Below are 144,179 nucleotides of genomic sequence, written 5' to 3' on the forward strand. Positions count from 1 at the left end.
ACCAAATATTGTAACACTACTGCTTTCAGATCAGGAATTAACACTTAAATACATGTAAGGGAATTTCCAATGCTAGCCTATGAGAGGAACAAAATAGGATGTTTGTCGCTACAAGGATATGTCACACATATAGGCACATTTCCTACCTTTTACTTACACAGCACCCTTCCCACAGGGCCTTCCTTGGGGTGAACTATGTGTAATAAAAGTGGTGTTTAAGGCTAGGTAAGCAGTTTAAAATGGCAAGTCAATGAGGCAGTAAACTGCGCATGCAGGGCCTGAATGCAGGCCTGGGACAAGTTTGAAAAGCTATGTTCGTGGGTGGCACAAGCAGTGCTTCAGGCCCACGAGTAGCATTTAATTAATAGCCCATGGATACATGAGATACCACTTTACATAGGAATTACTTTTCAGTATTCACAAACGTTACTAGTAGTAACTTAGCTTTGTGAATACTGAAAAGTAGTAAAGTTAAACTTTTGGTCTAAGTTTATATTGGTGAATACTGAAAAGTAGCAAAGTTAACCAAAAGTTTAGGTTTATCTTTGTGAATCGGGCCCTGTGACTCTGTGGACGTCTCGGACCATGGTACCCACTGCTGCCTTAAATGAATCCTGTCACGTCAATGACCCCGCCCTTCTTATGTCTGTCTTCCACTGTCATTGTCTTGAATCATCAAAAATAAAACCCTGTTCAATATTTCATAGAGACTTTATTTTGATTGAATGACTGCATGTTCACAATGTAGAACTTATGATCGTTGCACTTTAAAGCTAACACATCATGCCTCTCCCACTGGCCTAATCTACAACACTCAACCCAAAGGTGGATGCGCAAAATCACAGTTATAGAGATAGAAGACTCCATCATCGGCCCAAGGTTCTCCTGCCACGTGTGATAGGATGATCTCAGCAGGGCGTTGACGGGTGATCCAAGACAGGCTTCATCAGTCTAAAGCAGTAAAGAAAATAATAGTGAATATAAATGTATACACAGAAGCAATCCTAAATACACCAGAAATCCTTGCAATGCGATGTAAATACACAGTTGGAGTATCTTCATCCTAACCAAGCAGGGTTCTGCCCGGCCCACTCTACCGAGGCAGTAATACTCACTGTATTGGAAACGCTTAGAAAGGAAGCCGATAAGGGCTCCCCCCAGGCCTTGGTGCTGCTGGATTTGTCAGCAGCATTTGACACGGTTGATCATGGTATCCTGATCGACCGTGTCAGGATGGCCGGAATTTAAGGGACGGTGTCCAATTGGGCGGAGTCCTTTCTTAAGGAACGTACTCAATAAGTTCGCCTTTCACAATTCTCTGCACCTAAAATGGCAACAACATGTGGAGTGCCACAGGGTTCCTCATTGTCCCCTCACCTATTTAATCTTTACCTTCTTCCCTTACTTCACTCTTTGAAAAACAGGAAGGTATGCACATATAATTATGCAGATGATCTGCAACTGGCGTTCTGAATCGATAATTCATCTGATTCGATCTCTGAATTCCAGGCAACAATGCTACATATACGTGACTGGATGAATAACAACAAGTTAAAACTGAACCCAGATAAAACAGAAGTGATTCTGATAGGTGGTCCCTTGAACCCCTGGAACACTCATTTCTGGCCAAGTGATCTTGGCTCCCCACCTAACCCTTCTTCCTCAGCTACAAATGTCTGGGAGTGATCATCAATAGTGATCTCATTATGAAATCTCAGATAAGAGCCGTGACCTCCACCTGTTTCTTCCAGCTGAGGAAGATAAGGAAGATTAGGAGATTACTCACTCGGGAAGCCTTAATCCAGGTGGTCCTAGCCATGGTGATATCTCACCTGGATTATGCCAATTCTCTTTACTTTGGCATCCCGCTCTATCTTACAAAAAAACTGCAGATGGTTCAGAACCAGGTAGCAGGGCTGATCTCTCAACAACCTAGATGGGAACACACCTCTCCCACTATGAAGAGCTACACTAGATCCCCATCTTGCAAAGATGTGTGTTTAAAGTTGGTTGCTTTATATTTAAAGCTTTGCATGGTGCTATCCCAAAATTTATATCCAGACTTGTCTAAAAATATTTACCTGTACGGAGCCTACGCTCTGCTCACAAGAATCTTCTAACCATTCCTTCCTATAAACGGAAACGAATAGGTGGTTGCAGGTTTGCAGTATTGGCCCCCCGCTTCTGGAACACTCTCCCATCAGACATTAGAACCTATACGGAACATATGAAATTCCGTAGACTTCTTAAGACCTGGCTATTTATCCAAGCCTATAATTAGACTTGATGACAACTAATTAAATGAGGTCACAGCAAATTGTTTTTTTCTAGGTTCAGTGCCAAGAAATAAATCAGTGAACAAGCGCTTTATAAGAAATTTTAAAATAACATAACAATAAGGGGTATAATAATGAAAGAGAGTTGCCCTTGAGCCTGGCATGGGGGTGCAAGAGCAATGCAACTCTAAAGTTTGATTTATGAAGCCAGGCAAGGCCACCTTGTGTGTCCCTGAATGGCTTGATACATCTAGAGTAACGCAAAGCTTTGCGTTACCATGCATCCACCCATGGACTCTGACACATTCAAAGATTTACCATTAGTGGTAGGCCTGGGAGTGCATCACACTGCTATGCCTCCCCAGGTGAGGCGTTGAAATATCTTTATTTCTCCATGGTACCTCCACGTTCTGCAGCACACATACAATGAGGAAAATGCCTTGTTATTGTTTTTGTATAGAAAGGGGTCCCTACGTGCACAAGAACAATCCTCCAAAACACAGGCAAGTGTGCCTGCTTTGGCGCTAGGCAGTATATAGCTCACCAGCGCTAGGAAATAACAGGAATGTGCCATATATTTTTAAGTATGGTGCATTCCTGCCTTTTCCCAATCCAGCAGAGCAGCAAGGTGACTGAAGTGGAGTGGGGTGGCTCACTGGTTAGAGGCGGCAGACCCGAAGCAGAGAACGGCCCAGGACCAGGGTTCAATTCCCGACGCGGCAGGGTCGTGGACCAGGGTCAGCGGACTCGATAATTCTCGCCTTGTGCCGACTCTAACCAGGGATCACACTCGGCAACTCTGGGCATTAGCTTGCCTCATCTCTACAACGGTCCCCCACATTCCCCGGGGATGCCTGGTTTCACCTTGGAGATACCAGTAGGGACCATCTCACAGGGATAGCCAGGACGGGTTCCCCAGCGGTCTACAGCGCCACGACGCCTCAGGGCAGCAGTGCGCTTTACAAGACACATACATTTACATTTACATTTACTGAAGTCAATCTATACAGAGTCACATTTAACCAGACTTTAGACCAAGGAAGAGATCAAGCCAAGCCGCACTATTTCATACTGTGATCAGGGCAGACCACACTTTATTTTCATATCTGCAAGTAGTTGAGCTTCATAAAGCATGGTAAGTGAGCAGTTGTATTTTGCAGCTGCATGTGCCAGGTGCAGAAATACTTTTCACTGACCATCATTCAACATACATAATGAACATCACTTAAGATCATTTTTCCAGGCCAAGATAGCATTAAGACAATCAAAAAAGGTTATAAAGGTATAAAAGTTTTGTAAAAACGTTTTCCATGGCTTAAGGCTATCAATATTGATTAGCAAATGTTTTCCCTGCTATGAAATAATCTTAAGTCAGGATGTTACATGAATATAAAATCCTTTGTATAGCAGACCATTGAATCTCTAGCAAATGCCCAATGCCTAGTACAACCAAACTCCTATTCTGAAATATAAAAACAATTCAGCCCACATCATAAACATGTAACTTAATTAACTTATGAGCTCAAAATTCTACATTATCGGATTTTATGTTTCAGATCTGCATTAATTTATTGCAATCTATAATTCAAACATTTTTTTTTACCTTTACTTAAATTTAAAGGTCGCAGTGTCATACATTTATAGCTTGCCACAGTGCTTTTAGTTTAACATTAATTTAGGAAAATTAAATGACAATATATGGCAAATATGCAGTAGTTTAGTACAAGACAATACATTTTGAATATTTGTCTGATACAGTAGCCCAGTTGGGTCCAAAAGTGTTAGATCTGTAAGTTTAGTGTTTTGTTGTGGTGCCGATGTTAGCTTGAGGGGATGTGTGTAGTTGTGAATCTACGTAGCATTATCTGTAGTCTGGCTGGTGCTCGCGTTTCACATTCTCTCAGCTAGTCCCTCAGGGGTTGCCATATATCCTTAGGCCTAGATGTGAGGGGTTGCAGTTCTGCAAATAACTCACGAGTAGTATAACAGTAGGCCATTGTACACCCCTTATCTCCCGTGGCTTTCTTAATTACTGCTATTGCTGCTGTCAGCGGGATGCCTGGATTTGAGTGTGTGCACAAATGCACACCATGGTGTGAATGTGATTGACAGCATAGGGCCTGAATGGTCCCTGCTCTGTTAAACACAGCGTGGTGGTGAACACCAGACATTATGCAGATGAGCCATGCTGAATTGTTTAGAGGTGGCTCAGCTTGGGCTAGAGACGCTTTGGCTGTCAGACAGCCTCCTTCGTGCGCGTGAGACAAAGCAACAATCAACCTACGTTTGATGAGTACCGGTACTCTCCTTGGCAGCAGAGAAGTGCCGGTACTCAGAGCAGTAAAAATGAGAAATGCCAGTACTCAGAGCGGTAAAAATGAGAAGTGCCGGTACTCAGAGCGGTAAAAATGAGAAATGCCAGTACTCAGAGCGGTAAAAATGAGAAGTGCTGGTACTCAGTTCCAGTGAGTACTGGCCCATTTAAAGCACTGGACTCCAGCGCTTTAAAACCTACCATCAGTGCCTACATGTCTGTGTGAGGATCTCCAGCCATAGCTGCCATTGTGGTCTCTTCTGCCATGTTCCGAGTTTGCGCCAGCGACTGGTTCTTAACTGTGTCAAATGGCAGTCTGCGCTATTTGGGTTCTTCATGGGCCCTTCCACCATAGGATGCGCAGATTCCCACTCCTGTTGCATCCCCTGCGGTCAGTCTTTGAAAGGGGGGACCCTCCCTTGCTAGTCTACCAATCAGCCCCCAAGATTGGCACTGTATCTCTTTCCACAGCGAGTGGCTCTTTAGCAGCCTTCTCGCCTCACGGGGGATGGGCCCAGGGCGAACACTAGGTCTGGCTCATGGCTTCCCTCCAATATGTCAAGTGGCAGGTGCTCAGTTATTTGCTGCCTTTATCCGTACCCTTCCGACCTACCGCCTCTCATGTTAACAAGCATTTGCAATGCAATCAGACTCGCCTTTAGGACCTTATATGTGCACTGCGAACTCCTTCTGCGCAGACGTCTTCAGTGCTGCGATCCGTTGACAACATGCTCTCCACGGTGCAACCTCAAGAGAGAGGGCGGGTAGGAAAATCTGGGTACTCACCACGTGGGCATCCTCCTTAATTGGCTTTGATCTAGGGCACAGAATACCATGCAAACATGTAATATATACAGCCTCTCACGAGAGAGCACAGATGCATGTTCTTCCCTGCCATGTTCGAATGTATCTGCACAGGTAGGAAAGAGCTGCACACACGTGGTAATTGTGTAAGGTCATATTAAATGCCATATATCAAGATATCATGCGCAACAGCGTCCACATAACACAAGTGCCCACTCAACACGTCGCCGCTCATCTGTGCGGCACCCTCGAACATCTCTTGCCCGGAGATTGATACTATAAGACAGCTCCTGACCCCCCACAGTTTCATTTCACAAAGACTCCAGCTTTTAGGTGCAGCCTGTAACAGGTGTAGGTCTCCAAGCTCAAGGAGAACTCGAGGGACCTTGAGGGAGTGGAGGCTAGCGTCATCGGGATGCACGCACCACTCCTTCTAGTGGGTGTCTGGCACCCAGCAGCCTTCATGAGTGCCGGTAGACCCGGTAGACTCATGCTTTCTTTTTTAGGTTGAGCCTAGCACAGCGCTTCCTAAAAGCTCGTGCATGTGGCGCTCACACGCTATTGGCCCATGCGTCTGGCTTTATTATGCAATTGGCCAAAGGTGTGTGGATGTCCCAGCTTCTTTTAAAAGGTTTACTCCCAGAGCGTTTTGCTCTCGGGAGCCAGCAGGGGCCATGTGGTTTAATCAGCATGTGCACACTTGTTTTCCCCGTACAACCAATGAAACGCCAGCAGTGGTGCAGGGGCCATTTGTTTAGGTCAGGGTGCGCTCGCGCACTACTCCCAGGCTTGTTTTTGTTGCAATAAATACACAAGAACAGCCTTCCGTTCCATTCATATTTAATGAATAGAGTAGGTATCCGAATCTTTGAATGGGCTCCGCATTTGCTTGCCCGTGAGGCGCGTTCGCTGTGGGAGGACGCCTGGCTGGTACTCACGGCTGCAGCCGGTGGTCCCGGGCCGGGTCCTTCCTCCCTCTCACAATGTCCAATAATTGGCATGCGCGCGGAGGCCTTCGCTGACAGGCCGGGATTGAATGGGCTCTCAGTGCATGGCTGGTGGTGCATGTGGAGTGCAGCGGAGGCAGGCTGGCGAAGGAGCGGGTCCAGCTGGTAATCTGCGCTGCCTGCTGTGTGTACAGACGCAACTCAGCCTGCCCGCACTTCCTTTCGCAAACTGATATTAGAATAACGCAAGCTGCCTGCTCACAGAGAAGGGCTGAGTGAACTCTGTATGACGGTGACCTGACCTGACCTGGTCAGACCCGGTCGCTCCTCCCGCCGCCGCTGCCAAGCCGAGTTTCTGCCCCTGTGTGGAGTGGCCCCCTGTCCCTGCCCGCTCTCTCGTGCCTGCTAAGGTTTGCCTGTTGCCATTCGTGTTTTGCCCGAGTTTTGTTGATTTTACCGTCGCTCCCCTGCCGCCTGTGCTCCCCAGAGTGTTCCCCTGCCCCTCCGCCTGTTGTTGCCCTTCTGCTGTACCCATTGTAATTTTGTACTTGTGCTCCGTGTCTTCACTGTAATTGTGTACTTTTGCTCCGTGTCTCCATTGTAATTGTGTACTTTTGCTCCGTGTCTCCATTGTATTTTTGTATTTTCGCTCCGTGTCTCGTCTCAGCTGTTCCCCTGCCCCACCCCGCTCCCTGACGCTGCTTCCCGCAGCCCCACCCATGCCCCCTCGGCATCACCTCACCGCTCCCCCCCCACTCGCCACCCCGCTCTCGCCTCCCAGCTGCCCCTCCCTCCCACTAAGTAGTATTTAAGCCTGGCACACGGGGCGAGGAGCTGTGACCTGACCTGACCTGGTCATACCCGGTCGCTTCTCCCGCCGCCGCTGCCAAGCCGAGTCTCTGCCCCTGTGTGGAGTGGCCCCCTGTCCCTGCCCGCTCTTTCGTGCCTGCTAAGGTTTGCCTGTTGCCATTCGTGTTTTGCCCGTGTTTTGTTGATTTTACCGTCGCTCCCCTGCCCCCGCCTGTTGTTGCCCTTTTGCTGTGCCCATTGTAATTTTTTACTTGTGCTCCGTGTCTCCATTGTAATTGTGTACTTTTGCTCCGTGCCTCCATTGTAATTGTGTACTTTTGCTCTGTGTCTCCATTGTATTTCTGTATTTTCTCTCCGTGTCTCGTCTCAGCTGTTCCCCTGCCCCACCCCGCTCCCTGACGCTGCTCCCCTGCGGCCCCACCCACGCCCCCTCCGCATCACCTCACCACTCCCCCCCACTCGCCACCCCGCTCCCGCCTCCCAGCTGCCCCTCCCTCCCACTAAGTAGTATTTAAGCCTGGCACACAGGGCGAGGAGCTGTGACCTGACCTGAAATGGTCAGACCCGGTCGCTCCTCCCGCCTCCGCTGCCAAGCCGAGTCTCTGTCCCTGTGTGGAGTGGCCCCCTGTCCCTGCCTGCTCTCTCGTGCCTGCTAAGGTTTGCCTGTTGCCATTCGTGTTTTGCCTGTGTTTTGTTGATTTTACCGTCGCTCCCCTGCCGCCTGTGCTCCCCAGAGTGTTCCCCTGCCCCTCTGCCTGCTGTTGCCCTTCTGCTGTGCCCATTGTAATTTTGTACTTGTGCTCCGTGTCTCCATTGTAATTGTGTACTTTTGCTCCGTGTCTCCATTGTAATTGTGTACTTTTGCTCCGTGTCTCCATTGTATTTTTGTATTTTCGCTCCGTGTCTCGTCTCAGCTGTTCCCCTGCCCCACCCTGCTCCCTGCCGCTGCTCCCCCCCTGCCCCACCCACGCCCCCTCCGCATCACCTCACCGCTCCCCCCCCACTCGCCACCCCGCTCCCGCCTCCCAGCTGCCCCTCCCTCCCACTAAGTAGTATTTAAGCCTGGCACACGGGGCGAGGAGCTGTGACCTGACCTGACCTGGTCAGACCGGGTCGCTCCTCCCGCCGCCGCTGCCAAGCCGAGTCTCTGTCCCTGTGTGGAGTGGTCCCCTGTCCCTGCCCACTCTATCGTGCCTGCTAAGGTTTGCCTGTTGCCATTCGTGTTTTGCCCGTGTTTTGTTGATTTTACCGTCACTCCCCTGCCGCCTGTGCTCCCCAGAGTGTTCCCCCGCCCCTCCGCCTGTTGTTGCCCTTCTGCTGTGCCGATTGTAATTTTGTACTTGTGCTCCGTGACTCCATTGTAATTGTGTACTCTCCGTGTCTTTTCTCAGCTGTTCCCCTGCCCCACCCCGCTCCCTGACGCTGCTCCCCTGCGGCCCCACCCACGCCCCCTCCGCATCACCTCACCACTCCCCCCCACTCGCCACCCCGCTCCCGCCTCCCAGCTGCCCCTCCCTCCCACTAAGTAGTATTTAAGCCTGGCACACAGGGCGAGGAGCTGTGACCTGACCTGACATGGTCAGACCCGGTCGCTCCTCCCGCCTCCGCTGCCAAGCCGAGTCTCTGCCCCTGTGTGGAGTGGCCCCCTGTCCCTGCCCGCTCTCTCGTGCCTGCTAAGGTTTGCCTGTTGCCATTCGTGTTTTGCCTGTGTTTTGTTGATTTTACCGTCGCTCCCCTGCCGCCTGTGCTCCCCAGAGTGTTCCCCTGCCCCTCTGCCTGCTGTTGCCCTTCTGCTGTGCCCATTGTAATTTTGTACTTGTGCTCCGTGTCTCCATTGTAATTGTGTACTTTTGCTCCGTGTCTCCATTGTAATTGTGTACTTTTGCTCCGTGTCTCCATTGTATTTTTGTATTTTCGCTCCGTGTCTCGTCTCAGCTGTTCCCCTGCCCCACCCCGCTCCCTGCCGCTGCTCCCCCCCCGGCCCCACCCACGCCCCCTCCGCATCACCTCACCGCTCCCCCCCCACTCGCCACCCCGCTCCCGCCTCCCAGCTGCCCCTCCCTCCCACTAAGTAGTATTTAAGCCTGGCACACGGGGCGAGGAGCTGTGACCTGACCTGACCTGGTCAGACCGGGTCGCTCCTCCCGCCGCCGCTGCCAAGCCGAGTCTCTGTCTCTGTGTGGAGTGGTCCCCTGTCCCTGCCCACTCTATCGTGCCTGCTAAGGTTTGCCTGTTGCCATTCGTGTTTTGCCCGTGTTTTGTTGATTTTACCGTCACTCCCCTGCCGCCTGTGCTCCCCAGAGTGTTCCCCTGCCCCTCCGCCTGTTGTTGCCCTTCTGCTGTGCCCATTGTAATTTTGTACTTGTGCTCCGTGACTCCATTGTAATTGTGTACTTTTTATTTTTTTTGAAAACCTTTATTATATCGTTTAACAAAAAGTACAGAAGTTGCCCTACAACCACAGGGGCCGGTCACCACATATAAGCGATACGTATCAGGTGTTCCAATAACACAGCTCTTCAGCCGGCAACCCTGGGGTCCGGCAGCAGCAAAGGATATACGGTGCATTGAAAAAATTTCGGAGCAAGGATATACATAAGGTTTAATTTTACATTTAACTCCCCTCCCCCCCCCCCCGGAGACAAGCTAAAGAAGAAGATACAGGATATCCGGAGCTACACACTCGAAGGTATAATAAATGCGGGTAGGTGTGAGAAAGTAGTCGTGGATCAAGTTAGAGAAACAGTGAAGACGCAAGCGCTAATAGGTTCACTAAGGGTGAAGAACAAAACTACCGATCTCTCATCATAGCCGCCCACCCCAGACCCCGCCCACTCGTATACTTCAGGATGAAACCGAAAGTACTGCTACCGGACCCTGCAAGAAGAAAGAAAAGGGGGCCATAGAACACAACAAAGGCAAAATAACAAACCCCCCACGCACCCCACACCCTGCACCCCTGCAATGGCTACGGCCTACCCCACTAGCAGCATGCCTGTCGCCCAGAGGAATACCCTAAAAAGAGAGAGAAAGAAAGAAAAAGGGGCCATAGAACAAACCAAAGGCAAAATAACAAACCCCCCCACCACCGGCACCCATGCAATGGCTATGGCCTAACCCACTAGCAGCGGGCCGGTCGCCCAGAAACGTCCCAAAAAGAGAAGAGAAGCGGAGGAGGAGAGACAAAAACACACTCCCGGACTCCCTTACCCCCCACCAGATGTGACCACCCCGAAACAAGATCAAAATAGAATGCAGCGAAATACACAATCAATCCGGGGAAGCATGATACATACCACCTGACTCCCGCACTTTACAGGTCACAATCCCAGCAGCAGATGAAATTAGTTTTCCGAACCCTAAAAACCCCACAAGTTAACCCTGGCCAGTGCGATTCTTCACTAGAGCACTTATAACCCAGACCACAGCAACGATGAGAGAGGCAAGGCTTTCATAAAAGTTCCAGTCAGTATGAGCAAACCAAATAAAGGAGAAAAGTTCACGATATCCACAGAGCAAGCGAGGAAAAGCTTAAAAGATAAAACTCTCCAATAGTCACAGGTGATCTTGTTGAGGCACTCGAGGTTACCCATAGTGATAGTCAGCGGGATATAGCTCAAGCAGGGGACGCTGACAATGTTCACGGGCGCGTGATCTGTCTTGTAGGAATCAGCAGCGCACACAGAATCCGGCTTCCGCACAGGGTCCTCAAAGTTGAGCATACAATGTTCCGTGGGTAGTATAGCTGGCTGAGATGATGGCGAAAAGCCACCGTCCGGTCTCCGGCAAAGATCATCCATTGTTACGACAGTGCCTGGTAGTTGACGATGATCTGTGAGTGGAGCGCTCTAATGGCCGCCATTACGGCGTGCAGTGGTGGTGTGTCTTCTGCCCCCTCCATCTCCTCTCGCGAAGCGACAGATCAGGATGTGAACCCCAGAGGTCGACTACTCCGGGGTAGCAGGCACAACCGGAGCGGACAACAACAATGGGCGCTCTCACCTCACGATTTCTGCACCTTCGCCACTGGTCAGGGCTCCCGTTCGCACCCCCCGAAAGGCTTACGATGTCGCTGGGCGTCGGATACAGGGCTGCAGCAAACGAGGTGTCATGCTGCAGCGTGTGCGGTGCATGCAGGATACAAAATCGCCGTTAAAAACAGGTAAAGTGTGTCTCCGTTCGGGAGACCGGACGAAGCCCAAAGTTCACAGCCGATGTTGTTCAACTCCAGCCCGGATGGGTTGGAAATCGAGGCCCGGCTTCTACTCTGAGGTAGGCCGAGAATGAAACACGGCGTATCTTCGTCACCCGATGTGGTAAAAAGTTCGGGATTGCGCCTTCAGAGTCAGTCGCTCCTCGTGTACACGGGAGTCCGGTGTGGAAACAGGATAACTTGCAGGATATACGAGCAGCTGGCGGAGGTCGGCAGAGCCGGGAGCTTATGCGGCCATCTTGCTTGCTAGCGTAGCTCCTCCCCCGTAATTGTGTACTTTTGCTCCGTGTCTCCATTGTAATTGTGTACTTTTGCTCCGTGTCTCCATTGTATTTTTGTATTTTCGCTCCGTGTCTCCATTGTAATTGTGTACTTTTGCTCCGTGTCTCCATTGTATTTTTGTATTTTCGCTCCGTGTCTCGTCTCAGCTGTTCCCCTGCCCCACCCCGCTCATGCCGCTGCTCCCCCGCGGCCCCACCCACGCCTCCTCCGCATCACCTCACCGCTCCCCCCCCACTTGCCACCCCGCTCCTGCCTCCCAGCTGCCCCTCCCTCGCCTGCCCCCCCACTCTCTATTTATGGCAGAGTGCATGCGTACGCGCAGCGTTGGCGCGCAGCGGGCGCGCGCACCAAAGGCAAGCCCGTCTGCGCCCGTCCGTGCCTGGACCGCGCCCAGCGCCAGACCCCCTGGCCCCCAAGGATGCCAGCCCACCCGCCGGACCTACAACTACGCCACCCTCAACGCACTCAACACCGGCCGGATCCCCGGCTGCCACCCAGCTACCCCAGGACGCACCCACGGACCCTCCACCTGCCAATCCTGCAAGTTCTCCTGCATCCGGACCTGCACCGCACCCGCCGAGACGAGCACCAGCAGCAACCACCTGAAGTGCATCCTGCTCAACACCCGCTCCATCCACAGACACGCCGTGGAACTCTGGAACCTCCTCGACACCACATCTCCAGATGTCGCCCTCCTCACGGAAACCTGGATGAACGCCTCCTCAGCACCCAACATCGCCATCGCTATCCCGGACGGTTACAAGATCACCCGAAAGGACCGCGTCAACCAGACTGGTGAAGGCATCGCCATCGTCCACAAGAACACCATCCGCATCATGACTAACTCCGACGACACCCTCACAGCCGCCGAACACCTGCACTTCCAGATACACACCGACCCCAAGACCACCCTCAGAGGCACCTTCATCTACAGACCCCCGGGACCACGCACACAATTCAGCGAAGACATTGCCAACTTCATCAGCCTGCACGCCCTCCCCTCCGCTGACTACATCCTCCTCGGGGACCTCAACTTCCACCTGGAGAACAACAACGACCGCAACACCACCACCCTGCTGGACAACCTCGCCAACCTCGGACTCAAGCAACTGGTGACCACCCCACCCACTACGCCGGCCACACGCTAGACCCCGTCTTCTCCTCCAGCAAGGACATCTCCTTCAGCCACGCCTCCGGACTCCACTGGACAGACCACAGCTGCGTCCACTTCAGCTTCAGCAAGACCACGCACCACCACCACCAGCAACAGGTCCCCCGCAGAAGCTGGAACAAGATCACAGCCGACCAGCTCGCCACATCCCTGAGCCAGAACCCTCCCGCCAGCTCAGCGAACCCCAACCAAGCCGCCAACAACCTCACAAAGTAGATCAGCAACTGCACAGACGACCTCGCTCCACTGAAGACCCCCCCCACCAGACCCGGCACCAAGAAAGCATCCTGGTTCACCGACGAACTCAAGAGCTCCAAGAAGAACTGCCGGGACCTCGAGAAAGCCAGGCGCAGAGACCCAACAACAGACAACATGACCGCCCTCAAGCTCGCCACCCGAAAACATCACCAGCTGATCCACACCACCAAGAAAACCGCATTCAAGGAACGACTAGACAACAACGCCCACAACAGCAAGGAACTCTTCAACATCGTCAAAGAGCTCTACAACCCCAGCGCCGGAAACAACGACATCACTCCCTCGCAAGACCTCTGCAACTCGCTCGCTGCGTTCTTCCACAGCAATATCGCAGACATACACACCAGCTTCAGCACACAGCCGACGCACCCTACGACCGTACCAACGGCCCCCACCACCACCCTCCGCGCCTGGACCCCGGTCAACACCGAAGACACCATCCGCACAATGAACTCCATCCACTCCGGATCTCCAACGGACCCCTGCCCCCACCACGTCTTCAACAAGGCCGACTCCGTCAACGCACCCCATCTACGGGACATCATCAACGCCTCCTTCAACACCGCCACCTTCCCAGAGAGCCGGAAGCACGCCGAACTCAGCGCCCTACTGAAGAAACCATCAGCAGACCCCATGACCTCAAAAACTACCGCCCCGGAGAAGGAGCTACGACAGCAAGCAAGATGGCCTGACCTTCTACACTCCCACCCGCCAGCTACGATCGACCAGCCATGCCCTCGCCGCTGTCTCCCGCATCCGACGAGCCACAACGGGAGGAAGATCCTTCTCCTACCTGGCTGCCAAGATGTGGAACTCCCTCCCCATCCACCTCTGCCTGACCCGAGACCACCTCTCTTTCAGGAAGCAACTCAAGACCTGCCTGTTCGAGCAGTAGCGGACCCCCCTCCCCCAAGCGCCTTGAGACCCTCTGGGTGAGTAGCGCGCTATATAAATGTTTTGATTGATTGATTGACTCAAATGCAAATCCCCATTATGTTTATTTGTGTCCAATAATGACTTCCTACTTGAATGGCAGGCTCAAGATTTGCAGATATATGCGCTGTTCATTGCCTGCGCTGTTCATTGCTGGGTGGCGTTCGTGATTTGCCAATGATTTGCCCACGAGAGAGATGTAAACCGCGCAGGATACTTAGATTTACAGAACTGAAACGCCATACTTGTAAGTGGTTCCACCTTTCCGGAAGCCTAGTGATTCGGCCAGTGCAATGGAGGAAGAATGCATTGCAAGGGGCATCTGTGCTCGGGGAAGCGCCAAAGACCTGCCTTAATGACATTGATATAGTGTTAACAGTCTGTTACTATCTGCGTGTATTCTTTAAGTGTAATAAATACCTCACTCATTCTTGCGGCGGTGTTAATATTGGGTCTATTAAGCCGGCCTCATGCTCCATTAGCCTTTTTTTGGGCCTGACCTAATGAGGCGAGGGGGTCCTGAGCATAGTGTTAGAATGCAGAGGGCTCCATTCTCACCCGGGTAGCTCATTAACACTGCATAGAAAGATGATCAATGCTCGTCCATTACCATCCCTGGCACAGAGGGCTGCTCCAAAGGCACGCGGCCTGGTGTCAGAGGGGCCTTTGTCCCTCCCAGCCCGTTGCTGCACAACAACGGCGCAACCCAACCACAGGAAGTGATCGTTTGTCATTCAGCACTTCACTGTTTGTGGCATAAAAGCATTAAATCTTTTTCTAGGCACTTAGCTCCAGAAGAGAAGCAAAACTTGGTGGCAGCTCATGCGAAAAGGAGTTACTGCTATACTGGAGTTTAGGGAGTCTGTCATTCGTGGCGTGCTTGTGGCACTTTCCAGAGTATTTTGGCTATTGTAGGAGGAGTTTCCGTGAGCCATTTTGTTTTCAACTTGCCTACCCAGCTCTCCCCTGAGTCAAGGCCCACGTGCCCCTCTTTGTGAATTCTGCAATGCTGAGTCACCCCCCCATCCCTCTGGGATTATTGGATTCTGTAGGAGTGGTACCTGGCTCACCAGCCTCCTTCAGGCACCATCGTCGGGACTGAAGGAGACCTTCACTCTTGTTTACACACGAGACAACGCCTCCTATTTATTTTCTTTAAAACATTCAATATAGAGGGCGGAGTCTGCCGAGCAAAGATGGTGGTCGCACCTTGAGTGCGCTCCCGGACCCCTCTACCATCCGATCGCCATCCAGACAAGAAGAGAGCCACTTACCTGCATATCATCGCCCCCGGTAATGCCGTGCACCCGGCTGCTTCCATAGCGGCTGAATTTTGGCAACAAGGTCCCCTCCTGGGTGTGAATCACTGGCTCGGAGGGCGCTGGCCCGAGATGGCGGCGCAGCCGTATTGACAGCTGCATTCTGAAGCGCTGAGACCCTCGGAGCCCAGTTGCAGGGAGCGGTGAGCAGGGGCGTCCGGAGAGATATTGAGGGCACCTACGGTGTGCCGTGGGTGCTGGAGCGCTGCATGCTCGTCCCGGGGCATTTTTCCACGAGTACAGGGCTGGGGGCCGGGCGGGCTGCGCGTGGCGGGGTGTTGCCGGGCAGGCTATCCTCGCTGGGAGCCACCATTGCCATCATCTGGGGGTCTAAGCCCTTCGGCCGCTGTGTCGGGCGGCGGGCTGGCTGGCTGGCGGAGAATCCTGCTACCGGCCTGGGTGCGGGCAACCGCTGTGGAGCTCGGCAGTCACTGTTGTCTTCTGTAACCCCGCTGTAGTCTGACCCCTTCGACCGCTGTGTCGGGTGCCGAGCGGGCTGCGGAGTGACGGCCTGGGTGAGGGTGAGTCCTGCTGCCTCCTAGGGCTGACGTCTGCCCTGGCCTGTGTGCAGGTGCACCGCTGTGGGGATCGGCCGTCGGGCTGGGAGTGCATGCCCAGAGGGGCCGGCTCATCCGCATCACTGGCAGTAAATCCCGGCTGTGGGAGGGGGTCCTGTGGTGGACGGTAGATGGCCCCTCTGCGAGCGCGGACGGCCTAGCCTGGAAATCGCTTTGTGCCCCTCAACACCGGGGCGGGGTGGTCTCGGCCACTTTTTCAGGCGGCCGTGCTGCGTTCCTTCCGTCTTTGGGCCTGGGGCCTTGACTGCGATGGGCCCGCGCTCCTCCTGACCTGCCAGTGATGCTGCATCCTAATTGATTGTTAGCCTCGTGGGTGGTGCTTGGTGATAGGCGACTGGCCGCATATATTGGGCGGTGAGGGGGTCCTCTCCCGGGCCTTCCTCCATCCTGGGCCAACCCGTGGGGCTCTGGGGGACAGCTTCTGTTCTTCCCGCCCTCCTTGGTGGCCTGACTGAACACTAGGCCCCTTTCCGGGAGGCCTAAGCCTTTGCTGCACTCCTTTGGATCTCCTGAGCTTGGGACTCCTCGGGCTGGCCTGGCCGCTGGGCGGTGCTCCTTTCTTCTTGGGCTGGTGCAGTGGAGTTTGGGGTGTTCGAATGGGCTTCCTGAGCAGCGTGGGGGTCTTCCAGTGAGTCCTCCCCCCTGGCCTGCTGTCGGAGCCTGGAGATCTGCACCTAGGACCCACGTCTTCTAACCGGATGTCCTTGCCCTAGCTGGTTCACCCGCGGGTGGCCTCTGTGGGCCCATCACCTTCCCCTCGGTTGGCTCCTTAGACCTGGACTCTCTGGGGGATACGGTGGCGCCTGCACCTCGAGTCACTCTGAGACTTTCCCATCTGCCCCCGGGAGCGCCGCCATGGTCCGGAACGGTCTGGCCAGGACCCGGCCACTCAGACCAAGATGGACCGTTTCACAACCACCGACGGTGGGGCCACGAGGGGTGCCGCCGACAAGGAGGCATCGCCTCCGTCCAATCTGTCCACCATCCTGCAGGCCATGCACACCTCGCAGTCATCAATTGAGGGCAAGATAGAGGAAGTCCGGGTGGACATGACCCTCATTCTGCAGGACCTCCAAAACGCCACAGCCCGGATCACTGAAACTAAATCCCGCATATCATCAGTGGAAGATGACGTTCAGCAACTTAAGAGACAGGTGGCGCGCCTCCAGGCTAATACTCAGGAGCTGCATCGGAGGACCGAGGATCCCAAAAAACTATTGTGCTGCAACAATCTTTGCCTGGTGGTATTTCCGGAGGGGGCGGAGCAGGGACCACCATTCAGTGCCTCGCATAGGCACTGATCCCCCCAAAGAGTCCCCACTCACTGGGACTCCTCTATCTGCTCTTCGACGGGGCTGCGGATGGAGCTCTCTCTTACTCGGGAGAGCCTCACTGCTGTGGCGGCATTATTCCTTCTCCTCTCGGCGGTGGCGGGGCTCACATTCTCACAAGAGCCTCGCTGGGGGAGCCGTCACCATCTCCTTCACGGCGCGGGGCTCCCTCCTTGCATGGGAGCCCTGCAGCACTCACCCTGCCTCCTCTTCCGTCCACACTTCCTGGTTGGTGGCCCCGGGGCTCTCCACAGCTCACAGGAGCCCCGGGCCGCGGGAGGACTTCACTTCCTCTCTCTCTGGGCTCGAGGAGGCGGGATAGGCTCCCGACCTCCTCTCTGGTGACACCACTTCCGGCCGCATTCGGGACTTCCGTCCTATGGCCCCGCCCACAGTCAGGTGGGCTGCGGGCCACGGCGGGGGCTATTTTCGTGGGCAGAATTAGAGAGGTAGGCTCACTCGCAATAAAAAGTAAATAGCGGGTATGCACCCGAAAAATAAATAAAATAAGTCCAAAGAGCGCAAATGAGGGGTAGGCTCCATCCAAATGGGACGGTAAGAGCAGGGTGGACTCCTGCTACGAAGGGGCCATGAGGAAAAGGCGCACATCGCTCCCGGGCGCTAGGGGGGCATATAAAGCATCAACGGCCCCAGGAAATGACCCCTATAACAAGGAGGGCCCCAGGAACACAGCCCCCATAGGTGAAGGGGGCAGGAGGGTCCCACAAAGATCTGGACACCAAAAGATGGAGCAAGCAGCTCCCAAGAAAAAGGAAAGTCCTCCAACATCCATCAGCAATCCAGGGGCTGGGCAGGGCCCAGGGAGGCAAGCCTTCCCCTGGGCCCCAGCAGCAGCACATGAGGTCACAGCCTCTTTTTATACACCAAATCCCTTTGTCTCTAGGGTGCAGGGTGGGGGAAAACCAGACGCAGCTGGTTCTGGAGCACTTTATTTATTTATTTGAAAGTTTTATAGAGCGCGAACAAGACCCTTGCAGGTATCAGAGCGCTTCACAGTAAAGAAGTGCATAGACATACAAACAATAAAATAAGCTGTAACGTAAGGATGGCATCAAAAGCAATTGACAAATCAAACATTTAAGGATAATGAGGACCAAAAGGGTGGCAGCAGAGAACAGTCAATGGTTAGAAGAGAAAGTCAAGTAAGGTGCGACACCGTACCGATGGGGTTTGATGGATGATGAAAATTCTTTGAAGGTAAAAACGACAAAAATAAGTGGCGCACAGATGTAAAAGAAAGATTCAAGCATTGAATGGGTGGCAAGGAAGAATGGATGGAAGATGATAGTAAATTGATGGCAAAAAAAAACAGTACGTGGAGCAAGGCTGTACATGTAAGATCCACAGTCATGTGAGGCAATGTTTATGTGAATTTAGCCATAAGGATGCTTTTTACTTCCAGTTTGAAGGAAGAGGATGAGGGGTTCAGTCTTATTTCTGGTGGTACGGCATTCCAGATCCTAGGTGCCATTCCAGAGATGGAGCGACTATACGTTTTTTTCTTTTTGAATTTTGTGGTTTCAGAAGGAGGTTGTCAGCACTTCTTGTTGATCTTGAACCTCCAGATATTGTGAGTTTTTGTGTGAGATAGCTGGGCGCATTGTGATGTAGAACCCTGTGCGTCATGCAAGCTATTTTCAGTTAGATTCTGGCTTCAAATGACAGCCAATTTAAAGATTTTAGATCAGGGGAGATGTGGGCCCTTTTTTTAGCCATTTATTAGTCTTGCTGCCGCGTTGGTAGATGCTCTTAGAGGAGCTGTAGTGGTCTTTTTTTTTCCATTTCTTTTGTAAAATATTTTTAATAACATTTTCAAAGTACTCACAGTACATCAGAAGACAATTAGTAGTGTCACAGTGGGATGAATACACTATAAAAGAAGGAAAGACAAAGTAGACTGTTTACACATGCCTGGGACGATGAGGATGTTAATACAGTTGACATTGTCCAGACGTGAGTCCAAAGAAAAAACAGGGGGGATAAACCGTGGCCGTGGTACTGGGAGAGGAAGGGATGGGTAGAAGAAGGGGGGGGGGGACAAGGTCCAGGATGCACGATCATGTATAATGTCTAGATAGCAGCCGCTACGGGCCGGGGGGGGGGGGGGGAGCAGGGGCGTTTAAAGCTTACAGCGGTTGTCTGTTAGAGTGTACCTCCAGTTGGGGTGCAGCGGGCGGTGCTTGTTAGGGTTTTCCTGGCGATTGCTGGTGGGCATGCTCGGAGGGGGGGAACAACAGGGGGTGCGTTGACGCGAATGGTTATCCCCGCCAATGGACCCTATTGCGGTGTGGGTGTTGTCTGGGTCGCGGGAGGGGGCTGGGGGGAATCGGGGGATGGGACGCGCGTGCGCCTGTTTAAACTGGTGAGATAACATGGCCCACTCCAGTGATATGGGGTGCTTGCGGTGGCCCTTGGCTTCCTCCTCTCGCAGGAGTTCCTCTTCCGCTAGTGCCCATTTCTGTACCGCCCCCACCCATGCTCCAAAGGGGGTCCCGAAGTTGCCCACCAGCGCATGGCGATGTTTCATTAGCTAAGAGCAGGACAATGCCGCGAAACGGACCTGTACTTTGTGTGTTTTTGGTCTTCGGAAAATCCCCAGGGCAACCGCTTCTAGTCTAAGACTGCGAGTCCGGTGAGTGTGCGTATAGAGGCGAGTTTGGTGGACCAATAGGATTGTAGAACTGGGCAGCTCCAAAACATGTGTAGGAAGTATGCGTCAGGTGAATGACACCTGAGACAGAGGAATTGCGTATCTGGGTAGAAGCGCTGGAGTCGCGCTGGCGTCTGATATGCCCTGTGTAAAATGTAAAATTAAACGTTCTTGAATCTCGCGTTTCTGGACACCTTCTTGGGGAATTCATGCGCCCTGACCCACTCTCCGTCATGTAGCTGGCGTCCGAGTTCGTCCTCCCAGGTGGCTCTCAAAGTGAGTAAGGGCTTGTGCGCAAACTCGCAAATTGACTTATACAGCCAGGTAACAAGGTGTCAACCTATGCCCATGTACAGGATGGTGTGGACGACTGGGTGTGTCACGGGTTAGCCGAGGTGAAGATCACAATGCGGGCGAAAGGCGGTGATGAATTGTCGGTGGCTCAGAAACTGTCCAGGGGGGAGGTCATAGTCCTCCATGAGTTGTTCGTATGAGCGAAGCTGTCCCTCCGCGAACTACTCCTCCACCTCTGTGATCTCGGACACAGTCCACAAACGGAGCATTGTGGGAGTGAAGTCGGTCTCTCAGTTCGGCCAGCCGACCAGCGGTAGCCGCGGGGAGTAGCACGGGGTCCCTGCCGCGATGCGATGGATCCGCTGCATACATCGGCGAGCCACCGATACCTGCAAGGGATAGGTCCGGCGGGGACCGGTTCCTGGGAGCAACAGTCGGCGGAGCTCTGGGACGGGAATCAGGCCGCATAGTGTGGGTCTCCCCGGTATTCCTACCTGCCGTCCAGTATGACAGCCACTGAAGCTGTGCGGCCAGGAAATACGACTCAAAGGCGGGGGCGCCTAGTCTCCCCTGGGTGGTGGGCAGCTGTAGTCTGGTGAGCGCGATACGGTGTCGGCCTGTCCCCCATATGAGCGCGCGGAGGAGTGCATCTAGTTCGCAGATGAAGCTACCGGGTGGGATGACTGGCAGATTTGTAAAGTAATATAATAGTCGAGGAACGATGATCATTTTGGCTAAGGCCACCCTACTGATTGGTCCCATCGGGAGACGTCTACAAAAGTCCATGGACGACCGAATGCCTGCCAACACCCGACGGTGATTGCCCTCGTAGATGTCGGGGGGAGAGTGGTATAGGCTGACCCTAAGGTAACGAGGTGCGCCCGTGCTCCATCGTAAAGTTTGTGGACCGATGCGTATCTCTCGCCAGGCTAGGGAGTGATGGAGGGGATAGATTGTGGATTTGTCCCAGATTACCTGGAGGCCGGACGCTTCCACGAACTCCGCCAGGGCCGTCCATATGGGTGTCAAGTCCGCAGCGACATCCCTATTATATAGAATGAGGTCGTCTGCGTACATGGAAACGCAGTGTATCGAGTTCACCATGGGTATACCCCAGGCAGTTCCCTCTTGGCGTAGGCGGATCGCCAGGGCAAAGATCAGAGGGAACAGGGGGCAACCCTGCCTGGTACCCCTCCTGACTGGCAGCGGGGATGAAATGTATCGACCCAGCCGTACCCGAGACGTAAGGTTCGTGTATAACAGGTTGGTGTATCACAGAAGGGTGGGGCCTATCCCCGCACGACGCAGGACGGCGAATAAATACGGCCAGGTTAAGGTGTCAAAGGCCTTTTCGAGGTCGAGGATAATGCAGGCCGCACGAGGGAAGGACGAATCCGCATTGGTTCGGATGGACCAAGGGACCTAGTATTTGTTCGTACCGGGTTGCTAGAATTCCACCCAGGACCTTGCAATCGGCAGAGAGGAGTGTGATGGGGCGGTAGGAGGACAACTGTTGGGGATCTTGGTGTGGTTTAAGGAACGTTACTATGACGGACTCGCGAAGAGATCCCGGAAGTTCTCCTTTCTCAAATGCGTCCAGAAACATAGCGGTCAGACGGGGGACCAAAAGGGCAGAAAAAGTGCTGTAGTACTCGAGGGGCAGGCCATCAAGACCAGGCGCCTTGTTTCGTGCTAGTGTGCGGATCGCGCCAGAGACATCAGCCTCTGAAATTTTGGCATCTAGGGTGTCCCTATCAGCATCCAAGATGCGCGGGAACGGAAGGGGGTCCAAAAAGTGGCTGGTTGCTCCCTGCCGAAGGTCCGTCGGGGTGTCATAAACCACAGCATAATGTTGCTGAAATGCGTTTAAAATGTCTAGTTGGGAGCGCACTAGGACACCCGCGGGTGTCAGGATCTCCGTAATGGGTTTGGTGTCAGTATCCTGCTTGGCTAACCAGGCTAAGAGTGTACCCGTTTTGTCCCGTTCTTTGTGGACCCGGGTGGCATATGCGCAAAAGTTAAATTTGCGCAGATCTGTCAGGGCCGTGGTGTACTGCGTTCTGGCTTCCGCCACCTGGGCCACTGTCGCAGCATCCGCATCCTCCTTTTTCGTGAGTGTTGCCAGCTTGTGTTCGGTTTTTACAAGAGTGCGTTCCAATGTGCGGCGGACCCCTACCACTTGTTTGATGCATGTCCTTTGGGCCACTACTTTGTACGCGTCCCATTCCACTAGTCTGGATGAGGCGGACCCAGCGTTATGAGCAAAGTATTCTCGTATACTTAGTGCATGGTCGTGCCGGAAAGTCTAGTCGGTGAGGCAGTCCCGTGGGAGGCGCCATGTGGGCACCGGTGGGTGGGGGGGTCTCCATCGGATGCATAAGATGTGTGCGTCGTGGTCAGAGACTATCCGGCCCAAGTAGTCAGCGTGTTGAACCTGAGGTATCAGGGATGAGGTGCATAAAAATCTATCTAAGCGGACCCGTAAATTATGGGGGATGGATTGGAACGAGTAAAGCCTTGTGTGAGGGTGATGGGCTCTCCACGCATCTATTAACGCCCAGTGACCAACCCAGCGGTGGAAGCGCTCTGACCGTGTGTGGGCCGGGGAGTGTAGTGGAGGTGGATGTGAACTGTCAAGTGTAACGTCGAGTTCACAGTTGTAGTCGCCCCCTAAAACCCAGGGAAGGGATGCGAATGGAGCTAGCGCGCCAGAGAGGGAGTCCCAAAACTTTTCTTGTTCAGTATTTGGGGCATATATGCTGCCTAACAAAATGGGTTGCCCATCTAGCAGTCCCTCCAACAAGGCATACCGTCCCTCCCTGTCCACCACCCTGCGGGTTTCCTGAAAGGGGGTGCCCGGGTGAACCCAGATTAGCGCGCCGCACGCAAACGCAGAGTAGGATGTGGCACAGATAGTGCCGCGCCAGCGAGACCGAAGTTTGGCAACTTCTGGCGCCGCGAGGTGCGTCTCTTGGAGGAATGCGATTTGCGCATGTTGGCGTTTGATATAAGCATATGTGGCATATCGCTTGCGCGGTCAATGAAGGACCCGGGCATTTAGGGTGAGAAGGCTGACATCAGCGCACTGCATTGGGAGGTTTAGTGGGCTGGCCCCGCGCTGGGGAGCGCAATCGTGCTGGTGAAGGGCATGGTCTTGAAGTGTGACTGAGCTGCATCGGTCCCACTGGAGGTCCCTGCCCATTTTCGCCCGGGTGTGTTGGCTGTCCCGCTGTACATGTCTCCTGTGGGGTGCGGAGGGTATGAAAACAGGGTAAGGGCTACTTGTAACTGGGTGGGAAAACTAGCCCAATACGTGGGGCGTATCTGAGAACTTGATACGTCCAAACTGGCGTTCATAGTACAAGTGAGCGAACAAACAATGCATGGGGTGGCAGTGCATGTCTGCGAGGCAAGATCCCGCTGGGGCGTTAGCAGGAGTAATGTTCGTCATTGGAGAGTGTCATAAGGTAAGTGGGCAGCGACATCTGGCACCAGTATCTTTCTGTCAGAAGCACCTTGGTCCGTGCGCCTATCAGTGTCGGCGGCCTCCAAGGTACAGTGTTCAGTGTTCGGTTCCCTCAGCGGAGGGTACCAGTGAGGAGTGAAGTGGCCGGAGGAATGGTAATAGAGTCAGCTGTGGGACGGGCACCGTTGCTGTCGTCCTCGCTTCCCGACGAGAAAAAGTGGGGAGCCCCCTCAGCGTCTTCCTCAGACTGGGGAGCCTCTAGATCAGTAACAGCCTGGAGAGCCTGTGGCGTTCTCGCACAATCTGTTAGATGTCCGGGGAGTCCACCACGTGGCGTCCCGCAGGTTCCCTCCTGGTACCTTGTTTTTGGGACTGCGGCTGCTGTTTGACGCGTTTCCTGTTGCGTGGTGCCCTTTGTGTGCACCTACGCGGCTCTTCATCCGCTGGGCTCCGCGTACAGTGTTGGCCCGCCCAGTTGCAAGCGTCTGTCGCTGTGGAGAAGAAGTGCGTGGTTCCAGCGTGGACAACTTTCAGGCGGGCCGGGAATAGCAATGCGTATTGGATGTCATTTGCCCGCAGTCGGCGTTTCACCTCCAGGAAGGAGGCTCTAAGTTTTTGCACTGCTTTGGCATAGTCTGGGAATATCATGATGTGCAGGTTTTTGACCTGCAGCGGACCCGCACGACTGGTGGCACGCAGCACCGCATCACGGTCTTGAAAATGCAAGAACTTCGCCAGCAGGGGACGGGGGGCATTGCCGGGTGGTGGCTTGCCTGATGGGACCCTGTGAGCACGCTCTATGGAGAAGAAAGATGTGCAGTCCTTAGACGGGGTGAAGGACTTGACCCATGCATCCATGTATTCGATGGGATGCGTCCCCTAGACGCCCTCCGGAAGACCCAGCACCCGTATGTTGCAGCGCCGGGAACGCCCTTCCAAATCATCCAGGCGATCCTCCACAGCAGCCAGGCGTCCCAAGGTTGTTCGAAGGGTTTGCTGTTGAGCGCGTAGGGTGGGTTGTACGTCTGCGAGTGTGCGCTCCCCTTCCTTCACCCTATCAGCCAACTTACGGTGGTCATCACGGATTAGGTTGATGTCCGTGATGAGGGTGCCGAGGCGTTCCTCCATGGAGGCCCTGGAGAGTTCAATGGCTGCCAGGACTTGGTCCAGTTTGTCCGAGATGGTTGGGTCCGGCGGGGCCGTGAGTACTTTAGGGAGCGTGTTGGTTCTGGGCTGGTTCTCGGGGGCTGTCTCCGGGACCGATGTCTGTTGGGCAGCCCTGGGTTTCCCGATGGTATCGACTGTAGGTTTCGCGCGTACCTCCTGAAGGACGAGACCCAGTGGTCGGGCTGAGTCAGTTTGTCCCCAGGAGACCGTCGCCCTGTTGGTGGACTTCTTGATATAGGGGGCCTAATGCGCCCGTAGATAACCCCCCCTCCAATGGGGACCGCCCTGCAGCTCCGCCAGTCGTGTTCTGTGGGGGGGTGCCGCGCAGAGCATCAGATCCGAGATACCACTGTGGCCTGGTGACTTATGCCCCTGGTGGGAACTGTCCAGTAGCCCAGCCGCCGAGTTTGTGAGGCGGGGGCCGGTGTCTTCCTGTTCAATGCGTCCTGAGCATTTGGCCAAGGACTGGAAGGGAGGTGGTTGCCAGCTGGACAGGGGCAGCTGTGAGCTAGCGGCACATTTCTCACCCCCTGTGCCTCCACACGCCGGGTCTTCCGGGTAGCCCGGCCACTGGATGCTGGGAGCGTCACTGGGTGGGCGCCAGCGGGGGCTCCGGCGGTCTTTTAGGTGCGGAACCGCGCAGCCAGCGGTCGGGGGAGGGGGGGTTTTCCCCAGGTCACCCCACAGCGGGATACTGATGGGGCCTCGTGACACACTTCCAGGAGGGAGGGGGCCGTCGAGAAGGGCGGACTGTTCCGGTCTGTTTAGGATGTCGGAGCGGCCATCTTAAGGTCAGACTAGAGTCAGCTGTGTTCTGGCCCCTCGGATGGCGTTGTTGGGTTTGAGGGGAGATGCAGGGGCAGCGGAGAGTCTCTGGTGTGTCGCTTATCCTCTGTGCCTCCGCGCGTTGGTGTCCCTGGAGCCTGTAGCTGCGGTCGTAGGAAGCGGGTCCCCATGGGCGCCATCTTGGAGTCAGGCCACCATTGGCGCGAAGCAGCGCGGCCAGCAAAGGGGGGGCACATCTATGCCCTCGGGTCCAGGTCCGTCTGTCGCGGAGAGCAGAGGTATGGTCCCCGGAGCTGGTGCGTGAAGATGGTCTTGCGGTGGCGCTGTTGTCAGCAAAAGGCGCCGCCATCAATCACCTGCCCTCTTTGGTGTGCCCCCGGCATACAGCAGAGTCTTGGAGGGTGGCAGCGGGGGACGCGGCAGGAGCCCCACGTACCGCTCGGGAGTCCAGGGCCTGGCAGAATCGTCCCCGGCAGACACCTTGGGCTCCGCTTCGCTTCGCTTCACTGGTGAGCCCGGGCTAGTAACGGGCGGCCAATATGTTGGGTCCGGGGCTGGGGTCAGATGCAATCGGCTACAGCTCCGCCGATGTGGTAGGATGGCGCCTTCCGTCAGCATCTACGGGAGTAGCGGCGAGTCCGCCGTCAGGTGATGTTTTTTCTCCCCTGGACGACGAGGTGGTACAAGCTGTTAGGCCGCCCTGGTCGTGGAGCCTTAGCAGACCGCGGCTGCCATCATGGCTCGCTAAGCCACGCCCCTGTCATTGGGAGGTAGGAAGGGCTTCAGCTTCCTTAGGGTATTGATCTGAAAGTTTGCTCCCCTCGTAGCATGGCTAATATGCTTCTGCATGTTGAGGTTAGTATCCAAAGTTATAACGAGTGATTTCACTGAGTCCACAGTTTTTTGGTTGAACATCAAGTGCTGTGAGGTGTTTTATCAAATTGTGCATAGTGGGGACTTTGGCGGGTTGGGCAATAAGGAGGTATTCAGTTTTTAAGGCATTCAGTTTGAGGTGATTCAGTGCTAGCCATGATTTGGTGGTCTTAAGAGTATTGTTGAGTAAATTAATGTCATCCAAGGTGTTGATTTTGAGGTAGAGTTGAGTGTCGTCTACATACATGTGGAATTGCACGTTGGATGTTTGTAGCAGATCGGTGAGTGGTTCCATGAAGAGGTTGAAGAGTGTGGGGATAACGAGGAGCCTTGTGGGACACCTAGCGTAACAGGAACTGGTTTGGACAGTGTGTTGTTGACCTTGAATTTTTTAGTCCGGTTATGCAGAAATGAGGTAAACCAGTCAAGACCCATTCTGTGTTTCAGCAGATCTATCAGGTGTTCGTGTTTGACCGTGTCGATTGCTGAGGAAAGGTCTAATAGGATGAGGAGACATGCTTCGTTCTGATCGAGAAGTTGTAATGCATCATCTATGATGTGTGTCATGGCTGATTCCGTGCTATGATTTGCCCGGAATCCGGATTGGTGTTTGTTTAGGAGGTTGAAGTGGTCGATATGTTTTGACAGTTGGTGATGAGCACATTTTTCCAGAAGTTTGGCCAGGGTGGGAATATTGGAGATTGGGCGGTAGTTGTTGAGGTCCCTAGGGTCAGCTGTGGGTTTCTTAAGGATGGGAGACACTTGTCCTACCTTTAAAGCGTCTGGGATGCATCCTTGTTGAAGTGAGCTGTTGATGATTTTGGTCCATATGGGTAGTAGCCAAGGTGTGAGGTCTTTGACCGCATTTGCGGGGAGAGGGTCCGTGAGGTGATTGGAAGGCTTCAGGGCACTGAGAAATTTTCCTATAACTTCCTCAGTGTAGGGGTGAAAGTAAGACCATGTAACGTTGTTTTTCAAGGTAAGCTTTGATGGGATTTGTTGAGATGCATTAGGGGGTAGGGGGGATCTGTTGAGGGGGCCAGAGTGAGAGATTAAGTCCTTGAGGAGATCTTTCTTGATGTTCTCCATCTTTATGTTAAAGTGGTTAGAAAAATCATCACAAGATGGTAGTGGGTGAGTTGATTCAAGTGGCCTTTGCGGTTGGTCTTTAGATTGCATTTTGATCAATTCAAAAAGTTTTTTGGGACGATTTTTTGCCTGGTCAAGATGTTGCCTAAAGAAGACTGCTTTGGTGCGTTTGACCTTACGAAAGTAAGCATTTCTCTTTCTTTTTAGCGTCAGAAGGCGATTGGCAGATGGAACTGATCTCCAGTTGTGTTAGTTCTGAGAGAGCGTCTGTCATCGTTCAGGTGCCCGTTGAACCAGGGTTTAGAGTCTTTCGTGGAGACTCTCTTTAGTTGCAGAGGGGCAAATTCATTAATTATCGAGGTCATGGAGTTTAGGTAGTGGTTGGTGAGGTCTGTTACTAGTGGGGGGTAAAGAGTTTGTGTTGAGCTTTTTCCAGTTCCTTTTCCATACCTTAGGTTTTGTGACTTATGCAGATGTCAGCTTGATTGTTTCATTGATGAAGAAGGTGATGATGTGATGGTCAGACCAATCACAAGGGAGAATAGATTCGAATTGGGTGGCCTCAGTCTTGGCAATTATTAAATCCAAGATTGCGCCCTTATTGTGAGTTGAACTGTTGCACAGTTGGATGAGGTCTAAGGCGTTGAGGACGTTTTTAAGGCTGTTGACTACCGTGTCGTTAAGGTCGTTCCAATGGAGGTTAAAGTCACCTAGGAACATTTGTGTGTTACGACGACCGGTGTGTGATGTGATCAGGTCCATGAGGTGTTCTGTGAAAATGAGGTTTTCGCCAGGTGGGTGATAGATGATGTGGAGCGAGCAGACAGGTTTACCATTGTTGTTGATGTTGAGACTGATGTATTCACAAGAAGGGAGTTGCGCTGGTATGGCTCTGTTAATGGTAATGTTGCTGCGGTGTATGCACGCAATGCCACCTCCAATCTTGCCTCCCAGCCTGTCTAGTCTGATGATGTCATAGTTAGGGGGAACCAGAATGTCGATAAGGGGCGAGGAAGAGTCTGTAAGCCATGTTTCAGTTAGTATGATGAGGTCAAGGTTAGTCGAGATAATGAGGTCGGCTATGTCTGTGGCGTGTTTCGATGCTGATCTACAATTCAAGAGTGAGCATTTAAGGCGTGGGGAGACGGTGGAGGAGGTGGGTTCCTGGATGAGTGGGACTTTACAGAGATTATTGATGATGATTCCTCTGTTGTTGTGAGACGTGGGCCTGTGAGGGTTAGCGAGGATAGAGGGTATGGGCATGTATGACGGAGGAACAGAGGTGGTAGAGGGCGGTTCGTAGGAGAGCAGGAGAGAAAGAGATCGTTCTCGGAGAGATTATTGATGGTACGCAAAGGGTGGGAGGGTAAGGTAAGCGAGGGAACTGATATCCACCTGGGATCAAAATGTTTTGTGAAGAGGGAGTGTGTGGGGGATTTGTTTGGAGCATTGGTTCTTGGGAGCCAAGGATGATACAATAGCATGGTATTAAGAGCCCGAAGGTCTTCTTTGATTAGATAAAGTGTGGACATGATCTCATCCAGTCTAGTGTCTGCTGGGTTTGAGGATGGGTAGAGAGGAGCGCTAAATGTGTGTGCAAAGGGTGTCAGTTTGTTAGATGAATTTGGCATTATCAGGGTGTGTGCATTCGATTGTGTGGTTGTGTGTGTGTGCGGTAGAGGAAGTGATGTAGATGGTTGGGTAGAGAGTATACCATTTCGGTGAGCATGAGTGGGAGGAGAAAAGGGAGGCAGGAGTTGTAAAGAGGTTGAGCTGGTGTTAAGGAAGTCGAGGGATGGACCGGGTTGTGCAGGGGACTGGGTTGAGGAAGGCTGGGTGGCGTGCGTCTTGTCCTTCAAAGGTGAGATATTGTGAGTGGAGGAAGGAGGGGGAGGAGTGAGGGTTCCAGTAGTGGGTTCCGTTGTTAAATTGGGTACTTGAGTAGATTGGGAAGAGTAAGAGGGGGGATAGGTTGCATTGTATGAAAACAGTGTTTGTAATGCTGTTAGCTGAATAGGTGGGGGAATCTGGGGTGGAGGAATAATCAGAGGAGTCAGACGGAAGGGGGAGAGGGGGGGAGAGGGGGTGGTGAGCTATTGTACGACATATAGTGGTATCAGTGGGAGTGTGAGGAGCAAGAGTGCTCTCGGTCATGATGGGTAGGGGGAGCGTGAGCAGTATCGGTGTGGTGCTGCTAGATGTATAGGTAGGGGTGCACATCCGGGGCCAGTTGTAACGGAAGGAGATGAATCAGGAGAATCAGGAGCCAGAAATAACCGGGAGGGAGGGGGAGGAGGGTGGGAACTAGCTATATCATGCCTAGTACTGTTGGTGCGTATGTAGGTGGATGATGGAAACATATGCGGTTTGTCTAATTGTTCTTTAATGAAAGGGAAGATGTTGTCTAGGAGGTTTAAGCTACGGTCATTGGCTTGTAAAAGGATGATGCAGTTGTTATAGATAGTGATTGTTGTTGTACCTTGGAAGAGTTGGGAAGGGGCAATATAAATAGCTAGACCATGTGCTGATTTTCTGGTGGAAGAAATAGGAAAGTGGCTAGGAGTACTTTCCTCCATTGTGCTCGCCGTTTTGTGTGGAAGATGATGTCACTGGTTGAGTGTCCGTTGCTTGTAGAGAAGTAGGGGTCGGACGAAGAGGGTTTCAGGGTGAGATTTGATAAGGTTATGTTTGAACCATTTGGCCGATTTTTTGAGAGGCCAGTAGGGTAGATGATGTTGTGTGAGTGAGTGCCAGTGAGTTCCATGTTATATGTGGGCGGGTGGGTGGAGGTGAGGAAGCGTCAAAAAGGCTCGAGATTTGGGACCGTGCGGGGTAGGTTGTGAGGTCGGCAAGGTTGAGGATAAAGAGGTACAGAGATCTCTTAGAATGGAAAACTGACCTGAAGTAGGGAGGTAGAGGGGTGGGTGGGCTCCGCACCTGACTGTATTTCGAGGGTGGATGGAGTTCCTCATTAAAACATTAACATCTATGTGAACGCAAATCTCTTGAATACGCAAAAGTTGCCCAGGGCAAAAAACTGGCCTGAGTAGGGAGGTGGCCGGGTAGATGGAGAATGTTTATGTGATGTGCACTAGTGTAGTGATCATTTCAGTATGGGCGCATCCTGTGTAGAGAATCTTATAAGCGTCTATGAAGTTCTATGTCTATTTTCATGAAGGTCCAAACATCCCACGGACGGGAGTGGTGTCAGGGGTCAGGGTAGTTAAATTAGTCAAATTACACTGTTTAGTAGCAGAGGACTGTAGACCATTTTCCTGAGCAGAGGTACTAACCCCCCAAGTTTAGGACAAAAGAGGCAAATGGATCTATTAGATAGGCAGTCTGACCTGAGGAAGAGAGAAAGGTGGTAGATGTGTGTGTGTGAAATGTCATTGTATAGTGTTCATTACAATATGGTCGCTACCTGTGTAGAATGACCTTATGGGCATCTATGAAGTCCTGTGATTCTTTCCATTAGGGTCAAAACATCTATTGTATTGATCGTTCCAATATGGCTGCTTCCTTTGTAGAAAAACATCATCGGTATCTATGAAGTCCTATGTCTATTACCATGAGGGTCCAAACATTAACTTGAGGGGAGAGGTGGAAATGGTCAGGGTAGACCTATTGCACTAAGGTTGGGGAATATAGTCCTTTTTCCCTTACATTAGTTCAGATCCCCGATGTCCAGGTTTTTAAAATAATCAGCCATTTTACTGTAGGTAGTTCAGTAAAGGCAACACACCACATAAAATAAAGTTAAAGTTAAAGGGATTGAGCCAGGCTATTAAACAGGCAAGCAAGAAAAGACAACTTGCCTTTGTTCATGCGGATGAGATCTGCGAGGCTGAGTCACCAATTCACACCCAAGAGCTGCATTTGATTATAACCAGGAGCCAGAAAGTGTAAAAGTTGTCGAGGAAATTGCACAGCTCATGCGACGCTCACATGAAACGAGTTATGTTGCCATTGTTTATAATGTGAGGTCCGTATTATAAACAGCCATGAATAAAAATGCTGTGATAGGGCTAGACCGATAGTATTGGAAGAGCTGTTTGTTGATCCTGAAGGGGGCTGAGCTAGGATACGACTTATGCGCCGAGAGGCTCCGGGAGCTATTTACCGGTGAATCTGCTTGTTTCTTTACTCCTTACGGACGTCCTAGTGAGCCCCCATGCGTCAATCCAGAGCCCTCTGAAGCCCCTCCTCATCAATTCGAGAGGGCAGCGATGCTCGGTCCGCGGACGAGTCCAGTCCCCGCACCGATTTCGGCGTTCGTATATTGCCTCGGAAACGGGCAGAGCAGGGCAGCAATGCGGTGCGAGGGGGAGGGAGGGGGCGGTCCGGTCGACCCTCAGTCTTGTAGGCGACGTCTCAGCTCCGTTCTCAGTTCCGATGATGGCGAGACTCGATTGCCAGAGTCGGAGCGGGCAGGAGTGGGCGGCGATGAGCTCCAACGCGACCGGTTAGCTCTCTGCTTCCCAGGTGATGGTCCGTTGAGAGTCCGCTCCACTGGAGTCAGGGAAGATCAAGGTAGGCGACCGGATTGGCCTTATACAAGTAGTAAAAGTTAATCGCTCAATCCAGTTTCTCTTACTTAATCAGTTTCGATGGTCTATTCCCGTTGTTGACTGCCGCTAATATGGATAATCGCGGAAAGCAGATCCCAAGCGCTTAGAGCTCTTCTAGAGAGCTCCTACCAGTCCTCAGCCCCTCTCCCTATTCCCAGGACAGGCTAGGGTGATCAGGCGCACCACAGGGGGCAGAGCTAGCATTTTGGTGGGAAAGCCCAGCCCTATTCAGGTCCCAGGTGCAGCCCCTCCCTGCCATCAACATGCAGATCTCCCCATTCACCACCGGGGCAGACCCATCCTGACTTCTGCAGCCAGGCACACCAGCCAGCTCCAGCCAATCACAAGCCAGACAGTCAATTCACATTTACTGCACAGGCAGGCCAACTTCTAGAAGTGGCACTTCCACACTAGACACATGAATGGCGCACACATTATCGCGCAGCATTCAATCTCACGAGTTCGCTCATACCAAACTCGAGCCTGCACTCCCCACACATCAGGAACTACCATGGACACACATATCCCCCATGCATTCCTGTGGGAGGGCAGGCCAATCTCACACACGCATTCAGAGAGAGCACACACTTTACACTGCGCCACAGTGCTAAAGTGAGCAAAGACCAAAAATCACTACACTTATGTAATATTACAAGGCAAAAAGTTCAGGGGTGAACCTGTCAGAAGGGCCAAGTCCAACAAGACACATCTATTGGGTAATCGCTCCCCCCTTTTAACATGCTATGGGTACAACAGGGTTTGGCACTCGGGCTTTACACGCGGATCCCGGGGGGCTGCGATCCTGGTACAACGCTCCCTTCCTTTTGTGGCAACAACTGTCATTCATGACGACCAGGGCACCTTTCTGCCCTATCCGGGACTCTGAATGGTATACCCCTTAACCTGGTGTCATTATACTCCCCTCCAGCACAACTGGCCATGAGCCTTGGCACAGTCGTCGGATTGCTGGCCTCCTTGCACCTGGACTCCAACTTCCTGGAGGGTGACTTCAATGCGGTCCCTTCCCCGGACCTGAACACGACTGGGACTCAGTCCCACAGCAGACTGACGTGGGTGAAACACTTATCGAGCTGGGCCGAACCCCTCGGCCTTTTCTACGCATGGCGTACATGGCCCCCGCGATCTAGGCAATTCACTCACACTTCAGCCGCTCACCACACACACACGCGCATAGACATCATTTACATTCCCTCGACCGACTGCTTTTGGCTCCAGGATGTCGCAATCCTCCCTCTGGGTATATCCAACCACTCCCCGGCACTACTTCCCGGGGGCCCCCCTTCTGCCACAATGTGTCAGACCTGGAGGTTGAATGCGTGGTACCTCCAGGACAGGGACTTCCGGAAAGTGGTGGGACAGGAACTCCAACATTACTTCCAAACAAATGAGGGGTCGGTGTCGTCGCTGGGAACTCTGTGGGAGGCTGCCAAGGCCACGATCCTCGGAGTGGCCAAGGGCAGCTAAAAGCCAAGCGGCGTGCGAAGTTGGACAAGCTCACTTCATGCGAGGCACAGGCCTTACGTCTTGAACGGTCCACCGCCCAAAACCCTGATGCCTCCGACGCGAGACTCCTCACCCACACACGCGAAGAGATTTGACAATTGTCGATGGACGCGGCTAAACTCCTCTGGCGCTCTACTATTGCTGGGATGTACAGTTGAGTAGATAAGAACGGCTGCCTTCTCCACAGATTGGCCACATACTCCAGAGCAAACCGTATAATCCCTGAACTCATAGATCAAGACAGCTCAGTATGTACCTCCTACCTCCTACCTCGGCATGGCCAGGCTTTCGCTCAATATTATCGCCAGCTCTATACGACCCGGACTCCTTCCCTGTCTCTCTCAGACATGCTGCGAGCTGGAGACGGTTGGCTCCCTCACCTGGATTTAGCAGTGCAGGCCTGGACCACCCCATCACCCGTGATGAGATTGGGGGGGCGATTGCTCTTGTCTCATTTAGCCTAATGCCGGGTCCGTACGGCCTCCCCCAAGAGTACTACGCCCTGTTCCATGAGACGTTGATTCACACCTTGCCCAGCTATTCCATGAAGCAGTGGAGAAGGGCTGCTTCCCGCCGGAGACTGACATGGCCACCATTGTGGTCCTGCCTAAATCCCAGCCACCCTCCCCTTGGTGCGCGGAATATCGGCCCATCTCCCTTATTAACACAGAGCTAAAATGTACGCCACGATCCTCGACCAGCACCTCGAACCCCACTTACACACGCTGGTCCATCCAGACCAATGCTGGTTTATGCCTTCCCGTGGTACCCCTCACTGTAAGCAGAGGCTCCTCTCAGCCCTGGCCCATCGCAATTTTCTCACCACTTACCTCACACTTTTTCTGGTAGGTTTTGAGAAAGCCTTTGGCTCGGTGGATTGGGGTTTTTGGACGGCGTCCTGGTGGAGATGGGCTTCGGACCACTCTTTTGCGGTCTCGTCCACGTACTATACGCATCTGCAGGGGAACGAGGCAGGGTTGCCCCATTTCTCCCCTACTCTTTGCGCTGGTGATGGAGTCCCTGGCTGTCCTGATACGCTCCAGCAGACAGGTGCGGGGATGGGAATGGCCCAATACTGAGGCGGACAAAATCGCCCTCTACGTGGACGACGTCTTGATTTATCTGGAGGACCCCGTGAGTTCTGACCCCCACTGTCTCTGGATCCTTCGATCTTTTGAGCAAGCCTCCGGCCTCCGGCTCAATCCTGGTAAGTCGGTCTTAGTTCCCCTCCACATCTCCAGGGAGTGTTTTAAGTGTCAGTCCACCATACCGCTCCGCACCTTTCGTTTAAGTATTTAGGGATATGGGTGTCTATACTCCTTGAACTCACCTGGGCTCTTAATGTCACTCCCCTGGTGAAGCGGGTCAGGTCTGATTCGTTGAACTGGCAGCCACTGCCTCTGAATCCCCTGAGAAGAGTTACACTTTTTTAAATGATGATTTTTCCGAGGTTCCTTTATATGCTCCAAAACACTCACCTTAATTTCTCGAGAGCATGGTTCCGGAGCTTTAAGGCATGGCTTCCAAATTCCTTTGGGGGAGAGGCAGGTCTTGATTGGCCCTGGGCGTCTGTCAGATTCCTTCCTTTCAAGGGGGTCTAGGGATGACCCATTTATACCTGTATTACCTGGCAACGAGCTTGCTTGTGCTGCACGACTGGTTTACCGGTCGTTGGTCTGATCCGGCTTATAGGTTAGAACTTAGTGAGTTGGGCTTGTCGAACCTCCAATCGATTACATATGGGGGACCTGTCCTGTCTCGTCTGCCTGCCACCAAATGGACCCGCACTCTGACCCAATCCACACACTTGTGGCAGGGGAACTGGCTCAGGAAAGTCAACGGGCTACAGGGCTTCCGGGCGTGGGACCTGATAGGTATCTCACAGCTGGGCGACGTTTGGGTGGGTGATCATATGCGCTCCTTTCAGGACCTCCAGGGAAGATACTCCTTACATCACTCACAGTTCTACTGATATTTACAGCTGTGCCACGCCCTTCAAGTGCATCTCACTACAGGCACTCATCTCCCGGACCACAACCCGCCCGAGGCACAAATCATCCTGGGGGACCTAGGAAGGTGGGGCATCTCCCACATCTATCAGACACTCATTAACAATACCCCCACCTCACTTGAGCAGTTGTGGACCCAATGGGAGGAATGGGTGGGTTCCATGGAAGAGGAAGACTGGCGCAACACCCTTATGGTGTCCAGGACAGTCACGGCCTCAGCCAGACTGCGCATGATACAGCTATACTTCTTGCATGCTGCCTATTTGACATCGGCACATCTGCAAGCGCAGGTTTACAGCCGTCCCCGCTTGCATGTGGTGTGGCCACAAGCTGGCCGACTTTTTCCATGTGGTGTGGCCGTTCCTGTGCTTGGCGCGCTTCTGGGGAGACATTGAGGAGGAGCTCACTCAGGTGGGAGATCCCTCACGGTCCGAAGCATGCAGGCATCACAGATGGGTTGGACGGGTCCAGACATAAAAAAATGTTTTATACTACAGCAATGGCGGCGGCAAAGTAGGGTATACCCTCTGTTTGGAAAAGCCCTGACCCTCCCACTGTGGGGAAGTAGCGGGCGGGGGTCGAGTGGTGCGCCGCACAAGAGAAAATACTGTATGTAGCGTGTGGTTGCCCCAAGAAGTATTGTAGGGTTTGGGGGAAGTGGTTGGGGGGCTTTGTTTAGTTTTGTAGCAATTCTCCAAATGCTGTCCTTTTGACTTGTATGCACCTGACCTTTGGATTGTCCAGACCATTGTATGCATTCCTTTGTTATTATGGAACCTTATGATTGGCTGGTATTTTTTGTTAAACTCAAAAACTTGTTTATCAAAAAAAAACATTCAATATAGTGCTTTTAGATTGTCCAGATGGGAGCCCTGCTGGTGTGGACACCTTCTTCCGACGTAAATTTGTCCTGCTTTAGAAGGCATGTCAGTACCAATTTGTATGAACTTATACCTCTCAACGTGCGGCAGTGGATCTGCTCTCAGGGACATGGGGAAAGAATCGGATTACTTTAAAAGCAGGCCTATGTGCAGAGCGTTAGCCTACAAAGCCTGCAGCAATCCCTTGTCGACTTTACTCAAAAGGCTTACAAGAAGGCATTGCAAGGGAAGAGAAAAGAGTTTGTAATCAGATGACCACCTGTACGGAAATCACTAAGTGTTTCTGCCACAATTTATTTTAAAAGCTCCAATAAGTCTGCTGAAATGCAGTGAGTTCTTACTAAACAGTGTTATTTAAGGAAAGTTAACCAGTAGTTCACAGAAAGTGTTGCTCTTTTAATTATGCCTTCACTCCTGTGTGCAATTTGCAGTGGTAAGGACCAGTCAAGGGACATATTTGCAGACTTCAAGTTTGTTTGTACGTCAATTGGCAAAGTCAATAGCTCTGGCTAAACACTTATAAGGTCCCAAAGGCGAGACCTATTGGCTATGCCAATGCTTTTTTGTTTCGTTTCCCGAGCTTCTGAGAATCAGACGAGTCAGTGGTAAGACTGGGTTCTGAGTGGTCATGTGTGTGATGCAAACTCACGCATTGCATCATCAGGGGATCATGTTATAGCGTTTGACATGGAAGGTTCAGGGTGACTTTCACTCCCTGAAACTCTCCTCGTTTAAAGGACTTGACCTTAAAGTGAAAGCTTTTTTATTTGACCAGCATTTTTTAGCACTTCCAAGTTCAAGCCTTCTAATGGGTGCTCCGCATTTTTAACTTCCTGCCTCACCGGTTTTGCTCCTTCTTTTATCCTCGGCTACAAACTGTGAAGGTACATGAAGAGCTTCTGAGAATCAGCTGAGTCAGTGGTAAGATTGGAATCGGTGTTGTCATGTGTGTGACGCAAACTCACGCCTTGCATCCTCAGGGGATCATGTGACAGCTCCTGACATGGGAGGTGCAGGGCGACTTTCACTCCCTGACATGCTCCTTGTGACCTCTGTGCCATGAATCACACACGCATCTCATGCAATATCTGCTGAGGTTGCACCAACTGACAAGTCTGACAGGCAAGGCAACAGCAGTGACTCACTCCGCCCCTGCAGACATCTGCCTGCTTCTTATGCAAGACCACTGCTATGAACAGTCACTCCTCCAGTACAGACATATACCTGCACTCAATGCAACATACACTCCAAATATTACCACTTAGTGCCTCATAAGTACATGCCTCATAATTACACTGTACTGAATGCAACATACACTCCCAATAATACCACTCAGTGCCACATACTTATATGCTACATTAGTACACTGCACTCAATGCAACATACACTGAGAATACCACTCAGTGCCACATCATTACATGCCACATACTACACTCTACTGAATGCAATATACACTCCCCATAATACCACTCAGTGCCACATAATTATATGCTACAGAATTACACTGCACTCAATGCAACATACACTCCAAATACCACTCAGTGCCACATAATTACATGCCACATATTACACTCTACTAAATGCAACATAAATACACTCCACTTAATACCACACAGTGCCACATAATTATATGCTACATAATTACACTGCACTCAATGCAACATACACTGAAAATACCACTCAGTGCCACATAATTACACACAACATAATTACACTCTACTGAATGCAACATACACTCCACACAATACCACTCAGTGCCACATAATTATATGCTACACAATTACACTGCACTCAATGCAACATAGAATCCAAATAATTCCCCTCAGTGCCACATAATTAAACACCACATATTTTCACTCAACTGAATACAACATGCACCCTCATAATTACAGTTGCGCAATCACGCAAGGTGCTCCAGTTGTTTCCTTCTGATGCCGTTAGGTCCCAACTCCCTCAGAGACTAGTCAGCGTAGCAAGGATGTAAAACTCTTACTAAGCCTTCTAGTTCACAAGGGAAAGGGGAAGTGGAAGAGAAACGAACAAACAAACACTGGTTCCAGCTGTTGCTTCTCTAGAAGTGTTCTTGGCCGAAGTCTCGTTCTCATGTGTCCTGTGTTATTGTACACAAATATCAATACTCACTTTTCAGGGATTGAAACAGTTCTTGCCTTAAAACATATACAATTTACATATACTACTGACCGTTTGAGAAAGCGGCCCTTGTTCACACTTCACTGGGTACAGGCTTTTGCGCAGTCTGATTTGTGCTCAGACTACTGTCTTAAGAGATAAAATAGGATTTATTCAATACTGAAGTCTTTCTTTATATAAGGTTAGTGGTTAGTGGTTGTTAAGATTCACACTAAAAACCATGCACATACCTGTATGCCAGCTGGCTAATGCTCCAAAGGGGTTCTGTAAATAAAACAAAAGAAAAAACAAAACAAAGATACCAGCAACCTATAACATCTGTGACCAGCAGTGTGTCCAGGGGTTGTTGTACTTGAGAATTATACTTTTATCTCAGCTTGGTAGTACAGTCAATGTAATAACAATTGCTGAAAATCCTATGCCAAAACATTAAACAATAATGTTCCAAAGTTTTTAGAATAACGGGTAAGTAATCGTAATTCCAATGATTTGTAGTAGCCAAGGCATGTTTGTTTCATTTTTGAAAGCCTTCAGAGGTCCGTTTACAATCAATGCTTTAAGTTCCTTGAAAAAACAAAGTCTCGAAAGCTTACTGTCGTTCTTCTCTCTCTTAGGCTCTCCTGCCGGTTTTCAGGAAGAAGGCGGATGATTCATGGGACTCCTCTTCTGACGTTCTCCGGTGACTGCCAAGTCCAGAGAAGACAAGAAACAAGAATAAGGGAAAAAGGAGGAACAAATTCTGCGCTATTCAAAAATAGGGGACAATTAATTCACCTATTTTTATGCCACATGTTTACTGTGAAGTCCAGAGAAGACTGCGCGAGGAATCAGGTAAGGGAAGCCGAAAACGGGGGTTGGATGGAAGGGGGAGTGGAAGGGAAGATCGGAACGTGTAGGCAAGGAGAGGGAATCGGAGAGAAGGGCTGGGTTTGGCAAGCTCCAGGCTGGACACACGAGTGAAGACTGGAGCGCTCGTCGTGACGAATGGCAGAGAGGAAGCAACGTCACCTTACGAGCACTCCTTTAAATAGCTTTCAGAGCGGCGGTTTAGTATGTGCATAACTCGCACGCAGAATTCTATGGCAGGACGGAGGCTCCGATTATGCTTTCTCTATTTCTTTACTGAACAACAGCAGCCAATAAAAACACAGTAAAAACTACAATACCCATGAGTACTCTGATATTATAAATAGGGTCACGGAGGTCATAACTTCCACTTTCTTTGCTGCTTCGCAGCCAGTTAAGTGCATTTACTATTATTACTCACTGTTTGTATCCTTGTATGCCTTACTATTGTTGTTTGCTGTATACAATTGCTACTTCGTTGTAATATTGCCCGCGCTTTGTGTGCTTCTGTGGTTTCCTTCGCGCATTTTGTCCGCTTGGCGGCGCGTTGGTCAATTACTCTTCCAGGTCTTCCGCGGCTGTTTCTTTCGGCTTCGGCCTTTGTTTTGAGAGCGCGTGTGTTCGCCTCTCTGCAAGACGCGCTGTGTCGCGTCTTTGTTCTGTGTGGAGCGGGAGGTTTACGGGGGCTGGAGAGACACGCGTGTGTCGCGCGTCCCTCCTATCGGCTGGCTGCTGCGCGCGCAAGCGCGTCAGCGTTTGTTTTGGTTTTGCCGACGCGCGTTGTTGCGCTGGACATTTCCTGAGGAATTTGTGGAATTTCTGGTTTCTGGTTTGCAGTGCCCTGTTCCGCCAGCCGCTTGAGCCCTATTACGCCACTCTTGCCTTCTGAATTGCAGGGGTTGTAAAATACTCGCATAGGCTCTGCCTAGAGTGGTAAATTGTTTTGTGGTGCAAGCCTTCCCTCCACTTTCAATTGACTTATACCCTGCTGGTCAGGGTTTGTGTTCTTGCTTGCATTAGGGGTTCCACTCCCCCAAATTTGGCTTTGGCCTTTACAAACTTGGAACTTCGTTCCTTCCTATTGTGGGCACTTTTGCTTCCATATCCAGTTATGGCTGATTATTATGATGAGGAAGAATATGGCTACTATAATGAAGAGGAGCCCTCTGCTTCAATGGATGATTTAATGGGACAAGCTCGGTTTCAGGCGATTGCGCGATTGAAGAAACATTTGTCTGATTATGCTGCCCAGCAAGGCTGGCTGCCTCCTTCCTCTGGGCGCAGTGGTAAGTCGCCTAAGAATCTACATCGTTCGGACTTTGTAAAATTGGCGAAGTCTTTGTCATCGGCGCCAAGAGCTAAAAAACGCTCTGCTCCTTCCCGTGATTCTCCTTCTTCAAATTCAGATGATGGTTCATCTTCTTCCACTTCCTCTTCTGAACCGGCGAGGCCACCACCTTCCAAGAAATCCAGGAAGGAACCCTACGTGGATGCCCCCGCAACTCCTCAGCTATTGACTTTCGATCCGGCGGATATAGTGCATCCGAACACTTCTTGGTTGCCCTCTCCTGAGGTCGCTGCTTATATACAGGATCATATTCGCACTCCTTTTGAAAAGGAGGTGCTGGCGCGTTTGCGCTCTGAGTGCCCTCGTCCTGATCTTTCTAACAAGCTGGCCTGTACTCCTGAAGTGGATCCCACTATGATAACGTACATGAAGAAATATTCTAAGGATCCTACCAAGGGTTTGGATCGTTCTTGGCGTTCATGTCAAGACAAACTTTTGGATCTGCTGGGACCCCTCACCAAAATCCTGGATATGGCCTATTGCGCCAAAGAGTCCGGTGCTTTACTTGACCCGGACCAGTTGGTTGGGTGGTCCCAACGCGCCATTTGCATTCTTGGGAATGCGAACTGCGCCCTTTCATTGGAACAACGCTGTTCGATTCTAATGAAACTTGACCCCAGATTGACAGACCTGGCTTCTTCTGAATCTGGTCCTCAAGCTCAGGGCTTACTGTTCGGAGCACCTTTCCTAAAGGAATTGATGAAGTTCGTCTCCACCTTCAGTGGGCTGGACAAGGCCCAAGCCAATCTACGACGTGCTTTTCGCCCACTTTTTGGCAGGGCCGGACGAAGGGGACGTACGTCCGGCTGTGGAGCTGAGCAGGCCTCGCAGCGAGGCAACACGTCCCAGTGTGGCAACCAGTCCTATTCAGGCACCAAGTCTTCTATCCTTCCAAAAAGGGTAGAGGCAACTTCGGAAAAGGTGGTTACAACGGTAACCAAGGAGGTCGTCCAGATTCCGCCTCAGGTGAGCTTGATTCTTGCATCAGATGTGATTTTAGGGGCAGACTTCAATATTTACTCCACAATTGGCAATTGATCTCCAAAGATGCCTGGGTGCTGGAAACGGTGCAGGGGTTCAAGATCGAGTTTTACTCTCGCCCTCTCCAGCTTCTTCGGCCGCGCCCTCTTGTTTTTTCCCTACAAGATCAAGAGGTTATCTCCGCAGAGATCGCCTCTCTTCTGTCAAAGGGAGCCATTGCACCGACGACTCCTCATCCCAAGGGTTTCGTCAGCAATGTTTTTCTGGTTCAGAAAAAAGGGGGAGGGTCTCGTTTGGTCCTCAACTTGAAGGAATTCAACGGCAGAGTAGTCTACCGCCATTTCAAAATGGAGAGCATTCATCTTCTGCGAGACTTACTGCAAGAGGGAGACTGGATGGTTCGTCTAGATCTCAAAGATGCTTATCTCTCGGTGCCAATATTTGCCCCTCATCATCGCTATGTTCAGTTTCAGTGGCTGGGAACTTGGTACGAGTACAAAGTTCTCCCCTTCGGCCTTTCCTCGGCTCCGTGATGCTTCACGAAGCTTCTCCGTCCTGTGATGGAGTCTCTGAGGTCTCGCGGAGTCCATCTGATTGTTTATTTGGACGATGTCCTTCTTTTGGCACAATGTCCCATTCTTCTTCGTTCACATTTGCAATGGACCATCGATCTGTTACAATCTTTGGGTTTCCTAGTGAATCCACAAAAATCCGACTTTATTCTATCTCAGTCGATGGATTTCCTGGGCTTTCAGATAGACTCTGTTTCTTGTCAACTCCTTCTTCCCGGGCAGAAAAACTGGGCTATCAAGAGGGACTTACGTCTCCTTCTTGCCAAACAGACTGTTTCCCTGCGTTCCGTGGCCCGCATTGTGGGTCTTCTGTCCTCCTCCATTCAGGCGATCTTTCCGGGTCCTCTGCACTATCGGGCGCTTCAGCGCCTCAAGATTCGGCATCTTCAGAAGGGTCTGCGTTACTCGGATCATGTTCCTCTCTCGGAGGATGCTCGCACGGAGATGTTGTGGTGGCTGGACCACATGGAATCCTGGAACGGCAGGGAGTTGTTTGGGAAGACCCCCGATGTTGTGATCGAGTCCGATGCCAGCCTCTGGGGTTGGGGAGCCCGATGCAGTTCGGTGTCCACGGGGGGTCGTTGGTCGCAGGAGGAGCTGTCTCTCCACATCAATTGCCTGGAACTTCTTGCGGGTTCCTTTGCAATTCGGTGCTTCTCCCCTCAGCAAGCGAATTGCTGCATTCTACTGAGGATGGACAACATCTCTGCAGTTCGGTATGTGAACAGACTGGGGGGGACCAAGTCCAAACTGCTTTCAGAGATTGCGAAGGATTTTTGGCACCTATGTCTGCAATGCAAGATCACGGTTATTGCAGAATACCTGCCGGGTTCTTGCAATCAGATTGCGGACTGGAATTCTCGTCACCTCCGAGACTTCAGCGACTGGAGGCTTCATCCTCGGGTCTTTCGGAAATTGACTCTCCTCTGGGGGTCCTGTCAACTGGACCTATTTGCATCTCGTCTGAACGCCCAGCTTCCCCGGTTCTTCAGCTGGCGCCCAGATCCGGAGGCTCTGGCGACGGATGCTTTTCTCCAGCCTTGTCCTCCGTCCCTATGCTATGCCTTCCCTCCTTTCATGTTGACTCCCCGGGTTCTTGCCCGGGTACGTCTGTTCTCTTCGGAGCTCATTCTGATCACCCCTCTTTGGAGGGCCCAAGCGTGGTTTCCAGTTCTTCTGGAGATGAGTTGCTCGACACGTTCATCCTTCCATTACTGTGGAACCTCCTGTTGGATCCTCTGCAAAATCCTCACCCTCTGATTTTATCGGATCAACTTCTGTTGGTGGCTTGGAGGATTTCGGGGGACACTGGCAAGTCCCGGGACTATCGGGAGAATCTACCCAATTTATCAATGAAGCTTGGGCCCCCAACACACACAAGTGTTATGCGTCCAGTTGGAAACGCTGGTGTGCTTGGTGCGCACAACGGTCAGTGGATCCCGTATCAGCGGATCTCGCTCTGATTAGTAATTTTTTGGCTTCTCTGGCTTCTTTGGGGTTGGCTTATAGAACTGTCAACAATTTCCGTTCGGACATCTCGGCAGGTCATGTTCCAATTGATGGCAAACCTGCGGGTGAACATCCCTTGATTTCTAAATTACTTAAAGGCATTAGGATAGTAAAACCTCCTTGTCCTAAGTATGTTGCCTTATGGGATGTGTCTGTGGTTCTGAGATTCCTGTCGTCTTGGCCCTCCAATTTGTTCCTGACCCGTAAACAACTTTCTGCAAAGCTGACTATGCTTCTATGTTTGATCTCTTGTAAACGGGTTTCTGATGTGCGAGCTTTAGATCTTGCCGGTCGGACTTTTTCGCCGGAAGGTGTCACTTTTGTTCTGTCCAGACGGACGAAGTGTAATACCGCTTCTGTTTCTTATCCTTCTTTTCCCCACAGTCCTCAATTGTGTGTTGTCCAATGTCTCAAGGATTATGAGGTAAGCACCGCATCTTTACGACATGATTTACAGGGACAACTTCTTATTGGTTTGCAGAAGCCGTTCAAACCTGTTACTCCTGCAACTTTGGCACGTTAGTGTTCGTTGGCTCCTGCAGGAGGCAGGCATTGATGTTAGTTTGTTTGGTGCTCATTCCGCTAGAGGAGCGATGGCTTCAAAAGCTTTTTCAATGGGTGCTAGCCTTCATGACATCATGAGGGCTGCGGATTGGTCATCTGAGTCTGTGTTCAAAACTTTTTATTTTAAACCAATTGTTGATGTTGCTTCTTTTGTGGTGGAACAGCTTTAAACAAGCATAATCGGAGCCTCCGTCCTGCCATAGAATTAAAAATTTGCTAACATTCGTGCCAAGAATTTTCAATTCTATTAAGGACAGGAGGCGAGGATTATCCCAAGCTTGCTATTCTAACTGCTAATGCATTCTTATGCTGTTCTATGCTGACTTACTTATATCTCTGTTATGAAATGTACTGCAATGTGTCCCGCCCTCTCTTGAAATTTTGACCTTCTTCAGCTTGGGTGTTGGTATTACGGCTTTGTTTACTATTTCAGGTTCCGATCTCAAATGAGCTCTGGATCCGGCGTCTGCAACTCCTGCTGTGGCTCGTTCCCCTGGTTCTTGGATTTACCTGCTTACTCGCCTTCTGGATGTCCTGCGGCCGGATGTTCTTTATGGACCCTTGGTTTTTCCTTCTTCATTTTTGAATTTATGACTTAACTGTTTCGGCCAAGAAAGAGGAAGTTATGACCTCTGTGACCCTATTTATAATATCAGAGTACTCATGGGTATTGTAGTTTTTCGTCTTTACTGTGTTTTGATTGGCTGCTGTTGTTCAGTAAAGAAATAGAGAAAGCATAATCCTTGCCTCCTGTTCTTAATAGAAATTGAAAATTCTTGGCACGAATGTTAGAACATTTTTAATTGTTCAGTTAGTATTACACATGCTTTATTTGGCGTTGCCCAACAAACATTGTAGGTGCAAACAGTAAATGCTGGCTTTTGCAAAAAAAAACATTGGTAAATACGAGCAAGCTGTAATAATAACATCAAGATACAGACTTACATACTGTCTCACTTGGGGAATGTATTCAAAAGACAAAGAACAATGAATACAGATGAGAATCTGTGACCCTATGTAAATCAGGTTGGGAAACCAGTAGTTGTATGTATCCCCTTAACAATTACACACCACATAATTACACTCAGAGTGAATGCAACATACACTCCACACAATACCACTCAGTGCCACATAATTATATGCTACATAATTACACTGCAGTCAGTGCAACATACACTCCAAATAATTCCACTCAGTGCCACATATTTACACGACACATAATTACTCTACTGAATACATCATACACTCTCCATAATACCACTCAGTGCTACATAATTACTTGCCACATAATTCCACTCTACTCAATGCAACATAAATACACTCCACATAATACCACTGTGGGACATAATTAGACGCCACATAAGTACACTCTACTTAATGCAACATAAATACACTCCACAAAATAGCACTCAGTGCAACATAGTTACACGCCACATAATTACACTACTCAATGCAACATAAATACACTCCACAAATAGCACTCAGTGCAACACAGTTACAAGCCACATAATTACACTACTCAATGCAACATAAATACATTCCACATACCACTCAGTACCACATAATTACACACCACATAATTACTCTCTACTCAATGCAATGAATATGGTATCCTATGCTGACGACACGCAGCTGGCGGTGGCCCTTAGTGGGGATGCCGTCTCCGGGGCCTCTAGCTTCAGGGATGCCCTGACAGGAGTGGCTGGCTGGATGACGGTGAACTGCTTGCAGCTCAATGCGAAGAAAACAGAGGTTCTAATAGTGGGCAAACACAGCAACCTCCGGGGCCATCAGTGGTGGCCCTCAGAGCTAGGTCCAACTCCCATCACGGTGTCTGAGGTGAAAAATGTGGGTGTCTGGTTAGAACCTGCCCTTAGTTTTTGCGAACACACCAAAAAAGTAGCTGCTACCTGTTTCGGTATATTGCGTGAGCTTAGGCCAGTCCTGAAATGTTTTGATGCCCCGACCAGACAGCTGATAATCCAGGCCACTATACTCTTGCGATTAGATTATGCGAGTTCACTCCTGCTGGGGGCCAATCAGGCGGAAGTCATCCGGATGCAACGTGTTCAGAATGCTGCGGCCAGAGCCCTGGTGGGCTTACCTAGGTTCTGCTCGGCGAAAGCAAGCATTCATAAGCTCCATTGGCTCCCCATATCTCAAAGGATAGAGTTTAAGACTCTTTGTCTTTCTTTTAAAAATCTTAAGCTGTCTCCCCCCCAGATCTTGGCGCATCTTCTCACCACATATGTTCCCTCCCGCTCTTTGGGGTCATTGGGTCAAAATCTGGCTATAGTTCCACGGTTCAAACATTCTCGGGGCGGAGGGCGGTCTTTCCGTTACCTCGCGGCCAAGCTCTGGAACTTTCTACCAGCTCATATCCGTGCCCTAGAGGACTTGTCTGCTTTCAGGAGGGCCATCAAAACATTCCTCTTCCCTCCTGGCCCATAAGAGCGCCCTCGGGCTATTCCTTTTTGCTTTCTGTTCAGTTACGTATTGGTATTTTCCTTCTGCCAGTCAAAAGCGCTGGGACGCCCCTTTGCTGGGGCAGCTGTGCGCTATAAAAATCACAATAACATAACATAACTCCACATAATACCACTCAGTGCCACACAATTACACACCACATAATTGCACTGTACTCAATGCAACATAAATACACTCCACATAAGAGCACTCTATACCACATACCACCAATCAACATAAATGCACTCCATACCATGACACAATTTCACTAAGCATAATTTCACTCAACACCATAGTTCCAGGCCACACAATTCAACTGCATACATTTCCAATACACACAGCATATTTACACACCAAACAACATATTTCAACTCCACTATTCCACAATCCACAACATACCTCTAATCCACACCATATAGTGTCACCACATGAGCACCAAACATTATTCACTACCACCATTTTGCATCTCTGCACCACCTAAGCATCTCATCAGTCTGCCCTTGGAATCTGGCATCTGTTGATTCTCCCCTAGTGTCCGTCCCCTGCTCGTGTTCTAATTAAATTACTGTTTTCCAACCTCAACTCCCACGTTATTTATGTCCCGCTTCCCCATAACAAAAAAAATTATAACAAACAAGCATGAGAATAGGTTGCCAGCATCGTAAGTATAAAACAACTAGAAGACGTTTCGTATGTTAAAATCTTTATTTAATCAGGTTTTTCAGTTGTATATAATGTCATCTTCGTTTGTATAAAGGTAACAAAAATGCTTAACACTTTTTATTATAACTTTTCAACATAATGCTCAGCAGCCACAATGCTCTACAACATAGCCAAAATTTCGGGCCAAACATGTAAGGTCCCAAAGGCGAGACCCATTGGCAATGCCAATGCTTGTTTACTTCTATGGCCTTCCCAGTGAATAGAGACTAGTTGTGAAACTTGTGAAGGTGGCCCGATCATTGCAACAGCAAACAACTCCTGTGCCGGCTGACCCGTGTGTATCGAGATTTTATGTGACCCCACTGCGCACTGAGATTTCACAGATCACACATCCACATTGTGTCTTATTTCGTATGACCTCCTCTGTGCTTTCACTGGTACTGTGATGTAGCACTTGAGACTGAACGACAGACCTCAGACGTGAGTCTTATTGCCACAAAGCATTTAAATGCAATTGCATTGATGAGGGTGTGTAAGAGAAAAAAGAAGGGATAAGACTGAAAGAGAAATTAAATGTATAGAAAAAGGGATGTAGCAACAATTACAAATCAGAGAAAAATGCCTTCTTTGTGCTCCAGAGTTAATTCCCCACACCACGCCGCCCATCTCATAAGGGTCGAAGTCAGCTAGCGATGGTAGTCTCCATTTACTGTTTAATCCTACCCTGCATGTCTCTGCCAACTTCAGGATGGTTATTAATTTGTCTTTTCAACACGGGGGAGCGAGGGGGAGGCGCGAATTCCACTCCACAGGAGTGGGAGGTCCAGCTACAGCGTGTGCCCCAACGTGTCAAAACAAAAAGGAGCTGTGCCGTTCCTCAGAAGGAGAAAGGGGTGAGTCACACTATATGGTGCCACTGGTCTTGATAAGATCACAGTTCGGCATCCATTTTGTTGGATGTAATGCCCTCACACACCCTTGCAGGTTTCATGCTTCATCATCTGGGCTGCTCCTCGTTGGATCGGCAATACAATACCCAATGGCCTCACCTCAAAGAGGGGCTCTTTACCGGAGATCTTTTATCCAACAACCGTTTTGTGAAGTGCGGGTGTGTGGCCAGGGGTGTGTAGACTTGGAAGTGAGATAAAATAAGGCTGGGAGTACCTGTAAGAAAATGTATTTATTCTGGGGGCCTCCTGTCTTAATTAAAATGTGTGATAACAAGCACTTGATGTAAATTTATGTTCCTGTTTCAGTGCTGGTTAGTATTTATAGTGGTCAACACGTTTCTTGCATCTGTTTTAATTCACTAGCAATTCTTCAGGACCTTAAAAACGATTAATTTGAAAATGTCTACACTTTAGGACCTCAATAAGTGTCCGGTAGGCTAGTTTAGGTGCCACAAGAAAAAAGTGCTGGTTGTGTTCATGAGTCTGTGATGGGCTGGATCTCTCTATTGTGGTGAGAAAAAAGCATATAAACAGGTATAGGTTTCCAGGCCATGATAATTGTGACTTGATACATTTCTCCAGAACAAGCTTAATTAAGTGCAGCTAGCGTGTTCAGTGATAAAAGGTGGTTACAGACATTATGGATAGATATCCTCAGTGAGCAAGTTGTGTTCTGCATGCCCCTGTGGATATTGAAGCATAGCAACCGGTGGTATAAAGAAGGCATAGGACTCACCTATTCTGCAAAAAACCCAGGCATAAACAGTACCTTGCGGTCTGCACAATAGTTTAAGGCAGGGGTCTCCAAACCGGTCCTGGAGGGCCGGCTCCATGCCAGATTTTTTGGATATCCCCATTGAGATACATGTAGTAATTTTAAAAACCTGGCATGGATCCGGCCCTCCAGGCTCGGTTTGGAGACCCCTGGTTTAAGGCCTCCATCAAGTTATGGCTGTATGTAAAAGGATTTACTTGTCAAGCAAAAGGTGTAGTGTCATCTTATTCCTCTTATTAATGTTGAATTGGTATGGATTCTCTTAGAACATAGTGGCTGAACAAGATACTAATTGTTACTCCAGTGACTACATGTACGTCATACTGCTCGTGTGTCTTGAGGGTTCTGTGGATGTTTAAAGCGACTGCTATTGTTTAACATCTCCTTGCGAGATGTTAATTGAGCCTCTGTTCATTTTATTCTTGGCCATGCTGTTAGTATTGGCATTGTGTCTTCTAGCCGGCATTGGGTGTGTCCGTGTAAAGTGGGTATTCACATTTGTATTGTACGCTCTATCCCCTGCCGTGTGATGGTTTTAACTGGGGCTAAAAGGATCAGTGCTGAGTCCTCAATGTAACCCCAAGTGCTCGTTCTGGATCCCGATACCTTGCGGGTGTCTCTCATTCCCGTCTAATATTATTTAAACCGCTGCTCTCAAGAGCTAGTTTCACAGCGTGGTTAAAGTAACTTTAGAGCGGGCTAGTGGCTCTCTCAGTGTTTGCACCCATGGACGGTAGTTAATCTTGTGTACCTTTGTACGCACTCATTACTGCCCCTGGTGATGATCAGAGCGGTTAAGTAAGATTATGCTATGTTCCTCTGTTCAGTGCAAGATCAATCTGGGGCTTAAGTCTATGGCGGTTTTTTGGTTTTCTCTCTAAGACTCCCTCAATCTGGGGCTTAAATCTATGGAGGTTTCTTGTGTTTCTCGCTAAAAATCCCGCTCCCTCTCTTAGCTGCACTTCCTTAAAAAGTAGTTAAACATATGGAGGCCAAATTCTGTTGGTCTCACTAACCACATTTATAACAGTCACATCTCTACCAGTCAGGCTTGTGTCTATTACTTACAGTTTTCGCCTCGTGTGCTTGCCGATTCGACCTACCCCATGCCGCCAGGTCCAGGAGATGATTTCCCAGTGGGGCCATCTTGTTTATCTGTGTACTCTCTGGTCATGTGATTAGGGTCGTTTCACTTTGAAGGTCATGTGATATGTGCTAATCAGCGGACGGACATGACAGTGTGGTGTCTTGTGCTGCAGAAGTGCCTTCTCATGGCGTTATAAACGGATGGTATAGGGTGATAGGGGTTGATATTCCCTTTGACCTCATGATTATAGATAAATGATATGTTTATGGCATTTTTACTACTACTTTTCGCCATGTGAGTGATCAAGGGTATATCGTCTATGTTGTTGGGCTGTAGTCATGGTGATCATGTCTATATGGTATAGCATATACTGATAGTGTGTGGCCTAGCTTTCTTCAGTTCTTAAAGTCTGTTAGGGCACTGTATTTGTTAAGTTGTTCATTGACAAGTGCTTAGTATTATGTACGCTGTGCCCATAAGGTTCTTTGTAGAAAGTTGACTATTTTGTCATGTGACCCATGTGGATTACCAGACGGCCATGTTTAGTTTTTTTACTTCCTCCCCTAGTGTTGCAACAGTAGCGATAGGGTTTGTAGTAGCAATATTCCCAACTGGTCTGGTCTACCCTGCTCACCAGAATCGTTTTTTTTTAAACGTCAGTCCCAGAGGATTCCTAGTGGGTTGCTGTCATATTCGTTCAATCCTTTATGGACAGGGCTCAGTATGTACCCAGCCTAATTGTCTCTGTCCTAGATTGTACTCCATGGAATTTCCTCATTAAGGCCTGTGTTGTCTGATGATAAACGGTGTATACATCTTTGCTCTTTTATAAAGAGGTTCTGTTTGGTCGTGCTGGGGCTGGCTTCTAATATTAGCCACTGCAATGAGTCTGCCGAATGTTTCTGTTCCTGATAGTGTGTACACATCTTAGTGTTGGTCTTTTTGCAGCGGAAGTTGCTGCGATGCTCCGAGATGCGTATTTTTATGGGGCGTGTGGTCATGCCCACATAGTAGAGTCCGCATGGGCATGTCAACATGTAGATGCAGTTGGTGGTATTGCAAGTAGTGATTGATTGGATATTCGAGCTGCTCAGTGGGATTTTAGCCACTCGCCTGACTCGTGCTGTGCTCTGTGCCTCCCCCGCATTTTATTAACATTTTAATGTTTGTGTCTGTTAATAAATTTTTTGTTGTGCAGGTACTACCTCTACTGCGCGCTGGACAGTATTAATCGCCGCATCTGCTGTCCGCTGTCCTCTCGCCACTACTCGTCCCTCGCAGGAGATTAATTCCTGCCGGGACTCGCAGTTGGCCGCCATCTTGGGTGAGGAAGGTGAGTAGGTGAGCGGTCCAGCGCTCGGCCCCTCACGACCTCAGCCCTATAAAATGGCGCCCCTTTACAGGGAGCGCAGCGGACGGGCGCAGCGGGCACGCCGTCAGCGCGCCGAAGTCGCGCCAAAGTTCAGCCCGTCTGCGCCCGTCCGCGGCCAGACGGGCCCAGGGCCCTGGGATGCCGCCCCTCCCATTACTTACTCCTCTGCTTTGCTCAGAAGCCTCCAGCGTCCCCCTTGTGCTCTTCTATCCACAACTTGGGATCGTCTGGTGTCTCTTGGCATCTCGGCCGATCTGCCTTCTCCCAGACTCATCTGGGCATCCGCGTCTGTCCCCACCCCGTCCGAGACCTGCATTCGTATATTTTACCTCAATACACGGTCTCTCCCCCAACATCATGCCGATATCTTTCTTTTGTTGACAGCTGAGAATCCTGATATTCTGCTGCTCACTGAGACCTGGCTGTCTGATCTCTCCCTCCCTGACATCCTGGATGCTCTACCCCCTAACTATTACATGCTGAACGCCAATCGGCCTACTGGCCGTCGTGGCGGTGGGGTGGTGGCAGTCATACGCAAAGATTCGCCTTTCATCGCGTCCTCCTCACTATATCTTCCTGATGCCGAGAATCTCGTCATCAGCCTGGCTACCGAAGCTGGCGCTCTGACCCTCATTGTCCTATACCGTCCTCCTACCCCCATGCCCCTGTTTCCTGCCGCTCTCTGTGAGCAGCTGTCTGCCTGGATGACTTCCTCAGCCCGCATTGCTATGTTCGGAGACTTCAACTATTGGTTCAATCATGCTGACGCTGGCCCTCATGCCACCAAACTGTTCGAGGTGCTCCTCAGCCTCAATCTGACTCAGCACGTCACCTCCCCTACTCACATCGGGGGTCATATCCTGGACCACATCTGGACACAGGGGTGTCGCTTTCCTGTCTGATTATCTCCCCTTGTGTCTGGTCCGATCATTCATTGATCGAGTCTTCCATCCTTGTAAAGGGTCTGGTTAGGCCTCCCCCTCTGGAGGGAGGGACTGCTCGGAAATGGAAGGCCCTCGATTCATCTGCCTTCCTTTCCTTTCTTGCTGAGACCCAGCCTCTAATTACTAACATCCCAGACGTTAACATCCTGGACGCTAATATCACCCATTGGCTTATGACGGCTAGCGACCAATTTGCTCCCCTGTCCTGCTTCCCTCGAACACGCCATAGTAACTCCCATAAATGGTACAACTCAGCCCTGAAACAACAACATCTCGAGTTGCGCCAACTGGAGCGTAGATGGAGGCGTAATTATCTTAGCTCCGACAGGGAGGCGTACGTATCCGCACGTAAAGTTTATAAAAAAGCCATCATCACAACCAAGTCTGCCTTCGTCTCCGAGAGAATTTTAACAGCTCCCAATAAATCCAAAGAGATTTTCAAGGTCCTTGGCGAATTAACATCGGACGCCAGGACACTCCCGAATCTGCCTCCCTCTGCAGAGTCATGCAATGCTTTAAATTCTTTTTTTATTGACAAGATCACTACAATTAAAAATTCCATTCACCACTCCCCCTCTTTAGCCACAGCAGTAACCCCCCCCGTCAATACCTCTACCTTGTCCCGGTTTCCTACACTCGATCCGGATTCCCTTGCCAAGTTGTCCACCCGGGTGAAATCTGGTTCCCCCAAGGACTGCTGCCCCCCCCCCTCTGTGCTCCGCGACATTTGTCACACCCTTCCACATTGCATCCTACCTTTACTTAATTCTTCCCTCAACTCTGGCATAGTCCCCAGGTCATTTAAGGAGGCCGTACTGGTGCCCCTGTTAAAGAAACCCGGCGCGGACACAGCGGTCCTCGCTACCTATCGACCCATCTCCCTCTTGCCTTTCCTGTCTAAAATCTTGGAGGCACATGTTACTACTTGCCTCTCGCAAATCATTGAGGAGTCCAACTTCCTGGAAATCAACCAGGCCGGTTTCAGACCAGCCCATTCTACTGAGGCTGTGATTCTTGCCGTGTTGGATAACCTCAGAAGCAACGCCGACAGAGGACTACCCCAGGCATTAGTCCTACTTGACTTATCGGCGGCATTCGACAAGGTGAACCATAACATCTTACTCCACCGTGTCGAGTCCGCCGGAGTCTGTGGGCCTGCTTTGTCCTGGGATAAATCTTTTCTAGAGGGGAGATCTCAGGCAGTCAGTTTGGGTCCTTTCAGCGCCACCAGCGTTTCGTCATCTTGCGGGGTCCCTCAGGGATCTTCCTTGTCCCCCCTTCTTTTTAATTTGTACCTTCAACCCCTCCTTCACTCTTTAGGTAGGTGGGACGTCACCGTGTTTAATTACGCGGATGATTTGCAAATAATTTTCCCCCTCACCTCCCCTGACGCTGTCACCAACTTCCAGGCGGCCATGACACACATCCAGCACTGGATGAACCAAAATCAATTAAAGCTCAACCCTGGCAAAACTGAGCTTCTCCTCCCTGGGAGAAGTGCCCCTTATTGGGGCCCCCAGTACTGGCCTATTGAGCTTGGTACACCCCCCTCTCCTGCTGGCTGTGTAAAGAGTCTTGGGGTCATTATTGACTCTGGGCTCACTCTCAAGGCCCAGGTGAGTGCGGTAACATCCTCCTGTATGTTCCAGCTATACAGGATATGGAAAGTTGCCCACCTCCTGACTCCCGAAGCCTTGTTACAAGTCTTAATATCTCTGGTGATGTCCCGTCTGGACTTCTCCAATTCTATATATCATGGCCTTCCCAAATCCCAGTTGTACAGGCTACAGATCGTTCAGAACCAGGCTGCCAGACTTGCATTCAAAATCCCCAGATGGCAGTCGGCCCAACCTTTATTACATCAACTCCACTGGCTACCAGTCAGTGAAAGAATAGTCTTTAAGGTCCACTGCCTGGTCTTCAAGGCTCTCACTGGTCCCTCCCCTGCTTTCCTGAAGTCCCTGATCACTCCTTACTGTCCCCCTCGCACCCTGAGGTCCACCCACCTCCAGCTTCTAGTCGTCCCCCGTTTCAAACTCACTAAATCTGGTGATCGCAGTTTCTCTCACCTGGCCCCCAAGCTGTGGAACTCTCTCCCACTTTCACTCAAGACTTCTTGTTCCCTTCTTTCTTTTAGGAAATCCTTAAAAACTCTGCTCTTTTCCCATCCTCACTAAACTCCTATTGTCCAATCTCAGTATCCCATCAGCGCCAGGAAACTCATGGTGACAGTGCGCTAAATAAATGTCTCTTAACATTAACATAACATTAACAGTGTGACTCCTCATTTTCCAGGTCAAAGAGTCATTCAGTCTAATGATTTTGTGGGTGGTTGTGAATGCACACGTGCTACACATCCCACATGGGTAGTGGCCCTTTACTGTGGGTAATTGCCAAAGAGTTGCTTGCTAATTTTGTGTCTTCTTTTTGGGCCTGGTGTGGATGAGGATATCTTTGATATTTCTAGAGCGTTTGGACGCAAATCGCGGTCGCTCCAGACTCAGGCATCCGGTATTTAGGATATGCCAGTGTCGCATCAGTATTTTCTTCAGTTTGTCTAAGGCTGGAGAGAAAGTAGTCACACAGGTCATGGGCTAGTTTTCCTTTGGCTCACCAGGTGTGTGTTTGAGAAGGCTTTCCCTGTGATTGTTACGTGACTGTTTCCTAGCTAGAGAAGCGTTCCTATGGGGGTAGCCTCTGGCTGTCAGGTTGTTGGTGAGGATCTGGATTCCGATTTTTAGCTCTCGGTGTTACTACAATTCCTCCTCACCCTAAAAAATTGTCCAAAGGGCAAGTTCTCTTTCAATGCTTATGGGTGATGGCTGGCGAAATGCAGGAGGCTGTTGCGATCGGTACTTTTTTTGTACATTGAGGTGGCCATGTTGCCTCCTTCAATCATGATAGTTAAATCCAAAAAGGCTATTTGTGAAGGAGAAGGCGTGATTGTTAAATAAGGATTCAGTTTGTTGATCCATAGAAAGAATTTGTTGTATGATTTGCTATCGTCTGTCCAGAAGATTAGGATATTGTCTATGAAACGTCTCCATAATCTGATGTTAGCCTGGTAGGGATTGGTGGCATGAAAGATATGCTTACCCTTGAATTCTGCCATATAGAGGCAGGCAGCGCTTGGGGCGAAGGTGCTCCCCATTGAGGTGCCTTGTGTCTGGTGATAGAACCGCCCCTTAAACTCGATTACATTTTCCGTTAAGGCTAGAGTGGCACATTCCATGATAAATGCAGGTGGTTATTAATTTGCCCCTTGCATGGGAAAGCAGCTATTCAACTTTATTTAGCTTTAGTGTGCGGTGTTCCAACGGAGCTTCAGCTGCACACATCCATTGCAGTGGGGGGTCAGGCCACACCCCCTTCAAAATAACTACATACATTGTAATCATCCAGTCATTCCTGCAGTAATGATCCAGTCATTCCTGCAAGACTATATTACACTTAGCAACACTAAGGATATATTTTTAAAGCATGTACCCTCTTTGGCCCTTGAAGTATGGGGCGCTTACTAATTTGGTTTTGAAATGCTATCCCTGCCGCTTTTCATTCCATTCATTTTACTTCACTTGATTGTTCCTGTCCAGAAAAGCTCAGTACCTGAAACCTATCTTTGGCATTAAAATCTATGCATCTACAATTTATGTAGGCCAAATGTGGACAGTAGAGGTAAATTAATCTACTACTTATGCCTTCTGTCCCTACGTTTATGTTTAAACCTTAATTTCTCCTACGTCTTCTTTCTCTGTTTTCTCTAAACTACATAGTCCTACACCCTGTTCCAAATTGTCTTAGCACTCCTAAACCCTATTCTGACCTTCTTTCTTTTTCTTTTTTTTTTTACCTGCACTTTTCCTTTCTTTTTTGTATGATTTTTGCTGATAGTTTGACCATTTCTTGATGCTCACATCTTCAACACTGACTGAAATACTTCCCACAAATGTTTCTGAAGTGTCCATAAATATGCAGAATGAACAGAGCATGAAGAAACATCATACAATAATGTTCATCTTTTTAAAACATGTGTTTACATTATTACATAAAAATTAACATTATTAACTAACAGTGACCTCCATATAGCTGACCACACACCCTTAAACTGTACAACCATGTGTGTGACTATGACATCACATGATGTCCCCAACTGTGAGTGTCCTAAAAAGTGATGAGGTAATGGTTGTACTCAGTGAAATCCAATAGGTGGTGCACCAAATTCCTTGGATTGGATTATTTCCTCCGATTACAAGCGGTGCCCTTCAGAATAGAGTATTTCATCAGGTGCTATGCTTGGTCAGTAAGGCTGAGTGGTCTGAGCTTCGCATGTTCTGGCATGTCTAGTTAATCATTATATATGGAGCAGTGCATGAATGTGGCTTAAGGGCCAGTGGAAATGGAGTGGAGACTGTGAGGGGGACTTAAAACATAGTATTTTGTGAAATAACCATGTTTTCAGACTTACTTTCAAAACAGAGAAAAGAATGTGTGTGCAAGTGTTTTTGTCTGAGTGAGTGTTTAAAAATACCAGGGGAATTCAAACAGACATCTCACTATACCCAAATGAAAGCTCCTGTACCCAATCATTTATTAAATAATACATTTAGTGGGTGGGTGTAACACCCAAACTCCCCCCTCTGAAGCTACGCCCCTGTATTCTAATCTACCATCAAACCTGCATGTTTTGCTATTTATTGAACTTTTTGCCCCTAGCGCAGAAAACTTTCTTCTGATGTCTGTAAGGAAGGGTGGTCCAACAAGTGCAGATTCTTGGGGACATTAACTCGTAGATACCCACTAAAAGACCTCCAGAGACGGAACAGACTGGCACTTGGATGATGCCCAGCCTATTGTATGTTTCTGGATCGTGCTCGTGCCTGTGTGCTCCGCCCACTCGCCATGCTCACCGCTAACACTTTGCTGAGCACGCTTTATGCACTGTAAAGCAAACATAGAAGCTGAATTTGCCACATTGTGAGATCAACAGCTGCAGGACGTCACTGTTGCTTAATGTGTCATGGCCACAAGGATTTTACCAGCTCTGTACCGGCTTTCTACCAGCTCTATACCAGCTTTCTACCAGCTTTCTACTAGCTCTGTATCGGCTTTCTACCAGCTCTGTACCAGCTTTCTACCAGCTCTGTACCAGCTTTCTACTAGCTCTGTATCTGCTTTCTACCAGGTTGACTTTCCTCTCTCTCAATGTCCCCACGCAGGCGCCTTGGCCTAAATCTCCTTTAGAGGGGAAAAGAGGCCCCCTGCGTTCTCCATCAGTCGCTTCCAACCGCTATAGCAGAGGCCGCCCCCGAAGGGGGCCTCGAGGGCCGGCGCCATAATGGCCGCCCGAGCCTGCAAAGAATGGATCCGGTTTGCACTGGTTAGCGCAGCCGGGAATCACCGCCTGGCGAAAAGCGCCCGAGGCCCTCTCCTCCCCCTCCCCAAGAACAAAGGGAATAAGGAAAGGAGGAGGGGGATATAAGGCAGCTCACCTTTTTACGTCAGGGAGCTGGGGAAGCGGCACCAGCGAATTTTGAGTTACTCAGAATGCGTTTTGAGGTGGGTGTGGAGTGGAAGGTGGGGGCTGTGAGGGAGGCTTCAATATGTGTTACCTGAGAAAGCAGCTTCTGTTGTAACAATGAGGAAAACAGGATATAAGGAGTTCCATGAGATTTATAAATGGTAAGGAGGGTTGAACGCTTTTGCGTATATATGGCGGTGAATAATAATAGGATACTTTGTTAAGTGCCTCCGGTGTGATCTGAGTCAGTGTCTGCATCTGGCAGAGGGTGTCCTGTGATCTCTTATTAGAGCTGTGATACAAAAGCGTTATAAGAACAAGTTAGTGAATTCTATTGAGAAGCCAGAAGCAACAAGGAGCACCAAGAAATAATCAAGCCTTCAGGGAAAGGGCATGGGCAAGGTGCACCGCAAAGAGAAAATTAAACCCTTTGAAAAAAGATCAAAGTTAAACCTGAAGGAGACGATCAGGTTCGATTGGAAGCGGGATCTGGGAGGCCCTTTCAGTGAGAGGGAGTGGCAATATTCTTGTGCTCAGACTAAAACGTTTTCCATGATCGGGCGTCATCGACTCATACATTTCAAGTTTCTTCATAGGGATTATTACAAACCTGAGAGACAATATCGGCATGGGCTACGGGTGGATTCAAAGAGCCGGAGATGTGGCGAGGAAGACGCCGGGGTTATGCACACTGCCTGGCAGCGCCCCGGGGTTTAGGAGTACTGGCGTAAGATATTTAGCGACCTGGGATTCATAACAGGCACAGAATTATAACCGGACCCAAAGATGGCACTGCTAGGAAATGACTTGAGAATAGAGAAACCTACCAGGCCATTGATGATGCATCGGCCTCTTGTTGGCCAAGCGATGAGTGGCTAAGAGGTGGGCGCGAGGCACACAGATATGCTTTACTGTAATACACAAACGCATGATTATAATGAGCTATTCCCTCCACAAAACAACCCAAAAGCTGCTGGGGACCATATCAACCATACTTAATAAGCAAGGAGACAGGGGTGGAAACGGTGATGCGGATTAGAATGAATGAAAAGTGGATTTTATAGTACCAAGAGGACTCAGTAGATGGAGGCCATTGTTGTACACGCTCGAAGGGACCTGCTGTTAGTGCCCAGCATGGGTATAGAAAGGATCATTAGGGGCGAGAGCATTATTGTAATGTAAATGCTACTGACCCTGTTGTGTGACGTGTTGAGCTCAATGGCCAAGGTGCACCAGATGGGGATCTACTACTGCAAGTCAACTGTAACGTATTGTTTCACATATAGAGCGCTATAACTGTAACATCTGGTCATGTTGTATGCTGTTGCTATCGGCTTAATAAAAACAATAATACAAATTATGTACGTCTGGCGCTAATACCATACATCTCATTAAGTACTAAACTTACATAATATCAGTATCAAAGACTCAACCTGACAACGCCATCAACAGAGCTAACAAAGGTGCCCCCTGCCCCCTTGCCCCCTGGTGCAGTTACCTTTCACCGGAGTCAAGCACTTCTTTGCACATCTGGTGAAGCAACACTTCTGCTTCTTGGGGCAGTTGGAGTCCACGTGGCACTCATCCGGACGCTGTTTGGGGCAATCTGCAGTCGCTCTCGGGCACATGCCTTTTTTCGGTTTAACTGAAAAGTCACAAGTTTAAGAAGAGAAAAAAAAGATGATGTTGCGCAATAAACTCAAATCAAAAGACAGTTTTTAGCAGCGCGGTCTCAATTCAAAAGCCTTTTGCGCCTGGAGGTAGAAGTGATCTATATGCTGCTGGTTAGCCTCTGACGGAAAGTGGCAACGGCTGTCCTGGATGGCAGATCTCAACTTTCTCTGTGGCACGTATGTATAGCATTAGTAGAAATGGCTAGTCCCACTGAAGCCAGGGAGCAGCACCAGAGGGTGTGCCTCTGGCACCACAATCTGTCTCCTGTTACTGCGGATTCAACATTTTGTAACTGTTGTTTGATATAAAACTACAATGGATGTTTTTTACATCTCTAGCTCAACTTGAAGGGCATTCATACATCGATTTTTTTCAGATCTTCATTTGTTCTCAGCGTTGCAACTGCAAACACATCGATTATATGAGATTTTCTCAGATCAATTAACTTTACGCCACACATTATATGCTCGATTTTTATCAAATTTCTCAGGCTTTTGTTTTATCAATTGTGAAGTAACAATTAGTCTTTTCTTTTTTTAGGGTAGAACAATCACTTTATCACCTCACAAAAATAAAGGAAGTTGTTATACTTTTAAATGCAAGGATTACCGCCCACAACAAACAAGCAAAGGTAGTAACCCAACTAACTAGAAACTGTTTCAATATGACAGATGGTACACCAGGTACCGAACTCCCAAAAAATTGCCAGGAGCTCTGAATTCCATTTTTCTTGAGGGTGAACGTGTCCTTGAGTCATCAGAGGTTCTCCTCAACGAAGGTTACAGGTTGTAAAGTATAACTTAGCATAAACATATGAGCACAACCAGTATAGAAGACTCAGACATCAACCATGAACAGTAGCTCTAATCAATCAAATCAATGCAGGGCAAATGGCCAATAAAATATAAATAAGAGAAATCCCCAAAACTAAGCTTTTTATGGTATGGGACAAGATAAAGGCCTGGACAGCTCAAGGCTGTGGGCAGGATCTCAACAGCAGCCTTAGCTTAATGACTTTAAATACAAAAGACCCTGGACAGAAGCATGACTCAACTGAGACCAGAAATTATTTAGGAGTCTGTCTCCACATATGTTATACAAGTGTCTATCTCTCAGTTTATAAACTTTATTTCGATTTTAAAAGAATCTAGCTCATGTGGTACTTAGTCGCCTGTCAGTCCCTACCCGACCCTCGTGAGCTCGGTTGTGAGCTGAACAGTGCTTGTGCACCACACCACCTGCACACTGATGCCACTAATACACAGCAGCCCACCTCCAATGGAGAGAACTCAGGAGCAGGCAAAGTGGCTCAAAGCTTCCTTGTGGGGGCTTAGCAGCACAACATTTACAGAAATGTATTTCTGGGTGGGTGCACTTCTTTCGTTTGCTGCTACTGACTGCCTGGCTTCACACAGCATCCTGCTATTTTGCAAGGTTCATGGTCAGAGAAATACAGCTGAGCATTGATGTGACAAACTATTCCTCTGTTCCATCATGAAATGTAGGTTATCCTGGAATTCATACCAGTGTGCACCACTGTCAAATGCTTACATATCTGGGAATGTCACTGGAAGCCTCCCCTTTTCTGGCATCAGCGGTGTTGCTTTTCTGCTGATTTACAGTCAGAGCTCCATGAGGGGGCTCACATTCGCCATCCCTGGGGGACATAGCTGGTACCCTGGAACCCAGCTATGGTCGATTCACAACCCCCCGTCTGATGAACCTCTGGCTCAAAGGCCTGGCTCAAGACAAACACGAGATGGCGGGACCCATCATTTATGAATTTAAGGGCACCATGTACACAGAAGAATTCAATTACTAGCTCCTGTCAAAAGGCAAAAGGAGGGAGAGGAACTGGGTAGTATGTGGAGATAAATTAATTTTTAATATTATAAAATCCAATCACATACGCATCTGTCATTCTAAATTAGTGGTATATACCACTGCCTCTGCGCCACACCCATACTTAAAGGCCATGAACCTGAGTTATAGCCTCAAGTCTCAAGCGAGGACCTACTGGAAAGGAGATGCACTCAAACATCTGGGGGCATATTTATAAAAGTGGTGGCGCCGGCCAGCTCAGCAACGTGCCTTGAGGCGTGGCCCTGCACCACAGAGAAAAAGGGCAGGAATGTACTGTATTTCAAATTCCGAGCCTTCCTGTCCTCTCCTCCTACGCTGGCATCGTTTTGAAAGCCTAGCAGAAACACAGGCTCTCTTGTATCATGGTGCAAGGGTGCCGGTGTTGTCAGCAGGATTGTTTTGTGCAGGAAGGAGCACCTTCCTGTACAAAAACAATCTAGAGAAGCATTTACCTCTTAAATGAGAAGTAGACATATTTCTCCTCACTATGCCTCACCTTGATAGCTGTAAGATTTTGTCACATTCCCAGGGTTACAATTTCTTGTTGAACTGAGAATGCCTAATAAATCATGGGAGTTGCATAAGAACACCCACTGCAACTCCCCTGGAATGCCTCTCTTGCCCAGAGTAAGGCTGTGCACGGATTTGCACAGCGTTACGTTACATCAGATACGTAAAGCCATTTGAAGCCATGCAAGGTGGCTTTACGTGGCTTCACAAATATGACATTGGACTTTGCGTCATGCATGTACCACGTTGCATGGTGCAAGCATGATATAAGGCGCTAATAAATATGCCTCCTATTATAGCCCGAGGCAGAATGACTATAAGGATAACATTGCACCCACTGAGGCTGGAAAGTTCTAAATTAAAAAGACAGTGTTGAACTTAGCCCTCTCTGCATGGTCACCCCTAAACTTTTTGGTTCACCCCTCCTGTTTTCTAAACCCACTTTTGTTGGCTTTTAGGACTCTGTGCACCTTACTACTGCTATAAAGTGTGAAAGTGTGTGTGCTCACTCTCTAAAACATGGCAACATTTGCTTACATCCGATTGGCATATTTAATTACTCATAAGACTCTACTAAAGTGATATACTGAATACTGGGCCAGAAAATCGAATGCTTCTAGTGGGCGACCCACTTAAGTCGCCCTTTAAAACATATCTCAGGCCTTCCATTGCACCTCGTGGTCAGTTCTAAAATGCAATTTTGACCATTTGTAAGGACTAGAACTTCCTTTTTATTATTTATAAATCACCCCAAAGGCAGGCCCTAAAAGCTCATGGGGCAGGGTGAGTTGTATTTAAAAAGTAGGATATGTGGTTATAACTCCTCACTGTACCATGCACTGTGTTCTCACAAATTATGTGATTTGAGATGCCATAAATGTTGTCATGAATGTTATGATTTCGAGTCCTCCTATAAGGGATGTAATAGGAAAGGGAACAAGCAGTGCATGAAGACGGCACAAGGTATAGTTAATATGTGACTACTGAGTTCACTACACTGTGCGTGGAGATGTGTGGGTTATGATAATTTAAATGTGATACATAGATTCAAAATGTAATGTATATCTATAACCTTAGACAAAAAAAAATTGTTTTAAATCGTAGTGTACATTTTTGTTGAGAGGAATGCCATTGGGTGAAGTGTCATACTGTACAGTGGAAGAGAGTATCCTACAGTGTAGTATAAGGGAGTGTAGTGTCATAGAGTGGAGTAGAGCAGAGTTGAGTAAGATGTCAGAGAGGAGAGGTATGTGGTAGATTAGAGTGGCATGGAGTGCAATAGAATGGAGACTTGTTACTTGCACAGATCATTATAACAATTAAAAAACATATACTAACAAAATACAAATCTCATAAGGTACAATAAAACAGCAAGAAAGGAGAGGTGTGGGGAGGGGGACTTTTAGGGACAGTCGTTCTGGATAGGAAAGGTGAAGGGGCTGCTCTTGCCCCTTAGGGCCTGTGTGAATAAGCCACCCTAATGTATTCAAGGGCAGGCTTTATGCATTGAACCCTCTATTGGGAAAATAAAAAACACACACATCGAACAAACACACAAACATAAAACAATTAATATTGAAAATAATTATATTCAAATGTTTGGACAGTTGAACCCAGGATGTTTTTCTTTTTCTTTCATATGCATAAACATAGTTTAAGAAATGCTTGCGGCCAGGGTAATACCACAAGGTGCAATACAACCCTAAAGAAAAGGTGAACCAGGGATTCCCATAAAAGTGATCCTACGAGTGAACGGTGAATGGCAGCGAATTATGGGGCATACCTCTTTTGATCATACATAAACTGAATATCCAGTTTTAGTCCCAAGAGATTTCATATGGCAAGTGTAGCATTAGTTTATTCTCATTGTATTTATTTATTTATTTAGGTGCTTATATAGCGCAGGACTCGAACCCCGTAGGGATATCTCCGTGCTTTGTTCGCCACTGGATTCAAGCAAGCCGGGCTGAAGACGGCTGGAATGCCAGAAACCAGTTCTCGGAAGCTTGTTTCCGGTCCAGGGAAGACATGGCTTGGCAGTCCGGGCTGTCCTGTTCCCATGAGGCACAGGGTCATTTGCATATGGCCATGTCTGAACTGGGGTGGCAGAGTGGGCTAAAGAACGGTGATGGATTAAACCCAGATCAGATGACGGGGTGTGAGTGTTTGATTGATTCAGATGCTCGGTCCATCACCACCCCCTTTTGTACTGGTTCGCCAAGTGTGCATGAAACAGAGCTTTAGGAAGGCGTATGAGGTTATGCTGTCATAAACAGATGTGTCTTAAGTGTTTTCCTAAAAATAAGATAATTGGTAGTTTGTCTCAGACCAGGGGGAAGTTTATTCCAAAGGGTAGGGCCCATGTACGAGAGCGCTCGACCACCCTGCCTTACCTTTCTAACTGAAGGGATCTGTAGCAATAGTTGGCTACTGGAACGCAGAAAACGTCCGGGATTGTAAATGTTGAATTTTTCAGCCAAATATTGATGACCTGAGCCAAACAGGCTTTTATGTATAACGCAGCAGATTTTGAACTTAACCCATTGACGAATGGGCAGCCAATGGAGTTTTTCCAGGAGGGGGCGAGAGGGTGTTCTAGGCGGGACATTTAAGACCAGTCTTGCCGCGGTATTTTGGGCCACTTGCAGTCTGCTGAGCACCTCTTCATTAACAGATAGGAAGAGGCAATTCCAATAATCTAGCCGGCTGACTACAAGGGCCTGGACAAGGGTCTTTCTGAAAATGTCCGACAAGAACGGGAATACGCGCCTCAGAAGTCCAATCACCCGAAAACAGGACCCTGTCACCTGATTCGCATGTTCTTTTAACAGTAGTCCCTGGTCGAATCGTATGCCTAAGTTCTTCACTGTCTGTTTAGGGCAGGGGACAGGTCCCAAGTCCAGTGGCCACCAGTCCGGAGACCAGAGGAGCGGAACCTTCCCAAAGAGCATGACCTCGGTCTTGCCCACATTACATTGTAGGCAGTTGGAGGCCATCCAGTCAGCCTACCTACATGAACCACCACCTGCATTTCAACCAATCTTCCAGGAATCTCTGCTCTGCACAACTCACCCTCACACAGATACCAAGTATCCACTGTTGCCACTCTGGAGGACGCTCCTTCTCCCACCTCGTCACCAAGGCCAAGAATGCACTCCCCCTCCACCTCAGCACCGCATCCTCGCTGACCCAATTCAGAAAGGGACTCAATGCTCGGCTTTTTGACTGATACCTGAAACACACCGCCTGGATACTCTCTTGGATGTTAGGCCGCACTATACAAGTACGTCTATATTGATTGTCGTAGGTTTGAGTGGCATGTCTTAGAGTGGAGAGGTGTATCATAGACTAGAGTGTCATCCAGTGGCTTATAGATGGGTAAAGTAGCACTAAATAGAGTGGAGTGCAACAGTGTAGTATAGAGTAGAGTAAAGCTTCTTAGAGTGAAGTGACATGTAGTAGAGTAGAGTGGCATGGAGTGTAGCGCAGTAGAGTGATGTAGGGGAGAGTCTAGTAAAATGTCATACATTGGAATTCTGTGTTGTAGAGTAGCATAGACTGGAGTAGCATAGAGTTGAGTACTATATTGTACATCAGAGTGGACCACATTGTGCATTATTAGTAACACTCTGAATGTGGGTGGGCGACTTATCATAATGTGAATGTGCTGTGTAAATTGTAAATTAAAGTTATAACTATAACTTTGAATTTCTAATGTTAGTGTAGATCAAGTATGGTTTGTAGACAAAGAATAAATAATGTTTTTCTAACTATAACTATAACTTATCTCTAACCTTTGGTTTTTCCATGGGATTTCAATGTTTTTTATGTTTTTAAAGAATATGTGTTTGAAATTGTAGCATTGAGATAAATGTAATAAATAATTGTTCACTGGAGAATCGTACAGTGGGAAATAGTGCAGTACAGTGTTGTAGAGGTGAACAGAGTACAGTAGTGTGCTGTGAAGTGGAGCTGCATAGAGAGGATGATTGGACAGTGGTGTAGAGCAAGGTAAAGTCTCCTATAGTGGAGTAGGGTCAAGTAGAGTTCAGTGTCGTTGCATAACGTAGTATGGAGTAAAGTGTAATACAGTTTATTAGCATGCCGTAGAATTGAATGGCTTGGAGTGGATTATAGTGTAGTTGTGCACCGTATAGTCGAGTAAACTCTTATAATAAATTGAAGAGGTGTCCCATACAGTAGGGTGGAGGGCCTGTTCCGTGCAATATTTAAAAGAGTTGTTGAGTGGAATAGAGTATTGTAGAATGGAGCGTAGGAGGCATAGATTGGACTGTAGAGTCAGACATTGGAATCTTCATGCCATAAAGTGCAATGTAGGTTTATAGAGTGCAGTTCTAGAGAGGGTAGCAGAGTATCCTATGGTGGAGCAGCGTAGAGTGCAGTGGTATACACTGTAGTTTGTAAAGTAGAGTACTGTACAGTAGAGTACCATATATTAGAATAGAGTACAGAGGAATACTGTACAGTCTAATAGTGTAGGGTGGATTGTAGAAGTGCAGAGTACTATACACTGGAATAGCATATACAGGTAGATTCATCATTGAATAATCGGCTCGCAAAGGCGCAAGATTCTGAGAATCTGGCCCTTTGCGAGCGCAATTTTTGCATTTGGGATTCATCATCCCAAATGCAAAAATCGGTAATTGCGAATTCACTAAATTGCGAGGAATTACATTTAAGGAATCTCTATTTGAGATTCCTTAAATGCAATTCATTAACCATTTTTAAATTGCGAAATGGCAATTTCAGGCAGCTATTTACCGCGAGGTCAAACCTCGTGGTAAATAGCGAAAACTTGCAGTCCTTTGGACATGTGTGTGCGCAACACCAATGTAGATTACATTTCAGGGGTGCTACAGGGTGTCCTTTGGACACTCCTAGCACCCTTGAAATCGCATCCTTATTTGCGATTAGCAAATTGCTAATCGCAAATAAGGAATAACTCCTTATTCATTCCTATGGGCCTTTAGGCCCATAGGAATGAATGGGGAGTTATTCCTTATTTGCGATTAGCAATTTGCTAATCGCAAATAAGGAATGTGTAGGAATCGCAATTTATTTAGCGATTCCTACATGAATCCCGTTTTGCAAGTCCTTAATAGCGATTACTTAATAATCGCTGTTAAGGACTCGCAAAACGGGACTTTGATGAATCTAGGGGATAGTGTGTGGAGTGCAGTACAGTGGCGTACAGTGGATTAGCACGCAGTGGAGTACCATGCAGTGGAGTGGAGCAGAGTGGTGTGGAATAGAGTGGAGTGGCATACAGTACAGTGTGGTAAACTGGAACACCATATAGTGGAGTGGTGTAAAAAGGAGTGGCATCCAATGGAATAGCATAGAATGAAGTGTTGTGTAGAGTGATTTGGCATGTATTAGCGTGACATACAGTGGAACAGCCTAGAGTGCTGTGTACAGTGGAATAGTGTATAGTCAAGTACGGTGCATTGGAGCTGTGTACAATGCAGTGGAGTAGAACAGATTGCATCCAGTACAGTGGATTTGAATACAGTGTAGTCATAAATACTGCAGTGGCGTACAGTGAAGTCGGATAGAGTAGAATAGCATATTGTGGAGTGCTGCAGAGTGAAATGTCGCCCAAGGGAATAGCATTGAATGGAATGGCATGCAGTGGATTGGAGTGGCATATAGTGGAGCAGTGTCATTGATATTTGATATTCGATATTTCTTAAGCACAGAATACCCGAAGGTGTCTTGGCACTAAGGACCTTCATCACTGACCAAAGACATGTAAGGCTTGTAGTGGGAGAGAAAACAGCCAAGACTTCAGCTAACTGCACTGGCTTTTAAAATGTAATGGCGAGGTGTTCCATAGCTGACAGGTGGAAAAGACAAATACAAAGCTGCAGCCACCCTAGGAAGGTTTCTTTATCCCATGAAGAGAAACCAGATATAAGGAGGCAGATCTTAGTCTTCTCTGAAGGTGCTATCATTTAAATGTTTTCCTAAGGTAGTCAGGCCCTACTCCATTCAGAACTTTATGTGCCAGACAAAGTGCTTTAAAGGCAATCATTTTCCTTACAGAACCCAATGAAGGTCCACCAAGGTGTCTGTTACTGACTTATGTTTGGGAACTTTTTTTAAGAAGGTGGGCAGCTGCATTCTGCAGTGTCTTGATCTTTTTTCAATGTACCCTGCACAGCGCCTGCATTGAGGGTGTTATATTACTTGATCCTTGACAAAACCAAGGCAATGACCACTGTTTTTTGCAGCTTAAAAAGAATGAAAGGCAGGACGGTTTGTTCATCTGTTACCTTAAAGATATATCTGATTTAACAATTACTTTGAGTGTCCAAACATTAGTGAAGGGCTCAGAGGAAACCAAGAGTCCTGGGCCACCATCAATCGTCCCAAAAACTAGCCTCCTTTCCAAATGTAGGAACCATTGTTTAAATTTAACAGAAAATTAGCAGCTATCCAGTGAAAATTGACCTCATACACTTGTTAAGTCTGTCAGCAACTTCTTCCCGGTTGCCTGCCACAACATGGGTATCATTAGCATACACAGCTGTGGTGAACCGAGAGGAGTATATCAATTCGGCCAAAGAAACTACATATATGTCAAAAGATGTGGGCAGAGTGAGGACCTCTGAGGAACGCCACAGGGAAGGGAAAAACACCTAGAATTAAAATGATCCAGTGACTCCATCTACTCCCTGTTCCTCAAGATTGTGTGCCAGACCAGAAATACCAATTTTGGATAAACTATCTAGTAACACGACATGGCTGACTATAACAAAAGCAGCTGAAAGATCGGAAAGGACCACCACAGCTCTCCTTCTCCTTCTGCATCTTTAATAGATACATCTCTTCTCAGACAACTATCAGCACTGCATGCAAAAAGAACAGATGATGGACTGAATACTGAATCAATTGAACATTCATCCCCAGTCACATATCTGGGTTAAATCCATTGTTTTTATGACTGCCACACCATTCCAGTTTAGACCCAGTCATATGCAAATCAGTCTTGACTCTGTTCCCCATGGGAACAGTCCCGCCTGAACTACCTGGGAAGGTCTTCCCTGAACCAGAAACAAGCATCCTAGGACCGGTTTTGGAATGTAACCCCTCATCAGCCAGGACAGCTTGAATATGGTAGCGTAGCGAGCATGGGGCCCATGTCTGGGCATACCCTTCCCACTTAGGGCAACAAATGCAACAAAAACAGATGATGGATGGAATGCTGAATCAATCGAACATACACCCCCAGTCATAGATCTCGGTTATATACACCAGTCCCAGGATGCTTGTTTCTGGTGCAGCGAAGACCTGGCTTGGCAGTTCAGGCTGGACTATTCCAATGAGATACAGGGTCAAGATTGATTTGCATACAAAGAGACTAAACAGAGATTGCTCCCAGGTGGCAAGTGCAAACATCCCAGGCGACCCAAGGAGTACGACACCCCCTCAATTAAAAAACTACACTCTGAAGTACTGTCCCTGCCACACCCCCCTCGTAAAGAGAACCCCCAAAAGGTGCAAGCATAGAGGTGCCCATAGGCCGAGGGAGTGTCCAGATATCCCTCAATCACACATTGAAATGAATTGCCAGGAAAGGGGGGCTAAGGTCGAGTAGTAAGCTTTAGTTGCTGGTGGGAGTAGATCAAAGGAAATAAGCAAAGTGAACACCCGCCTCACACAAGGAATATATTAGGGACTGGACTGAAAGGACTGCCCTGTCAAGTCCACTGCAGGCGGCCTGTTTGGCCACGGTCGAGAAGGGAGGCTCACTTAGCCAATTAGTTGGGAAGACGGAGAAGGGGAAAGCACAACCAACTCCCAGAACCCTATAAAGGAAGAGCGCAAAAAGCTATTGCGGGGCACTACTCCAGATGAAGCCCAAAGCTCAAGCAGGGAACCAAAGAAACAAAATGGACAAATATGCGGTCCTGAAGCAAATAATGAGTACCCCGAAGCAAGGGAATTACGAACCCGCTGATCCCTCCCTAAGTGCAATCATGGCAGCAATCGCAGACCTGAAAGGGTCGATCGAGCAAAAGCTTGACGCAGTGACCCTAGATGTAAACCTTCGGAGGGCAGATCTACACAAAATCCCTGATAAAGTTAACGAAGCAGAGACTGAGGTAACAAATCTGCAGACCAGCACGAAAAGCCTTGAGGAGCAGGTAGTGCCCCTTACGAAATAACAAGAAATTATGGCTGCGAGGATGGAGGACTAGGAAGGGAGGGCGTGAATGTGAGAAAGTGCCCTCTTTCTGCATGGTTGCTTTCACTTTTTGCTGAATTGCTAATGTGCTTTAACTGAGTGTGCCCTGGGCGCCTGCTAATTTGGTACCAAGGGCCTATGTTCTTTCCCTAAAGTGCATTGAAGCCTAAACCCAATTGGCATCTCTGGCCACAGGTCAGCCCCTGGTCAATGGTACCACAGACACCCAGGGCACTGTGACCAGAGAAGTCCTCTAAGGGCTGCAGCACTTATTGTGCCACCCTTAGAGGTCCTGTACTATTACACTCACACACTGCCTTTGCAGGCTGCGTGTTGTAGTGCAGAACAAAGTGAACAGTCTACACAGCACACATCTCTGTGTGCCATGCCTACAACCCACAGCCCTGGCATAGGTCAGTCACCCCTCTAGCTGGGTGCACTATACCAGTGGTGAGGGCACATGTACATGAGCCTTGTACCCCTACGGTGTCTAAGTCCATTCTTAGACACTGTAAGTGCAGTGCTGCCATTAAGAGTATATGGTCCTGGGAGCTTGTCATTACGAACTCCACAGCACCATAATGACTACACTGAAAAATGAGAAGTTTGGTTTCAAACGTTTCAGCACATTAAACCCACACTGATGCCAGGATTTACTGAAAAATGCATACAGAGGGCATCTTAGAGATGCCCCCTGAAAACTAACCTGCCACTAGTGTCCAGGCTGAGTGGCTGCTTTCAGCCCCACTGCCTAAGACAAAACCAGGGGTACCACCCAGAATAATAGCTCGGATCCTCAATTTTCAAGACAGGGACGCTATATTGCAAGCGACAGGTGTGCACGGCGACCTCCACTATGAGAATGCAACCATTCTTTTCTTCCCTGACTTCATGTTACAGGTCCAAAGACAGATTTTTGAGGCAGTCAAGAGGGAAAGAGATCAAATTTATAATGCAGCTCCCAGCAAAGCTAAGGGTCATTGCAGAGGGAAAGACTTGGCGGAGGAAGCATGGGAGGCTAGAGGGCTGGCGAATGGCGGGACGTGGTTGCCAGCATGGCCAGCAAGGGGTAGACAGAAAAAATAGACGCCTACCCTAGTGGAAGAAAAAACCCTCACAGATGACTGAACTAGACCTTGTAGGGCAGACTGGAACATGGGGAGCGAAGTATGACCAAAACCGATGACGAGGGACAGTTGAAGAGTTGGAACAGTGCTGCCAGTCATATCCTTTATGAATAAGGGGCAAGTTAAACAACTAGGGGATATATTGTAAAATGGGGATGGGAGGCACTTACCAGAATACTTTTCTATCGGCAGGAACAATAATAGGTTTGAGGGGGTGGGGCAAGCGAGGATGTTCATCCATACTATCAGGCATCGGCTTACCCTGTTTTAGATAATTAGGTTACAGGGGCGACAGGCGCTCTGGAAGTTCGGGAGGTGGGTGGTTAGTTAAGCCCGCCTAGCAGGGTAGCAGGGATTTAGGTACTAGCGGCCATGCACACAGACACAAACACAGGGTATCCTACTCATTGACCTCCCGCATGGAGTCTTAATATTAGGCGGGGATATGAATGCAACCATGGAGCCAGAGAGAGACAGGGAATAGAACCAGAGGAAGTGAGGAGGAACCGCTACCGGCATTTGCGGATGCCATTAGACTAACAGACCTGTGGTGTCTGCACAATCGCAGACAAAGGCAATATACATTTTACTCAGCGGTATACAACAGCTATTCCCGCCTGGACTATACTCTGACACACACAAAGAGTACTGGGTTCTACTGAAATGCAAATATCAAAGCGGGAGGGATCTCTGACCACTCTCCAGAGGAGGTAGTCCTCCAAGGTCCACAAAGAATAACGGTAATGCCACCCAGAGTAGACCCCAGGGTTTTTAAGAACAAAGAACTGGTTGGCCAAATTAAAGAGAGAACACAACTTTACTTTCAAGAAAATGAAGTGTCTGTAGATTCCGCATGCACTCTATGGGAAGCATTCAAGCCAGAGATATCTGGGCATGTACAGTCACTGTTTGGGGGGTCGAAAAAAGGAAGAATAAATCAATGGGGCACCTTGGAGAGAGAAGTAGTTAAGCTGGAAGTTAGAGTGCTTGCAGGGGAAGCAACTGACCCTCCAATCCCACATCAAATCCGGCTCAAACAGCAGGAAATAAAAGCTTTGCTAGAGATGAGGCTAGATCCTCGGCATTAGCAATGCAGAGGAGGCTATATGACCTACTAGATAAGGCCAATAAAATGACTGCATGGCTGGAAAGGAGGGACAGAGAAAGGAGCTTTGTAGCAGAAATGCGGGACAACGAGGGGCGGAATAGCGGAAGCCTTTGCCGATTTCTATGGGGACATATATACCTTCAATCCATTTAGAACAAATGAATACTGCCAAGAACTAATGGCGGACGTCCAATTCCCCAGGTAAACAGATGGAGATAGGGAAGAAATAGAAAAAGACATTACAGTGCAGATTAATTGGGACAAGTCTTTCCTGTTTCAACTTACGGAAGGGCCAACGCTTTCGCTGACCGGGGAGGTTAAACTCGAATCTAAGGATAAATTCAAGTACTTAGATATTACGATAGGGAAATCAGAATCGGAGTTCGAGGATAACCTAACACCTCAGCTGGAATGGCTGAAAAGGGATGTGAAGCATTGGAGGGCCTGCCAATCTCATTGATGGGAAGAGCAGTATCCTTCAATATGATGACATTGGCGTGCATGTTGCATATCCTGCAACACACCCCATATACAGTTTCAGACAAGTTCTTTATTCAGATAGATATTAAACAGAGGAAGCTATGGGACGGTGGAGGTGCTAGAATCGCCTTATCCCATCTCCAGATAGGTATCTATGGTGAAGGCCTCGCCAGACCAGATATCAAAAATACTATTGGGCGGCTCAGAACTAACAAATGGATTCGGCAGACAGGGATGACCCAGCGTATAGAGTGGATCATTTAGGGAAGGGGCAGAGGAGCTTTCCGGGAGCATTATATCATGAAACAGTGAAAAAGCACATTTCCCTACACACGCAAGTAGTGGTTGATGCTTTGGTGAAAGCCACTAAATACTGGAATGGGACAACTGAATAAGACAAAGAACCCCACTGTGAGGGGGCATGGCCAGGCTGCAGACTGAGATGGCCGCTCAGTGCTGAGACTCCGTCGATGATCCAGACTCCTTCACCCATTCTGCTGTTATCCTGGCAGTGACCGATGCAGGACGATGTGCCTGATTGCCCTGAGGTACCCACGTTCCTCGATGCCTGCCAGATCGCTGATAAGTAGCCTTCACAACGGAGGAGGCCACAAGAAGCTGGTGACGGGGCTGGTGAGATGAGCAGAGTGCAGCCGGAGGTTAGGCCCCGCTGACTACTGTGATGCAGCACGGCTCTAGATACCAGTCCCGCCAGAGGATCGATCACACAGGCCTTGCTTGGCATCAGGTGAGCTTGATCTGCTTGCAGCCCTCCCCTCCCTGATCGATAGGGGTACCAACACCCACTACAACTGTGGTCGGCTCTCTACAGCCCCGAAGGGCCCACATTGAGAGGGTCCGCGAGTGAGCCTGGAGGCCAGCCACTTGGCTGTTTTGGCCTGCCTGGGGAGGCCGCAGGGGTTGGACTTGCGGAGCGAGGTCCATTTTGGATCTGTTCTGCTTCACCCATCAGGGAAATCCGGATGTGTGCTCCATTTGCTTCTTGTCGCGTGGGTGTCTGCTCCAACCAAGCAAAGCTCCAGAGGGCATGGCTGACCTCCATTCCAAATGCTGAAGCTGGATTGCTGCAGACCTGCCTCTGGAGTTCTCTGCAAGGGCTCATTTATAATGGCTAGGCTCTCCAACACCCTTGCTGGCTGCTACTACTCGGCCACATTGACCGACCTGCTGTGAAGTCGTGCCATTGCTGGGTGGAGAGCATTTCATTTCTGCTGGCTGACTTCTCTGGTGGTATCCAGGGTCACACTGGCGGCTATCGTGCCTGGTGGGGTCGAAAAGGGGCGTAGAGACCCCAAACAATGATTACCCCAATTTGGGAAGCCTATCGAGCAATCTGCTGACTCTGGCGGCCTGGCCGAGGGTGGCACAGAGGACACTGCTCTACATGAGGCACCTGCAATGTCGAGCACGCTGCTTCTCAAAATACGGGCAGGTTTTGTAAAATCCTTGAGGGCCGCTTTGATACTCTTGACAAGCGCCTTGACGGAATGGGGGCCCAAGCTGGATATCCATAAGAAGTGTTTGGACACAGTGGAGGGTAGGGTGTCGGATTTGGAAGATGGCGTGGCACAATCCACTAAGAACCTAGACTGCATGGAAAAAATACTGAATGAGGTTTCCATAAAAAATGAGTATTTGAAAGTGCGCAGCAGGCGCAATAATGTTCGCATTCTGGGGGTCCCCGAGTCCACCAACCCAGGGTGCATGGCACAATTTGTGGAGACCCTGCTCACAGACATTTTCAGTAAAGAGGTCTTCACTTATACCTTTCTTGTAGAAAGAGCCACCGCTCGCTTGGCCCCTGCCCTAACCTGGGTTGTCCACCTTGGCCCATCATTGCCAGTCTTTTAAATTTCCGACACCGAGATACTGTGCTGAGGTTGTTGAGAGAGACTCCCAAACTTTCCCCACAGAAATGTGAGGAAAATGTGGGGTTTTTGGACTTGGCCTACTCACACAAGTGAGGTACCACTTTTCTCTGAAGACTATGGGGAATAGGGGGTGTGTGGAGTTTTGTGGGTCCACGCAGACTCCAGACCTTTCCATCAAAGAAATGTGAGTAAAATGTGTTTTTTTGGACAAAGTTTGAGGTTTGCAAGGAATTTTGGGTAACGGAAACTGGTGAGAGCCAGACAAGTCACCTAATCCTGGATTCCCCTAGGTATCTAGTTTTGAAAAATGTATAGGTTTGCTTGGTTTCTCTCAGTGCCGGCAGAGCTAGGGTTCAAAATCTACAGCTAGGCACTTAGCAAAAAAGGGTTAGTTTTCATTGTGAAAATGTGGTGAGTCCAATTGAGTTTTGGGCCATATCCTGTTGCAGACACTAGGCCTACCCATACAAGTGAGGTACCATTTATCTTGGAAGACTTTAGGAAATGCGGGGTAGGTGGAATTTTGTGCATCCACACAGATTCAAGAACTTTCCACCACAGAAATGTGAGGAAAATGTTTGAGGTTTGCAAGGGATTTTGGGTAACAGAACCTGGTGCGAGGCAGACAAGTTATCCTATCCTGTATTCCTTTGGGTGTATTGTTTTAAAACATGTATAGGTTTGCTAGGTTTCCCTAGATGCCAGCAGAGCTAGGGTTCAAAATCTACAGCTAGGCACTTTGCAAAAAAAGGGTCAGTTTTCACTGTGAAAATGTGGTGTGTCAACGTTGCGTTTTGGGCTATTTCCAATCGCGGGCACTAGACCTACCCAAAAAAGTGAGGTAAAATGTTTCCCGGAATACTTCGCGGAATGGGGGGTGGGTAGAATTTTGTGGATCCATGTAGATACCAGAACTTTCCACCACAGAAATGCGAGGAAAATTAGTTTTTTTCAAAGTTTGAGGTTTGCAAGAGATTTTGGGTAACAGAACCTGGTGAGAGCCAGACATGTCAGCCCATCTTGGATTTCTCTGGTTTCTAAAAATAAATAGATTTGCTAGGTTTCCCTAGGTGCTGGCAGAGCTAGGGTTTAAAATCTACAGCTAGGCATTGTTCCTTGTAAAAATAAAGTATGTCCATGTTACATGTTGAGCTGTTTCCTGTCCCGGGCACTAGGCCTACCCACACAAGTGAGGTACCATTTCTATAGGGAAACTTAGGGTAACACAGAATTGTACAGCAACTGTTATTACCTATTGACGTTCGAAGCATTTCTGCCTTTCAAATGAAAGACAATGTGTAAAAAAGAAGTCACTCTGAAAATGTCCTATTATTCTCATGCTAGTATGGGTACTCACAATTTCAGAAATGTACAAATAGCTACTGTTTCTAAACTCTATATTTTGTTCCGATTTCAGAAATACATAGGTGTCTTTCATCTTGATTTTTCACTATATATATTTTTTCCCAAATTAATTACTATATAGCCAGTACATAATAAAAAAACATTGCAAGGCGCTGCTAAGTAATTGGCTCATGGTTCGTCGGGTTCTTGGTGAATCTACAAGTCCCATTTATCCCACAACCAAAAAGGTCCTGCAAATGTACCAGTATAATGCTTTTAAACATCTGTCATAATTAGAAGAAGATACAGGTGAAACGTTGGCACCAATGGCTAATTTTTTTTAACTCATTTAAAATTTTCCCTTTTTCTTAACTGTTAGTCTCCATAAAGAAGGATCTACACAAATGACCCCTTGCTGAATTCAGAATGTTGTCTACTTTTTAAAATGTTTTGCTTTCCTGGATCCATTGTTGATTTCATACCCATTTCTACCATTAATTGAAAGAAGGTTGAAAGCACAAAAATTAGCAAAAATAGGCTATGTCGAAGTAAAATGCCAAAATTGTGTTCGGCCCTGAGAGCTGGCACAATGATGATTTCAGCCCCGCAAACCCTTTGTTCATACCATTTGCAGGGAAAAAACAGCTGCTTTCATTTGCACCACTTTTTTCCCATGTTTCTCTAAAAACACATTTAGCGGTATTTTGGCTAATTTCTGGGTCCCCTCCAGGGGAATCCACAACCCCTAGGTAACTTTAGAATTCCCATGATGTTGGAAGAAAAGGACACAAATTTGGCGTGGATACCTTATGTGGTCAACAAGTTACCGGGGCCTACTCGCAAACTATCCCAAAATGTCAAAATAAGGCTTAGCACAGGAAGGAAAAGCCCTAGCAGTGAAGGGGTTAAAGGAAGAGCAATAACCCAGACCATACCTACTCATCACTTTCAGTTTGCACACTGTTTTATGTCCTACAGCAAATGATCGAGCAAACCTTCCATTACACTGTAGGTGTTAGCAACCATAGCAACTTAATAATTAAAAAAAAACAGAAATAGTTAACAATGCACTGCATGCTAGAAGTGCATGAAAGCATAGGATAAGGTCTAAGTGTGATGGAGGAAAGGCAATAACAGGGCAGCAGCAGCCAGTTTTGTCGAGCATCCCAGAGAGCAGAAGAGGTGTGACCATAATCGGCAGGCAGACAATATAGTGTGCTCCAAAGGCCCCACCACGCTTTAATTAGCAGCCTTCCTTCACATGATACAGCAGGATTAACTGGTAGATATATGGAGACAAAGATCACCCAACATAGCAGGTTACGCACATTACTCCTCGGTAAATGACAAACACACCTGCATAGATTACTGGCTGATTTCTAATGAGTTGAAAGCTTGGGTTACAGATTTTGCCCACGTCCCCAGAACTAATTCCAACCATTCCTCAGTACGTCTGACATTAGAGTATTAAAGTATCAAACACGCAGAATTCCAGTTTTCACTTGCCATTTCCCGCCGTACTCCCTGCAGGACTCTGTCTTCAGGGCACAGCTGACGCAGGCCATAGAGGTATACTATGAGTGTAATACAGGTTCTGTCACCACATCCAAGATGGTATAGGAGGCCTTCAAGGCCTATGTTCGGGGGAATACGATTTCCATTAATGCAGGAGTTCTTCGCTCCATAAGTGGGAAGTTGGATACCCTTGAGAGAGGAATAGTCACCATGGAGGAAACATTCCAGAAAGAGGGGGGGGGCACATTACTGCAGATATTAAACATAAGCTAGTTCCCAGGAGACAGCTAATGACGAGATCATGCAAATGGCGAAATATGCAACCACACAATCCTATGGCGAGTGGGATAGGCCAGGTGCGACACTTGTGGTATACTAAGGCCCCTGAGAACATCAGACACGATAACGGAAATTTTAGAAGACGAAGGGTAGACCTCATGTGCCCCAGAAAATATCGTAAAGCAGTTTTGCAATTATACAGCTCACAAATCCCACTGACAATGAAGTACTGGCAGACTCCCTGACCCAAATTAAAATGCCTTGGTGGACTCCTGAGCATAGCGAATACTTAATGGCACCCCAGCAACTGGCCGAAATCAGAGCAACTGGCCGTTTCAGTCAAAGTGTACTCGCTTGGACGAAGGAATGCTGCACAAATAATTACTCGGATAAAATATTCAAACATTTCCCGGAGAAAAGGGGGTTAAAACGTCAGCTAGATTTATATATGGGACATGAGCCTGATAATTCAATCCAACTGAAATTTCAGAAATCCGCAAACACATTGAAAAAAATGATTTGAGACAACACTATTGATACTGTTGGAACAGAAGAAGTAATTGAAAACACAGGATGATTTGGGGAGACCGGGACAGAATTAAAAGCGGTTGAAAGGAAGGGACATATGGCCCTTACAGGCCGAACGTAAAATAATGACATTATGATTTCATAACAAATTATGGACTTTTTAACTGCCCAATTTTTTCTCTCTATTCAATATAGTTTCAGATAATACTAATGCACCCATGCAACTGGTATACTATTTATTTTAAGGGGGTGACAGACAATCAGATATTGGGGTTTACAAAAGTTTGGTGTTTGATATATAGGTAGGCTAATAGGAACGCAATTTGTTTTATTGGGGAGCATGTTTCAAAGACAAATGTAGGATATAAGAAAATGAAGGTAACCAATGTGTGAAGTGAATATAAATGCATTTCATGATTTTTTAGATTATGGTGTCAATCTAATATGGCCGGGATGCCTGTCACCCCCTCCCAACACAATCCCCAAGGATGGGAAGACGGACGCAGTTCTGAACTTTTGGAAGGCGGGAGGGAGTTACCCTCCCGGCCGTATTTATTAAAATATGAAACAAAATTAAAACATTAAATAAAAGTTTCATATCATGTACAATATTCATTTATTACATTTCGATGAAGACATGTTCATTGGCTAGAGGTGATCAGAGGAGGGACGAGGAATACGTGTCCATTTATTTCCCCAAGTAGTATCAAAGTTAATCAAGTGAAAAAGTGGACACTTGTGACAATTCTAGACCATTGGTTGGAAAAACTATGTAACCTCAAAAGACCCAATGTGAATAGGTTTAGCGGTATATATCGTTCCTCCGCCCCTACATTGTGGTTCGTTGGCAGTTATCATTGGATACCATAGAGAGTGTGGGTGCCTGCCTCATCCAGAGGCTCCTCTGGTCTAGGTTGCAGTGTCCAGAGATGAAAAAACTAGTGCAAAGAAAAATCAAAAAGGCTGTTAAAAATAAGATCAACACCTAAAGAGATTTTAATGAAATGGTGGAGATCTTATAATAAAACAAGTGGGTACTTGTCCTAGATCGAATTATGGGATCTAGAAGTGCGAATTTACAAGGATGTTGACATGTTTCAGCCCCCTTCGGCTCAAAGGAGTCTATGGGGCTTTCGTCAGGACAAAAGGACAGACAAACATAGATATTCTACTCACACTTATTATGTGGAGTTCAATGGAAGTAGTGAGGGTCAACTTTTGAGCCACTCAAGTCTTAATAGCCCCCCTAATGCGGAGTTAGAAGTTTCCATCGGGGAGGCTCAGAGCCGGGTGTCTGGAATCCTGCGCCGCTTGTGCTGACTCTGCCCCCGGATGTTCATTGGCTAACCTTAACAAATCTCGAATACAAAGGTATCCTAGCCGAGTCTAACATCCTGCAAATGCATACATTCTAAATTAAAATTGTACATCCTAGCATTAAGGGCCAACGGCAAGGTCACAACCGGTGTCAGATCCCTACTACCAAAACTCTCGCCCTCACGGTGTGAGTGGCGGCCGCGCAGAGGACTGTACCCTCCGTGCCAACTCCAATTTCCCTTGTCTTGTTGGGGGCCCCAATTTCAGCTCGACGCCATCTTAAAGGTCGTCCGAGCACCCGTGTGAGGTATCTGTAGGAAGGACAGTGTGGACTCCCCCCCCACCCCACACTCTCTCTCACATCCGCCGTCGCGGATATCTGGGCCCCGGGAAATTTGTAGGAGGGGCATATAGCCGCCTCCTCCCCTGGAAGGGGCCTATGGCCGTCTCCCCTTAGGCGACCCATCCTTAGTGGGTGCCGCCTCCCAGTGGGAGGGGCCAATGGCCGCCTCCCCCCGGGCGCTCCCATCCATAGTGGGTGGCGTCCCCCTCTAGGGACCTTGAAATTACTGCTCACCGATCATGACCTTACCGCCCGACCAAAAAATAAATACGACATTTGTTTACCTACTAAGGGAGAAAATATCATCCTGTCTACTTGTATCAATTGTTTACTCCTAAGGAAAGCAGTACCTACAAACAGAAGTTACATCCTTAAACTAGACATTCATTTTCCTCTATACGGAGGGAAAGAAGATGTTATCAGAGCCAAAACTTTATTGCAAAACTAACATTGCCATAAGGGGCTGGTGGGTGGGTCAAAATTGCTCCTTGTTCCGTCGAGGGCTCACGTGCAACGAGTGGGTGCAGCTTCCAAGCACAGGAACAAGAGGACGCTTCTTCGGATTCCGGCTCTCTTTATTCTTCTTCGGGAGGGCGTGTACCCTCCGCCGGTACGCCTACTGGGCGTGGCCATCGGTGTAGGTGTCTAGGACAACCCCTCTTGGGCGGGAAAAGGCGTGCCCCGGCTACGCCCCTTCGGGCATACCAGCCGAGACACGCCCCCGCCCAAAATGGTTTCCCGGGAGGATCGGGGCACCCAACCATACGTTCGGGGGGACCGAGTGGTCGCCCCTTTCCATATGGCCGGGATGCCTGTCACCCCCTGCCAACACAATCCCCAAGGATGGGAAGAGGGATGCAGTTCTGAACTTTTGGAAGGCGGGTGGGAGTCACCCTCCCGGCCGTATTTATTAAAATATGAAACAAAATTAAAACATTAAATAAAAGTTTCATATCATGTACAATTTTCATTTATTACATTTCGATGGCTAACCTTAACAAATCTCTAATACAAAGGTTTCCTAGCCGAGTCTAACATCCTGCAAATGCATACATTCTAAATTAAAATTGTACATCCTAGCATTAAGGGCCAACGGCAAGGTCACAACCGGTGTCAGATCCCTACTACCAAAACTCTCGCCCTCATGGTGTGAGTGGCGGCCGCGCAGAGGACTGTACCCTCCGTGCCAACTCCAATTTCCCTAGTCTTGTTGGGGGCCCCCATTTCAGCTCGACGCCATCTTAAAGGTCGTCCGAGCACCCGTGTGAGGTATCTGTAGGAAGGACAGCGTGGACTCCCCCCACCCCACACTCTCTCTCACATCCGCCGTCGCGGATATCCGGGCCCCGGGAAATTCGTAGGAGGGGCATATAGCCGCCTCCTCCCCTGGAAGGGGCCTATGGCCGTCTCCCCTTAGGCGACCCATCCTTAGTGGGTGCCGCTTCCCAGTGGGAGGGGCCAATGGCCACCTCCCCCCGGGCGCTCCCATCCATAGTGGGTGGCGCCCCCCTCTAGGGACCTTGAAATTACTGCTCACCGACCATGACCTTACCGCCACAGGCCAGATAGTTGACCGGCTATCCGGCCCCCCCACAAACTCCTCCTAAAGGTCATGCTTCCTCAAACCCCTTAGCCATGCTATGAAGTCTCCTATGAGTAAGACATTCCCCTCCCGGGACAGGTGAACCCCATCATTCAGATACATGTGATCACCCCGAATACACCCATGCGGAATGCTATGCAACTGCACAGAGCGAAACAATCTACCAATTTTTGTTGTTAACCTGCTTCACCGAATGGTTCAGTGCTGATACTGAAAACCCCCCCGCCAAACCCTTCTGGGAATCATGTGGGACCAGGCAATCGTGCACCCCGGAATTCTCTTTGCCAACCAGCTAACGGCAGACAAAACTTGCTCGAGTAATACTCGCCTACCCAGTGTCACCAAGTCATTGCCCCCCAAGTGGACTATGATTACAGATGGCGGTGACCTATGCCGCCCTAAGAGACCCTCAACAAATGATTCGAACTGGTCAATACAGAGTCCGCCCCTTCCGTGGAAGGCCACTCTGTACCCGTATTCCCCAGCTGCGTGAGTCGCGTCACCTGCTTTGAAAACGTCCCCGGCCCGCCTCACGTATGAGTGGCCCACGACCCAGACCACTCTCTCCTCAGCAGGTGATCCGTGACCGCTGGTCCCCTGGTACTGGGTCGACTGCAAATTCCGCCCCGCATGACATGCTCGCGAAACTGTAAATCAAACAGAAGACAAGAAGCGTGAGTGCATGTAACTTGACTTCACAACATGTGCAATCGCACATACCTTTTAAAACAATTCGAGGACCATCGTCCTAACTGTTTCACCTCTTCCGCACTCTGACCCCTGGCTGTAGCCTCAGTAGCAGCCCCTATCCTAAATGAGTGGGTCCCAAAATCACACGGGTCCATGCCCGCCGCCGCGATTGTCAGTGCTAGCACCCTCTGGAACTGAAACCTCGTCAGTGGGGTGGCATCGATGTGCCTCAGCAAACTCCCCCCCCCCCACGTATCCGCCCTCAGTGCCAAGTATTCCTCTATGCACCTTATCGGGCACGTGGGAGACCCTCGCATGCGCTGGACAACAACGCTGCTTCCCATCGCTCCCTGGTCAGTTTTGGACCTAGCTATTGTGACCACCATCGAATCACCCCTAATTAGGATGTGATCCCTGCACAATCCTCCCTCCACATCTTTCTTATTTCTTGCAACCAGTTCGCTCACCCGCATAGCCCCATGGAACGCTAATGCGAAAGCTGCCCGGAACAGAAGTGCTTCGAATTGGGAGGAGCATGTCGTCACTAATTTTGCCATGAGTAGGGACAACCTTTCCAAGCCAATCGGGCATCTCACGTCGTGCCTGCGACCCTCGAGGCGCTGCCAGCCGCGAAGGGCTTTTCTAACCAAAAAGGAACCTGTTGGGTCTTTGATGCCATGCACCTGCGCCATGAATGAGATGGCCGCCCTGTGTCTATTGGCCGTTGCCGCTGATCGGCCTTCTCTGTGCAGTGCTACCAGGAACCCCAGGAAGGACTCCTCCTGCCCCCAGCTCTGACTCCCTGTTGGACCCAAAAATGTACAATAGGAACGAAACGCTCCTTCGTATGCCTTCCTCGTCCTGGGGGCTAAGCTTGCTGCCACGAGGTCTTGTAATCCGGGGCACCGATTAGCCGGAGTGCTTCGGGGAACGGTGCCGCCACTAAGTCCGCTGTAGGTAGATAACCCCTGAACGCCTGCATATGTGAATGAGAGAGTGCATCAGCCGCATGATTCAGTACACCCGGCACATGTTTCGCCCTGAACTGTACATTTAGTCTCATGCAAAGTAGCACAATTTCCTTCAGCAATCTCAAAATCCATTTGCAGCGTGCTGCCTGATTGTTAATGCATTCTACAACAGTCATATTATCAGACCAAAATACAACTGAGCGGTCTCTGAACTCGTCTGGCCATGCCCTCAGAGCGACAAAAATTGGGAATAGCTCGAGGAACCCTATGTTACCTGTGAGACCGCTGGCGTGCCACCACGTCGGCCATGTTTGCGCCGACCATCGATTACCGAAGATGGCGCCAAATCCCACGCTCCCCGCCGAGTTGGTCCACAAACCCAGCTCGTCCGAAGACGCTGGCGGCTTGTTCCACACTATTCGACTGTTGAAATCCGCCAAGAATGCCAACCAAATGCGCATGTCCTGGCGGACCTCTGCAGACAGTCTCGTGCGGTGATGCCCTTCTTTGAGACCAACCATAGCTTGTGCAATAGAGCGTGGAAAGGGGCGAGCCATTGGCATCACTCTCAAGGCAAAGTTAAGCTGACCCACAACTTGCTGCAACTGGTGCAGGGTCACTTTCATCATACCAAGGCAAAGCTCCAAGGAAGCCCTAAATTTCGATACCTTACCCACTGGCAGGCGGAAACACCACTCCACAGAATCGAGCTCAATTCCCAGAAACTCCAGTGAAGTAGATGGTCCCACCGTCTTACCTGGTGCCAATGGTACCCCAAACTCCTCCATGAGGCTGCAAAAATCCTGTAGCGCCTGCGCACATTTCGTGTCGCCGGCAGCTCCCAAGAACAGAAAGTCATCTAGGTAATGCATAACATGCCTATGCCCTGTGGCCTCGGTGAATGCCCACTCTAAAAAACAGCTGAATTTTTCGAAATAAGCACAAGAGATGGAGCAACCCATCGGCATGCATTTATCCATGTAGTAACGTCCTTGGAACGCAAAACCTAGCAGACGCTGATCCTGTGGGTGTACCGGGAGCAACCGGAACGCCGACTCGATATCTGATTTCGCCATCAGCGCTCCGGGGCCCAGGCGATTCAACATGGTGACGGCATCATCGAAGGATGCGTACCGCACCGAACAGACTCCTGGGTCAATCGCATCGTTCACTGAGAAACCCCTTGGAGCCGACAGATTATGGATCAGCCTAAATTCCGCTGGGTCTTTTTTGGGGACCACCCCTAATGGGGAACAGATGAAATTCGCTACTGGCGGGTGCTGAAAAGGGCCAGCGACTCGGCCTAGGGTCACCTCCTTAGCGATTTTTCTCTCCACCACACCTGGATTATGCTGTGCCGAAAGCTGGTTTCTACAAAAAGGTTCCCCACGAAAATCCCCCGCCGGGATGTGGAAGCCATATAAGAATCCCTTCCTCAACACCCCAGCGGAGACATAATCAGGGTATTTGTTTAGCCGGGGAGTCATAGCCATGATATCAACGGGAGTAGGCAATTGTACACAACGATCCCCCTCAGTCTTGTTTGGACCCTCCTCTACCTTCCGACCCGCTATTTTTTGACCTGCATGAACTCTCCGGGTGAGAGGAATTCCCACAACCCGCACACGCATGTTTGATCTTACATGCCCCTTGCGGTCTGGTACAGTTGCCTCTATTGAAGCCCCAACAGACCCCCCGCTTTCCACCATTCCCGCCGGCTCTCGGCTGGTGATCGCCACCGGCGCCTGCTCGAAAGGGCACCGTGGGCTGCTGGCGGGAAAACCCTGACCCATTCCCACCTGGCGAGGACGTCCTCGCTGCGCCAGGCAGGAGCTGCTTCTGCCAAGAAATCGAGTCGAGGCAATCCCATGTCAGAGAGGAATCATACTCTTTCGCTTTACGGAATTTCATGTCGTAACCCATCCATTCATTCCCCTCATATGTTTCATAAAAATCCATTATACGTGCCTGATAACAAGACAATTCGGGCAATACCTCGGGCTTACGTTCGCCAATAATCGCAGTAAACATTGCAAAGGCCTTGGCCCAATTTGTTATCGTCTCATCCACCCTGAATCCCGCCATTTTGGCTCGCCAGACACTCGGGTGCCACAAATCTTTCTGTGTCTTAGCATACTCCATCTCGCGATGGTCAGTCAACAACGAAAACATATTAACATACTTGTCTGCCCATATCAATTCTTTCGTGGCCAACGGGATATGTTGAATCACTCTCTCCCGTCTTGAGGGCAATGAGCCCTCCCCCGCCACTGGCAAAGCGAGCTTACCCGGTTCGGTCGCTGTTCCCGATGTTTTCTCGATGCCAGCTGACGGTCCTTCCGGGGTCACCTGTGGGGAGACAAGATGGAGATTCGCCTTCGCGGCATCTCGCGACTGCCGCAACTGCTGGATTAGTAATTTGGCCTCTTCGGCCGTGTCTCCGGGCGCCGTAGCACCCCCTGCCTTTTTGTTGAGCCATGCGGCCAACTGGGTGGCCAATTCGGGAGGCATGTACTCGTCGTTGGCGGGCGTTATCACAACCGGAATTGGTTGACCCGCGTCTGGGGTTGGTACCGGGCCATCGGCTGGTATGGCAGGGAGAACTGGAGGTACCTCAGGGACCGGGACCTCCCCTGCCCCCGCCCTCCTTTTGACCCACTTTCCTCTACCCTCGGGGACGACTCCCGGCAATGCCGGGCCTATTACCTTTTTCGGGTTACCCGGCTTGTTCATTGCGGCCAGTTGTTTCTTGATGCCCGCCATTTCCCGACCAAGCGCCGGGACTTGTCCGATGCTTCGCTCCATTCTCGCCATTCTGTTCACCAACATGCGAAGCACTTTGTCTGTCTCGGAACCCTTTCCTGCCTTCTTGCCAGACATCGTTTCGATTATCCGCTCCGAGTCGATCAACACGGTCCTGGATCCTTCGTCTCGAAGTCACTGAAAGAGAAACACAAGAATTACAAGTTCTCAAAATTGCTCCTTGTTCCGTCGAGGGCTCACGTGCAACGAGTGAGTGCAGCTTCCAAGCACAGGAACAAGAGGACGCTTCTTCGGATTCCCGCTCTCTTTATTCTTCTTCGGGAGGGCGTGTACCCTCCGCCGGTACGCCTACTGGGCGTGGCCATCGGTGTAGGTGTCTAGGACAACCCCTCTTGGGCGGGAAAAAGCGCGCCCCGGCTACGCCTCTTCGGGCATACCAGCCGAGACACGCCCCCCGCCGAAAATGGTTTCCTGGGAGGATCGGGGTACCCAACCATACGTTCGGGGGGATCGAGTGGTCGCCCCTTTCCAATATTTAACTTTCCGGATCTTTGAAAAACGCTCTAATTAATGTGCATGGGTTGCCACTAAGAAGTTACTTGAATTAGAAGAAAGGTTAATAGAGACACATAAGTCATTTATACCTTAATACTTTTAAAGCATCATATCCTTGTAGCAAATACATATGCTTGTATCTTTCAGCCCTGATGAAGTCGAGGTCACTTACCGTCGGCGTCAAAACAATTGTTGGCTAAAAACAGCACTATACAAGAACTACAAGAATAAATCTAACAATAAAAGAAAAACAAGAATTGTTTATATCTGTAATTTATGTAATGTATATTGACACTAGCGAGTGCTGGGGGAGATATTTTTCATCCTACCGGCCACTGCCTTTACAGAATGTAGATTCAAAAATGTATGCACAAATACTGGCCAACTGACTGGCACCCAGAGCAGGAACGGTTTGGCCCAGGCCAAAGACTGACTTAGAACATAAGAACGCATCTAGGAGGTCAAAGCGGCTGCCGTGTTTCTAGATGCCGAGAAGGCATTTGACAGAGTCGAGTGGAAATTCATGTTCGTAGCGCTCCGCAGAATAGCTGCAGGTGAACTTTTCATTCGACTAGTTTAAATACTATACACTGCACCGTCAGCCCGTGTGCAGGTGGGGAATGTAGTTTCTGACATCTTCAGCAAGAGGAACCTGACAGGGGTGTCCACTGTCATCATGTTATGCAACTGTGGCTGAAAGTCTGGCCTGTGTGCTCAGTGAATGGCATAATCATCGGCGTCTACGATTCCCTGATTGTAATCTTATCATATCAGCGTATGTAGATGACACTCTACTGTATGTCCATAACCCTGATGTCAATCTCTCTCCTGTGCTCAGAGAGGTTTTACACATTTTGGGGGCCACTTGGGATAAGTCAATTATGATTCTCCTCACTCCTGACATGGCACCTCCTGTGCTGGAGTTTCCTTTACAGTGGACCACTTCCTCAGGACGGTTTCTAGGCCTCCAGGTTCACACAGACCCCCTCAGTGGTGTTCCTCAAAAATTACGGAGTGGCCATATAAAAACGTACGTAAGACGTGGAAAGATGGATTAGACTCCCATAGTCTCTGGTGGGGTGAATAGCATTGATGAAAATGGTTGTCCTGCTCATATTTGTCTTCCTGTTCTAGAATATACCACTACTATTTATGCACACACTGTTTCAACGATTGTGCACGCTATTAATCAGATTGGCTCTGGGCAGGGAAGCAGCCTGGAATACAGTGAGATTCGCTTACCCTACCTTACGACTTGACTTGGGAGGTCTAAAAGCAAATTCCCTAGACTTGGAGATGTATTTTAAAGCTGCTTACAGTAAATTTGCACACTACTGGATTCACGGCCCACAAACCACACCTCTTCTATATCTAGAGAAGGATGCGGCTGATCCAATTACTTTGCCGCACACCCTTTTCCGCATCCCATCTAGATGGCACAGGATCTCACAAAGCAGGCATGGCACGCGTTGTTGAATAGACGAAATAGGGTGCTACTGTATTCCCCAGATATCCCACTGCACTGGTGTTTATGGTTCCTGATGGGCCAGAAGGTAGGGACAAAGGCAGGCACTCTGAACCCTGGGGATATGTACTATGGGTGACTTTTTTACTGATGGGGCAATGCACAGTTGGGAATTATTCAAGAAAGGCCCTTGCACATGCTGGCAATGGCTAGTTACCATTATCACAGTGCAGACACACGCTACAAGAGTTGCCAGGGAAGGACATGTTGTGTTGCGTGCTTATCTAGGTTCCTGATCGATACTGTGACCTTATGCCCCTATTCGGCTATAAATCCATTTATTCCCTATATTGGCATAACCGTTCAAGTGCGATTTTCTGAAAAGTCATCTCTGGCCTCACACGAACAGAGCCACATTCCAGCATGACTCTCTGCTACTTCCTTTGCAACCAATTAGTGCAATGACAGAGCAGCAGTCACTATCTGATATTCCTAGATAACACTCCGAGTTCTTCAACAAGATAAAAACTTAGCAAACCTGGAAATCCCCGCTTGCTATGTTTTGATTAGTAATGGAACTCTAATGAGCAACTGATAACTGTCACTTCCTAGTGACATCTTTAATTGACGTCTTATGTCCAGCAAACTTGCGTCAAACCCGGCACCTGTCAGGTATAAATATTACCAACGTTGCCTTAAGCAAAGAGAGAGATACGAGCAGTGAGTTCGTTGCCTGTTGCTGATGCTGGCTGCCTGCATGACCCTGTGTTGGTAAAAACTAGCACTCTGTCGCTGCAGCCTGCTATCCTGTGGTGGTGAAGCTGCTGATTACCATTATCGCCGCTACAGCGCGACCTATGGTGCAGTGCGCTTGAGGAGCCGAGCAGCCGTCCTCTGCGAAGACATCCAGCAGATTCCAGCTGCCCGCGGACGCTGTCCCCCGCCTCCTTCCTCGACGCGCTGAAGAGAAGCCGCTGCCTTTCTCGTGCAGAGAAATCCAATCCCGGCGCTTCCGGTTTACCCTCGCGGGTGACTGGGATATCGAGAGAGACCCCTGAAGGAGATACCAATCCTCCATCATTCTATTCAGAGGTATGGTGTTGACTAAACCCTTAGACGAGAATTCTTGAAACAAACCTTGGCAAAACCAACTTAACTTAAAGCTACTTACTTACTCCCCTTTCACGTGTTAGGCTTAGGTCAGGCACACTGGGGTAGGCTTAGTTAGAAGCACCAGTTGAGTATGTTAGCCTAATGTATATATGACTGTATATATGTTTTATTACTTTTAAACCATTGTATGGCTAAGAAACCATATCAATGCTTTTACAGTTCTATTTCGCAATCCTTATCTTACTGTACGTACTTTTTATAATAACAGTTATCGCAATTGTGGCAATACATTTCTCTTGTACGAGAAGAAAGACTGTTCAATAAATGTTAACCCTTTATTGACAAACGCCCGTCTCTCTATTCTCTACATCTCGTGAAAGTAAACTGCACTAGACTGACTGAGTGAAATCTATGTCTATTGTTTCACACGACCCTAGAGATCGACTCTTGATCTGAGGAGCAAAGTTGTCATGTTGCACGGTTGTTGGAAAACTGAATCCCTTCTTGTCTGTGCCAAGGAAGCTGATCACTTCCTATGCAGAGAAGAAAGTTTCCAGTGACCTCTGAGCTAGTTGGTAACACAACCCAATTAAGTTTAGCATAGTCAGTGGAGGCCTGGAATATAAGCAGTTCCACGTCGATACTACTGTTTATGTTATTCCAATGCGCAGGGCCTAGTGGGAAACTAGGAACTACACTACAGTTGGAACCACAGGCTATGGGTATACTCTCGATCCTAATATAGTCAGAAATACCATTTAAACTGATAACAACATTTTACACTAGTGCATAGGAGGCAGGCAGGCCAGCGATGGTGAAGGTCAGGTTAGATTGGCAGTGGGATTTGAGAGGCCCTCTCAGTGAGAAGGAGTGGCAACATTGTTGTGCTAAAACTAAAATATTTTCCATGATCGGGCGTCATTGACTCATACATTTCAAGTCATTGCATAGGACTTATTACAAACCCGAGAGGCAATATCGGCATGGGCTACGGGAGCATTCAAAGAGCCGGAGATGTGGCGAGGAAGATGCTGGGGTTATGCACACTGCCTGGCAGCTTTAAGAGTACTGGCGTAAGATATTTAGGGACCTGGGATTCATAACAGGCACAGAATTAGAACCGGACCCAAAGATGGTACTGCTAGAAAATGACTTGAGAATTGAGCCTCTTGTTGGCCAAGCGATGAGTGGCTATGAGGTGGGTGCATACTGTAATACACAAACTCATGCATATAATGAGCTACTCCCTCCAAAAAAACAACCCAAAAGCTGCTTGGGACCATTATCAACCATACTTAATAAGCAAGGAGACAGGGGTGGAAACGGCGACGCGGATTAGAATTAATGAAAAGTGGATTATATAGTACCAAGAGGACTCAGTAGACGGAAGCCATTGTTGCACACGCTCGAAGAGACCTGCTATTAGTGCCCCAGCATGGGTATAGAAAGGATCATTAGGGGCGAGAGCATTATTGTAATGTAAATGCTACTGACCCTGTTGTATGACGTGTTGAGCTCAATTGCCAAGGTGCACCAGATGGGGATCTACTACTGCTAGTCAACTGTAACGTACTGTTTCATATATAGAGCGATATAACTGTAACATCTGGTCATGATGTACGCTGTTGCTATTGGTTTAATAAAAACAATATTATAAAAAAATGGTAAGTCTGGTGTTAATACCATACATCTCATTAAGTAGCCAACTTACATAATGTCAGTACCAAAGACTCCACCTGACAACGCCATCAACAGAGCTGACAGCGGTGCCCCCTGCCCCCTGCCCCCGGCCCCCGGCCCCCTGCCCCCTGCCCCCTGGTGCAGTTACCTTTCAAAGGATTCACACACTTCTTTGCACATATGATGTGGCAGCACTTCTGCTTCTTGGGGCAGTTGGAGTCCACGTGGCACTCATCTGGGGGATGAGTGGGACAATATCCAGGGGCATGCGGGCACAGGCCTTTTTTTGGTTTATCTGAAAAGTCACAAGTTTAACAAGAGAAAAAAAGATGATGTTACGCAATAAACTCAAATCAAAAGACAGTGTTTAGCAGTGCGGTCTCAATTCAAAAGCCTTTTGCTCTGGAGTAGGGAGTGATGACGATGCTGCTGGGTAGCCTCTGAAGGAAAGTGGGAAGGGATGTCTCTGTGGCTCATATGTATAGCATTAGTAGGCTTGGCCAGCCCCAAATGGAGACTGCAAGCTGCGCCAGAGGGGGAGCTTTTGGCACCACAATCTGTCCCCTGTTACAGCAGATTCAACATTTTGTAACTATTGTTTGATATAAAACTACAATGGATGTTTTTTACATCTCTCCCTCAACTAGAAGGGCATTTATACATCCATTTTGTAAGATTATTTTTTCTCAGAGTTGCACCTGCAGAAACACTTGGATTCTATGCCATTTTCTAAGATCAATTAATTTTACGCCACAGAGTATATACTCAATGTTTATCATATTTCTCATGCTCTTGTTTCATCAATTCTAAAGTAAACATTAGTATTTCCCTTTTTTATGTATAGAACAATCCCTATATCACCTCCCATTGAAATGCAAGAACTGCCGCCCACACCACACAAAGGCAGTAAACCAACTAAATATAAACTGTTTCAATATGACAGGTGGCACGCAAGAAGTTACCGAACCAAAAACAAATTGTTACAAATTGTCACCCCCCCCCCCCATCTGATGAACCTCTAGCTTAAAGGCCAGGCTCAAGACAAACACGAGATGGCGGGATCCATCATTTATGAATTTACTGGCACCATGTACACAGAAGAATTCAATTACTAGCTCCTGTCAAAAGGCAACAGGAGGGAGAAGAAATGGGTAGTATGTGGAGATAAATTCATTGTTAATATTATAAAATCCAATCATATACGCATCTGTTGTTCTTGATTAGCTGTATATATCACTACCTCTGTGCTACACACATAGTTAAAGCCCATAATCCTGCATTATAGCCTCAAGTCTCAAGCGAGGACCTACTGCAAAGAAGACGCACTTAAACATCTGGCTGCATATCTATCAAAATAGAGGTGCCGGCCAGCTCAGCAACGTGCCTTGAGGTGTGGCCCTGCACCACAGAGAAAGGGCAGGAATGTACTGTAATTCAAATACGGAGCATTCCTGTCATCTCCCCCTATGCTGGCATCGTTCTTGCAGATTAGCACAAACACAGGCTCTCTTGTATCATGGTACAGGGTGTCTGTGTTGTCGGCAAGATTATTTTGTGCAGGAAGGAGCACCTTCCTGTACAAAAACAATCTAGAGAGGCATTTACCTCTTTAAAATGAGGAGAGGTGCACATATTTCTCCTCATTATGACTTACCTCGGGAGCCATAAGATTTTGACACATTCCAATTCCTTGTCGAACTGGGAATACCTAATAAATCATGGGAGTTGCATGAGAACACCCACTGCAACTCCCACGGGATGCCTCTCTTGCCCAGAGTAAGGCATTGCAGTGATTTGTGCAGCGTTGCATTACTCCATATTTGTAAAGCCATTTGAAGCCACGCAAGGTGGCTTTCCACAGCTTCACAAGTATGACATTGGGCTTTGTGTCACTCATGTTCCACTTTGTGTGGTGCAAGCCTGATGCAAGGAGCTAATCAATATGCCTCCTGGTATAGCCTGAGGCAGAATGACTATAAGGATAACATTGCACCCACTGAAACTGGAAAGTTCTAAATTAAAAAGACACGGTTGAACTTAGCCCTCTCTGCATGGTCGACCCAAAACTTTGTGGTTCACCCCTCCTGATTCTGGACCACCTTTAGTTGGCTTTTAGGACTCTGTACACCTTACCACTGCTAAAAAGTGTGAAAGTGTGTGTGCTCACTCTCTAAAACATGGCAAAATGTGCTTACATCTGATTGGCCTATTTAATTACGTATAAGACCCTATTAAAGTGGTATACTGAATACTGGGCTACAAAATTGAATGTTTCTAGTGGCCCACCCACTTAAGTAGCCCTTTAAAACATATCTAAGGCCTTCCATTGCAGCCTGTGTGGAGTTCTAAATTGCCATTTTGACCTTTGCAAGGACTATAACTTCCTATTTATTATTTATAAATCAATCCCTACGGCTGGCCCTAACAGCTCATAGGGCAGGGTGAATTGTATTTAAAAAGTAGGATATGTGCTTGTAAACCCTCTCTGTACCATGAACTCTGTTCTCACAAAAACATGTGATTTGAGATGTCATAAATGTTGTCGTGAATGTTATGATTTCCAGCCCTATACGTGCTGTAATATGAAAGGGAACAAGCAGTGCATGGAGAAGGCACAAGGTATAGTTAATATATGACTACTGAGTTCACTACACTGTGTGTGGAGGTGTGTGAGTTAAGATCATTTGAAGGCGATGCATACATTCTAAATTTAATGTATTTCTAGACAAACAAAATTGTTTCAAATCATAGTGTCCCTTTTTGTTGAGAGGTGTGCAGTTGAGTGTAGTGTCGAACAGTACAGTGGAGGACAATATTGTACAGTGTAGTGTCAGTGAGTGTAGTGTCATTGAGTGGAGTAACGTACAGTGGAGTAATGTGTCAGAGCAGAGAGGCATGATGTAGAGTAGAGTGGTATGGAGTGCAATAGAATGGAGTGGTGAAGAACCGGGGTTTAACTCAGCGGCATCAGGGACACTCCTAAGATCTTCGAGTTCACCTGTCTTGGTGTTCAAAGACACGGAATACTTCTGGATGGTGTCAGAGACCAAGTTTATTAGCTGCAGCTAGTAATAGTGATCCTAGAAATTCATCACGGTGTACATTCTCAGAAGACTGCTCATTTTACTAAGGCGAGACGTCTCCTTTTATACCCAATATTCACATTATAAATGCATACCCACTGCACAAAATTCTAGCCAATAAGATAAATTTTCAAACAAAGTATCACATAGCAAAAACGCAATTTACAGTATCCCAACCCAAAAGTTAATTATTAGGAATGTCCCAAATTCAATCTCCACAAGCCGGACAAACCTATAATTGAAAGGATAACCCATGTAATCAAGAAACATAAAAAAAGAAACAGTAACAGATGCTGAACAAGATAAGGCATGTGCAAGGAAACAAAAAAGTTAACGATGTCCTGAACATTGATTGGCGATCTCAGACAAAGATCGATCAGGGAAATTGGCTTTGCGAGGTCAGTTTCAGTTGAAGAGGTCAGTTTCTTACAGTTCATTTCAGAGTCAAAAAGAAACCAAGTTAATGTATACATGAACTAAGAAGGCCAGGCCACTTTGTTCGCCAGGCTACCTTTACAGGCCTACGTGAGGGCAACACAAAATGGTGGCACAGAACAAAATGGAGTCAGACTCGAGAATTACAGAACCTCAGTGGGGTAGTGCAGGGTAAACTGTCTGTAAATGTGCACAGTGGAGTCACACTGTATAGTGTGGAGAAGAGTGGAGTGCCACAGAGTGGATTAGAGTGTTGTAGAGTGGAGTGAAGTGGTTTGGAGTAGGGTAAGGTAGGTTACAGTGTAATAGAGTGCAGTGGCACAGACTGTCACAGAGTTGAGTGGCAGAGAATAGCATAGAGTGGAGTGGTGTACAAGTAGTAGTGGAAGGGGTAGAGTGGAGTGGAGTACAATGGAACAGCCAAGACTGGAGTGGCATAGGGTGGAGTGAGGTAAAGAGGAATAGTATATGGTAGATATGAATGGCATAGAATGGAATGGCGTAGAATGGAGTAGCATACAGGGGAATATCGTAAAATGGAGTGGTGTAGAGAGGAGTGGCATAAAGTGGAGTTGTGTGTTGTACTCTAGAGTGGAGTGGCACACAGTTGAGTGCCATAGAGTGGAGCAGCATGGAGTTTAATAGCATAGGGTGGAATGGGCTAGCGTTGAGTGGCATAGAGTGGAATAGCGTAGAGTTGAGTTGAATGGCATGGAGACGAAGAGTGGAGTGGAGGGGCGTAGAATGGAATACTGTATAGTGAAGTGTGTACAGTGGAGTCATAGATTGGAGTGACATGTTGTAGAGTAGAGTGGCATGGAGTGTAGTAGAGTTGTGTGACTTAGAGGAGAGTCTAGTAAAATGTCATAAATTGGAATGCTGTGTTGTAGAGTAGCATAGAGTGGAGAGGCATATAGTTGAGTGCCATGTTGTGCATTAGAGTGGAATACTGTACAGTAGAGTGGTGCAGATTGGAGAGGTATAGAGTGGAATACAGTAGACTGGAATAGCCTACAGTTGAGTAGCGTAGGGTGGAGTACCGTAGTCCCAAGTTGGTTTCCCAAGCAACGCTAGCAAGTCACCAAGCACACAGGGCTGCCCTCGGCACACCTCCGGAGGTACTTTATCCCAAAGCATCTCTTATTATTACTATTTGGGTGCCACCTCTTCGCGCCCCCTTTGCAGCATTAACCAGGTACGATCTCTGGGGTGCTTGAGTGGAGAGCCTCGCGGTTGATGCGTTCGGTGCACGCTGCACACACTGTTGATTACCTGGACTACTGTTGCCGCCTCTTGCTCACTTCCTGGCCGCAGTGCTTAACATCTGGGTCAAACTTCTGGGACTCGCCCTCCATGAGTGGCCACTGCTGGGAGCTTGCACTGCACCCTGTATCATGAACACACTCAGAGCACACCTGTTTTGAACATCTGGAATGCTGGGTCTGGGTTGCAGCCCCCACCCTCTCTCTCAAGGGCGAGCATCAGTCACCGCAGACTCAGGAGATATCTGACTGGCGAAACCCAACAGGCCAGCTTAGAACGGATTCCATACGTGGGTGGCGGTGAGTAGCGAGCTGGCCCCTCCGGTTTGTCCTGCAGCGACTTAAGTGCCAAAGCCACCATGGCGAGCGGCCGGGGCAGACACAATGGGCTTCAGACGAAGCTGGAAAAATATGTGTGGCCGAAGGGGCAGGGAGATGCACACACCTCTTCCACAGCAGCCAAAAACACATCGGAGTCGATGTTGCAGGATATTCTGGCGGCCATCACCACTGTGCGCACATCCCTGGAGGGCCGCATTGATACCGTCACAACTGAGGTCTCCCTGATCAGGGTGGACATGTGCAAAACAAACTAGTGTCTCTCTGCGGTGGAAATTACTACCAAATACTTAAGTGGCAGATTGTGGATCTGCAGGCCAACCAGGAACTGTTAACGCACCAGCTCGATGACTACAAAAGTTGTATGCGCCGCAACAACATGTGCATTCTGGGTGTTCCTGAAAGGGCAGAGGGACAGGCGGCCGATATCTATGTTGAAAGCCTCGTTCTACAACACCTCCAACCAAAGGGACTGGCCAAAAAATTTTGGATTGAAAGGACACACAGGGTGGCAGGACGAAGGCCGAAGCTCCACTCTGCCCTCTCCTGGGGCACGTGTTTAACTTTAGAGATCGAGATGTCATACTGCACTCAGCAAGAGTAAGCCGCTTGTCACAATCGATAACAGCACAATCACTTTCTTTCCTGACTTTACACTACATATGCAGAAGCAACGCTGCAGCTTTTTGGAGGTAAAAATAGCTCTGCGTGGGGAGGAGATCAAATACGCAATGCTGTTCCCCGCAAAGCTACATGTCGAAGCGGAGGGGAAGACCTGGTTCTTTTGCAACCCAGAGGACGCATGGGATTGGCTTAAGGGATGGTGCACAATCGAGAAGAGGAACAAAAGGGACTGTCGAGGGACGGGTCACAGCCATGGATGGATGGCCGTCAATGACCCACAAAGCCGAACAGTGTTGTTGCTGATGCCTCACTGGGCCAGAGTCAAATGGAGGAGCGGTGAGACCATGGGCAGTTCTTACCTGCGATCCACCTCGGTGAACCTCGGGAAGTCACTGTTCTCTGGGTGCTGTGCTCATCATATGTTGGGTGCCTGGCATTGCCTGCTGCGGATCCAGAAGACGACTGACAGATAACTATATGGGCAGAGTGGGGCAATGGGGACATTCATTGACTGGTATTATCTCATGGCCCCGCCTCCTCACAGAGGACGAGTATTAGGGGCAAACGTTTGTTATAAGACATTGACATGGGGAGTGGGGTTATTGCGCGCACCTACAGGTTTTTTTTTAGGGTGGGTGAAAGACACTCTACAAGTTTGGGGATGCGGGTGGTTTCATGCCCGCCGTGCAGAGAGGCAGGGAGGGGGAGTGGAAGGGGTTTTTTGAGGGTGGGGGCTTTGCTCATTTCTCTTTTATTTGTTTGAGTTAAGTGTGGGGTGGGGGTTGGACATCCTGTTCACTGCATCTCTACATCATGCATCCAACTCTGTGTTACAGGAGGATGGGGGGCTGTTTTAGTGTGTATTGTTTTTCATTTGTTAGGTATGACAAATATGACTGGTTGCATGGAAAGGTAATCGCTGTGTGCATGCTTTTGGTAAATCCTTCCCTGAAGACTGGGTGACTGTGGCGGAGTCCTGCTCTTGGGGCGGCCACCAGAAGCTCCCCCTGCATAGGAATGATAACGCAATGGGATGCGATGGGTAAGGCTACTAGGCTGGGGCTCGGGTTGTTGTTGTGGAACGCAAATGGGTTGGGAGACAAGATCAAACAGGAAATAGTGCTTCTATTCTTTGGTATCGCTTTGTTCACCCTGAGTTGGCAGGGTATGCCCAGACATGGGTCCCTGTGAGACGGACCCTGGAGTAAACGAGAGCCTTACCGAATAAACCCCGGGAGGGACTACACCAATGCGGGTCACGCCTTGCGGCCATACCACTGGACTACCGCAACCATCATCCTCTGCTGTTTTTACCCAGGGATGCGATGATTGGATGAACCCGGAAGTGGTCCGGACAGAACCCGGAAGCAGTAGGGACGAACCAATGAAAGGCAACCTCATTCAAGGGGCAGGAGCAGAGAGAGTTGGCGCGCAAGACGAAGACGAAAGCAGGAAAAAGGAAACGGAGAAAAAAGACCCGGGACCGGTGGAAGACAACGCGGGACCTGTGGAGGAAGACGCGGGACCCGTGGCAACCAAGACGCCAGTGAACCAGGACATGGAAGAAGACAGCTGGTGCGAGGACTGGTGGTGTCCGGAGGAGGCTGAAGAGCGGCCGCGACTCGGGAGGAGAGTTGCAGCGGGGCCAGTGAGTGACACGGCTCGAGGGATTTGGGAAGCGGGGAAGAGGGAGGGAGAGTAGGGTGGGACCCGTAATACCTTGGAGGGGTCTATCTTTGCCGGACCGCGCATTGTTTTCTGATTTCTCTGGCCGCATTATTTAGAAACCACTCGTGATTTCATATTTGCCACTTGACCTTGGAGCACCCTGTTTTTTCCCCTTCCTAGGCACGTAAAGGAAAAACAACCCCCCCTTACCCCTGTAACTATTTTTGAACCACGGCGTTTACAGATTTTCATCACCTTTTCACGGACATTCAAACACCTAAGGTGTGGTGAAGGGAAAACTTAGTCAATACTTTTTATGAACTCAATTCTCACGGTTCCTTCTGTAATTTCTTCCCTCTCCTATGAGCCTCCGGGGAGACCGCCAGGGTCCTGAGGATAAGGAGAAGACAACACCACTACCCATTTCCCTATCCAGCTCATCACCGGAGACATCAGAAGAAGAATCTACCGAGGGACAATCCACCAAACCCATCACATCTTTATTTCTTTTCAATAAACCACCTTCTTTTAAACCACTACTCCAGCCTCCACGCCTGTTTATAAAACCCGCCCTCCCACAGTCCCTTTCTCACTCTGCCACTGGATTCAAGATAGCCTGGCTGATGAGGGTTATGAACCCGAAACCGGTCCCAGGATGCTTGTTTCCGGTCCAGGCAAGACATGGCTGGGCAGTTTGGGCTGGACTGTTCCCATGAGGCACAGGGTCAGACTGATTTGCATATGGCCATGTCTGAACTGGGGTGGTGGAGTGAGCTAATAAATTATGATGGATTAAACCCAGATCAGTTGACTGGGGTGAGTGTTTGATTTGCTCAAACGCTCCGTCCATCATCCCCTTTGGTATCGCTCAATTCTTGAAAAGACACTTCCCCGATATAGTCCATTTACAAGAAACGCACTTGCCTGGAAATGCCTGTAGGACCATGTCACGGTTCTGCTTTTGGCTCTGGCTCTTGGGGAGTGGGCATAATGGTCTTAAAATCATTCCCCATGACGATTGATCTGATTTGCCCTGACTCCCTGGGTAGATTTATGGCCGCCTCTGGGACCTGGGAAGGGCGCAGACTTAATCTCCTTTCGGTCTACATGCCGCCGGGGCTGCACACCCAAGCCTTTACAGACATTTGGGGATCTCCTCTTAGCCTTGGCAGATGGCAGTTGATTGGGGGCAACTTTAACTTTATCGTCTCTGATTCTCTTGACCGGTGGCCCCAGAGGGCCTTGCCACCTTACCGCATGCGGATCCACAGTTTTCTTGGAGAGATGGGTCTGGTAGATGTCTGGAGGAGTTTACACCCGGCCAAACAGCAGTAGACTTTTTATTCTGGTGCTCACCGTAGTATGTCCAGTATAGACTACGTCTTGACGCTCACACATCAAATTGGCTGCGTGAGGGAAATACGGCTTCTGGCTAGGGGCATCTCTGACCATTCATCTATCCAGTGTCACCTGGAGCTGGGGGAGCCCACAGTGGGCTGGGTGGACCGGATCAACTCCTGGTACCTCATGACCCCAGCCCCTAATCAGGGATAAGATCGTCAGTGAATGTGACCTTTATTTCCCAGAAAACGTCGGAACTATAGACTCGGCAACAACACTAAGGGAAGCTTATAAAACTGTCATAAGGGAAGTTGATCTAGCTCAGATCTCGGGACAGCGGAAGGAGAAGTGTGCAGATGTGACTCGATTAGAGGGTGAAATTCTATCTTTAGAGTAATGTCTGGCTCGATGACTCGGAGGAGGTGCGGCAGAGATTGCGCATTAAAGTCAAGGAATATGCCTACTTGGCGACCGAGGCTGCCAAGTCCCACCACATGGCCAAACGCAGTAGAATCTATGAAGTTGGCGACAAGGCAGGCAAATTGTTGACCTGTCTTGATCGTAGAGACTGGGCCCGTAAAGTTGTGGTCGAGATAGAGTCGGAATCCCTCTCCCACCTCACTGCCCCCCAGGACATTGCTGATACATTCGGCCGATACTGCCAGTCACTCTACACGTCTCAGACACCGCATACGGAGGAGGAGGCCTCCTCGCTTTTGCAAGCTATCTCTCTGACCACGCTCACCGACGAGGAGCGCTCTGATCTTGACATCACAGTCGCAGAGATAGAAAAAACCATCCATGACTTACGCAGTGGGAAGGCGTCGGGCCCTAACGGCTTTCCCATTGAATTGTTTAAGCTCACTGCGGGCAAGATAGCACCCTATCTCACTGCAATGTTGCAGGATAGTAAGAGGGAAGGTGCTGCCCGAGGATCAGTGGCTTGGTAATATCATAGTCATTCATAAAGTGGGCAAGCCAAGTAACAAATTTTCCCCGTACAGGCCCATCTCGCTTCTCAACTGCGAAGCAAAAATCCTCGCGTAGGTCCTTGCCTTACGGCTGCTTGGTGTCATTACTCGACTGGTCCACCCAGACCAGTCTGAATTTATGCCCACTGGGAACAGCTCTCTCAACCTGCGTAGGCTGCACAGTGTGCTGTTCCGTGCCGACACAATTAGAGAGGACGCTGTTGTGGTCTCCCTGGACACGGCTTCAGCATTTGACACTATTTAGTGGCCTTATATATTTGTGGTTCTTCATAAACTGGGCTTTGGGCCCGAGTTTATGAGCTGGGTTCGGCTTCTCTAGCAACAGCCACTTGCTCAAATAGTGGTTAATAACAGGAAATCTCCTATTTTTACTTTGGGTTGAGGCACAAGAAAGGGATGCCCCCTGTCCCCGCTTCTCTTTGCCAGGGCCCTCGAGCCTCTGGCAATGTGGGTCCGTAATGACCCCGCCATAAGGGGCCTTAAATGGACGTCCAGCTGAAAAGACCGTATATCGCTGTATGTGGACAACATCTTGCTTTATCTGGCAACCCAGGCTGCGGCCCTCAACATGGTCCTTGATATATTCCAGGTGTTTGGCAGACATGCTGGCTCTTCTATAAATTGGTCCAAATCAGTGTTATATGCCCTCTATGGAAAGAAGCCTGTGCTCCCCCGGGGTAAACAACTGTAGGAAGCTGTTGATGGCTTTAAATACCTGGGAATCTGGGTCTCTAAGGATCTGACTGGAAATTATTTACCTACGCACACCCTTCTGTGTACTGAACTACTCTTTTAATGAACTCAGTTAGAACTATGTGTGTGTGCTGTTTGGTTGTGAGGCAGCCAGCCCAAATCAATAATCAACTTCTGGTGGAAACTCCACTAGTATATTATCTCTAAGGATCTGTACAGATTCTACGAACGCAATCTCCTGCCGCCCCTCGTGCATCTTACCTTGGAAAATGCTTCTGCTCACTCTGTTGGGGGTGCTGCCCTGTTCAAAATGATGTCCTTTCCCAGATTCGTATATGCTCTCCATAATACTCCACCCTCCGTAGCACCCTCGTACTTTAAGGAAATCGACTGCATTATACAGTACCTGTTGTGGGAGGGTAAACCACGTCGTATTGAGACACACAAGCTTAAGCTGGGGTAGTTTGATAGGGGCCTAGGACTTCCAGAAAAATGGAAGTACTACTGGGCTTCTCATCTGCGGAGATTAACCAATGTATGTATAGGCCGCAGGGCGACCCAGCATTCCAGATGGACAGATGGCTCCTTCCGGGAGGTAACTTTGAAGGGGCTCTTTATGTACGGTGATTGAAACCCACCCTGACCGGACCAACGGGACATGCGGTGCAGTGTAAAAGGTGGCTACCAAATGTTTGGAATGGGAGGGGAAAATTACTCAGGCTACGCCACTCTGGCATAGTGAGCAATTAGGCAGGTTGATTCGCTCTAGAGGTTTTGATCGTTGGGACCTCATGGGTATTATCAAGGTGTGCGATTTGTGGAAGTCAAGTGGGGTGGTCCCTTTCTCTTGGCTACAGCAGGAGTATGAGCTAGCGCAATCGGAATATTTTAGGTATCTCCAAATTAGACATGCCCTACTGGCGGTTCTCCCCGTTGGTAGTGAACTCCCCAATGCCTCCCCGCTGGAGGACAGAGTGCTAGATGGCGTTTGTGATGATGTGACTTGATTCCATGGGAGTGTTCCAGCATGGAACCAAGTCAGTCGAATGTTCTTCCTGTTAACCTTGGGAAGGTTCCACCTTGGTCAGTTATTCCTGTTGGACGTTGGATGAGGTTGATTAATAAAGATCTCCTATCTTTACCTTACTTTCATTGGCATCCACTTTATTACACTGGCGACGTTTGGTGGTGTGATCTACCCATGGTGAATTCAACAACCTCAACAATAAGGAAAAGAAAAAGTTAAAGAAAAAGATACCTCGTGAAGAAAATCGGTGTCGAGTGTAACGAGCACGGCAGTAAGCGGAGAACGGTGTGTATCACTGGCGAGCTGTGTGGCAGATCGGTGAGGCAGAAATATGACGTTTGGGAGAGTTTGGTCGGCTGTTCTCCGAGGTGACACGCATGAACCTCGTCTGTGTTTCACTGCCGTGAGTAAAAAAAACAAGCTACACTCACCGTAAAGAGATATTGGAATGTTGAAAAACAAGCTCAATTGCCCTAAGAAAAAGAACTGACTGTGAGTAAAAAGAAAATACTGTGTTGAAGTATTAAAGGATGTGCCCAATTGCCTAAAGAAACAGAACCGAGTGTTTGTTTGTGACGTAACGCGGCGGCCATCTTAAGTGTGGAAAAACGAAAGAGCTGCATTTTCATCGTCTTTGAAAGGATAAAACAGTTTTGAACATTAGAAGGTTGAAACAATTTATTAAAAACGTCAGTAAATGGCATTTCATGGTGAGATTAAAGTGTTTTAAATCTGGAAACAGAACAATTAAAAAAAAGAAGAAGCAGTTTTATAGGGAAAGGAACACCGATCTAAATGAACATGAGGAAAAGAGGTTACCTGTGGTGAAATAACTTTTGATTAATAAAAAAAAAGAAACCAGTTGGAGTTTAAAGAAAAGAAGAGAAGTTTGTGCTTAAGGTTATAAGCACACCATTTTTTTTTGGAAAAAATTCTTTTTGTTTTGACGTTTATAATGTATGATAATATGATACTCTTAGAAAAGTAAACTAATAGTGTTGCATGGATAACTAATGTTAAAAGTGAAATTAGATAAGAGTACACTCATGGTGGTTTACCTAAGTTAAAAGTGGAGAGGAAAAATAATTATTTAACCTGTAGAAAAGTTAAAAGAAGTGTGTGTAAAAATGCAGAATGTAACTTCGCCACCGTTTTTTCTTTCTGATCCAGGCGATCCACCTATTAGTTGGAAAAAGTGGAAAAAAATGTTTGAGAATTACGCAAGGGTCTGTGGCACTAATCTAAGTGCAGAAAGGAAACATGCTCTCTTAATGCATTGCATTGGTGGAGAAGGACAGGACGTTTTAGAGAATTTACCTGCATTAAGTCAAGCAGAACAAAGGGGACTTAATGAGTATGAAATTTGTATAAAACAATTAGACTTACATTTTCTGCCTAAAGTAAGTACCATAATGGAGAGATATTATTTTGGTTTGAGGGAGCAAGGAAAGGAAGAAACGGTAGAACAGTTTGTAACTGAAAATTAGCTTCAAGCTGTAAATTTGGTGAGTTAACAGAAGAAAGGATACAAGATCAATTTGTTTTGAGATGTACAAATGACAAAATAAGGGAGGAACTGTGGATGAAGGATGAACCACCTTTAGATGAAGTGATGATTATTGCCAAGCGGGTAGAACATATGGTTAAGTGTGTGGGAGAGTTGAGCAAAACTGGAAAAAACTCGTGCAGCAATGAAAAGGTTGAGGAAGTACAAGTTCAAGAGGTGAAGTGTCAAGAAGAGAAAAAGAAGAAAGATCCTGTTGATGCCAAAGGTGGCGTTAGTGATAGTAAGCTGGCAAAACAGGTGTAGAAAAGAGAACTGGGAGTAGTTTTCAAGGAAATTGTTACAGATGTGGAAGATTGGGACATATGGCTAATGATAAAAATTGCCCAATCTTGAAAGTTGTATGCAATGTGTGTGGGAAGAAAGGCCATTTGGGAAAGAATTGTCGCTTAAGATTTAGAAGAGACACTAGAGTTGAAACTAAAGAAGTAACTTTCGAAATTAATGATGGCATCTTAGAACATCCTTCTGATTGGGTTAGTGTAGGAGGGGTAAAGATTAAGATGAAGTTTGATTCTTGCTCACATTTAACTTTTATTTCTAAGGAATATTATTTAAAACATTTTAAAGGGAAATTTGTATTAAAAAGATCTGATGTGAGACCAACTGGTTATGGAAAAAAACTAATCAATATGTTAGGTTACTTCACAGAAAATATAGAATATAATGAGAGATATGTTGTTGGGAAAATTTATGTTGCAGAAAAAGGTGATAGTTTAATAAGCTGGTCGCATCAAGCTAATTTGGGTGTGGTGCTCAATCCGAATGCAGACCCTTCAATTCAAGTACAATCTGTAAATGATGACAGTGAAGAAGTGATAGGAAACTTTAAAGAATTGTTCAGTGAGAAACTAGGATGTTTGAGAGGTTACAAACACAAAATCAAGTTGAAAACTGGTGCAATCCCTGGTGCTGCAAAAGTTAGGCGTGTTCCAATCTGCATGCAGGATGCCGTAAAGGAAGAAATTGAGAGATTATTAAAAACTGGTGTGATTGAACCTGTGGAGGCGACAGAATGGTTGGCTCCCATTGTCGTTGCGAAAAAACCCAATAATGAGATTCGTCTATGTGTGGATCTTCGTGCTTTGAACAAAGAGGTGATAGTAGATACATTTCCTCTTCCTAACATTAGATGGTGCGTGTTATTTTACGACCTTAGATATGGCTTCGGCTTATCATCAGGTTTCTCTGTCCTCTGAATCACAAGAGTTGAATGCTTTTATAACCCCTTTAGGATCCTACAAATTTAAAAGAATGCCGTTTGGTCTAATTTCTGCGTCATCAGTGTTTCAGCGGATAATGAATGATTTGTTAAAGGATGTATGTGGCGTGAAATGTTATCAGGATGATGTGTTGATTTGTGGAAGTACCAAGGAAGAACATGATTGTAGATTAAGGTGTGTACTTAGGGAGATGTTAAAAGGTAGTCTTTCTCTTAGACGTGACAAATGTAAGTTTGGTGTGACGGAACTGGATTATTTAGGTCATCATATTTCTGGTTTTGGGGTGAGGCCGAAAGAGGATTTGGTAAAAACGATTGAGGAGCTTAAAGAACCTTGTTCAAAGGAGGAACTTTCGTCGTTTTTGGGCATGGCGGAATTTTACAATAAATTCATAAAGAATTTTGCAGACAAAACTGTGAATTTAAGAAGTATGATGTGTAGGAAACGTGAGTTTGTCTGGACTGATGAGTGCAATAAGAAATTCGTTCAAATTAACAAGGAGCTCAAATGTGCACCGAATCTGCAAACATTTAGACCAGGAGAACGTACTTTCATTGTAACAGATGCAAGTTGTAAAGGACTTGGAGCTTTGTTGTTTCAGGTTAGGAATAGGGGAGAAAATCTCATTGCTTGTGCATCTAGGTGTTTGAAAGGTGCAGAGTTAAATTACTCTGTGATAGAGAAAGAGGCTCTTGCCATTTTCTGGGCAATTAATAAGTTTAGAAAATTTGTTTGGGGTTGTCCTTTTGTAGGGAGATCGGACCACAAACCTTTAAGAGAGATATTGGAAAAAAAAGGTCTGGATGCTGTTTCTGCGAGGATTAGGAGATGGGTAATTGCTCTTCAAGAATTTGATTTCAAGTTTGAATATATTCCTGGTAGCACTAATGTTTCCGCAGATTGTTTGTCACGTTTAGTGAATTGTGTAGAGGATTTGGATAAGGACGTGAAAGGTGATGAAGGAGTTGAGGAGAGTGAAGTCAGGGTTTGTGAAATAGCGTCAGGTGCCATAAAAGAGGACGAATGGAAGGAAGAGTTATCTAAGGATGGTAAACTGGTTGAAGTCATGAATTATGTATCTAAAAATCTTAGTGGGAAAATGACTAAGCCTTGGTCGTTAGTCTCTCATGAACTAGCTGTGGTGAATGGGATTCTGGCAAGGGGGACTACATTAATTCCTCCTGCGAGTTTGAGAAACAACATTATCAATTTGGCACATGTTGGTCATTTGGGAATTTCAAAAACAAAGGAGTGTATCAGACAGAATTTTTGGTGGCCGGGTCTGGATTTGATGGTCGAAAGGGTTGTTCGTGACTGTGTGACAAAGTACTCAAACCAAAATGTTCACCTATGGTGTGCAGAGTTTTGCCATTGTATCCGTGGGATGAAGTTGCAATAGATATTGTTGGTCCATTGCATGGTGAGCAGAATACTCCATATTTGTTGGTCTTGATGGACTTATATTCTCGGTGGGTGGAAGTTAGTGCTGTTCGAGACGTTACCTCTCGTTGTGTGATAAATTTTCTAGTAACACTATTTAAAAGAGAAGGTTTTCCTAAGTCTTTTCTTTCGGATAATGGGCCTCAATTTTGTTCAGTGGAGTTTGAAGATTATTTGACAAAATGTGGTATTGTTCACAAAAGGATTTAGTTATATCATCCAGAATCCAATGGTTCTTTGGAAAGGTTAAACAAAACTTTGAAAGAAGGAATTCAGTTAGCCAGAGTTATTTCAATAGATTGGAGGGTGGAATTGCAGAACAGAGTTTCTGCTTATCGCTAAACTCCTCATTTGACAACGGGCAAGACTCCTTTTGAATTATTTAGGGGTAGATCTTCAAATACTAATTTGTATCCAGGTTGGATGGATCTGGACAAAGGTTTGAAAGATAACAGTATTGGACGATGGAGAGACAAAGAAGTCCAATTACAGGAGAAAAGGAAAACTTACTATGATATAAAAAAAATGTTTTGGTTCCCAATTTCAAAATAGGTGACATGGTAAAAATTAGAGTTCCTGTTGGTTGTAAGAGGTGGTCTAGGTTTACTGATGCAAAGAAAATTGTAAAAATGTTAAAAAATGCAGTGAAAATAGATGATGGGCGAATTTGGACTCTAAATAGGGTTGCACATGTACCTATTAGTGTTTCAAGTGAGGTTTTGTTACCATCTGTTTCCTTTGGTAAAAAAATCTCAAATTCTGTTACAAGAGTTCATGACTCTCGCAGCTCTTGCAGAGTTACTAGAGCTCCCGCTTATCTTAATGACTATGTGTAACATCTCTCACTTTGCAGGAAATTTTCAAATGTTTGGTTATTATTGTAAGGAAGGTGTGGGTTCAATGTCAGCTAGAACTTTGTTATAGTTTTGTGTTATCATTCTTTTTGGTTATTGTCCCTGTACTCCTTCAATATCTTTAAGTTTGATCTTGTCAGATGTAAAGGGGAAGGAGTGTGATGATGTGACTTGGTTCCATGGGAGTGTTCCAGCATGGAACCAAGTCAGTCGAATGTTCTTCATGTGAACCTAGGGAAGGTTCCACCTTGGTCAGTTATTCCTGTTGGACGTTGGATGAGGTTGATTAATAAAGATCTCCTATGTTTACCTTACTTTCATTGGCATCCACTTTATTACAGCGTTCTGCCGGAAAAGGCCATATCACTCATTTACAGAAAAACTGGTCAACAACATGACATCTCCCCTGACTTATCTGAGGGTTAAATGGGACCACGATGTAGCAGGACTAGATGGCAATGAATGGTTGGCGGCGGTGGCATCTCCTCGAGAGGTGGCTATGTCTTTTAGGCTGCGCGTTCTCCATATAATCTATCTGTCAGGGTCAGTGTTGGTCCATATGGGATATGGGTCAGACAGCTAGTGTGTAAGGCGGTGTGGGCAGGAGGGAACCTTTGTTCACACACTTTGGAAATGCTTTACTATCCAGAGGTATTGGGAGGCAGTTTCCAACCTCATGGAGGAAGTGTTAGGGCAGCAGATAGATTGTAACATGAAACTGTCCCTCCTGAACATTTGGAGCCCTGCAGACCTAAACTTCAGGGAGAGGACTTGGGTCACCTTGGGGCTGATGGTGGTAAAATGGAATATTGTAAGATTGTGGAGGGCTCAGAGCCCACCATGTATCGAAGACTGGGGCAGTGATATGGACTGGTGTATGGTCACGGAAAAGCCCATATATGAAGCCAGGGGGTTCCCGAATAAATGGACACAGATCTGGGGACAATGGAACACCCACAGAGGGAAAATATGTGAACCTCCAAGATCAAGGGATGATGTTATAAATGGGACCTGAATATGTCTAAATGGGGACTGACAGTGTTGTGTCACTACTATGTCTTCAGCAGCATTTGCAATATAACAAGATTGCCATTGTTTGTACACTGTGGAAGTATCATTGATCACGCCTTGATTTCAATAAAAAAGATTTATTAAAAAAAAACACCCAACACTGGCATCAGTAAGGACTATTAAGGCAAAATGGTTAGTACCAATCATCTTATAAATCAGTGAAGCCATCATGGAGCTAAGAAATACATATTGACACTTATCCAGCCCATGTACTCTTTATGACTTCACTGTTCACGTACAACATCACAGAATGGACTGGACATTATAGGGGCATATCTGCTCACATAGGATATAGAGCATTCTGTATTAGGGCCAAAGATGTGCAGTAGGGGTGACTTAACAATATTGTATGCAGTGTATGGGTGGCATGGCACGCTGGAGACCCAGAGGACCATCTTCAGGACCCATGCCTTTAGTACGAGGGATACCATTTACTAGGGACTTGCAGGGGTAGCTGAAGTTGTACCGTGTTTTTGAAGGTGGCCCAGAGTAATTACCATTGTCTGAGATTTATTCAAGCATTTCATCCATCACACTTTGTACATTTTAGTCAAACACAGAGCAAGTAGTGTATGGACACTAACTAAAAGAAATCAAGATGTAGTTCGTCCATGAGAAAAACAAGAATGGACGCAATGCAAAAACTAATGCCTGGGACACGCTACTGAACTACAAGGTAGAGAAGGGAAGTGTTAATGATGCCAACCAATGGTAAGCAATGGGTGGGATTGAAGCTTGTTTTTTAAACAGCAGTGTCCCGCAAGCAAGACTACATGAGCTAGCGCATGGCTCATGCAGACTCAACTCTAAAAAAGGTTGACATTTGATTACCTGTGGAAGGATTGAATAATGCTTTTCGTCTTAGCTTAATTTTCAAGATGCTTTTAAGCTTCAGATGGTTCTGCCATTCAGAACTTGAGTAAACTCTCCTTTCTTCTCCTGGCTCAGATTAGCCAGAAAAAAAGGTTTTGCATCACACATAATTGACCTCACTTTTCAGAGTTTACAGAAATATACAAGTTTCTGCTCGGATTGTTACTTCGTGTAGTTTTCATTGTTACCCCTAAAACACAATTCCACAGAGTTCATGAATTAATAAAGTTATTCCCATGGATTTTTCTAAAATCTTAAATCTAAGCACATTGAAACCTTATCACCAACAGATGAGTGCCTATGAAAGAATAACTGAAATTCTACCTGATTCTTGTAGAGTATTGTCTTTTGTTTGTAATAACAAGTATTTGTCATACGTACAAAGCTATTCAGTTAAATAGTTATAAAGACTTTGCAGCATTTTACTTAACGCTTAAAACATGCATTCCCTCTTTTGTATATACTTCCCATACATATTTCAATAATAAATGTTCCTCAAGAAGGGACAAACATATTCAAAATGCATTGAGGATTAACTGGCAGATGCATCAACGTAGCCTTTTGCTATTCCTAAATAGCGATTTCTAAGGATTCGCTATTTAGGAATAGCAAAAGCCTATGCATGTAGGAATCGCTATTAAAATAGTGATTCCTTAACATTCCTCAATTGCTACTCACAAATTGCTAGTCGCAATTAAGGAATGCTGTCCCATTTATTCCTAAGGGTCTAAAGGCCCATATGAATGTATTGGAGATTGCATGAGCAATTGGCGAGTACCAGTAGATACTCGCAAATTGCTCATGCAATTTCAAGGGTGCAAGGGTGTCAAAATGATATCCTGTTGCACGTCTGAAATTGATCTATGCACATATGTTGCACACACACATGCCCTAAGGGCATGTGTGTGCGCAACATGAAACTTTGAAAAATGCACAAAAGTGCTTTTTTCAAAGTTTTAGCAAATTACCAGTTTTAGTCCAACTTCATGGTAATTTGCTCCTCTTATTAGCGAATTTGCAATTTTTTTGACTTTCATGCATTGCATTAAGGAATCTCAATTTGGGATTCCTTAAATTCAATCGCAATTTAAGGAATCTCAATTTAGAGATTCCTTAAATTGCAAGTTTTGCATTTGGGATGATGCATCCCAAATGCAAAAATACAGGGAGCAAAGGTGCAGATTCTGAGAATCTGCCCATTTGCTCCCGGTATTTACTTTGATGCATAGGCCTGATAATTCCTTGAGACTTTTATATGTAGTAGTTTCAATACTAGAAATAGAGGCATTTCATCAATAGAAAACTAGGACGGAATACATTTAAAAATAAATGATACGTTCCTTTTGCGTACTATGGGAATGCATACGTAGTGCCACCCTCGCCCCTAAGCTGGGACCTGTGGTCATAGCCAAAAAATACCTTGCTTTACCCCTTGTACCACCCAGTTCTCTGCAGATGCTGAAGGGCTCTGCTCTCTGAAACCTCTTTGCTCACCTTTTGCCGGTGTTGCGCCCATTACACAAAACACAGCCAAGGAGAGGCCAAGGAGGCTGAGAGCAAGAAACTGCCCGCTGGAGACCATCTTGGCGCTATCACGAAGAATGTCTTGATCCAAGAGTGCCCAGGAATAGACTGAGGACCAGGATTTATAGGCAAGCACGCGTGGCAAGGTATAATGCCACTGAACTGGCACGCGTGTGGCTGGCACTGAGCTCTCCCTGACTTACAATGATACTTCACAGTCCAGAGCTCTCAGAACAGAAGAACAATGGAAGCCCAGCAGGGTCAGGTCAAACGTCCCTGGAGACTGCGCCTCGGAGGAGCCTGCCTTAGTTTATGTCTTTTTATCCAAAACATCCTGTTCAGCCCCCAGTCCTTGCCCTCGCTGTCTCTGCCACCCTAGAACATGCTTTCTTCAAATAAAGTGTTTTCGCGTAATTTGCATATTCCAGCACATTGGTCTGACATGCACCTCAGTTTATCCCTACCATACAGTGGTGCTTGATCCTGTATAGGATTGCGAAAACAACAATGTCTTGTATATCTTCTGAGAATTTTAAACCTCCATAAATGTTTACATTCCTCTGCTCTTTTCTTTCCTAACTTCCTATTAGTAAGCTGGTTACTCCAATTGTTATGGTACTTTGTTCATGGGTGTTCACGATTAACCAAATATTACTCATTCTTCAACTATAAGTGTATTTCCTTCCCTCCTTTTCCTTCCCTTACCCCTGTTACTATTTAAAATGTAAACAGCTTGATCCTCTGTTTTTTAACGCTGGCTGTTTTTTGTGTGTGCCTTTATCTGCTTGGTTAACTTGTGGCTCTTTGTGATATGACTTATTTTTAATAAAGCTTATTAATCACAAAAAACTACCGGCCTGCATTATTCTCTGCTGGGGCTCTCAAGTCGATAGCATTGCTATGTCTTTGATAACAGAAAGAAAGAGTTACAGAGAATAGTCTAATACCTGTTCTTACATGCCCAATTTTCTGTGACCTCCATGGATACCCAGTGGATTCAAGAATTGAAATGACAAAGAGAATAAAATGACAATTGGGCACTGGATTTATTTTGTATGAGCTAAATAAATGTATGGATCATTTCTACATGTTTAGGAACACTAGTTTTGCAACTGACGTCAAATCCAGAAAAGAGCCAGGAGCTCATTAACAGGCAGTGAGTCTTTGTGAAATGTTCAGCTTTAAAACCATAATAGATGTCACTGCAAATGCATCTGTGACATGGTAGTTTAATGTCATGTGGGCTTGTGTATACATTTACATCAACCAATCGTATGATAAAAATAAATCTGCCACTAGCACCATTGCACTCTGGCCAGGCTATAATGTAAATGCACTGAAGAGACAAACGGCAGGGAAAAGTTCCTTTACCATTTAGAAAACAAATATTTTTACATATTGATAAATCATTCTAAAATTGTGCCTTGTGAGCCCAGAGGGCAGGGTGCTAATATATACAAATAGGGCGCACTACATATTTGGGTTAGTGTGAACTCAGTGGAAAAAAACGAAACAATTTTAGTGTGTAGACTTTGCTAGACATCCCATGAACAGAAAATCAGATTTTATGGAGAAATCTGATTTTTGATAACTGAAATGGAAAAGTAGTTTTGTAAAAGTGAACTTTTTTCTGCTACCCACTCAGCCTATCCAGAACTGGAAGATCCCTGGGTGGGAAAGTTAACAACCCTGGCTCAGAGGACAATAGCCTGTCTCTGATGCCAGGAAGAGCAGATGGGTGTTCACTGATGTCAGAACTCAGTGCAGAGGGCCACTGGGCAAATAAGAGCTACTGGGCCCTGTCATGGGGTTGAGGTCTTTTACTCCTGATGTCCCAGGGACTGACCTACTATGGGGGGTGGGGTGGGGGGGGGGGGTGGTGAATGCAGACTCACAACTCGAAATACATCCAGCACTAGCAATAAATAATTGTCCAGTCAATTATTTGCTTTTATGAAACAGGGAGTGTTTATATACTAACACAAATTAAAATACGACATTCACAAACAATACATATAGTCCACTGAGATGTGGGATCTAGTGTTTAATAGGTGGGTCCCTGGCCCCATTTCCTTCTCATTAGCGGTATTGGTTATTTACCATTCACAATAGGTGAAATTCACTTTAAGCCCCACGAGTAGTCCAGCACCGAAGCACTATTTTGCAAGTAAGTTTCCCTGGGAACGCCTGGCCCGTAAATCAGTTTAAATCGCACCAGCAGGATCCAAGCGGCAGGAGTCTCAGCATGCCCAATTCATGGGTGCTTCAGCTGCAGGCGCTGTCACTGGTAAGTTCCAAACACAAGGCCCGGTAGGGGCAATGGTCGAGTTTCCTAAAGTTCCTCAGCCCTGCTGAGGAAGTGGCCTGGAGACCTTCAATGCTTCCTACTGACCTCTCTCTAAATCAAAGAGCACCCTTTGAAGTGTACTGGACAGCCCGGCTCCTCCTTCCTCGAGTGTGTCCACCCAGCTCACAGGAATGCAGCAATCCACAAATCTGTCTGGCGGGATTCCTCTGCCTCCTCATGTTCATTCAGTCAGCCCGGGAACTCAGAATCTTCAGAGTATTGTACCATTCTCAGGCACACGTACACCCAGCACATGCATTTAATATATATGCACTGCCCAGCACTACACCTTCATGTATTATACCAATCGCAGGCACACATAGACCCAGCACAAACATATAGCATACACACACTGCGCAGCACTGCATCATCTCTGTATTGTACCAGGCACACATACACCCAGTCCAGTCATATAATAATCATGCACTGCACAGCACAACACCCCAAACCGATGAGGAGAGGGGGAGTTAAGCACACAGCAGTGGAACTTTGAACGATTCAGCCAATAATCTAACTCCAATGACGTGGGTAAAAAGGACCTTTTAACTCCTTTTGATCACTACATGTCACTCTGCTACCACTGCGCTCGTGCTGCTTCGCTCCTGGTAAAGTAAGTAGCCTTTCACAGCTATGAGGGTAGATCTTTGGGCACCCTTACTACTCTAAAAAGACAGCATTCCTTGAGAATGGCCTAGGTCATGGCGCACATATGTGATCTGTGCTTGCGCATTATAAGAACAATCAGCATTAGGGATTCAGACATCAGTGCAGTGGGGCACTCTGGCCAAGAGTGCATTTCCATTACCACAATTGGGACTTTTCTTTCTCAACAACTGCAGACCATGGAAGGGATTATCTCTCCGGAAGTGGATAGAAACCGTGGACCAAACGGGAGCTTAAGAACTATCTCTTTTGTCTTGGGAATGTTAAGGGGTGCTTGGAGTATAGACTCACAGGGCCCTCCCTGTCAGGATCCAAACAGAGGAGGAGAGGGAATATATTTTGACAATGCCAAATCGGAGAAGAGCTCATGTAAACAAGGGAGTGGCAAGAAAATAAAAAACAAGCCTACCTGGTGGAGGCTGGGTCTGCAACCTTGAAAAAGGTTCTTCTGGAAGCAATTTCTTTTTACCTTACTGTTAACAGTAAGGTAAAGAGGAAGAGCTTCAAAATGAGTTGGGGGACTTTGAAGACATAGTTAGGATTGGGTAGTGCAATTTCTCCGATCACTGGCATGTACACAGGATAAATCTGGCACCTCAAACACCATCTCCTCAAACATGGGAGGAATCCATGAAGAAGAATACTCCTGACTGGTGCTAGAAGAAGAGTGTAGAGAGTCAGATGGGGGTAATTGATGAGGCAGACACGGGGTGTATTTTCTTTCATTTATTGTCTCTCGTGAGAGCCCCGGGAGCAAGCTCCAGCTCAAGCTAACGCTGGGCTATATCGTGATCTCATATCCGCCCCCGCTCCTAGCATCCACCGTCATGTGATGACGGAGACACTAGAGCGCTACACTACCTATCTACCCCCTTCAACAACAATACCACAATTGCAAAACTACTAGGTAAAACTTAGATGTATCAGTCCGAAAGTGGTTAGGTCTTCAGGTCGAACTCACAATACTTTTTTGGCAGTACCACGGTCCTGCCTGTGCGGGTCTGTCTCAACATGGTGCCTGCCCTCGTGTCTCTACTGCCACTGGTTGGGGCAGCGTTGGTTGTCTCCTGTGGTTGATCCCTGGTGACCAAGCCACTTGCACTTTGATCGGCTTGATGTGCCTGCTGTTCAGAGTTCCCTGAATGCTCCTGTGTCCCGGCAGTATTCGCCTCTTCTGAGTTGGTGCTCTCCGTGCCACTGCTAGGTGTACCAGTGTCCCTGTTATTTTCCTCTTCTTCCCGGTTCCCGCAATTACTCTCTTCTGTCTTGTTCCACTTCATCACCTTGTTACATCTGGACATTCTGTCTAGGGACCATATCTTTCCATCACTCAATAAGGCAGACCTGGTGTACATTTCTTTGACCTGCAGGGGCGTGCTATACTTGCTGTCGTCTTTCCTCCTGAATTGCGCAAGCTTCACTCTGACCCACTCCCCTTTTTCCAGCACTGTTTCTTTGACATTGTGCCTCTTGTTGTAGTGGTCTGTGTAGATCTTTTGAGCTTTTTCCTGATTGCTGCGCACCACCGCCAGAGACCATTTGCTTTGTACTGTGCGTTGTTTCCATGCCATATTGTCCCTGGTGAATGTTTCCCGGCCCCTCAATATTTTGAAAGGGCTGTAACCTGTCTTAGTGGGAGTGATACGGTAGGCCCATATAGTGCACATTAGTTCCGTCTTCCATTTCTTTTTTTTTTTTTTTACTTTGTTTATTGAGTTTTGCATTTTAGTACAGTGTATACAGTGTATCAGATATAGCCAATACATTTGACATATAGCTGTACAATATTACTGAGTAGTATACAGGATCTTATATAATGTCCAGAAATTACAACCAGAGAAAAGAACACAGGCATTAGTCAGTACCTACAATTGTGGCCGAATGAGCATCTTGTGCATTTCAAACATACAATCTTATAAGAAATAATAGTTAATTTCCATGGGGAGTGGGCAGCATGATACAACTCATCTTACAAAGGATAAACAGTATAGTGGGTAAGCATACATGTTACGGCAACGAATGAGGTTGTAGTCTTATTACAATCAATCAGGTTATAGGCCATAGTACCTTATAGATATTTAGGGTATCGAACTCTCTCTCTCTGGGCACAGAGCATGCATATACAGCGGGACATTCTGTCCTACCGTTTCAGACACAGACTGAGCAGGTGTAGGGGAAGTTACCCTATTTCGAGCCCAGGTTACAAACGGCATAAATTCCAAGTATGTGCCAAGTTGGGTGTGTCCGTATGTTACATCCGAAATCCAGGCTGTAAATGTAGGTAGAATTCTACTGCCCCATCTGACTGCCACCTGGCGTCTGGCATATAACAATAATAGGGCATGTAATTTGCGTCTGGTCGGTGCAGTGTCCGTTACCAACCTCAGGAGCCCTATTTGTGGAGAGGGATCATCAGACCTCCCAACTATTTGATTGATAGCGTCAAACACTTCAGTCAAGTAAGTAGTAAGGAAAGAGCTACTCCAAGCCACATGTAAGAATGTAGCCTCATCCATATTACATCGCCAGCATCTAGCATTGCCCCTTAAACCCATGTGGTGGAGGCTAATAGGAGTGCGATAATATCTGTGTAGGAATTTAAAATGTATTAGTCGCAGTTTGTAGTTAGGTGACAATGCTGTTTACAGCAAAATTACCACTGGTCTTCGCTCAATGGTGGGTCTAGTTCTCTATTCCAAAGTTGCATTGAATTTGGTATTATAATCGGGGCCTGGTCTTGCATAGTAGTGTATAGGCGAGTCACTAGTTTTTTCGGAGAAGCACGAGCCAAAATATTTTGGAGTGCAAGCAGTGCCGGAGGCTCATCTAGAAATCCCCTCCAGAATGCCTGACAGGATGTCTTCAGTTTATGATAGGTGAATGCGTCCTGGAACGACAAATCTAAACTCTCCACCCCCAACTGTGGATCTTTAAACACTCCTTCTGGGTATATATCAGCGAATGTTTGTAACGAATTGCCAGCTAATGAAATCTCACCTCCACTTTTCGCCAGGCAGGGGATCATTGGGTTATTTTTCAGCGGAATCACCGGTGCATATAGTAGCGGGAGGTGGGCTCGCCTCTATAACTCCCGCCAAGTCCACCTTAATGTATTGGTCTTGTCCACATCAATTGTGGGTCTGGGAGCTCTATGATACAGAGCCACATTCAAAGGTAATGGAGCCACCGAGTCCAGCTCAACCGCCACATGGGTCTGATAAGGCATCGGGTATGACCAGAAGTGCAAGAACTGAGCTTGCGCACATAGAGCATACAGGTGCATGTCTGGAGCACCAAGTCCTCCCTGTCTTAGCGGTAGGGTCAGTAACGCCCAGGATATTCAAGCTTGTGTGCCGGTCCAGACTAATGACAGCAGTCAGGATCTTAAGCGAGTCAAAAAATGTTTTGTGAGTGGAATCGGGATGTTTGTAAACAAATACAGGAATTTAGGCAAGATTACCATTTTCGTCAGTACCACTTTACCAGCAATAGAAAGGGGTAGCTCCGACCAGATTGCCGCCTTGTCCTCAAGCCAGTCTATAGCTCTATCAAAATGTAATGACCAAATACTTTGGAGGTTGCGACTTATCCACACACCTAGGTATTTTACCTCATCTGCCTCCCATCGTAGTGGGAACTCTGATTGTACCACGGGCGTGCTATCTGTTAGGGGAAATATTACAGATTTAGACCAGTTTATCAATATTTCAGTTAGGCCTTCAAAAAGTATAATCTCCCTTAGCAGAGGGTTCAAGTTTACAGCTGGGTTAATGACGTATAGGGTGACGTCATCAGCATATATGGAGATCAACAAACTGCGCGTGCTGAAGCCTATCCCTTTCGCAGTGTGATGTTGTCTTATCCTGGCCGCGAGTGGTTCCATAGCAATGGCAAACAATAAAGGAGATAGGGGGCAGCCCTGTCTAGTTCCTCTTGAGATCTCGAATGGGTCAGATATCATGCCATTGACTTTCACCCGTGCCATCGGCTTGATGTATAGGAGCCGTATTTGGTTAATAAATAGCGGGCTAAATCCCATGCGATTCAGTATGCGAAATAGGTAGGGCCATTCAAGAGAGTCGAATGCCTTCGTGGCATCTAAAATAATTGCTGCGGCATGAACAGTAGGGTCGAGATAGTGCAACACTGAGAATATTGTTCTGAGGTTGTGGGACGTGGAGCGCCCAGGTATAAATCCCGATTGGTCCGGGAGGGCCACCATTTGGAGTAAAGGTTGCAGCCTGTCAGCTATGATTTTTGCATAAATTTTCACGTCCACAATTATGAGCAAAAGGGGCCTGTATGAGTCAATAGATTGACTGCCTTTATCCGGTTTCAGTAGCGTAATAATCAACGCCTCCCGCATGGATGCTGGCAGGGGGAAACATCCTTTACAACGCAACTTTTACCACGCAGTGCCATTACGACGCAACTTTTACAGAGCAAACCATTACAACGCATTGCGCTGGGGGGCGCTCTAGGATAGGGAATATGTTTAATTTACTATCCAACACCTTCCCTACTATCCACGGGGACTGGAGTTGGAATAGTAATTTCAACTATTCACTATCCAGCGCCCCAAAGCACTATGCATTGTAAAGGCATGCGTTGTAAAAACCGCGTTGTAAAGGCATGCGTGGTAAAAGCATGCTTTGCAATGTCATCCATCCGCTGGCAGGATTCCTAGTTCTAGTGATTCCGCAAATACAGCATGCAGTTTCGGAGCTAATTCCTCAACATATGTTTTGTAGAATGCTGTGGTGAGCCCATCTGGACCCGGTGCCTTATTTAACGGTAATACTTTAATACCTTTTGCGACATCTGCTACCGTCACCGGGAGAGCCATGTATTTATGATGTGTATCACTGAACCAAACTAGCGCTATGGATTCTAAAAAGTCTACGAGGTGTTCTGGAGTCGCATTGAATTTAGATGTGTATAGTGTGGAATAAAAATGTGTGAATTCCTGTAGAATGACGCTTTGAGCCACAATCGTGTCTCCTGCAGGGCTAACTATCGTGTGTATGAATGCATTAGGTTTGGCAGTGTTAATGAGCCTTGCTAGTGTACGGCTTGGTCGATCCCCTTCCCCATAGCGCCTAGCTTCAGTTTGTTTACGTAGGAATTTCAGTTCACGCTGCGCTTCTTCAGCAAAGTCCAGTAATTTCACTTTCAGTTCTGCTGCTATTTCAGGCTTGGGGTCTACGCAAAATAGGGTTTCTAGCTATTTTTTATCCCCCTCTATGGTACCGATAGTATTTCTAATGGCCTTAAGGACTCCCGCCTGTCTTGCAATGCACTGTCCCCTGATGGTGGCAGGAGGGGACCCTTCTAGAGGCTTTGCTTTTCAGCGATTCACTTCACACATTGACCGCAGTTCCACATGATTTAAGAGGCTTGCGTGAATGAGGAAGGGCTTTGCTACATAGTGACCAAGTGTGTGTTTCTGTCCCCTCATTTACGTTTGTGGTTTATTTCTGAAAACCTCTGTGGGTAATTTAAAACATGTGTCTGACAGTCCTATGTTGTCTGCTATGTTGTATGAGAATCTACTGCGCCAACCTCAGTCTGTGAGGATAATGCCAAATGGCGTTTGACAGCCTGTCTTCTGCTAGTCAGCTGAGACGGTGTGACTCTTGGGCAGCTCGGATGCCTCCGTGTGTAACATGTTCTTGTTTAGGCCTCGCATATCCTTCCTTTTGGGCCGGGTCCCTTGTGGACAGAGAGACCATTTCTGGTGCTTTGCAACAGTTTTAAAATCTTCTTGGAGTTTCTTATTGCTCATATGGGTGTAAATTCTGATAATTATATGTTTCCTTCGTCTACATCGCTTGCTTTTTGCTCGCAAGAAAGTGTCACTCATAGTAGTTTAAATGTCACTTATAATTGCACTGAAACCTTGGCAGTTATGAAGGCTGCTTTATTGGCTGGCACAATGAGTGCTGTAGGCCCACTACTGACTTGTTGTGGGTATGATGTTCCTTGTATCATATATCTGGATGCAATGACAGAAACAGCAAAATACAAGTCTGGCGGCACACTATGCTAAACACAGATTTTTATCATAGTGTTTTAAGCCACGCCCTTGATTACACACGCCACGCCCCTTTGAGAGACCCCCGTTTTTTCATCGCATTTAAAGCCCTGCTCACAGGAACACTTTAAATAGATGCGTCATTCATACAACTGCTGAAAACTTGATAGCTGTGACTACTGCAGTTCCGAAGAAACAGACGCCCACCCACAGCATGCGTCTTCTAAATTGCGATTTGATATCCAATCACAATCCCACGTCAAAAGTCGGTAAAACGTTACCAACTCCTAAAATGGATTTTATTCACGGATAAGAACTTTTTTTTAGGTTGTAAACTTCAAATCGAATGCAAAAAAAGTTTAGTACATTTGTTCCGATATCATTTTACCATTAGATTTGCATTTTAGAAAATGGAGCTGAGCAGCGTGTTTCACTAAAGTTTCGTCGTTTCCAGAGGGCTGTGTGAATTTAATAATGGTAAAGATCCCTGATCAATGAATGAAAGCGTAACCGACATTATTGACCACTAGATGGCCCTGTAGCGTTTAGGGAGTTTTAGTTCGCCTGTGCTATGTTTCTATAATCCAAGGAAATGATGCAAGAGGAAAGGAAGGGGCGGAGCTCTCTCGTGGCGGGCGCAAGGCATAGTGCGGGCTGCAAGATGCGTATTAAATCCAATGCAATCCTGAAACTCTAAACCGATTTTTCATTTTTTTGCAAAAGGATCGTGTACTGCAATATTTCGTAGAAATGAGGGTGTCCGTATTTGGGGTATTTTTAGAGCTCAGCTGTGCACGTGGTGGGCTGGCCCGCCCGTTAGTGCTAGACGCAGCTATCCGAATGAGCAGCGCTTGGTTCAGAGGCCTCGCAGCGCCCGTTTTTAAAGCATCAGCCCCACGGGAACGGGGTTTCATTGATTGTAAAAGCGAGATTTCATACCCATGCAGGGCACTTTCCAGATTTGTTCCTTAGAGGGGGGAAAGTGCTATTAATTTTTTCACATTGCATGAACCGACAGTCCATTTACAGCACAGACTGTTTTTAAAACTGACGATGCACTTACGGTACAGAGACGTTCACGGCCGAGCTGAGCCTCAATGCATCTTATTTCCTGCATTATTTAGTTTTATTTGCTATCGCTTTTGGGGAGAATTGTGGTGGTAACACAACTTACATCATTTTGTTATAACCACCGCGGAAAGTGCCTGCTTTGTTCAGAATTGTGATTTTTTTTAATTTTAAAAATTAATACATATTATATATACGAGATTTAAATTAAACGTTTAATTCGTGCCCGAAGTTTCCCAACGCTAAAGTGTAGGGGAAAAAAACATTTTAATGAAAATAAGTAAAAATATGTTGATGATAAATGTTCATGTAAATTAATATTTATTTAAAAATGTAGAACGAAGGAAATGTGCTACACAAATAACTTTAATGTATAGTTTAATAAAAATAGTGTTATTGTTTTTTGAATTAAATTTATTAAAATGAATAAATAAAACGAATATTTTTGGATTTTGTAGAATTAAATTGTATTTATTCATATTTTAACATTTTCAAAATAAAATATTTCCCATTGGGTTTTATTTCAGTAATTTTTTATTGAAAATAAAGAGCATATTTACATGGTACAGAGTGAAACACATGGGGGATGGGGAAAAAGAAAACAGGGAGAAAAGAAAAGCGCGCCCAGCTGGAGTAAATTACAACTGTTCTGTGTTCCTTTTTTAGGTCTCGCCTACGCAGTGCGCATGCGCTACAAAGGAAAAAAACCTTTAGCAATAAATTCTGTTTTTCAGTCAAAAACATGCACACATTGCATTGCTTTGAATGCAATGCGTGCACGCTTTGCGATTCCCTTGCGGGAGAGAGCTTTAACATATGGTTCCTGCTCGCTACCGCAAGGGAAACAGCTGCAGACCCCCTCCCCCTGCTGCCTCCTCTCCCATCTCTTTTTTTTTTTTTTAAGCTTTCAACACGAAGCGCACGCTGGTTCTTTTTTAGATCCATTCCACAGGGAAGCAATTATATGAAAGAAGGAAAGATGTTGTGAACTGTTTCTTCAAGTAAAGGTTTTCAGTAAGTGAGGTGTTTACTCAAATCTAAGGTTCCACTGGGGTGGCGGTCTATTTATCTCGCAAGAATTAGGGCCCAAAGCCCCCGTGCGGTACTTGCCACTTGCCACCTAGCCGGCGAATGCGTAATTGACACTCTTCAGGGAAAAGTTGACAACATAGTTCTTCTCTGCATTCCCTGAATGCGTCAGAAACAGAAATGCCAATCACTGCCCTGCAGCGACCCCTCCCCCACCCGTACAAGGTACTCGAGGCTGCAAGTGCGAGTAGACTCCAGACTGCAGAGCGCCAAGATGTGCTCAGCTGCTTGACTGTTATTATGTAAACTTCCAGGAGGCCCCCGTGAGGAGGTGCCCCGAGGCAGCCATTCAGCAGCATGTCTGGTGCGATTCAATAACCTTACATAAATAAGCAGGCTAAATATATTAGGTATTCTTCTCAAATCCTGTTTGAATCTGTGTTCAGAATCCTCTGAGGGCTGTTTCATGATTTTAACATCAATCTAGCTTACTATGTATGCATGCGCAATATTACATCATGCAGTAAGTGTAGGGATTACAAAATTGTAATGTTTAAGCACACTCTAAGAAGCGCTTGGGTAATGTTGCATAATTAAACTTTGAATTGTTACAACATTCTAGCAAACGCGCCTTTGCACAGGTTATACTGCTTGAATGATGCGTAATTGAGTCAGAAGGCACTGTTATATATATATATATATATACAAATATGACACTTAATACTCCGTTAGCAACCACAATCTCTGTTGGGTTGAAACAGAAGCAAACCCCATACTAAACTGCTTAACCCTCTTGTAGCTGGGGACAAAGCAGTCAGACTTAACTTAGCGGCAATGTGGAAAGTATTTATGTAGCAATTCAAACAGTCCCCCAATGAAGACACTACGCCAAAAAGATCCCACAACAGGTCAGAACAAGCATTGGCATAGCCAATAGGTCTCGCCTTTGGGACCTTATAAGTGTTTAGCCATGCAACAGTTGTTGTTGCACCAAGGATAACTAAATACTTATAAGGTCCCAAAAGCGAGACCGATTGGCTACGCCAATGCTTGTTTGTATTTGTATGCCCTTCCCTAACCATCCCTAAACCCCTCCTTTCTCTTCCCTAAAACCCTTCCAGTTACTAGTAAGTATGCAGGTCTTTCTGGTTACTGCTCCCTCTGTCTCTCCTGCATTTACTACTATGGGGCCGATTATGATGTCGTTCGTAAAGGCTCCGAATGGGTTTCGGTTTTGCAGAATCTGATTACGAACCCTTGTTTCCAAACAAATTGTACACATTTCGCAGCGACTGATTACGATGCTCGGAAACAGTTTGAGCAATCTAAATCGGTTCCAAAAAGCATTTGAACAGCCCGAGTCTTTCAAAGCCGTTTCCTACAGCTTCTTTCTAATTTATATATTTTTATTTACATTTCTTTTGTTGTGTTATGTTTCCCAAAGAGCAAAATATGGCATGTGATCTTATATACTGAGAGGTTACCATAACATTGAATAAAACAGTCAGAAGTATAAGAGCATATTATTTGTAGGATTATGGCTATATGTATATCTCATACAATTTGGTACACATACAAGAGAAGCAGTAAAGAGCAGTAGGGAATAAAAAATAAGGAGAAAAAGAGCCGGGCGATCTGAGTCTTGTCAATTGGCATTGTATAAAACTTGTGCAAGAAGTCTGTCAATACTTTAGGGCGGGTTCATCTTTTATAAACATTGGTCAAGCTTACACCATAAGAGACAACAAGACTTTTTGTTAGGCAGTTGTGTATAAGGTTATCAGCACCCCTGGGAAAACACCCATGCATACCACGTGTTGTATGAAATGTTATTTTTTCAGTTTGTAAGGATCATTTTGATACTCATTGCAAGCAAAATGTCAATGAGGAATAAGTGCCAAGATGACAATGAGTTTAGTGTATACGTGTCTGATGTTACATGTATACCCAGGGAGATTATGGTATGTGATAGTGAAATGTGTATGCTGAATATGTAAGTGCCTCATGAATAGATCGCCAGAAGGGAGGAATGTGTTTGCAGTACAATAAGATCTTTCTAAATTACCTGAGGGGTGTCCGCAATGTCAACAAGCAGTTGAAGAAAGAAGACCTCGTTTATACAGTTGTTCTGGAGACCAGAATGCCTTATATTTATTTTTTATTATTGACGTTTTCAAGAAAAGGTCATGTTACAACACAACAGGCTAGCATAATATCGAAGCTGTACAGGAGTTGAAATAGTCACATTCTAAACAGTACATAATACATCTGTAATAATGTACGCCGCACTTGTCCACATCCAATGAAAAAAATCCTATTTATCGTATATCCACATAACTGTAAGCATCAGCAGAAATAAACGAACAAATTAAGTTCTCAGTGCATAATACCACATAAAGGATCCAATACATCTCCGACTCATTCTATGAACCCCACATTCACAGAGGTTTAGGAGGGGGAACAGACGCAAAAGCAAATGGCAATCTATATCCCATCACAACAGTGTCTCAGTCTGAGTTTCACCATAAATCGCTACCATAATCGGTATAGGAGCCATGGCATCAGTTTCGACTGCTACATGTGGCTGGAAGGGCGTTGTGTGGACCCAATAGTGTAAGAATTGAGCCTGGGCGCACAGAGCATAAAGATGCATGTCTGTGGCACCCAGACCACCCTGCTTCAACTGAAGTGTCAGCAAATCCCAGGATGTTCTAGCCTGTACTCCCGCCCATACCAGGGAGATCATCTGCGACTTTAGGGTGTTAAAGAATTGCTGCGTGAGAGGGATCACTAGGTTAGTGAATACATATAAAAACTTCGGTAACACGACCATTTTGGCCAATGCTATGTTCCCGGCCAGAGATAGTGGTTACCCAGACCACATCTTAACCTTCTCTTCTAACCACGTAACCTCCCGCCCGTAATTTAGATTCCACACCTGCGTATCCCGACGTATCCATACCCCCAAGTACTTAATCGCCTCCCATCTCAGAGGGAACTCAGATGTCACCGGGGGCGTGCCATCTGTCAGTGGAAATATCACCGACTTGGCCCAGTTGATGAAGATGCCAGCCAAACCTCCGAACCGAATAAATTCCCTCAAAATGGGGTCTAAGTTCTCTGGATTGAAAATTTAGAGAGTCACATTGTCTTAATAAAGGGAAATGAGTAAGCTCCAGGAGCTGAACCCTATGCCTCTGGCAGTGTGATGTTGCCTGATTCGGGTAGCCAAAGGCTCCATCGCAATCGCGAAGAGCAAAGGATAGAGAGGACACACCTGCCTGGTGCCGCGCAAAATAAGAAAGGGATCTGAAAGTAAACCATTCACCCTAATCCGAGCGCTAGGTAAAGTGTACAGTAGCCTAATGCCGTTGATGAAGAGCGGGCTGAACCCCTTACGGCCTAAAATTGCAAATAAAAATGGGCATTCGAGCAAGTCGAACGCCTTGGTGGCATCCAAGAATACAGCCGCGGCATTTACGTCTGGGTGTAAATAATGCAGCACCGAGAATATAGTGTGTAAATTGTGAGAGGACGACCTCCCGGGAATGAAGCCCAACTGGTCAGGGAGTGCAATAATGGGGAGCATGGACTGCAATATGTTTGCAATCAGCTTAGCTAGGATTTTAACATCCACATTTATCATCGATGGTGGCTGATAAGAATCTAACTCCCATTCTGACTTCCTAGATGTTAAAAGAGGGATGATGATCGCTTCCCTCATAGACTGAAGCAGCACTCCATCCTCCAGAGCCTCCTCATATATCGCCAAAAGCCGAGGGGCTAGCTCCTCTACATATGTTTTATAAAAGGACATGGTCAGGCCATCAGGCTCAGGGGCCTTATCTAACGGTAAACATTTTATAACCTGGGCTACATCTTCCACAGTAAACAGGAGATCCATATAATCTCTATGGTCTTGATTAGACCAGACCAGTGCCAGTGAATCACGGAACGTTTGCAGTCCCTCAGGACCCGTCTCTTGAGTAGTAGTGTACAATTGAGAATAGAACGAGGAGAACGTGTCTAGAATTTCTGCCTGGCCGCTGACAACGGCACCTTGGAACAGATTGCCTTATATGTTGTCCATAATTTGCATTGTAAAATGAGCAGAGAAACCTTATGCATTAGCATAGACTTCCATTTATCTGGCCATTGCAATGGTGGTATTGGATCTATATTATGATTAATGCATGATGCAACCCATGTGTTTAGGATTTCGGCCGTGAAAGAGGTTTTCTTAAGTTATTTTTATAGATTACAGAGACATTATGGCTTTTGGATGCTATTATATGAAGCAAGTTGAAACCGTCTGCTTTATGTGGTTTACTAAAATCCCTAAGAACAACTTTCAGGATAGATTATAAAAATCTATTTGTTGGAGAGCAAATTCAGTAGTTAATGCAGCAATCCTGTATGGGTATTTCGGCGAAATAATGTCCTTTACATATAGTACAATTATAGAAGCCCATTGTTCCCAGAAAGAGGGGTAAGGATCCATTTTTATTGATGGCTTGAACCATATGCAGGTAAGTTCGGAGTCTGATTCAGTGTGGAAAGCATTTATCTAACCTTTTAAGAGCAGCAACTGAATCTTTAAGATTTGTTAAGAATGTGGAACCTTAATGTGTTTTGCTGTTAGAATACTTATGGGTGAGTGAGTGACAGTTGAATCCAACTCTATGTCCACCAAAGTAGGGTGAAGAGGAGCCGAGGTGTGTGGCCAAAAAACAATTGGAGTTTGGTAGATGAAGACATTGGGGAGGTTAGTACCACCCTGCTGTGTGCTTGATTGTAATGTACAAATTTTGCCTTTTCCTTTTTTTTTTTTTGGTGCAAAACATTTATTGAGCTTTGTCAGGATTACACAGCGTCTCGCCAACAACCCGGAGGCCGGCCGCTATCAGTTCAGATGTAAAGGACACGTAGCAACATAGGTGCATCAGTGCGAATTCAATCGCGCCAAACAGTAGAATCCAAGTGACAAATGCCACATCTACATAGCCAAACCAATGTGTCTTGCATTTTTCGAATTTTTTGTTCAACTTTTAACAACATGAGCATGTGCGGTGTCTAGGTGAACCCAGGGGGGGGCGGGGGGACGGGGGGGGGGGAAGGGAAGCAGTCAACATAGCCATGAGTCCACAACATATAGGAACGGCGTTCACAGTACAGAAGTCATGAGGCCGGAGGGCACCCCGGCAACAACATGGGTGTATGAGCAATTCACAGATGTGCTAGAGCTGGGGGGGTGGGGGGGAGGAAAAGAGGGGGGGGCAGTAAACACATCATGCCAGAACACAGCAGGTCAGTCCAGGACTCTCAGACCCGGCCCAGCAAGCAACTTTTCAATGTCCCAGCATCCCAATCTCAGGTGTTATCATCCTCCAGAGGGTCAGTTATCAAATAACATTGCAGTGGGGCCCAAATGTCAGTAGGCCTAGAAGTAGGCGGCAGCAGCTCGGAATAAGTATGCAATTGCTCTTGGCAGTATACCATATCATTCATCCAATTCTTAAACTTGGGTGCCCTTCCTCTTCCCCACCTACAGGCCACCCTGCGTTCAGGGTAATGGAATTCCACGCCGTCACAGTGCTAGACATAGTGTTAGGAGTCTTGTCTCTGCCCTCAATCTGGGAGTAGAATGCGCCCTCTATGGGAGTCGGGTGGGCCAACCAGTGTTCAGCTGCCAGTTGAGGCATATATTTCTGCTGGTGCACCCAGAAGTAAGCATAGTGGGCCTGCGCCGCCCGGTAATACAGCTCAAAATCCGGTACACCAAAGCCCCCTTGCGAGAACGGTCGAACCAGGACTTCCCATTTGAGCCTGGGTGTCTTCCCTCCCCACACCCGCCGGAGCAACTCCGAGCGTAGCAGCCTGAAGAAATGGGGCCCGGGATGGAAAGGAATGTTCAAAAAAAGGTACAAAAGTTGAGGGAGAATCACCATTTTAACCAGTGAGGCCCGCCCAGCCATGGAAAGGGGGAGTGTGATCCACCTGGAGACATTGTCACGTATCTTATTCATTACAGTGCCATAATTAGCACGAATCAGCTCTTCACTACTGTTCTCTATATGTATACCCAAATACCTAAAATCTCCCTCACACCAGGCAAGTGGGAACTCAAGTGGGAACTGACGTGTCGAGGCAGTAAGAGGGAAAATACAAGACTTATTCCATTTAATCTGGACTCCAGAAAGGGCACCAAACCGTATAAATTCTCTGAGGATGGGGTGTAAGTTGTCACCGGGGTGGCGAACATAAAGGGTGATATCAGCATACATAGAGACAAGTATTTGCCTCTGAAAACAGCGCAGTGCACTATCTCGGTGATGCTGCCGTAATTTAGCAGCCAGGGGTTCAGTGGCTATAGCAAATAGGAGCGGGGACAGGGGGCATCCCTGCCTCGTCCCCCTTGAGATTTGGAATTCCGGAGATAGTTTCCCATTTATGAGGACTCTGGCCACAGGGCGTGTGTACAATAAACGGATCCAGGAAATGAACACAAGTGGGAACCCCATTCGCTCCAGAACCTTAAACACATAATCCCATTCGAGCGGGTCGAACGCCTTGGTGGCGTCTAAAAAAATGGCCGCCATAGGGAGGTCTTCGTGGACGGAGTAATGGACCGAGAAAAAAGTACGGAGATTGTGCGACGTCGCTCTGCCAGGCACAAACCCGGCCTGGTCTGGAAGAATCAGATTAGGAAGTAGGAGGCTAATGCGCGTTGCAATTAGTTTAGCAAGAATTTTCACGTCACAATTCAATAAAGACAAAGGCCTATAGGAGTCACAGCTAGTAGCGGATTTACCCGGTTTGAGCAAGGATGTAATAAGGGCAATTCTCATGGAGGCAGGGAGATGGCCCACTTCCAGCGCGTCCTCATAAACCTCCCGCAATACTGGCGCCATGAAATCAATAAACGTTTTATAGAATTCAACAGGGATGCCATCGAGTCCGGTGGCTTTGCCCGATCTCATATGCATGATCGCCTCCCTGACCTCATCCAGTTCAAACGGGGCACTTAGAAAGGCTCGCTGCGCATCACTTAACCACCCCAAGGACACATCTGCCAGATAATCGTCCAGCGTGAGTTCACCAGTCCTGGTAGAGGAGTATAGCGCACCATAGTGTCGTACAAATTCGTTCAGAATTTGTGCGGTGTCCCTGAGTATCAGCCCTTCAGCAGTCTCAAGTTCCAGTATAACGGTCGGCGAGCGCATTAGCTTAACCGTCGCCGCCAGGGCCTTCCCAGGTCTCTCACCCTCTCCATATCGCCTGGCCACCCAGTATTTATTCCTAAACTTAACCTCTCTAGCAGCCTCCTCGGAGTATTCAGACAGTTTTTCGCGTATGACAGCGAGGGTTGCAGTGTCCGGGTTAACTCTGAGGCAATGTTCCGCATTCCGCAAATCAGACTCCAGAGTGCGCAACCTATGTAGTATGCTTTTTAGTATTCCCGAGCCTTTCGAAATACAAAGACCTCGGAGCGTGGCCTTAAAGGCATCCCATATCGTCTCAACGTCCTGGACAGAGTCCTTATTACGTTTAAAGAAATCCAGGCATTCATCCCGGAGTTCCTCCTGGAAGACTGAGTCCAATAACATAGAGGGTTGCATACGCCATGCAGTCACGGGGGGTCCTAGTTCAGAGCCGGAGAAAGTAATAAAGATGGGGGAGTGGTCGGAGAATGTCCTGGGGAGGTGCGACGCGTGAACCAGCGATGTATACAGATGCGAGGTCAGGAGGAAATAGTCGAGCCGTGCCCATGATCTAGCCTGCGCTGTGAAATGTGAACCCTCCCCTCTAGGCCCGCAGTGTGAACGCCAGGCATCTACAAGATTGTTACCAGCAATGGTCGTCTGAAGGACGTCCCGACTGTTAGTGTAATGGTGGGGGGGCGGGGTGTGACCTATCCAGGGGGGGGTGCAAGGTGGTATTGAAATTGCCCCCCCATATGAGGTGTTGCGGACCCGTCTCCACTATTGCAGCCCACAAAGCAGTAAAGTAGTGCGGGTCATCTATGTTGGGCCCATAACAACACGCCAATGTTACTGCCATATGTCCCAGTCTACCCCATAGCAAGCAATATCTCCCCTGGGGGTCAGCTCTGGAGCCCGCCCTCTGAAAAGGAGTGGTTTTCTTAACCAGAATGGCCGTACCCCGCGCATAGGAGGAGTAGTTAGCAAAGACCGTGTACGAAGCCCATCTACTGCCAAAGGTGTGCGACCCGTGGGGCACAAAGTGCGTTTCTTGCAGGAAGGCGATATGAACATTGTGGCGATCAAGGTAGCTTAATATCTGTCTCCTCTTCCTAAAATCCCCCAGCCCCCTCACATTCCAAGTAATCACATTTAAGCGTGTCACCCATGCAGAAGTTCGTAAAAATGCATGCAGGAGTAAAGTGTGTGGAATGGCCCAGTAAGCGCCAAGGAACAGGTCATAGCCCAACCGGGCTGGCCCTACGATTCCCATCGGGAGCAGGGAGCTAAAACATCGAGGGAGCACCCTCACCACCTGTGACACGCCACAACCACATACAGCACTCCTCCAACCCATCCCGTCCCCCCATCCCCCGGCCATAAACAAGGCGCCCCCCCCCCAGGGCAATTAAGTAAGTTCAAGACACACAAAGCACATGCTATAAACTGCCTCCCAACAGGACCCCAAACACACCCCCTCACCCGCCACCCCCCCAACAGTCCCAACAGCAGGACAGGGCCTGAATTAGAAAACCATCTCTCCGCCTTGAATCCCAAGGGGCAAAAATACCCGGCTCTACTAATGGAAGCCATCCTCAGCCCAGCGCATTCCTGGGCCGTAAGGCAACCAGCCCACCACCCCCCACCCACTGAAGCCACCCCAACTTGCCAGCAGCACACACCCACCCCCCACCCAAATATCAAAACAAAGCAATAAAACAACCAACATCTAAGAGTCAAAGTCATTGCTATTGGGGAACACCCAGTAGGGGTCATCTGAGGTGCACGTGTAACCACCCCCAGTTCTCCCACTCCGTGCAAGTCCACCCCTTGGGTCCATCTGGAGTAGAGAGGGAGTAAGGGGGTGGGGGCCTGGCATACATTACCACCTGCAGATCACCACCCGTCCATGGCACCCCCGGGGCAGCTGCAGTCATCGCAGAGAAGGATGGGACCTCCCGTGCAAAAAAGGGGATCGAGGACGATCCAAGTGAATGCGGGATCAAGAGCAGCACAACGCCATTCGTCGATCATTCATGACCTGACGCATTTAAGTCCTCAGCATCCGCAGGTCGTCTCTGTCGTTTAGGCAAAGTTTTAAGGTAGTCCTCGACCTATTGAGGGTTGAGAAAGAAGTGTTGCGTGCCCTGATGGGTGACCCGCAGTTTGGCTGGGTACAAGAGGGCATAGTCAATGTTCAGGTCACGTAGTTTCCTCTTGACCGCAAGGAACTTCCGCCGTTGCTCTTGGACCACCGGGGTAAAGTCAGGGATATGGAGAAGGGCACACCATCATACATTAGGTTCTGATTCGCATGGGCTGCTCGGAGCGCCGCGTCTCGATCCCGATAGTTGAGCAGGCGTGCAATTATAGGACGCGGCGGGGCTCCAGGTTTGGGTTGAGGTCCAAGGGAGAGATGAGCGCGTTCCATTATAAATTGACTCGATAGAGCTTCCGCCCCCACTGCCGCTGTAAGCAGCCTCTCTATGTACAACTCCATCTTCCCCGTGTTGGTCGATTCTGGAACGCCCGTGACGCGAACTTTGTTCCGCCGACTCCTAGCCTCCAACTCCTCATTCTTGGCGGCGATCACTCGTAACACATTGTCCATCCTAGCAAGTCGGGAGTCATGTGCCGCAGTGGTGTCGTCATTTTCTGATATCCGGCGCTCCACCTCCGTTATGCGCTCTTAATGTACATCCATCTTTTGGACTATCCCATCCATTCTTGAGGAGAGCCTATCTACTTTGTCAACCACCGTCGCAAAGCCCTGGCGCATCTCCTGTAGTATGGTGGCTATATCTGGGGCCAGAGGGGCAGAAGTCGAGGCGTCCGTAACCGGGCTCTGGGGCTGTGCTGCGTCTCCCGTGTGTCTCGTCGCCTTCTTCTCCGATGTGGGTTCAAACTGCAGCCTGGGCTGACGACTGTCCGGCTTCCCCATGTTGTCAATGTGCAGTACAATGTCTCCGCGTCTAGGCGCTTATCGCACTGCAGCAGAAGAGGAGCCAGGGAAAGGGACAGCAACTCGCGCCACTCAGCGCAGTGTAGGGTCTTCACCGCTTCAACCGTGGCACCAGGCAGCAGGGGGTGTCTTCAGGGCTGGCCACAGTAGGACGGCGCGCAGTGCGGAGGAGCACTTGTAAATAGGGCAAAGGTGCAAGAACCGCCAGCCAAAGATGAAGCTCCTCGAGGATACAGCCAGGAGCCCCAAGCCGCAGGAGCTGCCAGTCTGAGGGGGAAGCGGCAAGAAGCGGGTATTTAATCCATGCACAGCCAGGTCACGGGCGGGCCGGTGTAAGTCCTGGGCACCCTGCAGGCATTTACCGGCAAAGCAAAATGGCGCCAGAAGAACTCGCCTAGTCCATCAGCAGAGGCGTCTCAGCAGGGCAAGGTCGGCGGGAGCAGCACACCTCCTCGGCCCCCGCGCCGCACACAGCGCTTACCGTTATGTCCTCCGCCGACGATGACCGATGCCGGTCCCTCTGCAAGTACTGGGTGCGCCGCCTGCAAGGCTCGGTGGGCCCGCCTGCCTCGTGGCGAGCCGGGGGCTTGCGTAGTTCCTGGAGCCGAGGTCAGGCACCGCAGCAGCAAGGCACTCGTCGGCCGGGGGGTTCCGCCAGCTGTAACTCCGGCGTCCAAGGGGTCAGAGCCTCCAAAGTTGCACCGAGTGTGAAATGGTGCTAGCCGCCCCTTTGTGGGGATTTTCGGGCGGGTGAGAGCAGGGGAAAGAGGATCAATGAAGGATATTCATGCCAGGCTGCTGGAGCCTCACGAAGGTGCGGCCATTCAGCTAGTGCGCCCTCTAGCGCCCCCCAATTTTGCCTTTTCCCTTTCTAAATGAATGTTGTGATTTGTGCATTGAGAGATTTGAAGAAGGAGTTGTAGAGGTGCAGAAGTAACATTGTAAGATTAAAGTTGCCTTGTGGTGAAATTTGCAGCTTAACAGTTTCAGCCCTCCTCCACCATATAATGACCATTCCTCAGAAAGCTTTTTAATTTTTGCAAGGAGGGAGGTTTCTATTTGCTACTTGGTTTTCAAAGTAGACTTTGCAAATTTGACACCCAAGTATTAGTTTATTTGGTTGCCATTTAAGATTTGCAGATGAAGCTATAAATGGAAAACAAATTGTTGAGGGGAAAGACTTCAGTTTTCTACTTATTAAGTGAATTTTCAAGGTTTTGTAAATGCTAATTCCTAACTATATATGGTTATAACCTATGGTTTTTTCAGTGAATTTCAATGGTTTTTTAATAGCAAATATCAAAAGCTGTAAAATGTATTCTTATTTTAATGGAAAAATATATTTTATATGTTTTTAATATAACTTTTTTATGTATATATTTTTTTTATAATTTTTTTTGTTTCGCTACCGGTCCGCGCACCGGGTAGCTTCCCGTTAGCTCAATTTGGTGCCGCGACCCGGTCCGAGAACCGGGAAACGTTCCGTTAGCGCAACTGCCGCGCAAGAAAACAACAACGACGTATCGCGTTGCCGCGTAATGCGTTTTATGACGCGCCGCGTTAGCGCACCCGGAAGTGCTCCGTAGCGCGAACCGAGGCGCGAAGCGCAGCACCCCGGAAGCGCTCCGGGTGCGTAGCGGGACGTGTAACGTAAGCATAACAGGTCATGTGACTTGTTCATAAAACTTTTTATTGGTTCATTTTACTTTTGGTTTCCTAATGATGTAAGGCTAGGTCACGTGACCTGAAAATAACACTTTTCATTGGTTTATTACATTTTTTTTTTCACAAATGATGAAAACCCCACCTTTTTTTCTCACTCTGACTTTCATTTTTATGAGAGAAAGACCTACTTTCAAAATTTTGAAAAATTTCAAGTGTTGTAGCTGCAGCTGCTGGAGCCACTCCACCACCACCACCAAAAAAGGATGGACCACCTCCTCAGGTCCTCCTTAATCAAGAGGAGGAAGAAGAGGAAGAAGAAGAAGAGGAGCAAGTGAGCAGGATGTTTTTGCCGGAAGAACCAAGGAGGTCCCATGTGAAAGTAAATTACATTTGGCAATTCTTCACATATCCCCGGGGCCAAAAAAAAGTAAATACCTGTTATGTCACATGTTTGATCTGTGACAAAGAACTATCCCCAGGAACAGATAAAAAGTACAGCTATGGGAATTACACCATGCATCGCCACATGGAGAGGTGGCACCCTATTAATTACAGTGCTGCACAGGTACGTGACCTACAGGAAAACCCCCCTCCTGTGGCCAGTACATCAGCTGAACAGGCAGTGACGGGATCAGAGGCGAGGGAGACGGTCCCAAACATACAGATGAACTTTGGTAACATGAAGCATACCTGTATTTTTTGCGGCAAATTAATTTCCTATGGGGAGAAAAGTATAACTCTCATCAACACAGCTTATAAAAATCATAAATGTACAAAAAGGCCCAGAAAGTAAATTATCTTTTTTTTTTGTTGCTCCTGTTGAGCCCTTTATAATGACTGATTTTCGTTTCCCCCCCCAAAAAACAAAAAAAATATAAAACCGTTCTTCAAATACAAAAAAAGTAAAAAAATGTTCATAAAAATAAAAAAAATTTAAAAACAAAAACAATGAAAAAAAGTTCTTTTCAGAACTACCTCCCATTTATAAAAAATTGCTAGAATGTTTAGCACTCTAGCAACCTCTTTTTCTTTTGATTCGCTTCCCGGTTCGCGCGCCTGTACGTGAACCGGAAGCGAAACAATGTTAAAAGAAAGACAGCTAGAGGGAGTAACACAGAGACACTGTATAATAGATAATTATACAAAGAAAAGTTGTTAGAGGGAAAAATTGAGAAAAAGAAAATAGAAAAGGAAGTGAAAGAAAAAAAGAGTGTAGAAGAATAATAAACAAGAGTTACTTGGAGAATGTGAATGAATCTTCAAATTAAAAAGAAAGAGAGTAAAGGATGTGGAATAAGAATTAGGGATAGAACCGGACTAAAACAACAACCCTGAGGGAAGGTGTTAAAAAAAAAGAGAGTGAAAGTAAATAGGATTAAAACAAGGTGTGTCATAGTGAAAAAGATAAAAACATGTGGAATGACAGAGAGAACAAACAGAAAGAAGAAAAGAAGAAGTGATAGAAAAAGAATAATTGAAACAGCAAAAAAATGAAAATAAGATACTGTGCATGAACTACAGAGATAAAGAACAACTTGTAAAAGAGTGAAGAGACAGGGACAGTTTGTGTTAGAAAAACGGACTGAGTGAAAAGGAGTGAGGAACTGTGAGAACAGAGGGACTGAGAAAAGGAGTGGAAGGAGTAGAATAAGTAAGTAATAGAAAAGGAATGAGGGAAGTATCAAAGGCAGGAAACTGAGTGTTAAAGAAATGAAGCAGTGGAACTAATAAAAGTTAAATGTGATAGAGATGTAACGGAAAGAGTACTAAACACTTACCTTATAATTGTCGTTAACTTATTCACTTGTTATTTTTATACTTTCAATCTGTGAAAGAAAGAATAAAAATTTTAAAATTGATAGAAGGTAGTAAAAGATGAGTGAGCATGAGACAAGATGAGTACATATTAAAAATCACAATTCAAAGTACAGAATTAATTATACATATTAAATGGTTTATTTTTGCTGTTCTCAGAATATATCAAATTTCACTAAAAACAGTGAGTTGAAGGTAATCTTCATATAAAAGCGGGGAAAAAAAACACAATCAAAATGATTGTGTTTAAAAAACCCATATAATATAACCAATCAGAAATCAGAACTCCTCAAAAGTAACTTACTTTCCATGACGTCAAAGGATGTCCTATGAACAGCTTATACTCTGTTGTGCTGTTATTATTTTCTGCCCGCCACTTTCTGAAAGAAAAGCTCCATCGTTTTAACAAAAATGTGACATACAAAGCAATTTAAAACAGCACACTAAATTATATCAACACCTAGAATCATTATAGTCCAGTTACCTACCCTAAATTCTCACTTCTGAAAACAAGTCAAAAGGCAACATTGCTTCATAGTCAAATGGTAATCATTGCCGAAAGACCAGCCTTTTTTACATTTCAAATAAGCTGTGTAATATCCTGATGTTGTCAAAGGACCATCATGTCATATAATAGCTGCAGTTACAAATGTTCTTCCTGAAATCGACGACTGTGTAGCCAAAACATTTTTAATTAGACTTGACAACTTATTTTCATCCGGTTTATATAGTTGGAATTGTAAAATGACATTTCACCCATAAGTTTCTATAAATAATGTGGACAGCATTGCAGACTTACATTACCTCTACTCCTTGTTTTGATCTGCTGCTTGAATTAGCTTATTAAAACAAACAGTTTTCGCTCTGTACTACACTTATCCACAAGGCTATATAGTGTAGGAGCCATTAGAACCTCTTGAAATTCCTCAGAACAAATCCCGATATTCCTTCCCTAAACTTTTGGTTGTAAGAACACCAGGTAAGAATTTTTAAGGTGAAAAGGCAATCTTTTTTTGAAAGTTAAAACAATCATTGCAGAATGAGCAGCCGTTTCCAGACTTCAAATAAGTTGTGTAATGTCCTGATGTTGTTGAAGGACCCTCATGATATATAATTGCTGCAGTTAGAAAAGTCCTTCCTGATATTGACAACTGAGAAGCCACAAAATGTTTTATTAAAGTTGTCAATTTTGTTCCATCAGGCCTACATCGTTGGAACATTAAAATGACATACTGGCTATATCTTCGTATAAATAATGTGGACAGCATTGCAGACTTACATTGGCTACACTCCATGTTTTGATTGGCAGCTTTTACTAGCTTATTAAAGGATACTGATTTACTGTCTGGCAAAGTTAAATATATAAATCTGTCTGAGTCTACACTAGTAGTACATGATAACGTACAATTCTCGCAGTCATGCTGCCATTGATAAGTAAGGCCAAACAGATGATCTACACCTTCATCTTGCAATACATTAAGCATATACATTAAAAACTCCTGACAATCTTGCTGAATATTTTGAGAGAATTGTGTTTGACCTGAACATTTGTCTAACAGATTTTGAATTTCAGACACACTTTCTACTCTTGATCTATCAGCGCTACATTTCTCTAACACAGAATTCAACAAACAGCAAAAACTTTGATCCGAATTGATCACAATCTGTTCTTTTAAAGTTTCTAGAGAAAAGACAACATTAACCACTACATTAGCATAGGAACTATTTTCAAATTGAAAACCAACAACATCTTCAACAGAATTCATTTTCTTTCTGCTTACAATTTTGGGTTCATCGACTTTTGGTCTTTTTGCTACAACCTCCCTACTATTGGTGACATTTCTTCATTTCCGGCCTACCACACGTTTCTCAAACAAAGGATATTGAGGCAAATGTGGCGCATACTCTCTTCTTAACCTATTGTATTCCTTAACACAATCTAGATCCGCACAAATGTTTGTGACATCACACTCAATCAAGTACAATCCTGATAAAGTTCTGACTCGTGACAATGCTACATAAGCCATACCCTTTTTGAACACAGAACTGCCAATATTCACCAAAGCACTGTCTACACTTAAACCTTGTGATTTATGGATTGTCACCGCATATGCCAAGCAAACAGGAAATTGCTTACGGCGAACATATAAGTCTTTTACAAGCAAAAACCTAGCTGTGCAACAACCAATTAGCTGTACTTCCTCAATGCCATCAAATGTAATTTTTAAAAATTCAATTCCATCTCTATTTCTGTATCTCTCACAATCAACAACATTACCCATTGATCCATTTACCAGACCTCTTTCAACATGTAAATTCGTTCTCAAAATTATACGGCAATTTAAGCACACATTCAGAGTCTTTTTAAAACCAGCAGTCTTAGATATAGTCTTCTCTAATGAATCCAATTTAGATTTCAAATTCACCGACAAAATAATTGTTGCTCCCATATGCTCTATTCTGTCAATAGCTTCCAGTTTCACAATCTCTTGGTTTTCCAAATTCAACATTTTGTTGTTGAAGATGGAACATTCTGCAAGAGTTGGCATCAAACATATTCCAGATTTCTTCTCAGTAATTTTCAGAAAAATATTCTCTGACAGAACGTCTTCTGGATACAAATTTGACAGTAATCGTGCATGTAAAGCTTCTTTCCCACGCTCGGTCACTTTCCCGATTCTAACATCTTGTAGAATATTCTTGTAATCTTCATCCTTCGCCTGACGCATATTTTCACGCAGCTCAGCATAATTGAAGTTTAACCATATGTTGACGTTGCCAATGCTCCCTAGGCACTTCCTGGTATCTTCATGCGTAAGCAGTTTAAACACTGGTTGTCCTTTCACTGGTGTCAGCTGAAGAAGATCACCGAAAACAATGATGTGTTTGCCACCAAATAACACATCATACTCTGTTTTAAGAACTTCCTGCATTCTCAAATGCACAAAGGCAAGCATGACATTGGAAACCATGCTTACTTCGTCAATGATAAGATGTTTCATCTTCTTCAGGACTCTAGATACTTCACAACAAGCATCTCCAGATAACTTGTGGTATTGTAATTTGTTATCATGCTCCACTGGCAGCATCAGTAGCCGATGCAAAGTAATACCTTTAATGTTATGTGCTGCCAGTCCAGTTGGAGCGGTGACAACACAAGACAGCGATGACTCAGTCCTTTTCTGCAGATAACATGAAATTGCTTTAATGAGGAAACTTTTTCCAGTTCCTGCTTCTCCACTCACGTACAGTCGGACAGGCTTCAACGACGTACATGAGCACTCTTTCTTCCCATGACTTAATCCATGATCAATTTGGTTGGTAACTTCGTCATATATTTTCCTCTGCTCAACGTTGAGTTGTCTTTCCAAATCTTCTAAGTTAACCGCATCCTCCTGAGCATGTGCCATGGCTCTTTCCACTTCATTCATGGCAGTGGCAGCTTCATTTTCGATAACTGGTCCTCCTAGTGGATCCTGACTCAATGAAACAGAACTCTGACTGTCCTGAGAACTGTCTCTAGCAATCTCGGCTGCAATTGTTGCTTCCTGCTCGATTTCTGCATTCAACATTTCTAGATATTTTGGAAAAACAGGACATTCTATGGACTCCTTGGCTGCATTGAAAGAGTCTTCGTAACAGAGGAAATCTCCAAGCAGTTCCTCTTCTGCACGCCAAGGCTTGAAAAGTTGCAAAAGAGCTAAATAGAAAAACTCTTTTCTTTCTGGAGATTCGAATTCAATTTTCGATGATTTACCAATAGACATTTTCTTTGCTTGACCAGACATCCCTCACTTCCAATTACAGCATACCCCTTTATCAATATCTTCTTTGATGTTCCTCTTAAAAATGGAATTTTGTAGAACCTCATACAGACAAACATTCTCCAGGTGACTGCTTCTATTTGGATAATATGTATCCAACATGTTGGTCTTCAAAATATCTGTACTGCTTGGCTCCTTCTCTGCCAAATACTCAATTTCCCGTACAGGTTTCAGAACTCGATTACGCGTTGCAGCAAGACCAAGACTTGCCCAAATGATACTCCTAGATTTGGCATAGAGACTTGCTGAAGATAACCGGTCAGAACATTCGTAAGCTCCGATTTCTCTATGCGACAACATCTTCAGACTGAAACTACAACTTCTTACTGAGGCTCTTTTCATGGGAAATGTCCTCCCACATATCCTTCAGTTCTGTCTTTTCTTTTTTTGTGATGTAAGACGTCACATACAGAGCCACAGCCATACAGTTGTCAGCCACAAACTATATCCATGTTAGCATTCCACATGGACAAAATCACTGGGTTGTAGTCGTTGATGTTCTTGGACTCTTCGTTTCTTTTCAAATTGTATGTATTTTTGGGTGATTTCCTCGTCACATTATGTCGCAGCGAAGACATCAAATTGTTCACTCTTCCTTTAGATATCACCGATCGTGGAAATCCAAAACGACATTTTGTGTAGTACTTATTCTTGTTTCTGAATTTACGACGACAGTACTTTCCACAACGATGGCTTTGAAACCGTAAAACTTGTTCTCTTAGACTTTTGTCTTCCTTTGTCTTTGGAACAGCACATGTAGAATACTGTTCTATGAAACTCATCACTAAGTCATCCGGATCTGTTCCAAATTTGGGTGCATCTTTGATCCATAGCAGCATATGTATATGAGGAGCACCTCTTGCTTGATACTCCTTTCTCCAGAAGAAATCCAACACCTCTCCAAGAGGTGGATTTTTCTTGTTCGTGATGAAAGACATCATAGCTTCAAATCTATGATTGAAGTACCTGCATACATTCACTGGATCCAAAGAGCACAGTTCTCCGGGTGTCTTGAATTCAATATTTTCAATGTTTCCATTTGCCTCTCGTAGAAATTCAACTAAGTCTTCCCAGCCATACTCAGCACAGCTGAGAGTGAGGAACCATGTGGGAGTTCCTAAGTTCCTCAGCATACATTTTAAGTCACCATGACGATGGTACCAATACTCATTAGTACCACGCTGACATGCCATGAGATTAATCAGGTGAGAATCCAAAATACTGTCTTGCACATTGACTTTATCCATAAAGTCCCTTGCCGAGATATTTCGCAGTTGTACACCACTTTTCAGGATGTGGTTCACTGCATAAGACAGTCCAGACAGATCACTTTCAAACAGTAGATGAAACAAATAGGGAATGCATTGACGAAACCTAGGATCTTCTGCATACAATCGTATAGTCCGGTATTCAGAAGCAGGAATTTGATCAGGTCGCTCATCATATCGTCCTCCTCGACCTGTGGGAAATAACTGTGGAAAACACCGAGCTTCCAAACTTACCTACCAAACACTAATGGACTCCCTTTGGCTTGTTTCATTTGAAACAACTCAATAGCATTCCCCATGACTTCCTTGGAATGCAAAGGATGAACACTACAATGTTCATATATTTCTTCATTTTTAGAGGCTTCTACTTTCTCATTTTGTCCAGCACACAAATCGCTGTCCTCTTCTTCACTTACTTCCTCTTCTGCAACACATACATTCTTGTAGTACTCATTGTTTTTTATCAAATACAATGTTGCCTTTTTGACTTTCCTAACATCCACTAAATCTTGCCAGATTTTCTTACTCTTTGTCGGAACCCCATTAACTAGGATAACCAGAGGTTCCTCTTCCACTTTCTCTACTCCAATTGTAATAATGTTTTTCTTCAAATCTAAAGGCAAATAAACAACTCTTCCCTTTAATCTTCTCTGTAAATCTGATGGAGGCAATTTCCCTGTCTTTGGCTCCATTCATACAATAGCCTGAAAGGGATGCACACTTTGAATCAAAATAGATTCATAAGTATTTAAATCCTTCAATTCAGAAGGAATGTCAGCCAATTCCAGATTATTATGAACCGCTCTAGCAGGCATCCGGTTTTGGTTTAATTTGTTAAAACAATAAGTACACATACGTTGGTCCGATCCCAAATCAAAACAATTTTCTACCATCAAGTATGTGGCAACATCCGTCCATTTACTATTGTTTTCCATTTCACTTTTTGCATATAAATCCACTAACTTAGTCTGATTCTTATAATAAATCCGTCGACAACACACCTCTCACTTGATTTCACCTGAAAGATGGAAATTTCCTTGTGAAACTTATCTATATTAGAAATCTGTACACTCTCTTCCACATTACCTTCTTCTACTGGGTCAATTTCAACATTGTTCTCTTTGCTAGCAAAGTAACAGAACTCAATTTCTTCACAAATATTCTTCACATGTAGTTCGGAACCATGCAAAAGAGCACTGCTTAATTGTTTAAGCATAATTGCTGGACTCTTAACATAATACAACATTCTCACTAATTTCCTCACTTTATTATGATGCACTGCTAGCATCCTGAAATGATGAAAAACACTCTGGCATTCTCTTCTGGAAAGACAAGCCAGTGAATGACCATGCAAACCTGTTACTTCTCTCACTCTGCAGGGATCTAATTCTTGCAACAACTTCATTTTCTGTTTTAAACTTTTCTTATTAAATGTACGAACAAAATCACAAAGCAAATTGATGGAATCCTGTCGCACACTACAAACACTACTACACTTCCAGGTGTACACTGGACCCTTAGGACGTCTTCCTAAAACCTCATAACCTAACACCTCTTCTACATCTGCAGACACAAGTTTTTCTTTTTCAACTGGAGAACCGTCTTTCACCTCATATGCTCGACCACTGGTGTCAACTGCATGCACCAAATCATTGTCCTGGAAGTAACTCTCCTCCTTGAAAAATGCCTCACAACTTGAACTATGCATCCATTCTCCTGAGAAAACTTCACAAACATTACTACGATTAACTAATCCCTTCCATCTACTATTTGATTTGAAATCATAAATTACCTTGTTTTCTTTCCTAATTCTATTGATTACCAAAATAAATAACTTTTGCATAATTTCGAAAGCCTGATCAATAATTTTCCATCCATTTTTTCTTTTTCTTATAAAATGCCACTTTCTGTAGACCTTTTTTAGTATTTTTTAACAAATTGACAATTATCCTGTTGCGGAACATTCGTCTACGAATGTCCCTGAACTTATTTTCCCTTCTACTGCCATGCACAGAGTTATCTCCTGCTCTAGCAGAAACTTTTTTGATGGGCATTTCCTTTTCCTTTAAATTGTCTCTCTTCTTCTGCACTAAAACATGTTCTGTAGTGGTATTTTTTTGTCTGCAAATTCTTTTTAAAAATGATTTCATTTTCTTACCCGGAGCATTTTTGGCGACTTGAAACGATTTTATAGTAGAGGACTGCTGCAAATGTTTACCAAGGTGGAGTGTAAGTCGCTTTGCTTCTTTTTGTCTCCTCTGCCTTGAGGGCATTTTTGAATTTTTCAAAAGATCTTCAGTTAAATCTGTGGAATAATATTTAAAAAATTGTTATTAACCACTATTACCAAACAGTAAACCAATAACAGTAGGCAAACAATCAACACACTAGTTGTCAACTCTACCTACAGTAATTTAACAACATAGACAAATTTAAAAATCTCAAATAGTAGCAATGGAATGGAATGCTTCTACATATGACCTGTGCTCTGTTATATGTTAACTTTGATCCGAATTGATCACAATCTGTTCTTTTAAAGTTTCTAGAGAAAAGACAACATTAACCACTACATTAGCATAGCAGTTGACACCAGAACTATTTTCAAATTGAAAACCAACAACATCTTCAACAGAATTCATTTTCTTTCTGCTTACAATTTAGGGTTCATCGACTTTTGGTCTTTTTGCTACAACCTCCCTACTATTGGTGACATTTCTGGCCTACCACACGTTTCTCAAACAAAGGATATTGAGGCAAATGTGGCGCATACTCTTTTCTTAACCTATTGTATTCCTTAACACAATCTAGATCCGCACAAATGTTTGTGACATCACACTCAATCAAGTACAATCCTGATAAAGTTCTGACTCGTGACAATGCTTCATAAGCCATACCCTCTTTGAACACAGAACTGCCAATATTCACCAAAGCACTGTCTACACTT

General features: G+C 47.0%; 1 protein-coding gene across 2 annotated transcripts; it reads right to left on the bottom strand.

Moving 5' to 3' along the window:
• Positions 1–698: 698 nt before the first annotated feature.
• On the bottom strand, positions 699–111,477 carry LOC147709694 (nigwaprin-b-like). Of its 2 annotated transcripts, XM_086925534.1 has the most exons (5): positions 111,329–111,477; positions 91,494–91,640; positions 59,812–59,958; positions 39,312–39,401; positions 699–951 (listed from the first exon to the last, which is right to left on the bottom strand). In XM_086925534.1, exons 1-4 carry the CDS (start codon positions 111,414–111,416, stop codon positions 39,349–39,351), a joined length of 435 nt encoding a protein of 144 aa, XP_086781660.1. In that variant the 5' UTR covers positions 111,417–111,477; the 3' UTR covers positions 699–951; positions 39,312–39,348. The 2 variants fall into 2 exon arrangements, with proteins under 2 accessions (XP_086781660.1, XP_086781661.1); XM_086925535.1 differs by lacking the exon at positions 39,312–39,401.
• Positions 111,478–144,179: the final 32,702 nt, after the last annotated feature.

The sequence above is a fragment of the Lissotriton vulgaris genome, chromosome 6 (assembly GCF_964263255.1).
Source record: "Lissotriton vulgaris chromosome 6, aLisVul1.2, whole genome shotgun sequence".
Taxonomy (NCBI): domain Eukaryota; kingdom Metazoa; phylum Chordata; class Amphibia; order Caudata; family Salamandridae; genus Lissotriton; species Lissotriton vulgaris.

Bases quoted from the DNA above. Each gene is read 5' to 3' on its own strand.
- LOC147709694 (XM_086925534.1), bottom strand. From the start codon at position 111,416: ATGGTCTCCAGCGGGCAGTTTCTTGCTCTCAGCCTCCTTGGCCTCTCC. The intron at 91,641-111,328 runs GTGAGCAAAGAG...GTGACTTTTCAG, and splicing joins GGGCGCAACACCGGCAAAAG to ATAAACCAAAAAAAGGCCTG. The intron at 59,959-91,493 runs GTAACTGCACCA...GTGACTTTTCAG, and splicing joins GTGTGTGAATCCTTTGAAAG to TTAAACCGAAAAAAGGCATG.